The sequence below is a fragment of the Pagrus major genome, chromosome 12 (assembly GCF_040436345.1).
Source record: "Pagrus major chromosome 12, Pma_NU_1.0".
Lineage (NCBI taxonomy): Eukaryota > Metazoa > Chordata > Actinopteri > Spariformes > Sparidae > Pagrus > Pagrus major.
This window is the reverse complement of record NC_133226.1, coordinates 20,533,052-20,646,045: the sequence shown is the minus strand read 5'-3', so window position 1 is coordinate 20,646,045 and position 112,994 is coordinate 20,533,052. Positions and strand designations below refer to the sequence as shown.

Sequence of the window (112,994 nt, the reverse complement as noted above, 5' to 3'; positions counted from 1 at the left end):
GGTGGTAGTTGGACAAAAGGAGACACTTGAAGATGTCAGCTTGGACTCTGTAATGGACATTTTTCACTATATTCTGACATTTAATAGACAAAATGAGTAGATGATCATTCAAGAAAATAATCTCTAGATTAATCAATTTACTTGCTGCAGGTCTAACACAATGATATGATAACAATACAGCTATAGTGTCAGTTTATGCTGAGAATCATTTCTGTTCAAGATTTTTACACACAGGTTAAACATGAACTTATATATGATACATATTCATACACATACAAAGCACATCAAACATAATCCTTAATTCAGAGCCCAGTTTGCAGCAAACTGATTAGACTAAGATAAGATCTTTTATTATGTATTAAAGAATCCTTCAGGCTGTTGTGTTTAAATGTGGGGACCCTAAATCACCTATTGGAGGTCAGGTGTTGGTATATTCTGTTTATAACATGTCCATATCCCACATTATAACATTTATAAATACATTTGTCAACACATTTGAACACGTCATCTCTTTTCTGTTTTTCCCTCTCAGTTGAAAACAGGTTGAGCACAGCTCAAATTGCTGATGCGGTTTGCGGTTACCTTTTGAAAGGCGGGCTCACAGGGGTTACACCGGGGTGACGCATGCTTCAGTTGATCTGTCGCTGCAGAGAAACACTGCACTCAATTAGGCATTAATGCTTCATTAAATGTGAGTAATTGTAATGAGGGGACATTAAATTTTTAGCACGTGTTTGTGTGATGACACTTGAGATGTGACAACCGAAGTTTGTCTGCAGAGACATCATCAAAGGTTCATCATCGTTACTTACCACGAAATTACCAGTGGAGCCATTAAATTCAGAGTAATGTTGTTTTAATAGACATTGAGATTATACTGATATTTATATGATTCATGCCTTGAAAAAAGAAAAAAAACAGACAAAACAGAATGTACTGTCTCTGTGCACAGTCAGTAATAAATCCATCAGTGCAACAGAAGCTGCTACTTTCACCCCAGATAACTTCGCATCCTCAGACATCAGGCTTACATGAGTCAATTCAGGCCTGTTCCGGCTCTTTCTAGGGAGCTGTGATGTCAAACCAGGTTGTTATGAATACATTCGCAGGTCTAACTCCCGCGTCGCACCTGTCAACATCGTTAAAAGTCCCAGCACTCCTTCACCTGTCACTCCTTTTTCGTTCATCGTTCCCTGGCTAGGCTTTGCCCTCTCCCACAGGCCTGCATGCAAACAGTAAAGGATTAGTGGAAGGTTATCGCCTTTGAAAGAAGACTAAAATATAGGTTACAGGCTTAGGTTTGACCCTCACTGATCCCGTAGTAACCTTAAGGTTGACAAATGTGTTTGAGGAAAAAAGAAAAGGGTGTATTTATAGACAATATTATTACCTTGATACCCGAATTTAATGTTGCAGTGTATTCAGATAGTTGCATAATATCCACCTGTGTAGCAGTTTCAGCATTATACTGAGAAGAACATGCGCTTTAACCTTGGTATGACCATAAAATGACTTGTGACCTACAAATTAATATGCTTGTCCTTCAGTATGATGTTATCCTATGGATTCAATTATTTAGGATTGCATATCAAAGCATTTTATTTAACCTGCAGCACTGAGGTCAACAATCACATAAGGTACATTAAACCAAGGACAGTGTGGCACAGTGCAAAGTACAGAAGCTTTTCAATGGAGACCAACACTCGTGGAGTCATTTTGGATTAAAAAAACACACTGCGGAGAGTTTTCCTCGACAAATCATTCATTTGGAATCTAATTACTTTCCTATTCGGATATATTCTAATAAATCTGTAGCACAAGTGGTCATACTTTATGATTTATCTGGCAAGAGGCTACCATTTATCAAGGGCTTAATGAGCTTGTCTGCTTACCCCACACCAGGTACTTTAATGGGCTTGGAGGCATTTCTATGTTTTATCCACTGCTGTGCTGCAGGGGGGCATATTTTTGCAACTCTGAAGAACAAATCGTGCTGCAAAAAGCCTTGCAACACCAAAGATACACAAAGTACAACCAGCACACAGCAGTTACAACAGCTGGAAGTGATATTTGTCTGTTTGGTTTGCTGTGACCTTCAGTTTTCCCCTTTGCCCTGCAATTAAGTTGTGTTGACAATGCACATATTCAAGCTCTGCATTAGAGCTGTAATACATTTACTCTTCGACAAATACATAAGCCACAACATAAAACCAGGTAGGTGAAGTTGATAACATTGATCATCTCATTACAATCTAATCTTATGTCCCGGAACAATCCATCTCAAACCCATCAAGGCTTGGACACAGGACCTCTGGGGGCCTCCTGTGGGTGTCTGGTACCAGGGCCTTGTCTGCAGATCCTTTGAGTTGGCGCATCCTTTTAAATCCTTTGTGTTTTAATGTGGTGGCCTCCATGGCTCGGACTTGTTATGGCATGTTCCACAGATGCTCAAATGGATTGGGATGTGGGAGATTATGAGGCAGGGTCGATGCCTTCAGCAGCTCTTTGTCACGTTCCATAAGTCAGGGCACAATGTCCTGCTGGGTCGGGGATTGTTGTTGCCGTGATGGGGTGTACTTGGTCTGCAACAGTTTTTGAGTGGGTGGCATCCACATGAAGGCCAGGCCCTGAGGTTTCCCAGCAGCACATTGCAGTGTAACGAGATGGTCAATGTTATTCACTTCACCTGTCAGTGGTTTTAATGTCGTGACATTGAAATATTCGAGATGTCTCGTGGATCAATGAAGACACATTCGCTAAATTCAACCTCATATATTAAAGGTCCAATTTTGTAAGAAAGTTGATTTTTGAGTCTTAGTCCCAACTCGATGAATGCGATGAATCCCGACCTACGATCCCAAAGATGAGTTGAGAATGACACAAAAAACTCAAAAATCGACTTTCTTACAACGTGGACCTTTAATGTTTCTGCAAACCACTGATACATCCACATTTGTTCATGTCATAGGCTACGTACCATATTGACAATTCTAACATTTATGACCTGACTGTTATATCAGGAGGTGGAGGGAATGGTGGTGGAGCTGAAGGGGGGAGATGGCTGCCAAACCAGTGACCACAGTTCAAGACTGTGTTACAACATTTGAGGTATGGAACCGCTGGATAATTTTGCCAAAGGACCACTGGCCTTTCAACAGTTGTAAGCATGACACCAGTATTTTTCCAATTTCCAGCCGCGATTATGCCAACAAAAAACTGACATTTTTGACGAGAAGTAGGGACATCTTCAGCCGTTTTTGTGGCACCAAAACATGTATTTTTAAGCCAAAACATGATCTTTTCAATGCGGATTTTCTGCCTACACTTAACCAGACCATAACATAAAATTGAACCTAAAGAAACAATAAGTATCAACATATGAGTGGTTTGCAGAAACGTCCATTGCCATGATTTATTGTGGTGCGTGGGTTGCCACGAAGTCCGTCTATACGCTTGAGGAGCGTTAATATAATCTTACTACAACATGTTCTCCTTTTATCCTTGTCTGAAACATGCAATTAATTACCGCACACACCACAACATTTGTTAGCTAACAGAAAGGCAGCCCCTTCAGTTTGTGTCTCGTTTGTCCCTGTGATCGAATTTCATCAGGCGAGTCGAATCAATGTCAGCTTAACTTCCTTCCCCTCCATTTCATTTCAAACAATCACCTCAAGACATTTGTAACATTAAGCACATAGCGAGTGACTGTCCTCAGGTGCCCACGTAAGGTCACACCCAGCCAGAGTAATCCACAAGGTGATTCTAGAAATTAGTCATATTTATGCTGCTTTTCATGTCGACAGCGGTCCAGAGATTGATTGCGGGCTCGCTTCAGAGGGGCCACCTCATCTTCCGTCTGTTCCGCGGTCAGCCTTCGTGTTTCACATCCGATATTTCCCCGCCGTCCTGAGTCAGACTCATTTCGCTCGGTCAGTGTGTGTGTCTGTGCTTGTGTGTGTGTGTGTGTGTGTGTGTGTGTGCAGTTGTGTTTGCTCAGTATCTGTGCAAGCACTGATGAGATGCACGATGTCCCGGCCCGTTGGGTGAAAGCTTCCTGGGAGCCAAAACAGGATACTCTGATTAGAATGCACAGGCTGTCCTGCTGCTGTTTGGCCTCTTCCTCTGCTTCTGTGTCTGTGTCTGTGTCTGCCCACAGATCACACACACACACACACACACACACACACACACACACACACACACACACAGCAGCCGTGCTGATGTACAACACCACAGGTAAAGTTCTCATTAACATGAATCTCACAGTGGAAAAAAAGCTTCACAAAGCCATGATTTATGTAAGGCTTGGTCCGTTTACATGTACTCAAAGGTCAGAGGTTATTATGCACCACAGTGAAAATGGAGTCATCTTATTACGCATCTTCTTCAAAGAGGACACAGCAGGAGTGCCGCCTCCGCGCCCCGAGCTCGATATTGAAGTCTGTAGCAACAGAGAAGTCGATCAAGATTAGCTCTGTGAGGTCTCGGTCTGCCCTTCACGGGAGGCCGTTTTCAATGAGTCGATGTCGGCTCGCTTTTGGAATCCTTTCACCAACTTTCTTTGAAAACAGCATCCTCACAATGCTGCCTTTTGCATACTGTGATTTTTTGGGAGGAGGATTCATTTGCATGTCATTGAAAAACATTTCACTGAATCTAACAATACGAGCCAAAGTTTGTCTGAAATGTGCATTTATTGTAATCACTTGAAGGTCAAATCTCTTGTGTTCAGCCACGATTAGAAAAACTTCAGTATGAGAGCCAAAGTTGGTTGCTTTGCTGCGGCCTCGGTCTCAGAAATGTGGTTAAAATATGTACTACAGGTTGATGGAAACATGCCAAACAGGGGAAAAAAACTGCAATTCTTCCTCCCATTTAAGAAAATAAACAGTAACCAGCTAATTATTGATAATAAGTTGATCATTAAAGCTGTTATTGATTCATTTTCAGTTGGATGAACAATTGATTCTCTCAGTTCAGACTGTGTGCAGCAGCTCAGCTCTCCTCTACTCCCACAGGGATCACACTGAAGACATGAGACAGTTCCCCCCTCTAACAGGATGTTTTTTTTTCTCCTTTCTTGTTTTTGTTTCTTGCGTGTGGTACCCAGATGTGCTGTGAGTCACTTTAACCTTTCCCAAGCACCTCGCCTTCACATAGTTTAACCTCAGATATGACTGCTGGACGTCTGCGCTGACCTCGCAGTAGAGGTCAGAGGCGTCTTGTTATCTTCTTACTCCCTCTCACAGACACACGCTCTCTTTCTGTCCCTCACACACACACGCACACACACATACTCCATTTCTCCCCGAGCAAAAGCCTTCATATCTCCTGTGTTAGCAAAAAAAAAATCCGAATCCTGATTATCAGCAAAAGCTTTTGGAGAGTGTGGCCAGGAAAGAGGGGGACGAACACAAAGACATGAAAGATAAGCAGAGCAGCCTGAAAGTGACGTGACGTAAATTAGATGTTAATATTATTATTATATCAGCCACCGTGGCTCTTTACCAAGCGGCCCTTCATGGTGCCTCGCCTCCACCACTCAAACACCTATTGATGAACTGTCAGCAGACGCCGTTTGCCATCTCCTTCATGGAACAAATCTTTTCCATTTCCATAATTACACCGGGAGGAGGATTTCGCCCAGTCCTGCATGTTTTTTCTCCTCTCTTATAGAAATATGGTCAAAATTGGCTGGCTGAGAATGCATTTCTTATTATGATCTTACTTTCCTTTTTTATTTACTGTGAATAAATAGTACCCAATGTCTAATGTTGTTAAACATTAGATAGAAGCATATTATGCATACACTCATTACTGAGGCACATTATGCTTGCGAGTAGGGGAGAGGAGGGGTGGCAGTGGGGTGGCCAGCAATTGTATCGGGGGGCAAGCAAGTCCAGCTGCCTTCATAGAGCATATCCTATGTGACTGAGTTGAGACTATGTTTCAACATTTGTAAGGGTGACCCCACTGGATATAGCCCTGGGGACATTTTCCAGATGTGTGTGGCAACAAAAACAGGTATGTCAAGCCAGAACACGATCTTTTCCTGACCCCAATCAAGTGTTTTGTGTGCCCAAACCTAACCAGAACATAAGCACAGCATTGTCACAACATAAAATAGAAAACTGAACCTAAAGAAATGTAAAGTTGTAACATAAAGATATGTAAAGTTTCAACATATCCATGGTCTGTAGAAGCACAATTGGCTCGTTTCCATGGGAAAATCCGTAGAGCTTTTTGTAATTTGAGAATTATAAACATACAGTAAATCTCAGTGGGACTACCAAATTGAAAGATTATTATTTTTTCAAAGATTATGCAGCCTTGATTCATTTAACAGTAGGATTCCTTTGCCTTCCTATACGACAACATATACAACGAGATTAAAACCCCCCCTCCCCTTACATCTGCACAGTCAATCCCCATGAGGGAACTAAAATGATTAAAAAAGGCACAGATAACCACAGGTTTGCCTCAATCCAATTGAGCTTCATGATCTAGAGATAATAGACTGCTGACTAACTGCAGAGAGATCAGATACAGTAGGTGGAAGTTATTAAATGTAGTCAAAAAGTTTATTCTGTGGTCCTGCCAATAACCATTTATCTTCCTAGACATCCTTTTCTCACAGGTTTATTAAATCATACATGTTATCCAAAGATTCTTGTCTTGGGCTCCATTTGATACGATATCAAACACAAGACACACACGACCGCCCCACGAGGAGCTCCATATCTTCAGTCCTTCATCTGAATCCCTCCCTCGGACCGACTCACAGCTTTGATCCCACACACATGCAGCAGGGGTCCTCTTAAGGGGTCTCGATCAGCAGATTATCTCATAACTACATCAAGGACGACATCCACTATCCCTTTACCAGACCCACTCTTCTGCTCTCCAACATTAATCTGTCTGAACGAGCCAGGATTAATAGTTTCCCAGAAATGCCGGGCTACGATATGAACAAGTGAAGGGAAACCTGACATCCTCTCAGGTCAAGGCCTCAAACGCAACAGACACAGCTGACAGACGTTCGCTGAGCCTGAATCAGTCGTGCGCTGGACTGACCTATGAGGTTTTATTTCAAACAAAAGAGGATTTTCTAAAGAGGAATGGATGTTGCAAATCAGATTAAGTCTCAAGTTTTCATATAAAGAGGTGAAAATACCTGGTATTCTAACTTGGACAGAAGAAAATTAACCAGCAACTAATTGGATATTAAATTAATCGTTTAGATCAATTTCCAAGAAAAAAGGGAAAAATGTGATAGTTTGAACTTGATAATAATAATAAGGTGTTGGTTCAGTTGATTTCCAGTTTTGTGCTGAAAGTTTATCATCACGTGTTATTTTTGACTTCCTGTCTTTGTCTGTTTTCCTGCCCTTTGTCTTTATACACCTGTGTTTGTTTGTTCATTAGCTCTTGTGTATTAAAGCCTATGTTTTTTCCTGTACTCTTCGTTGGTTAGTCATGGTCTGTCCTCCATTTTGTATTACTGTTTAGTTTTCTGGATACTCCTTGTTGCTTTTCCGTTTTGTTTCTTGCATTTTGCATTTTGGATTTTTGGACTTCAGCTGTCATTAAAGCTCACTTATTGTTGTTTGACCTCTGTGTCATTCGTTTGGGTCCCGTTTTGATACATTGTGACACTTAAGGTCACATTTATTGTGATCATCTATTAGGTCAAATATTCTAGACTGTGCCTATGATCAGTGGTGACTCACCCAAACACATTTCCCCCCTCTTGTCTTAAGTGACACACGTGGCCAAAAAATGTATTTAAAACATTCAGCAGCAGTGTCTCTTCTGAATATGGTCACACAGCTGCGCACAATAACCTACAGACTGTGTTTTGGACATTTTGTTTCCACAGGAGTAGGTGGAATCTTTTATTTCCATGCAGATAGCAGTGTCATTATGTCAGTATCGCATTTTTCGCCTGTTCATACAGTATATGCGTGCGTTTGCAAAAATATTGTGGCCATGCATTTTGCTCTGCGGTGTGCCTCGATGGACTGAAACCCTGGCCATTCAGTATCAGTTAGTCATCACTAAAGTAAACCATAATCTGGTCAGTTGGAGGGCAAAAGGATGTAAGAGGTTTCCCTCTGATGTAGAGCCCTATCCCTATCCTAGACTCCATGGACATGTGACACCTAAAGCCTCCTGCATAACAGTAAATAATCCTGCCATCGTTAAACCCAGCCAGATTAAAGCAAATCCCTTATGAATTGACTTTTTGTTGTAGTTTCCATAACCATATTAATGATAATATTATGATTCAGCCCTCGTTTTCTCTTCTGTGTATCATCAGGACATGCATGTGAACAGATTGCTGGACTGTACGTAAAGAGCCGAGTCATGCACATGCCCATCGCAGCATGAACAACTACAGTGGATGGAAGTCGAGACTTGAGACTAACAGTACATTCAGATGCCCAAAAAAATGTATTTGTAATTTAATGGATTGGGATGCGAATGACCTCTGCAGCCTGTTAAGTCTAAGCTTTGGAATCCCAAACCGTCTGTTAGACGACATAAGCTTTTTTTTTTTTTTTTTTTTTTTTTCCAAAATAACATATGAAAGGGATCTGATGTAATTCTATTATGGTTCTGCTACTGCTGCTAGGTCCTTCTGCTACTGCTGTTACTATTACTGCTACTTCCAAAGTCATGAAACGTACCACTTGACCATGATTTTATTGGACTGTTTTGGTATAAGTGCACAACTTAACTGACTGTGAGCTGAAGAAAATCCACTTCTTAGATACTGAAAAGATTCTGATGATGCTGAGGATACAACATGCCTCCATCATCATTATCATTACCTTTATTCAAACAGGGAAGGCCACTGAGAGAAAACTCTCTTGTAATGATGCCCTGATAGCAACACATATAAAAACAATATATATAGATATAAGATAACAGTACATTTAAAGCAAAAACAAACAAATATTCAACACATTTGAATTAATAGAAGTAAAAATCATTTTGTCATGGTTTTTGGTTATTTGTAAGTTATTTCCTGTTTTATTTTTTAGTTAACTCCCCTGTGTTCTCAGTGTTCTGTATCCATCCTGTGTTCCTGGTGCTCCTAATTTCTCTTTCGTTTTTTCCCTTGGACTTTCCCTTGCCGGTCTTTTTCGTAATTTTAGTATCGACATGGTTTCCCTCATGGACCAAATACTCTTGAGTGCAGATCGAGTGCAGGTGGTGTGATCTTAATTTGTAATTTAGAAGACATGGAAGTTTCTCAGGTAGTTTGCCAAGAAGTGCTTTATAGATAAACAGTAGTCAAATCAATGTAATGTTGTGATACTTTATTGATCCCCACAGACAGATTCTCCTTTGTTTGTCCCCCTGTCCTCGGGGAGGTCGGACTCCAGGCTGAGCCACAGGACATCACTGCTCGAGTTTAGCATCTACCGAGTACTGAGCAGTAGCTTATTTCTGTAATAACATAAATATCATTTCAGGGGTACAAACATAAGTCTCTGCCTAGTCTGCTAAAGGAGGAAGCTGTCAACCTGGACAGATGGAATATCCACACATTACTGGACTGTATAAAAAATATAAATAACTGTCAAATGGAGCATTAACAACAAAAAGTAGCATGGCAGCAATATGTGAATACAGCATATAGTCTTCCCAATCCAAAGAAGAAGAAGAAGAAGAAACACTGGGATTGTCTGTTGTGTTGTTTTTGTCACTACATCAGTGCTTCCATACTGTAACATTCTCCCTTAACTAATATGCAGTTCATGAGCTATTGGTTTTCGACATGCTAAAACAATCGCACATATGGCCAACGCTAATAAAAATGCTAAAATAAAGTCAACTGAGACCAGTTATCTCCAACAACAACTTCTCCAACTACCTAATTAATTACTTTGAGATGTTGATGCCTTGTCATTCATGTAAGAGGGTTCAACTCTAGCGCTAGTTGCAGGCGAGCTAACGTCAGGGGACACGGTACACTCTTCAGCTTTTCGATATGCAATATTTTATGTTTGACCAGGTACCGAAATTTAATGTGAATCTGTACTCGGTAGTACCAATGTAATCCCAATCCTAATCGCTGCTGCTGACAGGACGAAGGTACAAGTTGGACTGCAGGTGCTCCAGGATTTGCACATGCATTGTCCTTAATACATGGCTTGCATAGCTTTCGAACTCAATTTCCATGAGATACTAGTTTTACAATAAGCATGCATCTATGCAGCAGCATACGTAATTGTAACATTATTTAAATCAGAAATACTTTAAAAAATGTTTATATTTCAGGTATAATCTGTTTTTCCAACAAGGTAAGTGAAGAGTCTATAAACAATACCTCCCAGTCCTTTTGACATCTGTTGGCATGTCAAACAGATAAACTCAAACTCTCCTTCGACTTCTTAGGTCGAGAGATTAATTTTGTCATCTGTGATGCTCACAAGTCGTATTGTGCAGTTAACTCGGCTCCTTGCATGACAGATGTCTCGTACAATCCTGATATAATCTGGCATTAAGGCCGGACCGAAAGAGACTTTGTGAATTATTTACACAGAAGCCCCAGAATCTGAGAAGAGTTGTTATAGTGCAGATTTCAGATGGCTTATGAAGTACGCTGAACTATTCTTAAGGACAACCAACGTAATTTTAATGGCCCGTGGTTTTGTGAAATGATCTTACACACATTTAAATTATTTATGCATACTTCTTTATGTCACTGGGCCACACATTTGTAATTGTTAAGAGATAATATGAATAAGAATGTTCTTGCTTTCCTGATTACTGGAAACTAAGCAGCATTTTACATTCATGAGATCTCTGACTGTATACTTGCCCAAATCAAACAAAACAATCTTTACAAAAAAAAAGGAAAGACAAAGCAAATTGTGGTGTCATACATCTCATTTCCTTTTTGTGAAACTCATGAATACAGAATATAAGATCGGAGCCTCACTCGGGAAAGTAAAGCCTTTTCAGGGTAAATCGTAAGCATGACAAAACATTAATACATGGGGAGGAAAAAAACGAATCAAGCCATCTGCGTGACCTGACATCTCCCGTCATGTTGCAGGAACTGACCTCTCTGCTCTGACAGAAGCTATGTGATAATCAAATGGTTTCCCGTGTCACCAGGAGGAAGTATTACATCACAGAATGAATGGACATGTACAGATGTGGTGTAAAAGTAACCAACCGGACACTGATGATCAGCCCGAGGTGATCGCAGTGCACACTGAGTGGCCATGTGGCTGTTACGCAGGCAGTCGGGCCACATGAACAAAGTTGCACAATTTTGAACCCAAAGGTGCATTAACTAACACATGCAGCAACTCTGCTCTCATCAAGTGCATTATGATCACTTTTTCCAACCTAAAGAGGGCAGTAACAGTCCGTTTGCATCATGCAATCCATCCAATGTCTTAACAACTACTGGATGGATGGATGGAGTTTGTCTTGATTAGTAAATGTTAGCATGCTAATGATAAATTAAGATGCATAACATGAAACTAGCCTAACATTAGCATGTTAACACTTTAATTCTGAGCATGTAAACATCAGAATCAGGTTTAGGTTTTCACATACAAAGAATTTTGGCTTGGTATATTGCAGACATTAGCATTTAGCACAAAGCAGCCCTGTGCTTTAGTACAGCCTCACAGAACTCTTAAGCCACATTTCCACCCCAACTACCCAGAATTGAAATTTATTGTTAAGGAGCTAAAAGGTTCCAGCCCATTGTTGTCTACGTTTCCACCACAAGATTAGGAAAATGAGTCCGTTGACTGTCAAACAGTGAAAAAGCTTTTGCCTGCAACTATATAATAATGAGGCCTGGACTTTGTTGTCAGTCTATCTATGATATGCTTTCATCTGTAAACATTTATGTTAATGTGTCCATGCACAATCAACAAAAATTAAACTGGTTGGCGGCTGAAATGAAATGCTGCAAGAACTCGACCATTTAGAAATGTTCAGCGCTGTAAGCCTCACTCCCAAAGTGCCTGTACTTTTGGAGAGAACGACCCCCCGAGCAGAGACTTTTCAGTGGGTAAAAATAATGTCCTGTCACCTTTATTTAGACCCTGATCCCTGTGGTGTTCCTTCAAAGTTTTCTAGTTCCTGGGGAAAGTTCCTGCGGGTGGAATCGCAGCTTTAGTCATGTTGTGAAGTTTATTGATGACACGAAGCTGATAGAGGACTTCGGTAAGGATCAGAAGAGAAAATTACCATCCCCTCAGGATCTACATAGCCTCGGTGAAGAGGGTTTACACGTATCATGGTCCTCTGTTGTTGACACCTTGGTAAAAAAAAAAAAAAAAAAATGCCTGTCAGCGTCTCTACCACCTCTGGGGGACTTCAGGCTGCCCCTGGAGGTGCTACAGACTTCCTATACCTGCTCCATAGAGAGAGCCCTGACAGGCTGTATCACCTCCCTGCAGAGAGTGGTGCGGTCAGCAGAACGCCCCGTCAGATGTCAACTCTCAGCCCTACAAGACATTCACACCAGGAGGTGCAGGACGAGGGCTGAGAGGATCATTAAAGCCTTCAATCACCCAACAAAGGACTCCTCTCTCTGCTGCGGTCAGACCTGAAGGCAAAAACAGAGAGGATGTGGACACACACACACACACATATATACACACCGTATATACTGTAACTTAGAATACATCCGTCTGCCATAGGTTATATTCTTTAATTTCTCTGAAACTCGCTGCTGGTTATACTGTTTCACTGTTTAATTTACTGAAACACAGACAATTCTTTTATTTAAAGTCAATACCGACCATAATGTAATTTTTTTCCATCATTCAATTTGACTCCATTTTAGATATTTCTATTGTATTTGATCTAATTGCTGGATTCTTTTGTATTTTATGTTTACATGTATCTGTATTTCATCTATGTGGTTGTTCGGATCTTGAGCTAGGCACCTGAGAATTTTACTCTACTTTGAACTGTGTATGATTGTCTACGTGACAATAAAAATTGTTTTTATTACACATCTTTTTTTACACATCTTAAGCTTTATATATATACATTTTCCAAAACATCAGTTTAGATTGAAAAAGCTTTAAATTGATACTAAGTGCAGCCTAGTTCTTTGATCCTTTGTTTTTTAAAAGGGACAGTGTTCATGAATCAACATTTCGAGTAAATATAAATGCACCCAAATTAGCTGAACGGCCAGTTTTCATCAGCAGTCCTTTCGCCTGATGTGAACAGGCACCCTAGAATAAATTGAAATAATTCAGCATGTACAACAACCGCCATCAGCCACCTCCTTCCATATAAACGAAAGCATTTGCAGCAGAAATTCTGTTGGCGAAAGAGGCCGATTCATCAGCTGAGATGGCTCCTCAGAGCTTCTGCAGGTGTAGAAGTGGAAACCCTCCGTTGTGTGTGCTGCCATCTCATTCACACCCTGTCCGTTTATGTGCAGCCGTGCGTGCCCTGATGATTTACGCGGCTGACACGTGGCAGTCATTAATCAGGTCTCTGCTCGTGGCTGGGACTGGTGATAAGACCAGTGGTTGAGGATGAATGCTGGTGGAGATGAAAAAGCATTGTATTTTTTTTCCCCCCTTTACACTACATTTGTCATATTGATTCTCGATCAATTTGCATAACAAAGAGGCCAGGTGAGCCCTCTCTCTCTCTGCCTCTCTCGTTGTGAGTTTGTTTTGTGTGTGTGTGTTTTCGTGTGCGCATGTAGTCCATGCTCTGACGTTGCTCGAGAAAGTTTGTCTTCGTCATCGTGACATTGGAGGGAAGCTATTTCTGCATCAGCTGTTTGCTTTTCACTCCAGTGTAGCATCCCAGGGGTTTATTGACAAGAGGGAAACTGTTACTTGACATACACAACTGGCCAATCCTCAGATGACCTGAGCACAACGACCTCGGAGGGAAAAAAATCAATGATTATTATTGGTCTCTCATGGACGCCAAATTCGTATTTTTAAGCAGATGAAAAGAGCAAATTCTATCCTCTCAGCTCCGTTCAGATCCTTATTATAAAGGAATAAAAGGAAATAAACAACAGTGACAGTAGGAACAGGGAGAAGACAGAGTGCTAAGCCGTATGGAGAACCAAGGGGCAGGTTATGGTGCATAAGAATTAAGTGTTTGTGCACATTTGATGAATGGTTTCTAATTTTCAGAGACTGTTATCCTTGAATATTGCCTCGATGTTCTCATCACAGCTCAATATCTTGTTGTTATACTGTAACGCTCGATTGAGAAGGTTCACGCGAATCATCTTCCCACTTGAGGTCTTTTGAGGCCTTGCAGTGCTGTACCACTGAGTCCAGCAAGTCATCTGTGTTACATTTTTCCGCTACAACACACACATACATCAGAGCCCGTTCTAGCTAATGTTGTCGGCTCGCTCGGCAGAGTGTCCTCTCTCATCTCACAGAACAGAGCGACATCCATTTTGTTCTTGTCATCTTGGAATTAGAGAGAATACACAAGTAGGCAGAGAACAGGAACGTGTTATGATGAAGGATTTTTTTTAATTGTGCGGCCTCAGGCAGAGAACCAGAGACTGACAGTTTCTTGGCCGCCTGAGTGTGTGTACAACTGTGTGTTTATAATTCCTGTTATCCATGTAACTCCAATGATAAATCACTTTTGGTCCAGCATGTTTGAGGATTTTGATACACTCAGTTTTTCAATCTCTCTGGGGCTGAAAGGCACACAACCACAACAAGTGGGATTGGTCCTTACCAATCATTTCCCACTATAAGAAGACCTTATTCACACACATCAATTCATTAACACTGTAATCCTTTGGTGCCACTTGACTTGATAGACCTGATTGACATCTTGACACCATGTCTACTTTTTTACTCATGGAAAATGTTTTTGAGCCACAAAGCCCAACTTAAAATGGACAAAAAGTAGAATATAACCAGGTTTAATGGCTCGAAATGTTGTTGTTGTTGTGTCTTTATTTAGAATACATGTAAATAAAGATTTAATTCTGGCACCAGGCTCGGTCTCTCTGCCAACAGAGCACTGAGGAAATCAGCAGTAGCTGACTGGGGATTCATCCACAGGTGGATGGCAACAAGCTGGTGCAGTGTGATTGCACAGGAAGCAGCACCGATTTGGCAACTCTATTTGACAGCTTAAATAGACTTTCCAGTTGGTAATGACGGCAGAGACACAGGCAGGTCAGAAAACAGCACCACTTAAGTTGTCAGGATGGAGTTGCTCTGCAGGCTTGTGTCATTTTCAGCACTTAAATGTTCTGTTTTAATGTTCCTGAGAACTGTTCAATTGCGCCAAACACTGTCGGCATAACACTGGAGCCCAGGTTATTTCTGACTGTCATTCAGATGGAGATGTCATGCCAGGATAATGTGGCACCTTCTGTACTGTACGTTCAGTACAACAGTCTGCACGCTCTGTTCCGAAAAAACAGACCTCGAATCCATCAAATACAACCTTTTGAAATAACTACAGCTAACATAATCGTTCAATTCAAATAAGGTTAACAAGAGCGCATTGCTAAGTACATTGTGTACAATTTATATCATATAATTATGATAATTTGTCTTCAGTATTTTTAATGCCCACTGACTTTGTACTTTCATGATTCATATTAATATTTTCGTGTCAAACAGTGTGGTCGATCACAGCCCAGTCGGCATAATAAAATATTGGTTGTTAAGGCTTCTGGGAACCAAAGATATTTTCACATCTGTGCATGTCATAGGGCACCATATTGACATTTCTGCGATACGTGTCATATCACGTTCACATTACATGTTTATGACCTGACTGTCATATCAGTAGGTGGAGGGGATGGTGGTGGAATTAAGCGAGAAGGCTGGCAAGTCAGTGATGACAGTTTCAGGAGGAGAGTGAAACCAGGGGATGTTTTTAACGAGACCCTGGGGCAATTTCCAGCCACGTTTGTGGCAACACTTTAGACGGGAAGTTGGGACATCTCCAGCTGTGTTTCATTTTTAACATCTACCTTAAGACAGTCACCATCGCCCCTGTACCTAAAAAGTCTGCAGTGTCTAGTCTTAATGACTACCACCCTGTGGCTCTCAGCCCAGTACTGATGAGGTGCTTTGAGAAACACAGCTACATCTGAATGTTTTTTGTTGTTGACTTCAGTCTATGTCTTTTCATAAAAGTCATGCCCTTTGCTCTCAGGGTCAAAAGGTCTGCGTGTCACTGAACCTCATTCTACAATAAATTATGCAGTTTTCCTCTCTGTGAATCAAAGAACCGTTTCAATGCACTGAGGATTTATCCCCATCATAATATAGTCAATACCACACAATGAGAAACTCCCCACAGGCTGAACGTTCTGGACCATGAACCCCCCGTACTTCATACATCCGTCATCTGTAGCACCATGAGGAGAACATGTGCCCTTAGTCCATCCACGCCATAAGTCAGCTTATGAAGCCAAATTGAATTTTGATGAACAGATGAAAAGAGTTGAGCTTTTTTTGCTGACCTGGTGAAAATCATTCATGCGTTCATCTCTTAACGGCTGATTTAATGCAACTCTCTCTCTCTACCATTCCCTCATTCAAAATCATGTCGAACACTCGCTGGTTGTGCAAAGTGCTGCAGCAGAACTGCAGCAGTTTTTTGTGTTGCACTTGTATTATTTATCATTTTTTAACAGTGTTTTAGCAGATATCATGAAGGACCGAGAGGAACACATTTCTCACTCACCCTGTCATCTCTTGGATGGCGCCCCTCCCCTCTCTTTTCTCCTCTCTGTCTCTTCCCAACATGTTCTGAATTTCAAGTTTGTCACCACCATCCTCTGTCCTTGAGCCGGGCTCTTGGGTAATTAAATCAGCAGGACGAAATGTGCAGGTACTTCAACCAATTCATATATTTCCTAAGTTAACAGCCCTCCAGTTGACCGACACTGTTCGCTAATCAACTTTGTACAATGCACCGGAAGCATGCATGGCCCCACGTGCCTAAAAGTTAATGGAAGAAGCGTGGTGGGAAAAGCCTGTCGGGTCCTGTTTCCTGTCTGTCAGTACAGGTTAAAATCTCATTATAGAACCAATCACGATGTTCCTTTACAAAAACTTCCAGGTAGAAAACCCCTGCATCACGCACTTGCATACATACAATTTAATTGTTGTTTTTCATTATGTTATTTCTGTCATTTATCTTAAATATCATATCTCATTGACAACACTTTCACTAAGGCAAGGTTGGAGACATAAATTACCTGTTGGATCACAGACTGAAGAAAATTACAGCTTGCATTCACCCCAAGCTAGCAGCTAGCCCGAGATGTCGCTGTCGGGTAGATATAAAAGACGCTAGCAAAGCGACACAGGTCATAAAATAGCCAGAATTTTGGTTAAACATTAATAAAAAAATGAGCCAACATTATCAACACTGTGAAGAAACAATTTATGTATTTTGTTGCAGAGATATCTTCTGAAATTAGCATCCTACATAGGTAGCAGTGTCAGATCATCTACAATGAAATTAAAAACTGTTTTATAATATCAGCATACAGTATATACTCCAGTTGCTGTATTTTTTCACTTCATACTGATGTCTCTGGGTTTGTTAAATGGTCCCTCTGATGAGTAGTAAAGGAAAGAAAACTGTTCCAAAATTCAGTTAGGTCCATTTCACATTTTTCAGCCTATCACCTGAATTATTACTGTCCTATATGGCGCAGCAAATTATGCCACTGAAAGAAGCATTAATAAATGATAAACCAGCAGCTGTGAGCGTCAGTGTTATGCAATCACGCCCTCCCAGTAGTGTGTGTGTGCGTGTGTGTGTTTCTGTGTGTGCCAGAGGAAGAGAAAGAGTGAGATGACCACGTTGCCGAGGTGAGAAAGAGTGAGCGAAGTGGCCAGGACTCCAGCGACGAGGCTGCGTGAGACTCATCCATATTGATGCAGTATTTACCTCCGCCGCCTCCCTGCGTTGACCTTAAAGTTACTGTTTATTGCATTATTAAAAAGGCCTGAGGGCTTCAAGTGTTCTGAACAATATATAGAGTATGAGAAGAGTTTTTATATTTTATGCTCAACTGCATTCACTGAATGCATATATTTATATTCACTGCCTCGTTAGCACTTGTACTTTTTAAAGGTGCTCATTCAGTAGAGAGGCAGAATGCGAGCACTTACTGAAACAGCATGTACTGCACAGCACAAGTATCCATGGAGAAGCATGTGTGAAGTGTGAAAATGGTTTCAGAATGTTGTTTATGCGCATCAAGCAAGCAGCCAGTTAGTGAACCACGTCTCATCCTGTGTGCCTCTCTGCTAATGCCGCCTCTGTGTCCTCCGGAGCAAAATGCATCACTACACATCCCAGTCATAAGGTAATGATTACTTTTGAGGCCTGTACAGTAAAATCAACGCATGTGTACGTCAACAGTTGTGTAATGCGGCGCATGAGATGGCAATGTTTTGCCAGTGACGGTAATTGTATGCAGTCCAGAGGGGTTTAAGACTGGCACTATACAGCAGATCCAGGTCACTTTGCATCCAGCTGTCTTTGCTCCAACTCTAATAAGACTGCTTTAATCAGTATGCTCCAGTTGCTGCAACAGTCTATTAGCTGACCAGAGGTGTGCCCCGACTTTCATCCAACTCAGCTCATTTAGATTTAGTCGGAAGACATAAATTGCGTGTGTAGGACTCAAATGCCATGCATATTTTATGATGTAATTTCTCTCTGTATGAATTTGTAAGAAGTTGGTTTTTGAGTCTCATTCCCAACTCGTCCAAAACTGACACACTGGGATGGCGGACAACCTGTCTACATCCCAAAGCGGATTTGGGAAACCCAGAGTGTTGTTATTTGACAAGTTGGGAAAGAGACTCAAAAATCAACTTTTCTTACAAATAGCACCTTTAAAATCCAACATTTCCTAATTTTGCTGCTTCATAATAAAAGTGTTTAAATAACTAAAAAAGTTTTATTGTGAAGAATTTATAGGAAATTAATCATGTTTGAGTGAGTGTTTACAGCCGCTCCTCTGACCGCTACACAAGCCGAGCACGTCATCACTTTAAGACACACCTTCAAGCAGCTAGCCCTGTGGTATTGGAAATGCAAATCCCTGCTGCGCTGGGTTGATGTGCTGAATCAAATCGAGGTAATTGAAAATTGCCAATGGTCTGGGTATACCTAATACTGAATTCTGATTGGCGGCAGGGTGTCAAATGACCCCTGATATACAGACTCCTACTGAACTCCTCAAGTAGGTCTAATTAAATGTGCCATAGTCTGTATCAGATCTGAATATATCTTTTCCAAAACTAACTGTAACATTAGTGCTTCAGTGCATAGTCCTCACCACACCACAGCACTGTCCCTCTGAACTTGGGCTACTGTTCTCAAGCGATCATCTCACATCCCATTGGCTATTCAAGTTGTTAGTTCATGCTGCGACTGACATTACACATGGCCATCGTTTCTTTGTGACATTAATTGGGGACAATGACATGACTGGCTAGTTAGCTAGCCTTGTTGTTAAACATACTGTCAGTATGTAGTGTTATTGACGCTGAATCTCGCTAGCATAACGTTAGCATTCTGGCTAACAGCTGAGGCGAGGGGTTCCATGAGCTGCATGGACTAGTTCACCTCCCGTACCTACTGTACGTCTTATCTAAGGCTCATCCCATTTAAAGGAATAGTGAACGTCTCCATTCCATAAGAACCTTATGGTACGGTAATGATTGTTGAAATAGTGAAAATGTCAGGTGCTGCCAGGGAAACAGAGGCAGAGAAGAGCTGAATCCAGAGTTTTCTGTAACCTTCACTTTAACACAAATTGATTCAAACTTGTAAATGCAGTCGGCTATAAAGCTCTGTGGCCAGGGAGCCTCGCTGACATTGTAATAGGAAATGCAGTGAGTTACTCTTAATGTTCTGGTACTTTGCTCACTATGATTTAATTATATGCATTGTTGTTCAGGGCACGAAAAAGCTTTTCGTTTTTTTTTTCTGAAAGTACTCTCGCCTGTCTCCCGATGGTCTTGTGAAAAAAATCTACTACACGGTGAAACAGGTCGGTTGTTCATCAGAACTTAAGTTTGAGGGAACCTTATGATGAACGAATAACTTCATAACTTGAATTCTTAGATTTCAAGAAGCCAGCTGTAAAGATCCACGCATGAATCGGGGACATTTTGACGAGGGTACTAAGATTGAAGTGTTAAGAGAATAATAAATAAATGATAACAGTTAAAATGGGGAGAGAAGTGGTTTGGATTAGAGAAATCAGTGCGAGTTATAGCAATTTGGCCTTTCGTTTTCATCCATTTGTTGTTAATTGTGATCCAGAAATTGTAATTCTGCATCGGGGCCACATGTCGTAACTAATCAAGGTCAGATTGCCGTGAATGATACTAAAATATCAGTGCATCGGCAGCTGTATGTAGATGCCAGAGATTAGTTACACACCAAGTGTCCTCGAGGATGGAAATTTTTGGTCCCAAAGGAGTGAGAAGGCTGTGGCTGCAGCTGGCTGATGGGGAAACCTTATCAGCAAGGCGCAGGGAGTGGGGTGTGTGTGTGTGTGTGTGTGTGTGTGTGTGTGTGTGTGTGTGTGTTTGTGTGTGTTTGTTGGGGTTGCATAAGCGGAGCAGGTAGATCATCGTCATCGCAACCTCTTAATTCAGACTATTTGTTGCAACTACTTCAGCTGCGTTCGATGGAGAAGGGAGGCTCTGATCTTGAGGGCGCTCACCACTTGAACACAAGAAGCATTTGCGCTGATTGTGAGCTCCCCGAGACTGTGACACAGCTGGACAGAAACCCACAGTGTGAGACCCACAGCAATTCTGAGCCGTGGCCACCACCTACACACTCAGCTTGACTTTCTGTTTACTTCTCTGCCAACTGTTGCCACCATACTGACATTTAAATTGTGTGACTAACCAATTACTGACATTTCTGAAGGGTAAATCAATCAAAAGGAGAAAACTGTGCTGGTTGTGGTGTTTTGATTGACTCACATGGAATACAATTATCTGAGAGAATCAGCCAGTGACCTCTCAGATGGGACAGTTGGACAGTGTAGCAGAAATGTGCGTCAGAAGAAATAAGACTGATACCTAATGGGGGAAAAATCTGATTCAGAGGATGTTAAGTAAAAACCTGTCAAAGGGTTTTGGCGGTATTTATATTATCGGGGTTTGTAAGTGTGATTGATGAAAGCTGTTAATGTGATGTTTTTTTGCTTTTATGAAAAAGGAAGAAAAAAACAGCCCAAAGGAAACATTTTAATTTGTGCAGATTTTGAAAAATTAAGCCTAAAAGCAAACCCAGAGTGGACACACACTGTATGCTGGGGTACAATTTTTAAGGCAGATGGAGCACTCAGAACATAAAGACTAATGTGAAGTTGCTCCTGTATTTGTCAGGCATGTGGCACCTAAAGTAGTTGGCAAGCATCCATACGACCATTAGCCCGTGCGGAAAGTAGAGCGGGTCAGCAGTCAGTGGCTACAGTATGATGCTGCACCGACATCAGGGGAGGGCAAGACAGACTAGCAGCTAAAATGTAAAGGCAAAGTAAATCCTGCTAATGCCGATTTCAGATTTATGTTTATTAATCAAGTCATTCCCTTCAGTCAAATAACCAATAGTCCCTTGCTGCTAGAGTGTAAACAAAGTGTTGGCTTCAATCAAGTTAAGAGTCAAGAGTCTTGTCCAATCTGCTGCTGCTGTCGAGCAAATAGGTCCCTGGTTGGCTTTGCCTTCCTAACAATACAATAAATTATTGCAGTCGATCGATTTCTAATTTCCTTAAACCTTTTGTTCTGTTTCGAGTCCCTGAGCCATCTTTAACAGCTTGATAATATACTTTGACACTGTTTCATCAGCTTCATACTTGATAAGAATCCACTGCAGAACATTTTGCATTACCTCTGTTTGTTGTCTTAAGGGTTTCTCCACAACATACGATGCTATTAGTTTGTTAAGTTGTCCCATGGGTCAAAGGTGATGGAGCAGTAGGAGTAAAATCCAGCTTGAGCGTAGGGGCTTGAAAAACTGAACGTTTTTCACAAGAACCTTTGAGCCAGGGTGCAGGTTGCATTTTACTAAAATATAATTATATCATTACTATTATAAAATGTATCATTATTACCAGTTGTGCTGTCCATTAGCATCATGCATCAAGGCAGATGAAGGACGGACGATGAGAAAGCAATGCGTGATTGCTTACTCAACCGAACCCAGATTTGTAGCTCAGGCAGTAGAGCGGATCATCCAGTAAATAGAAGGTCGCTGGTTCGATTCCTCGGCTCTCCCAGCTACTCGTTGAAGTACCCTTGAGCAAGATACTGAACCCCAAATAGCTCCTGATGAGCAGGTCGGCACCTGGCATGGCAGCCTCCGCCATCAGTGTAGGAATGTGAATGGGTTAATGTGACAAGTGTTGTAAAGCGTGTTGAGTGCAAGTTCTTATTTCAAAGTCTGGCTGAACCTGCACCAAATCAGAACTGTTGTGAATCACAACTGTACATTCCTGTCAGTGATGATGAACATGATTAGCTGATATGCTTCCTGGTTCAGCTGTTATAAAGCAGACAATTGGCTTTTGGGGTTAAGGGGCTGGATGTGTTCCATAACCGCCATCTCCGCCGTTACAGTCAGTAACAGTTATTCAGGATGCATTAAGTGGATTGTCTCCTCTCTTGTAATGTCTCTATTATCAAAGATGCAGAAACGGGGTCTTTGGGATCACAAACACGGAGGAAGTAAAGCGAAGGTCAGCAAACAAATGGGATAAGTAAACCTGATAGTTAAACGCACAAAAACACAAACTGTCATAGCGCTCCTATCGAAGGTATCACGCACACAAACACACAGTGAACTCCAACAGCAATTACATGCATACATACAGAAAATACAAAAATACAAACAGCCCCTGCGGCAGTGTACGATAGGTGAGAGATACAATGTTTTCCTACAGTAGGTGTCCGGCTCAGTAAAAGCAGCCGGTGAGAGATAAAGACAGACAGGGAAGTAACCCATCCAGAGGCGATATCCTCACCGTTGTGTTTACAGCTTGCCAGGAATGATCACTGTGTCGGTGAAAGGTGCCCCTCTGCATTGTGTCTTACACTGGACTGTGCACGCAGATCAACTTTAGACCCGCCTCACACTCTTGTGGACAAATCGAAAACAATCCATTGTGTGTTAGCTAAGCTCACATGAAACAACCTGAATTTAATCTAAGTAACGACTGCCGGAGTGGAAAATCAATGTTGACAGTCTCTGCTGCAAATTCTAGTATCCCGTGACAGTGGGAGGAAACGAATGGGTATGATAATAGCCTGCAAGCTAAACAATATGGCCCGGTGTAGTGGTGCAGGTTGCCACAACTGGGTCATAAATTCTCTCATACCCAGGGCCAATTCTGCCTAATGCCTCAGAACTAATTTAAATGGTGATGAGCCTGATTACCAGACCTGTGCCACTCCTGATCGCTGAGAATTAAGAACGGCAGGCCAAGAGAGAAGAGGGGAAGAGGTGGAGAATGAGAAAGGAAGCTCATTTGTCACCATCTGAAGACATAGTTGTCGCGAGGGGATTACTACAACAGAAACTTTGCCTTAACTTGGACTCAAGAAGGAACTGATTAGATTTTGGTGGTCAAAGTTCAGAGGTCAAGGTCACAATTTTGGCCATAACTCAAAAATTCATGACCCTAATAATGACACAATTTCATACAAATGTCTAATAGAATAAGATGATGATGTGATTTTTATTCCTAAATGTCAAAGGTCAACTTCACTGTGATAGTAGAATGGTAGTGACACAAAAATACCAGCAAAGCTGATGAGGAAACACGGTGAACTGACCAATCAGAGCAGACTAAGCTTTTTCAGGAAAACGAGGTGTTGCATAAATTGACAGTGCGAGAAAAACAATGTTTTTTTGAACATTAAATCATGTAAAAAATATCATAGTACACGCCCAAAATAAAGGTATGAATGTGAAATTGAGCACAGTATGAGACCTTTAAAATTGTCTTACAGGATAAATCTGTTTTCACATGGATCACATTTTAATGAAATTCTAATGCAGGATTTCAGATCAGTGCAAAGGGCCTTTCTGGGAGAAAAGAATCCCTTCTTACTCCAATTTTTGCCGCATGGGTTGCCACAGTCCAACCATCTGCTCGCTGGCTGTATATTTCAGTGCATCCAGATCAAGAAATATGCAGCACATTCTCCACGTCTAAAGAAATTAAACCATCCATCTGATGTGGGAGCGGCCAACAGTCCTATCAGGCATTTTACTGAAGGTTAAGGCAATCTCTATTGCACTCACAACATACTTTATGTCCTGTTTTTTTCCTCTTATTATGAATTAAGAATGCGACTTGTCTTCCCAGTTCAGTCACTTCAGACACTTTGTCACAAAGGGCAGAGGAAATGGACCATTATACTCCTGTATCAGCTGTGGATCTGGATGAAGAGGAAGGATGAATTCAAGGAGGGATGCAGTGGACTATACATGTGTGTGTGTGTGTGTGTGTGTGTGTGTGTGTGTAGTAGAGGTGGAGGTGGGTGGTAACAATGAGCTGGGAGATCCGGAGGGGGGGGGGCATAATGGCAGGGAGGGGCGGTGAATTGTGGCCATCCCAAGGACACTGCACTGAGGGTATATTTATTGATCGTGGCCCCGTTGAGGGGACACGTGCACTGACATGTACTGTAGTAGAAGTAAATTCCAATCTCACAGTAATTGTTGTTGTTTTTTGTGTACGGTAGTAATCAAGGAGGGGGAAGTGCTTTAAATCGGCTTAGTCCAGATTTTGATTGTTTTCTTCAGTGGATCTGTAAGCTTAAACATGTAGGATTTTAACAAATATGAATAAATCAAATACTATTTTTACTGTACAGAGTGTATTGTTGAAGTCCAGCTGTTAAGGGCAACAGTCATCTTCCTGACATCCATGTCATGCTTGCTTTTCCTGGATGGTGCCTGTGTGGACGGGCGTGTCTGCAGCAGCACTTCTTCTCACATCACATGTCTTTGCACCTTATGTGACTCACCAGTGAACCTTGGATCAGCTGGTGCGAGTAAGGAGAGACAGAGAGAGAGAGTCACAGTGGCATGCGGTGGAGGAAATGGTTTCTCACTGAGATGAAAAGAAGAAAACTCCATATTAACCTGCCGCCATGAGCCAAAATGATGATGGCTGTGCTCCAGTTGCTTTCCAGATTGGGTTGCTGCGTCTCACCTTCCTGTGATATTTATGTGAAAAAAAACCTGAAAAGGAACAAATAATGGACTGAATCAGCGAAAAGATATTTCTTATAATAGGCTTTTCTTGTACGATGGCCTAGGGCACTCGTCTTTTACTTCATATTTGCTTTGGTGTAGGTACATTTTTTTACTGATATTTACATTGTGTTGTGTTGCAAAGCATACTTAGCATGCTAACCAGCTAGCCCCGGCCTGTCCACGTCCAAACCTGTTCTAGCAGTGTAAACTCCACGCTCCACGGCTTACTGAGCTAGCTGTCTAACGGCTGCTTCATTTGGCAGCAGTTAGCAGTTACGCCAATGATATGCTGCCCCCTACTTGTTGTGAGTATGGATTCAACAAATGGCCAATTCTTACATACTGCACCTTTACAGAGGACAGTGTGTCAGCTTCCCTGATCTCCCATGGGTGTTCTTCCAACAACTGAGGGGCCAGGGGTGTACTACCAAAGGATCTCAGGGTGCATTTAGGCTCGTAGGAGGTCAGGTGGTCCACTATATATTCAAGAGCTAACCCTCCACGAGCCTTAAAATGATGGAGAGGATGAACACTTACAGCAATCATACTTCTGAGGGTGTGAATGTGTTTTTCAGATTGTATTGGTAAAATGTGATTCTTTCCTTTAAGACCATTTGGAGACTATTCCTCCTCCAGTTGGCCTCCATTCCATTCTGTTTGATGCAGCATCAAAAAATAGTGCAAAAATTGAGATATATCTCCCCTGTGGTGCTGACTTGTTTTTCCCTTCATTTTCCAGACTTACTGATACCAACACACCCATGTGTTTCCTTTATTTATACCCTTTCACAGTTTTGAGCGCTTTTGATGTCATTTCGCCTGCAAATTCTCCCATTAATTTTGTCTTTTGGTGAGTTATGAATCACATCTTTATGCTCCCCGATTGCTCACTGGTCTTTTTTGTTTGTTTGTTTGTTTCAACTACCGTCAAAGACCAATAAAATAATGATCTATTGCAAAACATCTGTCCATTAGAGTTTCTAATATTCTAGTCTCATTTCTCCAGAAATGAATAAAGACATATATAAATGGCTCAATAGATAAATTGATATGCCATTAAGTGCACCAAAAATACAATTTTAAAATAAATTTAGGTATTAATTTAGTCATAAAATGTGACATAAAGTGATATTTCTGTTTTAATTTTGCATCTGTATTTATTTACCTTTGTATTCATTCAGCTATTTATTCACTTTCCCATTTAAGTTTCCATTTTATGCATTATTATTTATTTATTTATTCACTTATTTCTTTACTTATCTGATTTTGTATTTATTTCTGTATTATTTACCATTTGCATTTTCCACATATTTATTGCAACCATCAAACTGTAAATAATACAGAAATAAAATAAAAGGAAAATTCAGTGGGAAAGTAAGTAAACAGTTGAATTAATACAAAGGTAAATAAATACAGATACAAATTACACATTTTATAAATCAATTTTTAAAAAATCTATTTTCAATTTTATTTTTGGTGGTTTATTGGCATATTAATTTATTTATTAAGCCATTTATATATTTATTTATTTCTGGTTTTGGCATGATCAGTCCTCCATAGTTTCTGAGCCACCAGACTCTTTGAACATTAGACATATAGTAACTTTTATCCTCAGATTGGATTAGTAATGGTTTTATGTTGGTCACAATTGCATTACTGTAGCAGCGGTGGCGTAGTCGTTTAATAAAAAATACATAAAAAGGAATCATACTGAGATCTTAACTGGTTTAAAGACAATAACATTGAGAGTATGGAACTATATGGAGAGGGCTAAATATGTTATTAGGGATTGTAATGATGGTAATGAAAATGAATTACTGTAATTATTGACAAAAGAGAGGTAGAGTAATATTATACATTAAAGCTGCACCAACTGTGTTCATTCTGCACAGAACAGTTTGTGGGAGGCAGAGTGACCTTGAGACAGAAGAAAGCCCTGCAAAGAGAACGTCACAGGTTCGACTCTTGTAACAGCCGACGTGTCCTCGTTGGTGCGTTTCTAAGGGTTCAAAATGTCAACAAGGAATTCATTTTCACTTCTGTAAAACAAGACTTTTTGCTCCTAATGCAAACACAGCTTGCACAAGCGGAGTACATGGTACAAGGAATCTGTGATGCAGGCTGGTAATATTTCTCATGAGCTCAAACTTGCTGTGGCTCTCTCCCAGTCTGTCTGGGCATGTGCAGAGAGGCACTGCAGTGCTGCACTGTGAAGAGAGAGAAAGACAGAGAGAGAGGAGTTCTGACAGTGGGGTGCTCATTCCCTGCAATATATTCTTGTTGCCATCCCATGTGTGAGGGAGCATTTAGAGGATAAAAGACTGTATTTGTGTGTAGCTTGCTGCTGCAGCCAGGCATTATGAAGCATCCATTAAGCATCCATTAGGCATGAAAAGGGACATTCTTATTTGACAGCAGCACATCAGTGTATTAACACTTGTTACATTTCAGATTTTCTCTTGACAAACAACCAAATGGAGTGCATTTGTTGCAAAACACCCCTAAAACCATCACATCATAGATTAGCAGTTCCTCTCTGGTTCAACCCAGGCAGTTAAATGAAGAGAAACAGCCATCACCAATAGTTTAGTCTTTATTAGCTGATGTTTGTTACATTACAAACCTCTACCACCTGTGTCCTTTCGTCTTGGATCACTTTCATCTGGTTTAATTTGTTCCCTGATTGGTGCAGCTTCTCTCTCTGCCGAGTCTGTAAAGACAGGATAAGACTTTACGTGGCACTAAAAACAAACCGCTCCACCTGTGGGGAAACACAACACCGACGCTTATCTGGGTAAACAGTGAGAAAAAGAAATGTATAACGAGGTCATGGTCTTTTAAGATGGACACACACATAACCAGAGAGAGAACTGATTAAAGTGAGGAGGCCACTTTAGGACAACGTAATAAAACATTCATTTATTTCAGAACAAAGAGACAAAAAAGTGTAAAGAGTTAAAGGTTAAAATGTTTCCTTTGTTGTTCTCTGTTGTTTTTCTGGAAATTGTTGACACGGCAAAAGAATTACATATTCATATCTCTGAGGCAGAAGATGTTGCCAGATATTACAGTGAGGGTTATTAGCCCTGTAGCTTTGATACAGCATCAGCCTGCAACATTAATTGGCTACTTGTGCTGTCGCAGGCATGATCCTCCTCTGCCTCTCGGGCTGCTGAGGCATCAAAACAGGTGGAACATAAATGGCACAGCGTGTGCACCTCAGAGTCGTGACGCACCCTGGTATTTCTAAAAGCTGTCATCCATTTTGTGGGCAATGATGACGATAGTGGCAAAAGAGGGGCGGGGGTGGGATCCCTTGGTTGAAAGGGCCATCAAGTGGCTGGAAGTTGAACTGCACCCTCAGAGCCACAGAGGCTCTGCTGTAATGAGGCGGGGAGACCGGTGAAACAGTACTTTCCCTTAGACTGAAATGGTCATGCTTGAGCAGACCCTTTGAAGCAGGTTCAAGGTGTCTTTTTCAGCTAAATGACCCTAGAAGAGGCCTGATTCTAAGTCTTCTATATAAAAGCACAGTTTCGAATAGAAAATATTCTATTACATGTCACCAGAATAGACATCTTGACTGCTGTCATATTTCTGAATAAAGTTAAATCATGCCCGAATGACCTCCCAGATTGAAAAGCGACCATAGTGGCTGTAAGTGACACCACAGTCCTCTTGTTTCACTCTGGATATCCTTTACAGGCTCATGAGCAGCTCTGCTATCCAACTCCCTGTAATGCCACACTGCATTCCTGAGAAACAGAAGAGCTCTTGGGTTCTGCAGGTGCCAGTGAACAATGTGTGAGCTCAGATCAGGCCTGTTGGTAGAGGTCACACAGAGGAGAAGGTCACTCAGAGCAAAAGTCATCAGGATGTTAGGGTTTCTCATCAACTAGATCACTTGACCCAACCGATGAGAAGGGTAGTGAGGTCAGTTGGGGTTAACAGAGCGTAAAAGGTGGGACTTTGTTCCACCTGATGTGCGGCTTGGTTCACATGCGTCATGTTTGTAGTGCTGAGTAGAATCCAGTGGTGCAGAGTAACTACCTGGATGGAGGATGAGTCTCAGGGTCAATTCCACCTGCATAAAAGTACTTTTTAAATATTTTTTGTATGTTTGGCTGGTAATGCTTATGTACATTTTTAAATACAAGACATTTACTATCATTATTTAAGGAGCTGAACACTGTTGAATTATTAAACCATGCAGCAATGACTACATAATGGCCACAGACAGCTTAAAATTCACAAACTGGCAACAAAGTCAGTTATTATTTGTATTTTAAGGGTTCTTCAGAGTCTTTGTTTTGATGCTTGAGCTTTAATCTTACAAATGTTTAGACATGATAATGAAGCACATATTTTGCCACTGGGCGCTGCAGGCTATAAATATATTATGTTTGTCCTGCAATCCTTTAGTTGTTGTTTATTTAGTTATTTATTTTTTAAATATGTTAAATTAATTCGCAAACTCTGCTTTCCTCTTTCAACATGCTGCTCAGCTTTGTTTGTGATGACATGGCTGAAATTTCGCACCACACATCCCCAGTGTTTTGACACGGTAAATAAAGACAGTAATCTGCTTTGCTTATACAGAAAAGCTGCCCTCTGGAGGCGTGAGGGCTGTGGTATGAGTTGAGAAAAATAGTGAATTAGTGAATGCTACTCTGTTACACTGCTACACTGTTTTATTTGACTAATGAGTACTTCTTGTTGACATTATGTTAACTAGTAAACATTTTCTGCCGTGTTTGTTAAGTGGAGATGAAACCTGCTTGTCCTTGCTTCGGACATATTCAAAATTATTGCTAGATAATACATTTTCACCAGATTAGATTCAGTAAATAAAGGTTCTTGGGTTCTCCACGGACTTGTGATTGATAAATTGAAGAAATCCTTTAATTCCTCAAATGGATGAAGCTTCAGAAACATGTACAAGATCCTTCTCTTCTCATAAAGCAACTCAGCAGCCTCTTATTAAACGTATAATTAACCCTGATGACATAATCAGGGTTATTTGTATAAACTATGGACAGCTCCCCTCAGAGACACTGAATAAATCCAGCTATTGTTTTCACAGGCTGAGTAGCCTCCTCCTCTTGAATGAGTACTTCATGTGTTCATGTGCCCCTTTAATATTTTAGGAATGCTCCCTCTTTCTCAAATCAGTTTTTGATTATTGTATGCTTATACAACGTAGAGTTGCACTGAACAATGACTATGAAATTAATTTGTGCTCATATGTTAATGAATTCTATTGTGTTGGTTTTATGAGTGTCCATGTACGTATCAGATTAACTGAAACACAGAGATTAATATACTTTCTTCTAATTGATGATATACGGATATTAAGAAGTGATGGAATGTTATTAAGTCCATTCACTTAAGTACTGTATTAAGTACAGTTTTGAAGTAATTGTACTTATTTTCTGTTACTTTATAATTCCACTTAGGCAAATATTGTACTCCACTTGGCCTAGCTTTATTTATTAAGTTAATAGTTATTTGGCAGATGCTGCATTTTAAATGTATTTATTTCATCTGCAATAGTATAAAAACATTGATTCAGATAATCATTGGAATGCTTAATATAAGATCTGATAAACGGTTGGCCCCTAGTACACCATGGCCTAATAAATACATATACACAATATGTAGACTTTAATTTTACCTTTGATACTTTAGTACATTTTCTGCCGGAAAATGTCTTTTGATACTTAACCTCCTGTACCCTGACTGTCCCTTTAACTTCCCCCTAAGTAGTTTTAAAGTAAAAAAACAACAACAAAAAAAGATTTTCCTTCATATTTTTTAGTATATGCATATTTAACACATCTTTTAAGCCATATGATGTTGTTATTAAGAAATAGACTAAAACCAAGGATGGCTGTCATTTTCATGGCTGCAACATCACATCAACATTAGATAATATTAATGTCTGGAACATATTTTTATGCAAAAGTCCCCAAAATCCAGTTGGTACTTTTGGACATTTTGAGATTTTGAGAACAATTTAGATGTTTTTTTGTTTGTTTGTTATGACAACATATTTTTAGTGGCTTTATGCTTGTTTAAACACATGTTTTGAGCGATATGATGCTTTTTTAAAAATCAAGAAATAGACTAATACCAAGATGACCAATTTTTAAGGACGAAACATAACATCAAAATTTAATAGTATTGATGCCTTGAACATTTTTTATGCAAAAGTCCCCAGAATTCAGTTAGGTACTTTTGGAAATTTTGACAAGAATTTAGATGAGTATTTTTTGTTTGTTCGTTTGTTTATTTGTTTGTGGGTTTTTTTTGCCTGAACAACATCGAGTTGTAGTGACGATCCTTGTGTTAGGTCCAGGTTGAAGATGTCAAATACATTTATTATCAAATACTGTAATCTTACTCCAGTAGCCTACTACTTGTAACCTATGGGTGACTTTCACTTTTACTAAATTAATATTTTAACAAAACATTTTACATTTTGACTCAAGTATGACTTTGAGTACTTTTAAAACACTGAAGATAAGCAGCATAAATGTAATAATTAAATATTTATCCATTATGGCGTAGTTGCTGTTTCAGTATCAGCCGCGCGGTGGTAGCAAAGACGTAAACGTCATGACGCTCATAGCACGTTCTGTGTGTGTGTGCGTGCCCACGCGGTCGCGCGCGTGTGGTTGAGTGATGGGACGAGCGTCAACAGTCCGTTTGTTGTCAATTATCAAAGTTTTACCGGAGAGAAACCCCTCACCGAAAGGTATGTTTATGTGTCAGCACCGAAAGAAAGACGTGTTTAAAGATGAAAAAGTTAAAAATATTCCGGTTCTCTCGGAGTTTTTTTTTTTTGACGTGACCTGTCAGAAGAGGAGAGGAGAGGAGAGGAGGGAAAGTTTAAGCTAGCGTCCGTTCATTCACGTTAGCTTCTCAGATGCCTGGGGTGAGTGGGAGGGTCCGTCCACACCACTTCACCCTCTGAAGTTGTAGCAGCGAGGAGGTAATCATCAGTGTGGATTACTGACAGCACCCAGGTGACTGGACCGATGAGATGATACTCAAACACAACAGCAGCCCTCTCCTGCTCACCGTCACCTGCATGTGCTTCTCCGGAGGTTTGCTTTGGTCCTACCAAGAAGAGGATGCCACTGACGGGTAACCGAAAGACACGTTAACTTGCTCTTTTAATGAGCTGAGTGGATAAAATGCTCACTTTGCCTCCAAATGTTGTCTTTTCACAGCGGAGAGTGCTCTGAAAATAACATTTCTACAACCAAGTACCCCTGCGTGAAGTCGACTGGAGAAGTTACGACCTGTTACAGGTACAGTGCAGTGATTTATGTGGCTGGATGCTGTTCAGATTGTGTTATGTCAAACTATAAAACCTTATTACAGAGTGAAGTTATGAAGCTGCAGTCCAGTGTGTCCAATAATGTTGTTGACATTGTGCTTGGTTGAAATGTCAGCGAAGTGGAAAATCATTTTACTTGTCAGAGTTGTATCCAAAAGTAAAGATGTCATGTTAAAATATCACTTTAATCAAATTAAAGTCACCCCTACTTGAGTAAAAGTTCTAAAGTATCTGTTATTAAATGTACTTAAGTGTGTTAAAATATTACTTTTGTAAAAGTGAAAGTCACCCATACGAATAGTGTGTGAATAAAAGTATTTCATATTAAAAAGTAGTAAAGTTTTCATGACAATAAATGCATCAAAAGTACAGTTGTAACCACATTTGACATATATTAACACATATACTGTACTGTTTACTTTAGGTCTATCAATTATCACCCTGGCTGATTATTAGATTTGATATGCAGCTTTTTTTTCTGATTATCAGAAATCAGTGTTTTTTTTAAACTAATTAGCTGATCAAATAAATTCATTTAAAAATCCACTACTTTGGCTTGGATGCAGCATGCAATCTGCAAAGTAACTAGTTACTAAAGTTATCAAATAAAAGTAGTGGAGTAAAAAGAACAATATTTCCCTCCAAAATGTAGTGGAGTGGAAGTGTAAAGTAGCAAAACATTCACCCACAATTGTTCTTAAGTACATAACTTGTATAAATGTACTGAGTTACAATCCATCACTGGGCACAGTTATGCCTTATCAAGCAGTAAAAGATAAACGTAAGTAAAAATCACAAAATGTCATTACGTGAGACTGCTATTAGCTTTAACACAACATTCAAAAAGCTTTTGACATTCTCAAGGGGTCTTTTCTACCATACATGTGGTTGTATTATTGTTTACAATGAATCCACTGTCAATCAGATGTTTATATGAGTTGTAAAATGCCTGCTTCCTGGCAAGGCCACAGTTGGATTATTGTAGACATCACAAACCGTCACGAGTTATTGCATAAAAGTGTATGAAATGTGTTGAAATAACGGAATTTCTGGAAACAGATGAGCCAATTTTGGATTTTCCTCTTAATCATCCTTTGTGAAATTTAAGGGATCATAGCAATCTAAATATCCACAAGCCTCCAGATTGGCTTGTTATGCTCTGACACTGGCTTTAATTATGACAGTTCACAGACGCAGTGGACACAGCGGTGCCTCGCAGTTAAACTCCTGTCGGAGGCCACGGATTAAGTTGTTAGAGCCTAATCTGTCTTCATTGCAAGGGGCCACCTTCCAGGCATAATGAAAAAAACTTGAAACTACCGACTTTAAAGAGGTATTTTAGTCAAAAATCTGTTCAAATATCCATTGTGCTATTCCTTTAAGGCCAGTTTATTCATAAATAAAGTTTACAGCACCAAAGTTTTACTAAAAAAGTGGCAGATTCGTGCTGCTCTCCAACACCCCCCACTTCCTTACAGTGCTCCTTTAAGATACACTTATTGTAAAATGGATAGCTGTTAAATGCTGAAACACCACTTTGCAGGAATATAATGCTCTTTATTCTGGCTCATTGTGATTCAGGCTGATGAAACGGGTTAACTGTTGCTTTGGAAACAAGAATCATGCAAATTATTCAGCGGACTAATTTCAAACATTTTCTGTGATGATGATCTGGATTCACAGCAAATCTATTTCTGTATGTCCTTTTCTGGGAAAGCGTATCGAGAATTAAAGAAATGCCAGATTGTTGAACGTCCTCCCTGAGAAGTCTTCCAAATGTCGACTTTGTGAGGTTTCATCTCTGCATCACTTGACAAACTGCTGGCCATGATTCAGGCACACAGTGACATCCTGTTTGATCTTCAAATCTCAAACACATTCTTAACATAATTATGTTGGTTTATGGTTACTGGCCACAGTTGTTTCCCACAATGTTTATTTAAAGAAGAAAAACTGTTTCAGCTAAGAGCCAGGATAATGTGTCCTGGGTGCATTTCAGTTCACCTGCACGGTGTGAGCTGACGACTGCCTATCAGCCCTGTAATGGGTACTAGAGAAGTTTTATTGTAGTGCCAAATATTCAGATTAATGATCTGAATTTGATAAGGTGAATGTGTTTTTTTTTCTTTTTCTTCAAATTGCGGTCATAGAGCTGTGCAATTGTGCCTTGGCATGACTGAGACGTAGTTCAAAGGGAACCAAGTGATTTAAGCTGGCAAGATTCAAATGCCAAAGGAAAATGTAGGGTTATGACATTCCTTAGGCGCTCTGTAGAGTATCAGCGTCTCTCTACATCTCATAACAGTTTTTCACTGTAATTAACTTTCTTTAAAAGACTTAAGAACGTCATAAGAACTTTTTATGTAAAAGTTTCTTGTTTTGTTTTGGTTTTTTTTGACATCAGCTTTATCTTTGGACAACAACAGTTGTAGAACTGCGTGTTAGATGGGCATCAACTTGCAAACCACTGAAGCTTACAGTGCACATGGCATGAACAATTCCTTCATGGGGTGAATACAGGGGTCAGGATTCTCACTGAATTGATGAATGGGATCATCACCCTGGTTTTTTTTAAAATTTTTGTTTGTTAATTTGGGTGAATTTGACAATGTAATTTTTAGCAGCTAGCAAAAGTTACAAGATATTTACAGATATGAATGTAAAGACATGCATCTGCATTTTGGGAAATATGTTAATTTGAGTTTTTGCCAGTAGTTAGATGAGAAGTTTGACACCACTGTCAAGGTTGAACAGTAAGATAAGCAACCAGCCGAGACTTCAGGAAATCTTGTCGCTTAGCCAAGAAATAGTCTTGCACATACCCCAATATAACACCTTTTCCTAACTGCATGTGAGCGTCCACACTGTATCTGTTAAATATGAATTCTGTTACGTCATGTAAACAAAACAAATGCCTATTAGATCAGATCAGATTGGAGGCTAAACCATTTGCTTAAAAGATGGGTGAGTTTGCTAAAAAACTCTCTCTTCCCACATTTTTACTTCTAAAATAGAAAACATAAGTTTTGTACTGTGATATTTAGATGTTTCTCTACTAGAAATGATAAACAATAGCCAACAAGTAGAGATGGCGTGTTTTCTCGCCAGAAACTTTTCAGTGTTATGTAGGCCTAGTAAGAGAGGAGAGGACCACACGAAGGAATTTTGAAACAGGCCTCCTTTGGCCATGGCATTCCACTGTGTGCACAGTTTAACACTTATCCTTGGTGAATCTATCATATTGTGAAACAGCACCAGAGCCAAAGACCCAGAGAGCATATGTCACAGTACAAGAGAAGTACCAGGGCCTCAGCTGACTCTGACCATATCTGTCTTACTGTCAGTGGAGGCGCATTTGTTTTAAGTTTTTTGCGTTGAAGAATTAGTTTCTCTGGATTCAGCATTTTCATGCTTCAAAATATAAACTTGAATTTGTGTTTTTACAGCCTGTGGGGTTAAATCTGCTTGTCTAGTAGTATGATGTGAAAGGTTGTTCAGGTTTTTTGTTCCAGAAGTTGCACTTAAATTATGGATGCCTGTGATTGCACCATAAATTCTTTACTTAAAAACAGGAGGGCTTGATTAAACTGAAAAGATATGAGCTGTTTGTTCCAATTTGGCAACATCTTTACTGCAAATCTAGCAACGCAGTTGCGTTTTGGCAGCCTACCTCCCAGTGATCACTTTTTAATCAGTACTGCCTGTTGTACAGCTAATCATTGTTAGGTTTTTATGTTTTTCTTGCTGTTTGCGGCTCTCTTTGCCTTGTTAGTTCAGCCATTGTGGTTATCATTGGTCATACAAGCCATTCCTATTGTTTTCCGAACCACAGTCGCCGCTGCTGAAAGCAAAAGCCCATCAGTGTCTGTGTCCAGGGAATTTTAAGTCTGTGGCTTGTGTCACATAGTACGATTACTGACTTAGATGGACAATCGCACTGAGCGTAGAAAAGCCCTGGAGAGTTTTCTATTTGGGCCCATGTTGCAGATTTGTGGGGCTTCCAGGTTTAACTCAGCAGTTATCCAGTTAACTTCATAATCCTGCTTTGTGAGACAGACCCCCTGGGGAAAAACAGCAAATCTTTGAGCTTTCATGAACTACTTTTGGCTGCCTCACTTTATCAGTTGGCAGTAGTGACAGAACAATCGTTTAGGACAAAATGTGGTGTAATGTTCTAAAGATTTATTATTTTATTGTTTTTATGCCACTAAATCAAGCACATTTTGTCACCTGCTGAGATGAAGTATCTCCTTTGAAAATTTCAAGATGACCGCCAGATCCAATCTGTTAACCATCATAGAATGGAGAGACATTAATAATCTTTGTTATCTTTGTTATAACTTTTCTTAGGTGACAAGAGGGTACATGAAACAGCGATTACATTGGCTTGATTTATTGTGTATACAATTACAGCCTTACCTACTCTGTAAAGGAAATGCTTCTCTGGAAAAGAAGCAGAACACAGTCTCTCTACAGCTGCAACAGTTACACATAATTGATGTGTGGCATGTGTAATTGTTGCTTTGTTATTTTTCCAAATAATACTGGTGGTACTGAACATTTTGTTGCGATCCCCCCCCTCTTATGTTCCCTCCTCCTCTGCTCTGGAATTCACTCTGGTTTACGTAGTAAGGAAACTGAGGATAACATTTCTTCAGCCCCCCTGTGAGACGTGATAGCCATGATACTTCTCATGCACTTGTCTGATCCAAACAGCATTTGTTTGTCATTGTTTGTATTGTCCTGTAAATGTCATCATCAGTTCCTGCCAATTAAGTGCAGTGGAACCTTTTCAGAGGTCTGTCTTATATCTCTCATTTTGATGTAATCCTTGTATGCAATTTTATTCAATTGAATCAGGTGGCCGAGAAATTTGTCAAAAAGAATTGGATAGATTTTCCATTGACTTCAAAATGACTGATTTATATCGTGATGTAGATTCAAACAGTGGGGGCACTGCTCAGTTCCAGAGAAATGACCGCTTCAGTCTGATTATTCAGTTTGGCTTCAAATGTTTAAGTCTCTCTTGTTTCCTTAGTTTTCAAATCTGGTTTCCACATCAAATTTAAATGTATTCTGCACCTTGGAATAATCCTCTCAGTTGGACTTCTGTTCCATTTCCCAATTCAAATAGCTTTCAACACTAGAAATACACTTGGGAGTTCTTTGTTGCCATATTGTCATTCCTCCAGTGATCTTAGCTTCATGAACGACATATTGTGGCACAGCTTGAGGAGTTCAGCAGGCACCAATTAGTTGTGTTTTGTACTTTTGGGCTATTACATTTCTGATACCACTAAAAAGTGCAATGCATCTTGATTTATGAACAATATTGTCGCATCCAAGGAGAATTTCCTAGTGGAAAAACATGTAACACAGGAAAAACCCCATGTCATAATGTTACAAAATGAATGTAAACACACACATGGGCACACATCCACTATTGTAAAGTAGTAGTAGTATAATAGGCTGGAATCCTTTAAATAGATGTCAAACCTAATTCTTCCAACATTTTTGATTGTATGCTGCTCATACTGAGGTCGTAGATGAAATTACACATACACTGATACAGTGTAAGCAGTCATTAAGCGCAGTGGATGAAAGCATGAAAATCCTCCGATGGAAAACGGATGACTGCACATGGGGGAGTTGGAAAATATAAGGCAATCTAAAATGATTACTCTCTGTCTCAGACATTCTCTATAGATGTGTTTTTTATTACTTACAAACCCAATTATCACCCCCCTCATGTAAGCTACTGGATATGTGTCAGAGAACCAGTTAGTAGAGTTTATAAGTATACTTGTCAAGTCTTGTCTTCTTCTTTGCACAGAAAAAAAAGAGCAGCAGCACAGTTCATGTCAAAGATTTTGGAAGAAAGCACTAAACCAAAATAGCGTACCAATAATAGACTTGTTGTAGCTGTTGTTCTGCTGTAAACAGTATTCTAGTGGGTCCACTTAAAGGTTTCCAAAAACACAGAGGCAAAGTGCCAAAGCAGGCGTAGTTTTAAATTACTGAAACCACATCTGGAATTACTAACAAAGCATTTTTAGAAATGGTTTAGATCTCAAATTATTTTAGAAATGAATGATGACATTATAAGGTATTGCTGTTTAGCAATTAAAAAACAGAAATGCGTCTTGATAAAGTAAATACGTTGACAGAGGGAGGAGCATGGAATAAGTCCAAGCAGTTTCTCAACAGGCCCTTGAGTCAAAGTGAGTCTTCTGGAATTAGCCCCAGTAGACGCAGAATCAGATAACACTGCTCAGAATCGTGCCAATCAAAAATGCCTGAAATAATTTTCTGTACCTGGTACTGTTTCCAAGCATTTAAATACTGTGTACTGAGTAACAGCAGAAAAAGTAAAAAGTTGCCACTATAATTTACAACATTACATCACACAAGCAAGAGGCAATAAACTCTTGCTTTGGTGATACATGTGCTAAATTTCTGACTCAAGACGATGATATGATTTCCCATAATTCATCATAAACCAACTCCCTGAAATGATGCATAATGTCCTGTCAAAGAAAAGACATGAACATCTGTTTTCTATCAATATTCACAAAGAGGACATGTAGCCTGTTAACTAAAGTAGACTGCTCTGTTATAGAGACTGTACTGTGGAGTCAACGAGTTGACATGAACATTTTGTGTTGCTCTTTATTGGCAGCTCCCACATGGTCAAAGATTAAGAGACTCTAAAGGACAAAAAAGAAAGGTCAGCTGTTGGATTAAGCTAATGATTATTGTCAATCTGATTTAAAAACCTTTACAAATCACTGTTCGAAAAATAAATGCATTTAAAAATTTGACTCTTCTATGGTTAATCTTTGGTTCGGTTTAGGCCTGTACTTGGCTGGAGATAAGTCGAAGATCATGGTTTGAGTTAAAAGTACAATTTTACGAAGGTTAAGAGACCCTCGTCATCATGGTTGCAATATAATAGCTTGGTGGTTTAAAGAAACCAACCACTGACTATGGTAGTAAACTGGAAACGAACAGCGGCCTCCTGTGGCAAAGTCTCGTGTTTTGTTGACCCAGGGCAGTAGAGCTGCAACAATTTGATTAATCCAACTATTTTGATAATCGATTCAGTCATTTTTCTAGTAAAAATGACCAACATTGGCTGCTTCTAGCTTTTTAAATGTCATTTATGATAGTAAATGAAGGGTCTTTGGGTTTTGGACTGTTGGTTGGACAAAATAAGCAATTTGAGGAAGTCACTTTTGGCTATGGGGAAATGTGATCAGCCATTTTAACAACTTTTTATTGATCATGAAAATAATTGTTAGTTGCAACTCGAGAGGACAGTGTCCTATTTCCAGCATAATCATTTCTCAGTCGGTCAGGCAACAGCATAAAAGAATGGATGAGCTGGCCTATGAAGCTAGTTCATTATATTTAGAGGTCAAATAAAAGTCCTGTAGCTGGATCCCCGAAGGCCCCATATACACACTAACTTCAATTTCTGTAGCACCCACTTGTAAGTGAACAGGCTTTTTGAGTGTCATTTCATGTAAGCTGCTTCTCTGCCAACAGACCTCTCCAACTGGCACCAATACCCTTCCCAACCATGCATTTGATTTAAGGAGAGAACATGATGCTTTCACCCTCCGCTGCAAATAGATTGTTCATCTTTGCAGCTCAATATCAAAACAATAGTAAATGTGCTGTATTCACTGTAACGTGTACTTTACCACCACTAGTAGGTCAATCATAGGTTTTTATAATGGAGTTTTTGGCTTAGCTTTACCTCCTCATTAATCACCTTTGGCTTTTTTATTTTATGTTCCCATGAAACAAGTCTTCTTCAAAACCACTGTTGAAGTTTTCAATGATACCAGCACAGCTGTTGCCTACAGGGGAAACTATAACAATCGGGTTATTGTGTGCATTACTTGATTGTCGGGTTATTTTTGCTCATTCACGCTTTTGATTGATTATCTGCCTGTGTACTCCTGTGCTCGTCCTACTTTAGTAAATACCCCTGCACAGGTGGATTAGTTGCACCTGCATGTGCAGTTCTGGGCCTATAGGCGTCAGTTGAAATACATAATTACTTTGAAAAGACCTTGCTGGTTCTTTTTTTCCTTTTTTAAACTGAGACAAACGTGTATGTTTGTTTCTGTGCTAAAGCAAGTTAGCAACAGGATGCTTCAAGCATAATTAAATGTTATTAGATTTAAACCAAATAATTATTAGGAAGTTATGAATCCAAATTGGTTTGGTTTATGTATCTGTCATGTGTCAAAGGGAAAAAACTTACCTAAGGGCTAGGTGTAATTAATGATTCTGAGGTTATGTTTCAAAGCACCTCAAAAGAACTTTACAGTGCAGTCATATCAGTCACATACTGCGAAAACCAAGAACAGACATGCTTATCAGAAGATGATTGTTTTTTTTTCTCTTTTGATCTCTTGTTTCTCTCGAATGCCTGTGCTCAGATACATCAGTTATATCACTTTAGTCTATTCTCCTGTCCAACAGAAATATTATTCATGCTGATGTTAATAATTCATGGTGCATACACCCTAAAGCTGGCCATTATTGTGAGTCACTTTAATTTCGTCACACTTTGCAACCCATTTTGAATAATATTGTGATAGAAGTCGAGCCAATTGGTCATGAATAAATTCTGCAGGTCCTGTCATTAATACATTGGTGTTGTGTTGGAAATTCTCGCACTCACAGTTGAACTGTGTTGCGAGTGGGAGGTGGAGGCAATTTATTATTCATCTTTGCTCCCGCAGGGGGTGATATTTTGCTAAACATTTTAGTGGCATCTTTATTATGTTATTTGAGATGATATCCGAAAGAGCTCGTTAGCCCTTGTCTTTTCAACAATTCAACTGAAGTGTTGATAATGCCCTATTAGGTAAAGGATGAATCCCCATCTTGTTCCTTAAAAGCACTGAGAAAGATACAGTGGAGTGTAAGTTATCATCATGAGAGCAGGGGAGGACATGTTAGTGTTAAGGAGCATTCCTTAGTGACCGATGTAGAGCACAAGCAGCGGCAAACATCCTCCCTCTCTTCTCTCGTATTTCTGTGGTGCATTGCACTTCATGAATTTAAGTGGCATGTCAAAAATATACACATAGTTGGTGTTCATAACTTTGCTATTGAATTCACAATTTCATTTTTTTTATCCAAATCGTCAACCCGCCAGGACAATAAATCAACAAATATGGTCCCACAGTTTATCACCTACAAATAAGAAATAAAAAGTTAGCTTTTTTCTTTCTCTCTCTTTTTTAAAAATGTTTTATTTGGCCTTGTTCAAATAATTAGAAACATTTCAGAGAGATCCTAATCAGACTTATCAACTAAATATTTTCAGTATTACTGGACAGAAGTGTACTTGGATTTGGTTCCTTGCAAATGTATTATGCCAGCTGTTTTCATTTACAAAACATGCCTTTACTGGAAAGACCATGACTTTCTGAGTTCTTGCTCCATGTTGTCTCCTAAACCCTTGAGTTTTCTATCAGAATAATTTGACAACAGTTGTTTGGATGATTTTGACCTATTGCCCAGTACACACATACTTAAGCACTCCACAGTAATTATTAAACAGTATGTGGAGGACAGGCTGTAAATGGAGATGGATTTTCTTGTTCTGTCTAAACCTCCGATCGTTTGATCCAAATAGTGAATCGGCACCATTAATCAATGACAGGATAACTACAGGACAGCCACCTGGTCCCTTTTCACATGTAGTCTTCTTTAAAATCAGAGTAAGTTCATATGGTACATGAGTGTTAACATAGAAACAGGTATGAGAAATCAGCATCAGTGTTAATTTATGAATGAATGCTGATGGTCATACCATGAAACATTTTCATATTCTCTTCATGATCTGACCTTAAACTTTAATTGCATGCTAAATGGTAGTAGATCCTAAATTAAATAAATTAGAAGATTTTTTTTTCTGTTTCTGGTTAACTTTGAGACCTTGTGTGGTCTCTTTCACTTTCAACTTAGCATTTTTAGATAACAGGCATTTTCCCTTCTCCAATCCATGTATCAACATTTTGGGTTTTTTTTCCGGATATTTTGGCCTCTTAAATCCCACTCTTGTTGCTTTTGGCTGATGCTCATTCATCCATCTGTTTCTCTAATGGAGAACTGTAGTGTGGTCACGCTTTGGTCGTGCCTTGGTTTTGCAATGGTTAAGAGATGTGGTGATATGTAAACCACGGGCTGTGGTTTTTCTGCCTCCATGCGTCTGTTCTGTATATCTAAGGCAGTGATTTAGTTGTAGTCAACTTGTTATTACACTCTAGATGTAAAGATAAGCAGCTAAAGACAAGTATTTACTCTTCCATTACAGAAAAGCAGGAACTTCTTGACAAGTTAATCAGCTAATTGAAAGCAATTGGGTGTGTTCTTGAACTCAATGTGCATTTTTTCCCCAGCTAATTGTTATTCATCATTGAGCCACTTGAAGCCTTAATTTATTCTCCCATTAGTGAAAAGAACAAGCTGCTAATTTATCAGTCCTGAAGGACAGCAGCTAGCCAAAGGGAATGTTCGCCTGTGAACACGCCACCATATACCAGTCATTTTAAATTGTAAACAGCTGCAGCATTCAGTGTTAATAACACAGTTTGGAAAAGGGGCTTCATGTTTGGTGGTTTTTGGCAGCACAGATGTTGTCCCTTCCATTGAGAATTTTGCTTGTATGCGGCTGAATTTTAATGTTTGTGCGTCAGTTGTAATTCAGTTTAACGATAACCATCACAACACCCGGCACCAGTGTGTTTGTCCACCTGTGAAGGCCAGGTTAAATTGCAGTTGTAGATTACTCAGACATGTATCTTCCTTCTCACCTTGCCCTCTTCTCTCCATGCAAGACAGACAAATGTGTTTTATTTATAATGAATCATGCACATAGATAAGCATTGATTTAGATTATATTTTGAGTTGGCCAGTGCTGGCTGTTTTTTATATGTGTAGTCCCTTGACAGAATATTAAATTTCATTACTTGCAAGAATTAAAATAACATGAAAACCACACAGCCTTAAGCGAGCTAACATGTCACATACCACACAGTTACCTTACAAACTGCATTACAGAGAACATATGAAACAGATAAAGTGAGAAATATAATACAGCAACTACCTCACATGATCTCTGACCATGACACAGGACAGAACAACGCTTATTTATATCACATATCTTATATATGATGCGTATCTTGTCACTTTAATTTCAATTTAGAGTCACTTTGCAGAATGAACAAATGACAAATGGTGGAGTAAATCAAGCAAAACAGAACAACTGGACAAAGTCTACAGCCAGTCTAACAGCTCTGTGATGCTCACAGTACTATTCTAACTTCTTGCTGTTTATCGTGTTTAATATTTCTCATATTCATTATCTTAGTTGAGCCGAGCCTGTCAGTATGTTAACATTTCGTGGCTGAGACTGATGGGAATGTTGTAAGGTATTTTGAATTTTAATGTGTCCAATACTTTTAATGTATCTAATACTTTTGACCTGATGATGTTGCTATGTAAAAGTAAGGACATCACCAAGGTTATTACAATTCATCCTCTGCAGGACATGACTGTCTGGACCAAATTTCATGGCAATCTATCCAGTAGCTGTTGAACACATGTGTAGACAACTCACATAAAACCACAAATGTCAACCACATGATGGCACTAGAGGAAAAGCCAGGACATTGCCTAAGTAAACACATCATCTGGGAACCACGAATGTCTGAACAAAATATTGTGTCAATCCATCAAGAAGATGTTGAGAGACTTCACAGTGTAAGGGAAACATTTGACCAGTTGGTAGCACTTAAAGAACCATCATGAGATCACCAAAGTTAGTAGGTTTCATCCTCTGAAGACCAAGAATGTATGTAGAAAATGTCATAGCAATCCATCCAGTAGTTGTCGAGTTAATTCAGTCAAGGCAAAAGTGGACAAATAGTGCGATTCCCAGAGCCAGTCTGCAAGCAGGGCTACATACACAAGATGTAGAAGCAGGAATCCAGCACAAACTCTGTGGTCAAAAATACACAACAAAAACAGATAATTCAAACCATATACAGGTATATCACAATTCTGTGCATCCAGTCTTCTGAATACCACAAGGCCTAATACAACTCATAGCTTTATAACACTTAATTTAATGCTCCCAAGTGGGATTGCTGTTAAGCCTTTTCTAGTCTTCTTTCTTTCCTTCTCAGTAAATGAAGTGTATTGATTTCTCTCGCGTAGCAGTGGGAAGCCCCATTGTCAAGTGGCTTGAATTGATTGCAGATTAATTGATTGAGAGCTCTTTATTTAAATTTAGATTACCTTTTCATGGTACTTGATATATTTTTCCTGTTAAAGCGTAGGGAGGAGGTATTGACACAGTAGATCTACTCCAGCTAATGACAGGTTTTTTACATCTAAATCTTTATAAATGTTGTTGGATTCAACCTTAAATTTCTACTTTGGGACAAAAGATATTTCTTGAAACAAATAATCTGTCATAAACTACTGTTGATTTTAGGTCTGTTTTCAATCAGCCAGTTAATCACTTCTTCATTGGTACCATTTGCATCATTAGTGTACTCTCATTGTAGTGTTTTGTAGCAGATTTTTCCACACTGTTAGCGTAACAAGCTGTTAAGTCTGTGAATCATAACAAAGGAATTAAATTACTAATAATCCCTTCAAGATTCTTGGAACATTTCCCTGAAGTGGATGTTGCACCCTTTTACAGTAACCTCCCCTAGGTGTTTGAAAGGGGATTGGTAATATCTGGCTTGTGTCCAGTTACGTAGAATGGTTTGAGTTAGAACTACACGGAGGGGCTGATGGTGGTTTACTGTAACAGCCCACAGACAGACGTGCTCTGTGTAATTTCCTGAAGTGTCAGTATTGGAGACATCACACACACCTCTGCACTTGTCCTCAGCTTTTTAAGTGAACGTTTATATGAATGTAAATTTGACTTTCTCAACTCAAAATGTGACATAAAAGCATATAGATTTCATTACGGATTACTTCACATTTTATAAAATGTGGTCAGAGTCAAATCAGATTAGCTTGAACCTGGTACACCACTGAGGTTAGCAACAAAGACAAGCAGAGGCTTGGGTTGACTCTGTCTGGTAGTATTTTAGCTCTGGCTGTCTGCTAAAGCTGAGCAAAGCTGAAGTGCTTTTTTGCAGTGTGTCTCATTGAAAAACTGACTGTTGGATTATGTTGCAGATGCAAGCACAGCAGGTGTGCTGTACACGGCCAGTATAGTTGCTAACGGCAGATCTAATATGGATAGTGGTCCGTATTTCAAGTGACTCTTTTCGGCTGCAAAGAAGTAGCCATTGCTCAGTAGCCATGTTGTATAACAGTTATCTGTTCACTGTATGGCTGCATAATGGTCATGCAGATAGGAACAACTGCTTCCTGTTGTTAATTTGGGCACACTGCTGTGAGAACCTCACACCTGGGCTATATATGCTTTCACTGTTGAACCAAAGAAAGATTCTGATAATACACTTTTTTTTCTGGAGTGGCATACAGTTCTTTTAAAGGAATAGAAGATGGAGGTACAGTATTGATAACTCTCGTAGATGGATGTACCCTCATGTTGGTTAGTTTCGCTTTGCATAAAACATGGAAAGAGGGAGAAACAGCTTGCCTGGTTCCTTCCAGAGGTGGAAAATAACAAAAAAAAACAGTTTGAACAGTTTGTTTTTGTACAGATTACACAAATGAGATATATTATGTTTATTAGTGAGCTTTAGAGGTGCAGTGGACTGATATTGTTGCCTTTGGACTGAGACGGACAAGTTGTTTTCAGTCTTTATGGACAGATATTAGTGGTCTCAATCTTCTCATTTTCTTCACATGTATTTCTCAAAATGTAAAAACTATTCTTTTAATAGTGATCATGATCTCAGGCGTTCATGTGACCAGCAGCAACATTTCCCCTTTACCTTCTGACTGTATTGTGTTGCTACATACTCTGACAGCATATTTTCCTACTCTTTTTTTACGGTTACCAGGCCTTCTCTTCACCGTCGTGTCACAAGAGAGGAAATGAAAACAAAAGGGCAAGAATTAAAAGCTGCGTAATGAATTACTGACATTAAACTGAGCGATGCATTTGAACAATTTTCCAAACCGACTGCTTGTTGTTTTTTAAATGGGGGGCCTTACCATGGGACAGTGTACTAAAACTGTGTGACTGTCACGGACTGTGAACACTGAACTCAAACAGTCATTGACCAATAGGTTAAGTTAATGTACCATGTTAGTGATCAAATGGGCTGCCATTATTTATCTGGAGAGACATACTGTATCTAAGCTCTTACCCTGGATACAGATAGAAACAGTGTTGCTGAGAGAAACTAATTTTAAATGAGGGAGTAAGGATTTTTATTCAAACGTATATTTGTCATTTTAAAGGTCAAGTAAAGTATTATTTATGCTTTTTAGCAGTAGATATGCAGTCCCAAGCTGACCTTTATCAATTTGATGTCTTTGCCCAGGCAGTCCTAACAATTACATACTATATTTCCATACCCATAATTCTTGCCTAATCAACAGCATGTAGTTTTTAATACTTCCCCCTTGACTGCTTAAGACTTCTGTGGAGTTAGCCATCCAGTGAGCACAGGATTCGTGACTGGGTCGTGGTGTGGTCAGGGTCTGTTCAGTGTCTTGCATATTAAGATTCAATAAAATGACTACATGAAATGTGAAAAAGGGATGTTTTTAGTGAAGAACCCACAGAGAATTGCCACGTGTGCAGCCTGTCTGTTGAGCCTTTTAGCCTCATTAAGCTCACAGTTTTGGTTTTATGGATTCCAGTTAAATGATGTTGCCGTGTGCCTGCTGGATGTTATAGCGAAAACATTGTTATATTGTGATTAGGGCTAACAAAGAGTTTAAAACACAGAGTTTAAAAGCCTGCAACTCCCCTCCAGTTAGTTAGAACTGAAGAAGCCTCTTGGATGAGAGGTGAAACGTCTTCAAGAAACTGAAACATGTCCAGTTGCCTACAGTACAGCACTTAGAATAACCATCACCTGGATGACTGAGAAAGTTCATCAACATGTGATTAGGGCTGTTTGTCTGGCAGCCTGTCTGGCAGCTTGTCATGGAGTACATCTGTCCCTCATTGGCTAGAAATGTGTTAATACAGCTTGCAAATATCTAGTTTTTCAAAGTGAATCCTCAAATAGCAACTGGTGGAAAAACTCTAAGGTGTATGTGAATTATGTTGTTAGGTACAGTATGTGGGTATAAGTAAGAAACATGCTCTGCAAAAAGTATGTCCACATTTAGCAGTCCTTAAAGTACTGAAGTATCTTTCATGTTTTCTTAGTACAACACCAGATACTGTTAAATATTAAACACATTTCATTTGTGCTGTACAGGTCTTGTGCCAATAACAACTGGCCCGTTCCAATGTTCTCCTATAAATTAAAGTATGTGCATGAAGCTCTTGAACAGCTAAGTTGTTGTTGGACCCCTTTATTCCATGAAATGTCCCTTTAGTCAGCATGCTGAGTTACTGCTAAGTGTGTTGGGGTTAAAATGCTACAGCTGTTGTCTGTAATACCTCCAACAGACAGATACCCGCTAGTGGAAAAACCTATTTCTTCAACATCATTTGCCTTTTATGGCATCTCTGAACAGTCGTCTATAATTACATCCTAATTAACCACAATAATAGGACATAATCTAGCATAGCCAAGGTTAACAGCAACATATTGGCAAGAGAAATGTCAGTGTATTAAGAACCATGAGTGTAGAGAAAAATTATGGTCCGTAACAATATCTGATGTCTGAGTCCTTCCTTTGCTGTGTGTAGTATTTTTAGCAGAATAAATGACCTTTCCAAAAGTTTTTTTTTTCGTCTGGAGGCTTGGAAAACACAAAGGTATCCAGGCATTTTAAAGACGGACTCTCTGTGCTTGTTTTTTTAATGTGTTCCTATAAACTCATTCTCCTCCAGGGTTGTTTTTTGGGACACATCACTGGCAGAAGAAACTGTCTGTCATAATATACTGCAGTTTTGTCTAGATCTGGAATAGCTAATGCGTTGCTTAACTTTATCTCCTGTTTGTCATAACAACCAATCTGTGCTTACAGAAGTAGGACACATTTTGACATGCTGAAGTTTTATTTGTAAATGACATAATGTGATTCTCCAGGACAAACGTCCAAACCAGAAGGCCTTACAAACTGCAGAGCAAACCTTTGTTCATGTGTTTATATTACACTTTGCTGACCCTGAAAGCTGTGCGTGTGTACATCTGTGTGTGCATGTGTTTCTAAGCGAGAGGGATTATGTGACGGTGACAGCATTTAAACTGCCTTTAATATATGGTTATCAATAACACACAGTATTGAATATACTGTAAAACTCTTACTTATTGTGTATACGTGGTAATACATACATGAAAGTCATTGAAAAGGAGACAGATCACTTCCTGTTCCCTGATTGGAGTGAGTTTAAGTCGTCTGTTTTAGTCACAATGTTTTGGACACACAATAATTCCTTGGAAAAGGTCTACAAGACTGTTGGCATTAGAAGACACTACTAAGTGCCCCAGACACATCTCTATGACCTCGCAGGTGCAACGTGGTTTTGTTCTGCCCTCTACACGGCTTCATACCTCATGATTTTGTGCTTCCACCATGAGTGAGTAAGTTAAAAGGTTTCTTTTTTGTCGGTTTTAAGTGTGTCTATTGTTATTATCTCCGACTTTGTTGTGCTGTCGATCCTAAGTCTGCACAGGGTGTTTTATTTTGAAATTGACTTCCCGTCTGGCTCAATTTGCTCTTTGCAGCATGATCTGATTTCTGTCCACTTCCGTCAAAAGTATACTCTGTGTGTTTTCTCCCCAGAGCAGAGCTGATAGCCGCTTCTGGGCAGCTTCTAAAACAACTTGGCGAGCCAGGTGGACCCATGAGCATTGTCTAGAATGGCCACAATCAGCTCCAGCGGCCATGCAGCCAGATCATGACACAGACATGCCCTGTAGAATCTGGGTCCAAGTATATTATCATTATAGATTATTCTGCCTTTAATTAACTTTTTTCCGTTTTTTTCATTTCATCAGAAAAAAATGTCTTCAAGTTCCCAGAGCTCATGATAACATCTTCAATCGTCTTGTATTGTCTAAACAACACTACAAAGAAGAGGGTCAAGAGGAAAATATTCACCTTTGCTCAGAACAATTATTGATTAGACTTGTTCAGATCCATTCTCTGTCAAACGATGAATCAGTTAATAGTTGTAGCTCTATTCCCAACACCAGAGGAATGCCTATCTCTGCATTACAGGCCTTAGTTACACACACATCAGCATCAGCAGCTGCTAAACTGTAACATTGCCATAAAGATGGAAAATGAGTTTCAAACATTAGAGCACGTGTTGACTGATATCTGGCTTACAGAACAGGGAAGACATTCTTTTATTTTAGCACAGACAGACTCAAGTAAATCCAGTTTCCCCCCCTCTCTATTCACCTTCCATAAATAAAAAAAATGTATTCATATTTAACGGGCAACCAATAATCTTTCAGAATTGAGTGACTCATTCTTTTGAGTGTGAGTGTGCTGATGACCGCAAATGGAAATATCGGTTAGCTGCTTAGAGAAAGCTACAAGAATAGCAGGGTTTTTTCCGTGCAAAGAACATTAGCCATTTAGTCTCAATCTGCATTTATAAACAAGAAGAATTCCTTAGAACCAAAGCCAAACGGCAAAGCACATGAATATGTCACAAATGCTTAAGATCACAATACCTGTGGTTTTCCATAGAGTCATTGTCCCTTGTGTGGTTTGCTCACTGCTAACTCACTTGTTGTTCTATTTATGACATAGCAGACAGTCATTCTCTCAGCTCTGGATTTCTTCAAGATAAGGATTAAACAAGACCTGTGACTGATCACTGGAAAATAGCTTCTGAGTCTAGCTTCAGAGCTATTATTTAAAGGCTTTTTTGACAGCAGAGTGAGTTGTGATACACGTAAGGTGACATGAGGGCAGCGCTTGAAAATTGGACTTTGACTCTACAACAGAGGATAACAAGTGACCCTGCTGTGAAGAGGCAACAGTGAGTGGTGCTTTGACCCTGCTAGAGGAGAGTGCAGAAGTCTGCAGTATATCTGCAGAATACAGGAAAAGATGAACAGTCGTGTGGAGGAGACTGTGTCTAGAAAGCCAATGCCAGGGTTTTGGACTTGAAATTAGCAGCTAAAAAAGAGAGGGATAATTCGGTTTGGAGACTACATCTGGATGGGAAGTGCTGCAGATTATACAAAAGACTGAAGATTGAAAAATAATTTGGACACTGTTATTGTTGATGAGGAAGCGTCTGATGAACAGATGGTTATATGCAAACATACTGATTGTGTTATGCCTTTGTTACAGATTTTACACAAGAGTCAGTTAACTAAGACTAGAAACCACCATCCATCCCTGGGTACGAAAGATTTCCCTGGGGAAAAAGCTTCTTCATCCTGGGATTAAGTCTAAGGAGGCTGGCAGATATTGTTGATAATGATACAAGGTGGGAGTGGGAGTGAGAGTTAAATATCATGAGCACAACAATCATTAAAAAGTTGTGGAATGTGATAACAAGGGAGAGAAGAAGTTGTAGAGAGGACTCTCGATGAGAGGCGATAATCAGAGTTTATAGGCACTGATAATTAGATATGGGGTCAGATCATTATACCAAAGTGGTGATCATTCAAATTAATTTCAATTATTTAACTATTAACTGATTAGTGTGTCTTTAAATGTAATTTAAATCCACACCACTCAGCATGAGCAGGCTTATTAGCGTGAGCATAGAAGTTGTCTCTTCCCCGCTGCGACAAACATCTTCTCTTGAGTGGAATCCAGACGTGTTTTTGTATATTACTGTCAGCAATACTAGACAAATAAGCCTCCATCCACTGAGCAGACTCTATGTGTTGTCTCACAGCTGTGTGTTTGTGTGTGTGTGTGTGTGTGTGTGTGTGTGTGTGTGTGTGTGTGTGTGTGTGTGTGTGTGTGTGTGTGTGTGTGTGAGAGAGAGAGAGAGAGAGAGAGAGATACCCTTGGTTTTGTAATTGTTATCCTTGTCAAACAGAAGAGCATGCTGGGATGTGGGGAAGAGGGCCTCTCCTGTGAAGGTGCATGCATGTTCTTTATACATGTGCACTTTTTTATACTGAGGTTGCTTCCACTTAAAAGTCATGTATGTCTGTCAGAATTAGTGTGTTTCATTACAAGAGAAAGCCGGGCCAGGCTGGTCCACCATGTTGGTTCACGGGAGGTCCACTGTTTTTGAGGTAATTAGAGTGCTTATAGTTCACCCCGGGTAACTGAGGTCAGACTAATCTATGTCTAAATTTCAGGGGCGCCTGTGTAAAATGATATGGATCACTGGCAAAATGAAATAACCTTTAGGTGAAAAAAAGGCACAGGTGGCAAAACAATCAAATTGTCTGTGATGTCCTGCTCATTCTGAACAAGCATAGGACCAAGCTGGTATTGTGTGCTTGTGGAGGCATTAGACTGCAAACTCTGCTCATTGATATTCTTGTAGAAATCATTTAATGAATGCCTTTGGAATATATTTCCCTCTTGCTCCCTCTCTCTCATGAATATGAATGAAATCCACATGTGTTTTGAATTTGTTTGCAAATCTGTGTGAAGTACACGAGCAACTAACAAGCTCACGCAGGAATGTATTCTTAGCTGTTGTTATTAAAGGTGCTCAGGGCCCTGTGGTTCATCCCTCAGCATGGTTTTGTTTTGTATACTGAATATTTTAACGAGCTTCAGCTCTAATAAGCATGTGACAGTTTGAAAATTTCATGTCACGATTATCCTGGCGAAATTATCCCAATAATCACCAAAATGTGCTTAAAACTGTTCAAAACATCACTGGAATCACTTCAACAACATATTGAGGAAAGATGCAGGCAGATGTGGCAATTCAAAATAAATCAGGCAATCACTAAAGAACTGTACGTTATCAAGCTTTTTCAAGTCCCTCATGTGAGGATATTCACAATTATCCTGATTAATGGCTATTCTGATAATGGAAATTCACCAAGATCAACTTATCCCGAGTGTTTTTGTACCAATCCATGATAAAATCTTATATCCTCTAATCTCTAATTATTGCTCCATGCTTAATTTTTGGATAGTAGTTATTCTATGAAATACTAAAACAACAAAAAACATTCATATGATGCGTTTTAACTATCCCCTAGTGTGTCATTGTGCAGAGTGGTTTAGATCTGAGCTGTTTCTGCTGTTCAAATAGTGTGAGAGGAGCTGAGGTGGACTGTTAAATAGCTTTTTGGGAATCAATGCCAGATATTGATTCAGACAGCTGTTCAAATATAGACAAAGCTCTTTGGAAAGAATTGTATCCTTTTCGATTTAAGTGTCGGTGCAATCAAGCAGAGGCTGGAGCTCACTCACATTCTTTATACACACCGCATTTATTTATTTTAAAAAAAAAGAAAAAAAAAAGAGTGGCTTCTTTAAGAGATAACTTGGACCTGACCATGGGAAAACATTACAATTTTACCCCAAGCAACTTCAACACATTCTGGAAAGGTGTGTTTGGACTGCAAGCACTGCATAATTACCGCCTTTTTGCCACAACATGTCGAACTGACAAAAACCTCTTTAAAGTAGGCAACAGTTTGACTGCAAGGCATTAATTTGGACCATGACATTGCAAACCAGGCAGTAAAAAACAAATGTCAAAAAGTTGTTATTTATATTATCGTACACATTCAAATATTTTGAAAGCTCGAACTAGACTAGATGGTTACACAGAGCTTTACATCTGGTATGTGATGAGAATGTTATTTTCATGTATCAGCATCGCTGTCTATCTCTTGAGACCCTCCATATCAAAGACCTGACAAGTTTTCAACCCCCAGACTATACATCACGTAGTTGGTTTGAGGTTATTTTATTGCTTCAGTGCATTGACCTTCAGCTTCGTATCCATCACCCAGAGTCTTTACTAGGCATGTTGTTTTAAGTTGTAGACAGGTCATATCATTACCATCTCAGTTCTGGGCGTCTGCCTCTCCCGGTCTGCCTGTTTTCATGCCCATGTGTCAAAATAAAGAAGGTTATCAAAGGGACAACATCAAATTAAATCAATTTGTGTGAATGGAAAATGGCAGATAATACTCTAATCTTGTTTTAAAAGTGCTTTAATCTGCAGAGTAACCAAATATCACTTAGATTTTAGACTTGTTTATTTAATAAGTATAATGAGATAGGGTACAACAAAGTAGAATATTATAGGGCTAATAAGTATTTCTCTGAATAATTTAATAAAAAATGAACTTTAACAACACAGATCCAGTTTCCTTGGGATGTTGTCGCGTCTTTCATGATCTTCTGGAGACGGACATAGATGTTTGTTTTCTCATGATTGTTCAACTAACCGTGATTATTTTGCTAAGCTGGCTATTTGCTATAAGTGCCTTCTGTCCTCATGGGGATGTTATTGTGAAATATAATATTGCGTCGCACAGGAAACCATCCTCAGATCATCTCTCTCAGGGTGAAAAGCTGTAGCCTCTCCCACTCACAAAACACTACAACATATGCTGAAATGTAATTTACTTATACAAATTGAAAGACAGCTGTGGAAATAACTCTCCAGTTTGACATCCTCTCATACATTTTACAGCTAAAATAAAAACATGGAGTATTTCCCTGCTCTATATATATCCTACATTTATAAAACAATTTCAGGTGTTCAAGTAATTAGCTTTGGCAAACTACCATAGAGAATATAAATAACAAAAATACTAAAGAGTTTATTAAAGAGACCAAGAGTCTACAGCTATACTAGAAGCTACATGAGGCTGTACAGTGGATCTTTGAGCAAAATGCTAACATGCGCATGCCAACCAGTTTACGATTACAATCCTAACATGCTAATATTCAACATCTATAAGGTATACCATGTTAACCATCTTTGTTTAGCTAATTAGCATACTAATTAGCACTAAATAAATAGTACCTAGTAATAGTAAGCCTTAAATGTGTTAACGTTTTACAGCTATAGCGCCTACGTACAAAGCTAAACATAGTTGATGTATGCCTCCTTAAAAATGTAAGTACACAACAGTATGAGTATGAAGATGACACCAGAGACCAAAAAAATGGTGATTGGCTGTGTTTTCTAGTTTAAGTTTCTGATGTCAATATTGATTGTTGTGTTACGGAAGTTGAAGAAAGACCCAGCAGCTCTTGCAAGAAAAAGATAATTTTAGCTTAGAAAAATATAGTTGGAATTCCAGATGAAATACCCCAAGAAGTGTTTTATCTAATGTCTTTGACTCTCAATGATATTTTAGAGATGATTATACTGATTGTCCTCCCACCCTTACCCACATACTCTCTGAACGTAGCTATGAAACAAAAGTGTTCAGGATGTCGTTACGTCACTTTTTATACCTCCATGCCAGCTATAGCACCATGTTTGTCGCTGAAAGTTATTCACTGGAATTAAAGATGTCATTACAGTGATAATTTCCATTTTACCAAGAGCTATACTTCATACCTTTTATTTAAATCCCTTCAAAGTCTTTACTACATAAATTAACAGAGGTGCACAGAGGCATACAACCAAGGGGTAGTAATTCTAATATATATCATAAATATATGTTATATATGATCATTGAACACCAATTTTATCAATCAGATTGAGTATCTGAACTTTCAATTGCTGAATCACACAGTGCAAGCCGCCAGTAAATACATACACTCAATAAATTGCCCTAACACAGTATATTTATATGCATCCAGAGAAACTGACTAAACAACAGGTGGCAAGCTGTGACCTCATGGAGAGCCTCCTGAGTGTTCCTCTTCTACATTAAACACATCTGCAGGAGCTGCAGCATTGAGTGTCACCAAAGACTTGAAATGAGATTGTTGCAGGTTAAAAAGGGGCCTCAAGTGCAGTGAGGAAGGCTCGCATGGCCCCTCTTTAGGTAGTAAATATTCAGTTGTGTGAGTGAATAAGTACTTGGCTGCGCTGTATATCCTGTACTCATCAAAATGACTGTAAAAGCAGTCAAGTGTAGACGGTAGGCCCATTAGATTGCAGTAGTGCAGAGTCTGTGATTTACTTTGTTTTACCAGGATTATATTTCCATGATGATGTTATTGCAAAGAGCGTGGCCTTGTTATAGATGGGTCATGAGATTCAAAAATAGAATTGGAAGTAGGAAATGGAAAATCATACTGTAATGAGATGAGAATGTGAAATTAGGTGGTTGTTGTTTTTTTTAACATATTCCTGTGATTTACCCCCTTTTTGTTCCAGGACTGTAGAGTGAGATCTCAGAAATCAATCTAAAATCTGTCAGTTTAACGGTCTTCAGATAACCTTGTCTGCTATTCTTACTCTTCCCACAAATTATTACCATATGTATCACATGTAGGCATAGGACGATATTAAAATATTTCGTGTCACATTAACCTGTCTAACATAAATGTGATTCTGGATATTATCCCGATATCATCCACATATTCTTAAAACTTTATAAATGAAAACTAAAATTGCATAAAAAACATACTGGAATCACTTCAACCTTACATTTTGTGGGGGAACAAACATTTAATTACATCACAGATAGGACACACATCTTTTTTTAGTGTAAAACAAACAGAATCTTAAATCATAAGGTCTTCCTGCTAGAATAAAGGATAAATAGATGGTGGTAACCTCATCTCTCTGTCGTTCTTTAGTTTGGAATCCATAGTATTTACACACATCCGGTTTAACTTGTTTTTGTAGGGGATACATTAGTATTCAGGCTGACAGAGCTGCTAGCATAAACTGTAGACTCTTGTTTTCTGATGGGTAACCTGGTTCAGCGCAGATTAATCATACACAGATATGGAAAATAGATGAATAGATTAATTAAATCAATTGTGTTTGAATGATGATGAGCAGAGGAGGGAGAGCTTTCATTATGTGAAATTACCAGACAGGCCCATAGGATTGCTCTGCTCATCATAACTAAGTAATAAAACCAGTAAAGCATTACAGAGTCACCTTCTTTCAGTACCACTTTCAAAGTGATTTGTAGCAACACTGTATTGCCTTGACTTCACGTGTAACTGGATTTTTTTAGCACCTCCTGTTTGAGAATCACACCTGGTAGCACTTTTTCCTTAGAAATGAGTGCAAGCGAGGAACTGTTTTTACCTCATGATGATGTGACTCGCGCTGATTAAAAAAATATTACAACAATATGTTATCAAGGAAACGGTATGACTAAAACTTAGCACAGATGAGGGAAGAAATGATGCAACAGAGAAAATGGTCTTCATCAAGTTGTTTTCTCTCACTTACAAACACAGGTGAAAACTAATTGGATAAAGAGTGATTCTCTTTGTAATGACCTCCATGAAAAGAGACATAAAATGAGTGCAGATGTATGAATTTGAATGGAAAATAAAGGATCTGTACAAGCAAGCAGGAAAGAACGAAGAACAGTATTACGTCAGTAATGAGGGATTCAGGAGGGAAAATTTTAAGAGAACCGGGAAACACCACACAGTCAGCAGAGCCAACCCAATGGGGGATTTTAACCGTAATTCAGAGGAGTGTCATCAGACATGAACGAACATGCAACAGCAGGCCAGACATGGAAATGAGACCTGCAGATAGCAGTCAGTGTGTATGTCTGTGTGTGTTGTCTGGCCACATAAATCCTCATGAAGATGTTTCTCACATTAACAAGCATAATCGTAAAAGCAGACCAAGTCACTGGATCACAATAAACTCTGCAGATCCTTAGGAGCATTACGTGTCAAACATTGTGCACAATGTTTGGGGATGTGGGACCTGTTATGTGACTGTTGAAGTATTTTGGATGTGTGTCCATTTTATGTTTTACAGAAAGAAGTGTTGCAAGGGCTTCAAGTTTGTGCTGGGCCAGTGCATTCCTGAAGGTAGGGAAAACATGTTTGGATGTCTGTCTTGTGTATTAGTGATTATTTTGGAATTCCCTCCAATCATGTCCCATAAGCTCTTCAGTCCTTCACTACTCTTTCTTTTCTTTTTACCTCACTGAATGTTTAACAACCCGTAACAGGCGTGTTGCCTGACGTTTTGAATTTAAAAACAAATCTGAAATGCCTCATTTATTTTTGCAGACTATGATGTGTGTACCGGCGCCCCCTGTGAGCAACAGTGTACTGACCATTTTGGTCGTGTCGTGTGCACCTGCTACCCCGGCTACCGCTATGACCGTGAGCGCCACAGAAACCGAGAGAAGCCTTATTGTTTGGGTGAGACTTTGTACAGTAGCACATCAATATAATTCCTCTTTGAAAACAAGGAGATGCTTTACATTCTCAGATTTGTAACAGGTGAGAGTGTCAGAAGGCCTCACTGTGACTTGTACCAGTCTGTTAGAAGACACGTGCACTCTTTACCGTAGATTTAACAAAATCCTTTTAGGAAAATGGTCTTTCTTTCAGCAATTTTGCACAACAGGAAGTCATACATATTTTCACAATCTCTAGCATGGCTTGGTCTGGGGAAAAGTGGGCTTGGCAAAAGGCCTTAAAAAGTCCTGCTCCGGACAGATGGAATAAACTGCAGCAGAATGTGAAATTGCATTGCCTGATTTCTTTAGCTCATTTTGAAATTTTTGTTGAGTCCCCCGCAGTGCAATGCGCAAGTACACTGCAATGAGTGATAAAGTGTAATAAAGATGACTGTAGATCATTTAAGGTTTAATCTGGCTTTTATTCCATGCTCATAGTTATTTGTTATTGTTAGTTTGAGTTTCTACATTATGGTGCTTTAATGTTTTCTGTAATCTAGATTGAATTTCAATGTATATGCGGCATAAAGCTTCAAATAATTAATTGATAATGTATCATATATGTATATTTATTCATTCTGAAATCTGTCATCAGTGCAAAGATGGTGGTAACAATAGGATTATGTAAGATACCCTCAGGTTCTGCAGGTTAATTTGCAGATTTAAGTATTAATGTGCATGTTAATGGGTTCAAAGTTATAATATATTATAATCTACATTGTCTTTCTTTAATTTGCTTCCTGTCTGCCTGTCACTGCAACATACAGACATCGATGAATGTGCAGACAAAAACATGACTGCATGCTCTCAGATCTGCATCAACTCTGTGGGGAGCTACAGGTGTGAGTGTGAGAAAGGCTATTTCCTGGAAGAAGATGGGAAAACATGCACCAAGGGGGAGAGAGGTGAGAGTAGTATTTTTACTCAGACACTTTCTCTTTATTCAAGGGCACATCTGACTGTGATGTGGGGTACTGCAAACACAGACACCTGGTAATCATTACACATCCCAGCTCCTTGTGCATGTCAGAACAGCTCTGTCTCTCAAACATACTGCTGCCCCTGTGACTCCGTTTTTTTTTTTTTTTTTTCTGATTTGCTGAATGCATTTTGAGGAAAACATTACAAAAGGTTCAGGCGATAATAAACTCTCTCTCTCCCCCCCAGATTCAGTTGCCAATGAAGCGGTCAGGGGCTGTAGATTTGCTACTTCCTCCCATGAGTTTATCTTCCATTACCTACTATAACATTTCAGGAGAAGCTGGAGAGTGAGAAACTATGGCGCATATAGTCATGGTCCTGCTTTATGTCCTGCTGCTTTGTAACATAGTGGGGAAAGTTGTGTCCTAACGCATTAACTCATCCATAAAATGTATGCATTGATAGAGTAGGGCCCGTTCTACTGCAGAAACAAAACAAGGACACCTGAAGAGCTCTGTGCTTTTCATGTTGTTCTTTCTCTTTACAGGATTGTGCAACTGTATTGCTTTAACTTAATTGTTTAATTGTGGTTTCTGAAAGAGTGGTTAGTTTTTGGCACGCCATCTTTTCGTCAAATTTTCAGATATAAAAAAATGTAATAATATTGCATTGTTTTACCTCCAGCAGAGCCAGTAGGGAGCCATTGTTTCTACGCTAGTCTTCCCCGAGGTTCTGACACATTAGCTAGACCCCCTTCACTCTAAGCAAGGATTTAAGTGAACCGCAAGACTCAGGTCTCACAAATGACAGTGTTACTGAGATATCCTGCACTGTGTAAGTCCCCTTAACAGACAGTTAGCTCATACAGTTTGCAACAACCCATTGAACTTTCACCAGACTTTCACTGTGTGACTGTATTTTTGGTTGTTGGCTTAGGATGTTACAGAAAGAGTTCAGTAATCAATCAACTTACAAATCACTGTTACGTTTCTCTTAAGGGGATTGCTTTAAGGCATTTTTATCATTACTGTATGTTTTCTCTTTTTCTGAAAAAAACATTGTTCTGATACATTCTGTGACAGAAACATTTTCTCCCAGCAGTGCATCTCTTTGAGAAGTCTGACAATGTGATGAATGCTGGAACTTGCTCAGCCACGTGTGACGATTTCCTCCAGATCAAGACATCTGTCCTGCAGCTTAAACAGAAGGTAATGGGTCAGAAAATAATAACAAAAATGCACATTTCTGTTGGTACAAAATTCAGTGTATGAATACAATTTACCTGGAAGCCTACACTATTTTTTCATCTTAAATCATAATCCCACATCCTGTATTCGGGCAGCGTTTTCTATTATTCTATGGTTGACCACAGAAATGCCTCAGTGAACATTAAACACACCTTCTCGATCGAGCTGAATGTAAATATCTGCAGAACTGCTCTGTTTCTTTATCACCACATAAAGATCTTGCTTTATCTCCAAGGAGTCCACACCTGACAGTATTTCAGAAACAACAGTTGGCAGATTTTTATGGCACCCTTTAGATTTATTGTGGCAATTTATTCCCTAATAAAAAATGTCTGAAAAAACTTCCTTTACTGTAGTGGTAGATTTCTTCTGTAAGTGGGGAATTGCTGGGTAATTTGTGAGGAACTCAACAGTGGGGTTATATTTCCCTCTGTGTAATCACAGGCGTCTGAACCTATCTGAGCACAAGTCTGTCAACAGTGGCTCTCAACACCCTCGACATTATTATATATTGCTTCCAGCTGTGTGGTCTTGGTGCTCCTACTCAATATGACTCCTTTTTTAAAAATATAATATATTACGAAAACAAAGTTAAAATACTTAATATGGTCACTGTGTATTATTACAGTATATAAGGAAGCATATTCTCTCTTTTATTCATATCACGGGGAGGTTAAAGTTTGATCTTAGGATCACAGTGTGGTTCAAACACCTGCGCCCAAGGTCACAGGCTACAGTCTTGCATAATGCTCACTGATCAGCAGGTGAACTATGACCTTGCTCAGTGTGTGTGTGTGTCTGTGTATGTGTGTGTGGACATATGCTTCTATGTCCATGCGCATGAATTCTGATCTGTAGGCCCTTGCAGCAAAGCAAGGTCTTTGACGTGTTTCCCTCTGGGATTGTCAGATCCACATGATGTTATACAGAGATCAAAGATACATTTTCTCGAGGATGCCACTTAGCATCCAGAGCAGGAACTCTCCTGGTCTCGCTGAATAATGCAGAGGGGTTACTTGGCCCTCCATCTGTCTGGGGTACAGCTTGTAGCATGGTGCAGATGGAGGATCAGCTTTCATCTTAGGCAGGGTATATCCTTTTATCATAATTTTAAATTAAGTAGTGTGTAATGTTCCTGTCCTGATAGACAGTGCAAGAATGTATGAATCATTGTATGTGCAACCATTTTAGGAATGAAAACATTGCGCAGTTACACATTTGGATGTTTGACAAAAAGACTTTGATCCTGTGAGAGAATGTGTATTTTTGCTGGCCATGTTTTCCATTTGGTATATCATTCATCCTATTTTTGTAGTTGCCTCTCATTGACCTGTTAATTCTGCATCCTAATTCAAGATGGCCCTGCTGTCAAACAGTGCTGATGTCCCTGAGCAGATGACCAGCGAGAAAACCCTGACGTCGCCCATATTTTTACCAGGGCCTCCAGGTCTCCCTGGACCACCAGGTAAAACACATGAAGCCAAAAATAATAAAAGAGAGTCAGATGCATAAGGAACTTGCCTGCGTCCAGCAGGGATGGTATGAAGCATTAAAGACAAAGCACAGCTGAGGCTGATTTGAATTTGTCATTAGTTTTGCATGTGTTTGGTCATAAAATGAGATCATGATAGTGATTAAGACTACATAATCTGTGCCAGGTTATCTTTTAAAACATTTCACAAAATAAGTGAAAACTATGACCTGCTGGTGGCAGGAATAGTCAGGGGATTCAAATTCAATCACAGTTAAACAATTTCCCTGGACCAAAGTGGCAGACAAACCAGACCAACATTGGATTTGCAACTACAAAGAATTGTAATCTGTTCTGTAAAAACCATACTATGTTTTGTGTCTGACCTTTTCGTGATCAGTTGTCTTCAGTTCACTAATATCAGTCTGGATTCTTTTAGGAGATCCAGGATCAGCGGGCCCTCCAGGACTTACTGGACTGATGGGGCCTGCTGGGCCTCCCGGTCCCAGGGGTTTGATGGGACCTATTGGACCCACACCTGACCTGTCCCACATCAAACGAGGCCCTCGAGGACCTGTGGTCAGTTTGTATATACCTTTTATTTCCAGTTAATATAAGTAATTGTGTTTTAGTCAAATCTGGCCACACAGTTTTTACTGCATTTTATAGACAATTTAATTAATATTTTCCTCATATATAGCACGATAGGCTTCTGAATCAGCAAGTAAGAATGTGTGTGTTCTGACTGTGACCTCCCCTGCTCTGAGTAATGCTTGGATACAGCACATAAGTCTCTTACGTCCATCTTTGCCTTTGTTTTCTGTTGGTTCAGTGCCACACTTCTGCTTTGTGTTACACCACAGAATGACTTAATTAATCTGGATGACGGCACTGAATGCAGTAAGACTCTTTTTACTGAAGTCTATGTTGCAGGGTGTGTAGGATTCCAGTGTTAACTTGACAACATTTTTCAAAAACTATAGTTGTCAAGTCAATTTTATCTACAAAGCCCAAAATCACTAATTTAAGTAAGGGAAAAATCCCCCACAAACCCTTTTTAGAGGGGGAAAAAATGGATAAAACCTCAGGAAGAGGAGATTAATCCTTCTGCCAGGACAGACAGACATGCAACAGATGTCACGTGTACAGAACACATCAACAGAATATATAGGTTACGATGACAAAAATTTCAGACATGCCCCAGGAGAGCTGTGATTGATTTATTCAGAGAGCAACCAAGGGTCTCTCAAGACGCAAACACCATCCCATCACACATCCTCTTAAAGAAACCCACACTTTCGCAGGGTGAAAAAGGGTGACACATGGTCGCGGCAATAACAACAGAGAAGTCTGAATCCATTTACAGCTTATGTTGTTTTCTTTGGCTCGCTGTGTCTTTGTGCAGCGCTCAGTCTTGCCTGCGAGTGTGAACTCTCCGTGTTAAAGTGTGGGCTCTGAATCAAGAATGTGCAGGATGTGGCCAGAGACATATTTCTAGTTTTTAAAGCTTCAGTATTTATGCAATCTCATTATTGATAAATCAGACCGCCAACACTCGCAATCAGTCATAACACGAGCTGCATGATGCCAAACCCAGAAGTCTGGGACCTTGTTTTTACAGTAACAAGTGATCTACTGCTTTGTGTGTGACAGTTGGATGTATGTTCTTATTCACAGCTCTTTATATTTGCGACTTGTTAATCCATTTAATCAGTGCACATGTCAGTGAGGGAGTTGTCCCTCTCCCTCCACACATAAACCTGATTAGATTCTGAGCACAGTCATGAGGTTTGGCCACCAGGTCACATGTGTTCGACTGCATGTCAGGGTTTCAGAGATGATGAATGTGGTATAGTGTGCGACTCGCAGGCTTGGTACTGATCTGAATATTGGCCCGACGTTCTATACAATGTCTTCACACCTCTTTAATTGTGATTATCCCAGGAGAGAGATCAAAGCACTCTCTGCCATCGAGCTGATGTCACTCAGAAATGGCCTGGAGGCAGACATGAGGTTAATCTCGGATAATCGTTGTTGTTGGAGCACGGTGAAGATTTCAGTTTTGAATTTGAAAAGATTCTGAATAAATTAGTTTTCTGTGAAAAGAGTCGATTGAGCATTAAAGCCATAACATACAGGACTTTATTTAAGAAAAAAACAATGCAAAAATAATCCCTCTGATTAATAATTTATGACCCACTAGAAGTTTGAGGTGGTGTCTCTGCCTGCAGAGATCCTTCCCCTGTGCTTGTTTTCTCATCTCAGTATTTTGCTGTGATCAGGATGTTTCTTAGCCCCCAGTCAATAACAGCACGAGGTCTGGACTTTATAAAAACATAACGACCAGCTCACATCGCTGTCTCGTCTCGGTGAGCTGCAGGTGTTGTGTGAACTACACACACATACACACACTCAGAACAGAGAGGTTAAGAGCAGACAGGAAGAAGCCTGTGCTGCTGAAATCACACAAAATCCAGCAGTGCTGCACCTCTCTGCAGGCACCATGAAACAATCAGAAAATAAGATTTTATTTCTCTGATTCACTGCTTTGTTCACGCTAACGCCGCTCCCTCTCTTCACTGAATGTGTAGCTCACTTGACCACACCTGATTTTTCAGTCTAGTAGAGCCAGGGAGGAGAAGGGTCCAACTTTGGATGATTTGTGTCCAAACAGCAAGTGACAATTGCAGCATATTGTGCCTTTATCACATTTTGATGCAGGCTGGGACACATATAGATCACATGTATGACTTGTATATGAATGTGAAAGGAATCTTACATAAATATGTAAACATGATTGAAACAGATATGAAATTCAGATTTTTTTCTCATTTAACAGGGGCCCCCAGGAGCACCAGGAAAAGACGGCTTAAAGGTGAGGGCGGATGTGGTTTTGTCACCTAATCCGGTTTTATACATAACTTATGACAACAGGCAACTGTTCTAGAAAAAAGTCTCTTTGTCCAGAGTGTAGAACAGTGGTCCATCCAGCGTACTGCACCTCAGGCTAAGGAGTCACTCTTGTTGGCAGCTGAATTTGACTCTTGGCTCACTCATCAGGGCCTCCTTCAATGGAAAGATAACAGAGTTGCCGAAAAGTACCAACGAGAAACATTTAACTCATCCGCCAACATCATGTCTGTCAAAAGATATTTCTCAATAGCTAAACTGTTTCTCAACTTCACCAGATTTATACAGGGTGAATACCACAAGGCAGGTGCCAGGGTTCTTGCAAATCCTCAGCCCGGCAGATGATACGATCAATGCAAGCTGCTACAGGTTGAGAGAGGAAAATCGATGGGCTAAAACAGCAATATCAAAGATCTTTTGGGTATTATTAGATACACCAAATGAGCATGATTTGATGGAATAGATTCTCAATATAACCACAGTCAGAGTATTGTATTCTGGTGTCTGTGTAGGCATGTTTAGGTTCAGATAATTACACCTGGTACCAGAGCATCTTGAGCCAAACTTGGTCAATTTTGTGGTTACATAATGAGACATGAGATTACGCAATTTATCAGATGATCTCTATTCTTTTAGAGTGATATAACCTCACCTCATTTCACTCACCTGCAAAGACGTGTCTCCTGTAAACTGAGTCAGAAAGGAGCCGAGGCCAACAGCTAGTCAGTTCAAGTGGCAGCACAGTAACTTCTGTCTGACCACCAGCGTAAACATACCTCCAGGCTATTGCAGTTGTCTGAAGTATGACATGGATTTCGTGAACTGTGCTTTTGGATTGTTTGAGAGAGGGTAGTAACCGTCTTTCAAAAGGATAACTGGAGTGTTTTATCTTTGCTGTGCCTTCATGGGAAAGCCTAAGGCAAAGTGTTAAAAAAGAGGCTCCAGCAGATGGTTAAGCCTCAGATTAAGGAGGCACAATGCAGATTTCACCCTGGTTACAGTGAGATTTGTGTTTGCATTTTTCACATTTTTTTGTATTAAACCAGATTTGCTCTCGCATTCTGTCCCATTGTGTAATATTCCTGAAATGACGATCAAAGAGCAGCTGAGGTCACAAAAAATGGCATCTTTACTGTTTGCAGATGATGTTGTTTCGGCCATCAGATGTGTGCAGTCTGCTTCGGAGCAGTTGTGAATGAGCTCACTCTCATTCAGATGGGGAGTAGACACGTAGACAGAAGTTTAGCTGTTAAATGAAGATAAAGTATGAATATCATGTGAGAGTATGTCAACAGTGGGGGTACAAAGATGAGCTACAAAAAGTCAATGTGGTGTTGATTTGACAGTAGATTGTACAGTGAGAGTGGTAAGGCTGGAGCTCTGTGATCCATCACGATGTCAGAACTTTGACTGAGAGCAGCCAGTGAAGGTAGGAATCTGGTTTTGATGGTATAACAAAATCATAAGAAAACAACTTCTGTGTAAACCCAGTATCTGCTCAGTTGCAGTTCAAGATCAGGCTACACTTATACATGTTGTATTAGTATTAGTATTTGTAGAATTAGATTTCAGTGCTGGCTGTGTAGGATTGTTTCTCATGTGATCCAAACATTTCCAATAACTCTGAAGTGTTGAAAAGTCTAAAGGTCTAAATTCATTGAAAAAAGATGGATGTCATCATTTCCAAAATTCATAAAATATTTGTATCTAACCAAATGTTCTGCTTTAAATCCATTTTTTTGTCATTTAGCCCTGCAAAAAACATTTTTCTTTGTGGGCAAAAAACTATTATCTTTCTCGTTGCCACACACAAAAGGAGGCACACACTTGTATTGACAGGGTGGTCTGGCAGCAGTCTAACAGCACCATAGATTACATTTATACAACCACAATAACAAAATGATCATGTTATGTATCTGCATTCAATTCACGCTCGGAGCTCCATCAAGATGTCATCACTTTCAAAGCAACGACGACCGTAAGATGTCAAAGAAATGAGCAGTTTGGGAGCATTTTGAGATTGCTTGTGATGAATCCCTGTAATCATTTTCTTTTTTTTTTAGGTTGTTGACATCATAAAATATGGCGACAGACATTTGAAGCTTCATTCGAACAGAAGTTTTGAATGTATAAAAAGTGACACTTTTTAGAGCATGACTTGTTGGTGTGTTATTTTGTTCTTTGTCCTGTTCTTTGGTCGATAATGATTCAAAATGATTCAAGAATGAGCAGTCATCTACGTCATTCTGAGTCAGAGAAGTGAGGTGTAAAAACTGAAGAGATGCTGCTCTTGTATTGGCTCTTGGATCTCGTTATACCCATAAGACCGTTTGCTTAGCTTGTGGATCACGTATGGAACAACTTAGGTGCATCTGCTTTATTATTATTGACATAGTACGTTGGCATTCTTTCAGTACAGCTGGGATGTTTGTGTGGATAGATTGGAGGGTGATGGTAATCTGTCTCTGAGAGTAACAAATCCAAACCATCTGCCAAAACACTCACAGCCCCGGTGTGACCCTGAGCCTGGCTAACAACCACAGTAGTCAGGTTGATGCATGTGTGTGAGTGTGTGTGTGTGTGTGTGTGTGTGTGCACACGCTACTGTAGGTCAACAGGCTGACATGATATTTCACAGTTATCCTACATGTACAGTATGTTAACTATTATATGTACAGCACAAAGTTCTTGTAACTTTCACGTACGCAGGGCAGTTTCAGGAACAGTTTGGCAAATACACCTTTACTTACACGTGTTAAGAGAAAAGCCAAATGTTAGTGGGTGTAAGTGGAGTGTCTTGTCAAGTGTGAAAGGGACATGTTTTGCTCTTTTGCTGAAAATTAGTTTGATACAACTTTAGCAGGGATTCAGTTAGCATAGCTTAGCATAAACACAGGATGCAACGGTAAAAAACATGCCCACCTGCATCACTAAAGCTCACTAATTACATGTTTTATTCTGTTTGTTTCATTTGAAATAGAAGTGACCAGTTTTACGGGGCGTTACATCTTAGAACTATTTCTCTCTGTTCACAGTGAGTGGTTAACAAGCAGTGACTGCAATGTGTTAATTAGTGAGCCTGAGAGGCGCAGGTGGGTGTATTTTTCAACTTTAGCGAGAACTGGGCCAGCTGTTTCCCCCTTCTTCCAGTCTTTTTGCTAAATTAAAATTATCACCTTCCAGCTGTAGCACCGTACGTGATGCACAGAAATGAAAGTGGTATCAATTTTCTCATCTAAGTCTGGGTAGGAAGGAAAGTGAATACGTTTTTCCAGTTGTCAAAATGTATTTCCCAAAAATGTCAAACTATTCTTTTAACCGAATAAGACAAGAATACAAAATCTAATCAGATTTGAACCTTCCACACTACATGTTTTTTATTATTATTATTTGTTCACCATTTGTGGTCACTCTCCTCCTCATCTCACTTTTCTCTCCCTTCCTCTGGCTCTTTAAAACTTGATCATTATGAATTCTTCTCGTGCTTCTTCCCCCACTGTAACTCATCTAAGCTAAATATTTGTTTTGTTTCCCCAGGGGGATAGAGGAGCTCCTGGGCTCGTCGGACCACCAGTAAGATTCTGGCCATCTATATTGATGCCACACTATTGTAACTTGTTACCATTAGACAGGACAATACAGTGAAACTAAAGCATGACGGAAAAACAGACCACTGTGGACTCTGGACATTAAAGGACACAGTTAATGATACTGTCAAGCTCAAAGTAAATAGTATCCAGTACAGAATAAGCGCTGTCCTCTTAGATAAACACTGATGAAGCTAACATTAACAAACCATTAGCAAAAGCTCAGTAGCTAGTCCAAGACAGTCCATTGATCAGCTGGCTTTCTGTTGGGATAATCTCCTCTGTGGCTCCTGAGTAAATATAGAGAAATTAATCCTTTAAAAAATGCACTGTTTCTTTAAAAAGGAGAATAACTTTAATTGTAAGTCCACAAATAATATGTAAGATAAAAACTAAATATTTGTGAAATAATTTGTTTTTGTTGTGCTCGACCCCCTCAGGGCCCTCCAGGCTCCTTCGACTTCCTGCTCCTTCTGATGGCAGACATCCGTAACGACATCGCCGACCTGCAGAGCAAGGTGTACGGTCGGCCGATGCACTCTCCGGGAGAGGACTTTCCCTCGGTCCCTGACAGCTGGAGGGACAACCAGGACGATGTGGACACGGGCTCGGGTGAGGAGTACAAGGAAGCTCCACCTCGAACAGGCGGAGGGTCAAAGAGGAACAGGAAGAGGAAACCAGCGCGGGAGAGAACAGACTTTGACTGGAATATTTAAAGAGTTTAAAAAGTTAATGTGAGGTGTAAATATTGAAGTGGTTTGCTTTTTTTATTTAACTGTGTTTAAACAGAATGTACTGTATGCCTTTTCTTCACAGATGTTTATTTTTGTATGATATACGAGAGTTTGTGTGAATATTTTTTAACAAAATGAGCAGACTGTGCAAATGCATGTTTTTTATATATTTTCAGAAGCATATGGTTCCTTCACAGCACATTAAACACGTCTCTCATGAAAGCAGTTTTCAGCTCATTACTTTAAGAGTATATTATTCTTTCTCACACACCATCATTACATATTCTTAAACATTAAATGTCAAAGAAAACCACTTAATTTTATTAGCCTGGTATTATCATTTTCAGGATACAGAGAGAAGAGACTAAATGAAAATTGCCAGTATTGTCCGCTACAAAGCTGGGTAAAGTCAACAGTGGCCTCATTCAACAGTCACGTCCTGTCAGTTCAAAGCTTTAATAGGACAAAGTCAAGATGTCTAACAGTAATTGCAAAATCTGTCACAGAGACAGAAATGTAATTTGAAGCTCAGGGGAGCAGGTCATCTCCTCCACTCCATGTCATGTACTCAGCTGTTGGATGGATGCAAGGATGATAGTTGACTGATCCACCAGAGGGAGACCTTCTCAAAGAAAAGAAAAATGCTTTCAAAATACGATAACATCAGTAGGTGATGATGTCTCGATTTAAATCTAAACTCCTGAAGTCATAGCTGGAAGAGACTGAACATGCCTGAACTCTGAGGTGAGAGTGAAGTCGTAAACTTTTGTTATATCACACTTTTTTGTTCTCCCGTCTTTAGCACACATAAATTACATTTATCTGATATTGTACTTTATTTGGATAAAGAGAAGTTGCTGATATAATCTCAGGATCTTAACCAAAACAAGAGGGTGACATTTTTATTCTAATGAAAAACAAGACCATGCAATAAAATTGAGTAAATTAAATATGTACTTAAGCATCAATTAAACAAGTAAAAGTAAATTATACATATATTTATCTGTATATCTGATATCGGCATCAGTGTTTTTTTGTTTTTTTATCCGATTGCTGATTAAATATATTATTTATAAATGTGCTACTTTGGCTCTAATGCAAGTAACTATTAACTTTAACGTAATCAAATAAGTAGTTGAATAAAAAGTACAAGTACTTATAGTATGGTTACATTCCATCACTGAATATAATAATAATAATAATTACGTTTTCATTATAATCACCTCAAACTAAGAAATGTTGTGTTTTCGTTACCTTAGAATGAGCCTCGTATATCTCCAGAAGCAGCTGGTCGTCTCCCACCGAGTTCACCATGTTGCACGGCCAAGTTTCTGCAGGAGCCCAGAACAAACAAACCAAACACTGGCTCGGGTAGGTTCTCCTACACGCGTGGATGGGGAGGGGTGTCAAGATGCTCCTAAATCATACACACATGACCTTTAATGATTAAACCAGGCTGCAACTGATCAATATTTTCATTATCAATGAATCTATTGTTTGTTTTTTATAGATTGTTTATCCTGAGACATAGGAGAAACTTACAATACAGAGTATTTGGCATTTCTGAAAAATTGTTAGATACAGCAGTTAAAATTAGCTCCACCCTGACCAGCTAAAATATTAACATGTTGCTTACATGTTTCTGTATGAATAATAATATTCTAATTGTATATACACTGTGCACTAACAGGTCATTCAGTAGCCCTACATATCCACTAGGTGTCAGTCATATACAGTCAGCACTGTGTGATACCACCCTTTTAATGGTGCACAGCTCAGTGTTCACTGAACCCATTAAACTTGCAGTGTAGTTCACACAGGAGCACATGACGATAATCAGAACACAATCATGAATAAATCTTTGTGGAGAAGCTCACTCGGCGTGGCTAATCTGTGTTTTCTTGTTTATTTTCAGACTCAATAACTGAAATTAGTCGTTCTTACACAACAAAATTTTTCATCTTTCCTCTCAAAGATGTTTGACAACATGGTTGGCAGCCACCGCTGATGACGTTAAATGAAAAAGACACACTTGGCGTGTCTCTGGCCTGAGTGATTATTGTGACATTGTGTTCCTGGAAGCAACACAATCATCTTCATCAACTTATTTACACATTTTTGGAACATCACACAACAATTGCATCATCACGAGCGTCGATATTATCTTCATTTCATCAGCAACGTGAACAAAAAACAGATTTGTTGTTTCCAGATGCCACCTTCATTAAACACTACGTCACTGTTTACATTGGTTCCACAATGAGCCCGTTTCCAGAGAACAGTACATGCCATGATTTGCATTTGATTAAAGAGCGGCCGAAATGAAAGTCCTGTGCACATCCTTTTGACAAGCTCGGGTCATCTCATCCTGGAAAAGACAGGGAGGGAAAAAAAACTTGGCAATACATTTCTCCAAAAATCCCTTCTGGAAGTAATTAATCACCATCATTCAACGGGCAAGCCTTAAAAGATTTCAAATATTTGCTCAAGTGCCCCCTTGTTCCTAATTATATCTCCCTGCTTGTCCCCCCTCATTATTTAGAACCACCCACAAAAAGATGCAACGCTGAATGGGAACCAGCCCCCGTCCAGAGAAAATGTTTAATAGCAAATGAATGAGTGAGTTACTGTGCTGCCATGAAAGGCCTTAATGAGGTAATTTTATTAGAAGCGGCTGCCCAGAACTGTTGGAGGAAACAAACAGAGAGCGGCAGCATAGAGAAAATTAGTGTTACCCAATTCATTAATTAATGCATTAGTGTGGGCAGCAAATTAACTGCCCCAAAAATCCCCCATTCAGCGAAGATTATGATGAAAAAAATACATTGTTGCCCCCCGACGTAATTACAAGACAGTGCAAATTCAATTCTAATGAGGCGAAAGGCACCCCCTTAACATGCATCCCCTCCAAAAGGGCTCGCTCTTGTCGGAGCCTAAGTTTAAGGAAGTATTGAGAGTGAAGGAGACAATAATGAGAGATCGGCCTTGTCCTGAGTGCTTCATGTGCTGCACACAGGTAGAGGAGGATTGAATGGCTCTCTTTCTGGGACTCCTGGGGGGCCTGTCTTCCCAGCACAACAACACTTGGCCCTGAGAAAAAGGGTCCGCTGAGGAGCCTGCAGAGTGAATGGACCTGTGCTGCAGTGGGTCACGCTGAATGGTCAATTATTACAAACTATGTTGTGCCGGCCCGGGCTGCACACATGTACACAAACACGAGCGTGCACACACACCTATACGCACACAAAGCAACGCACGTAGACGAGCCCTCACCCTTCCACCTCTCCCTCTCATTGAGTTATCTTTACTCAGGCTTTGTCTCCTCTAATTGGAGCTGATGAGGGACTAATTGGTAGCTTTTTTACAACACCCAGTACTTAAGCAATGGCAAGCCGAGGGAGGCAGCATGAGCGGAGTTAATGAGAGGCTTTGCACAAATAAAAGCTTTAAAATGGGCCTGTTTCACAGAATGGGGAGAAAAGGAAAGTTGAGAATATCTTTTGTGTGCTCCACATCTTTCACTTATGTGCAGGTATCTGAAAAGAAGAGGGAGTGGTTAGAGGGCACACAGTGGCTGCCGAAACGTTGAGCACTTGTGCGCATAAAGGGATCTGTTCTGTATTGTTTGGGGCCCATCGTTTAGTGTGTCTGTTAATAATGAGAGAGGGCCGCTCTTCAAATGAATGTGGCAAAGTCCTCAGTGGACAATAAGTGCCCTCTCTTACCCCCGGACCACACTGGACTGTGTTGAAGCAATCTGGAATAAAGGTTTAGTCCTTCTGCATTGTCGAGGGCGAGTACGTGGCCCTATGTGAGCAGAATTGAGCCAACAAATAATACAGCAGCAGAGCCACGATTAAATCTTTATAGATTGTTGTTTGAAATCAGATGATAACTGGGGGCTCGTGTAGCTCCTGTCGGATGCTAAATGCTGGAAAGTTTAAACTTTTTAAACTAATTTAAAGGTTAAAATCACGCTCCTCTCCCGGCTCTCTGGGGCCAATTTGGGATTTGCATCTTTGTGGCAAACTCAAATGATAAATTCGCCCAAAAATCAGGTGAGGTTTCGTAATCCGCAAAAAAATTCTGGAGCTTCACAACAACACAGCGCTGCAGCATTCTCCTAAACAACTGAAGTAGGTTAAGACTTGTTTTAAAACTTTAAAACAAAAAAAAAAAAAAAAACATAAAATGGATCCAGTGTAATCCAAGTCTCCAGAAACCCTGTAATCCCAAATTGATTTCAAAAGATGTTATTTACACTCTCGATGTGCGGTCGAGCTTGTGCACCCACTTCAGACAGGAGCTTAGCAGCTACAATTAAGATTTCGGCTTTTGAAAAGGTGTAAAAATAAAAATAAAAATTGGGATCTCAGGACTACCAGAGACTTGGATTACAACAGATAAACTTCTGGAGCCATTTTATGTTTTCTTTTGGTTGTTTTTTTTTCTTTTTTACATTTTAAAACAAGTCCCCATCTACAACTACAGTTGTTCAGGAGAATGCTGCAACGCTGTTTTATGTGTTTGTGAAGCTCCAGAAATATTTTGTGGACTTTGAAACTTCACCTGACTTTACGTCAGAATGGGGGTGAGAGGATATTGACACAATTTTTATTTTGGGAAGAATTTATCCTTTAAACATCTCGGCTACCACAATGCCAGAGTTGTTCAGTTTGTCCAACCAACAATCCAAAACCTACACAATTAACTTTGTAAAGTTTGGCGGTTCATGCTGGGAAAATATAAGAAAAAGAATAGCTCGATACAAGGCCTGAGAAGCCTGAGAAAAGACGTTATTTACACCCTTGACACACCGTCAAGCTCATGCACCCACTTCAGATGGGAAAAACTCTTTTAGCTTAGCAGCAACAGTGAAGAAAAGGTGTAAATAACGTATTTTCAAATCAATTTGGGATCTCAGGCTTTCTGGAGCCTTGCACCGTGCCATTTCTTTCCCCTTATTTTTATCCAGCATGAAACTCCAAACTTTTAAAAGTTTAAGCCCCTCAATTGTTAGAATTTGCTGCTTTTAACTGTTTCCAGACACTTGGATTACGGCAGACCAGCTGCAGCCATTCTATGTGGGGTTTTTTTTGTGTTTTTTGGTTCCCATCTACTTCAGTTGTTTAGAAGAATGCAGCAACACTGATTTGCTGTGAAGCTCCAGAAATGCTGTGTGGACTATGAAACTTCACCTGACTTTCCACGCTCTTGAGGGTGACTAGATAATGACTGAATTCTAATTTTGGGATGAACTTATCCTTTAAGAGCACAGCGGGTTGAACCACAGGATATTTCCTTAGCATGCTGTCATCTCAGCAGACATTTGGTTCATGTGATAATGGGCTGCTTTGTGCTTTTCAGGTATGAATAAACACCATGAGGCATCAGGCTTCATTTAACTACCGTGGTGTCACAGCAGGAGGTGACGAGCCACTCTCCCTTTCCCCCTAATGCGACATGGGTAATACAAACATCTTCAGAGGCCCCATGCACAACACAACTGTTCTTTGTTTTATGTGATTAGGCCAGTTTAGGATCTACAAATCAACCAAATGATGGAGAGAGCAAGATGGGTTGAGGTCGAAAATGTTAAGATGTGAGGTTCATTGTGGTCAAAACTTTGAAAAAGATAAAATAATCAACTAAATCAAACTGCGTTGAGTTTGATCAAAGGAAGGCCGAATACATCCGAGCAGTATTTCAAACAAAGTTTAATTTAAACGTCAATGCTTCAGCCTCACTTCCAGATACGTTTCCTACAGCATCGTATAATTCACTGGCCAAATATTTGTGCTGACTCATGTGATAGGCTATTCACAGTCTCAGTGACCCATTAACATCCTACAGGTTCCCATTGTACGGCCCTAAATGGATCCATTAGCATTGCTTTTGTTATTTAAATCCTACATTTCCTGACAAAGAGTGTGGTTTAACTCTCTAATGAGGACTTCCTCGGACAAAAGGGCCGAGGCCTCTATTTTCTCTCTGCTCTCTAAATCCACTGCTAACCTGTGAGATTTCACAAGTTTAAATTTTAGCAGCGGCTGTCACTTATAATTTAATGTACTTCACTTTGAATTTCTAGTGTTGTTTCTGATGTTATCTGTGATTTTAAAACTGTATTATCCTATATACTCTGTAGCTCCTTGCTCATACACCATCCTGATTTTTTTTCCCATAGAGGTCATTAAGAGTAATCTTTTTCTAATATTGTATTTTTCAGAGTGATGGAGATAGAGATGAGTCTGTATGTTCACTGTTTGCCCTGAGAAAACACTTCATGGAACCAGTTTGACAAAAAGCATTCCTATCATATATAAGATTTTATTACTGTGCTTGACCGGAAACCTCTTCACCTCTAAGAGGGAACATATTTTGCCACAGTGACTCTGTCTTTATTGATGCAGAATCTCCCGTAAAGTCTGGGATGAGAAAACGTAATCATTCATTCATCTAAATGTTCATTTTCAGTCATGAACAGCAACCAATGTGTGATGGCAAAGACACGACATGTGAGAAAACTTGACTGTCTTCTGCTCCTCCATCCTGTGAGTCTTGTCCATCATCTGGCCCCAAAACGAAATGAAAAAATGTTAATAAAAAAATCATTCCTCCACTGCACACCAGGATAAAATAATATGCAATAGCAACCACAATTCCACTTTACACAACTATAACATACATTCCCATTTCCATAAGATAATGAGATACACAAAATATATCAGATAATATATATATCATATATCAGATAGTCTTTATCATAATGGTGGGTCTGTATTATGATCAAAATATTTTTTTTATTTCTTTTGATGTTCTTTCGTTTATTTACTTCATTTATTTCATTTATTGCCTTGATATGTCTATATATGATATTGACAGTAGTTATTTGTTGATGTATACCTGCAAATTGTGCAGAAAATAAATAAAAAAATTGGTCCTGGCTGGTCCATCTACAATCCTACAGAGGATGAATAGATGAAGAATGTATACAACTCTACAGGATATCATGGATATATATCACAGTACAGAGTATCAGGTACTTATCAAACTGGCAAAACACAAAGTACAGAGTACATAAATATCATCATTATTTTTTTAAATTATAATTAAGTATATTCATGCCATCATTGCCTTTAATTAGCAATTATTTAGTGTGAAATATGATCAAAAATACCCCAAACTCCACATTTTTTCCCAGGAAAGGCCAGACGCAGCAAGATAGATCATAGTTTCTAGTTGTGTATGTGTTGTATCCAGTGATGGACTGGAACTAAGTACATATACTCAAGTGCTGTAGTTAAGTACAATTTTGAGGTACTTGTACTTTACTGGAGTATTTCCATTTTTCCGCTAACTCATACTCACACTCCACTACATTTTGGAGGCAAACATTGTAGTTTGACTCCACTACATTTATTTGACAACTTTAGTTACTTGTAGCTTTGCAGATTACATGCTGCATCAGAGCCAAAGTAGTGCATTTATACGTTAGTCACAAAAGCAAAACCAACCCAAAAAGACCATTTATGTTCGTATGTGTTGCATGACTGTAAAATTACTACAGCATCAAACCTTATCACTGCAAACCCATGCAGATGAGTCTTGACCAGTCGCTGATGACTTGCCAGAATAGTCAAAATCCCGAGATTAGTGTCACCACAATAGCCTGTTTTGTTCTGGGGTTCGTTCCTGAACCCGTAATCACTGGCCCTCACAGTAAGCGATGCTGCACCTCCAGAAGCAATAGGAAGAAGCTGGTGAGAGTAAACAGAAAGCGAGTGGCACATAATTGTGTCACCTCCAGTCTCCCGCTGAGGCTTTTTGACTGCAGTGAAAGCTTAACGGCTGTGTCAGCTAACATTTCACTGACCACATGCAGGCTTACAAGCCAGGCCAGAACAACACAGGTAACACAGCAGCTGAGAGAACAACAACATGTGGAGTCTGACATACCTGATATGTTGCTGCTTGTTACATTATAAGTCTCTGATTGCTAATTCAGCTAATTTGTAGCTCATATAATGTTTCCCATAGATATTCTGGGTCCAATCTGTGCAGGATGTCATAGACAATAACATTATTCACATATAAATCGAATGTTTCATTTGCCCCACTGAAACAATGTAAGAAACTAGAGAAGTTCTGAAGAGCTTGCGGTTGTGAATGCTGGCTGTTGAATAGCTGACACTAAATGCACATTGCTGGCTGTAAAAACTTTGAATAATGCCAAAAATTTATTAATGATGTGGGAATTTTTAAGGTTTGTTGAAAAGCTAACGCTTAATGAGGATTGCCGGCTGTCAAAAGTTGAATAATGGCAATAATGTCTGAATGATGTGGAAAATGTTCTCTTTTTTTAAGGTGTGTGCCACTGTGTGTTTGAAACTGCACTCATTGATAAATTTGTCTCAATATCATTATACCCTGAAAATAATATATTGTTGCAACCCTATCTGGTTAGTATTATGTTAGCATTTGCATTAGTATCAACACTAACACACAATTAGTATTACACTAGCATCTGTATTCATATTAGCATTAGTTTTAGTATTAGTATTAACTAATACTAATCCTGATGCTAATACCAATGCTAATGCTAAGACTAATGCTCATGCTAATAGTAGCACAAATAGGCCTACTAAAACAACCACTCATGCTAGTACTAATGGCCAAGCAATAGTAATGTGATGTAGTATGTATGAAAAGTGGCATACAGCTATAAATATACACTAAATTAGTTAGGGATATTGGGATATGCATGTGCATGTATATTAAATAAAAGTCAAATGAAATGTGTATGTTCAGAATAAAAATTCAGATATGTCATAGAATAAACAATCGAGTGAAACACTAAAAGACCCCAATCTCCCTGACTAATTTTGAGTAGTGGATTTATTAGCGTAAAAAATGTCATGAAATAGAGACAAAGTCCCTTCTTCATATACTAAAGTTAAACATGATGTTGTTTAACATGTTTTATCTGAATAACAGTCCAAAAACCAGATATGGTTGCAGTGATATATCATTTTCATGGTATAATGTTAATGCTTATATGAAAACTAATAGCGTAATAACACTAATCATGATGGTTACTAATGCTAATGCTAATACTAATGCAGATGGTAACGATGGTTATATTGTTACTAATGCAAATGCTAATATAATACTACTACAGTATGCTAATACTAAGACGAATGCTAATACTAATAGCCAAGCGATACTAATGGATGTATAATGATAAAAGTTGCTCTGTGAATTGCATTCATATGTATGAAAAGTGGCATACAGCTATAAATAAAAGGGATATTGGGATATATAATTGCATGTATATGCAATAAAAGTCAAATGAAATGCGTTGCATTATTGTTGGGAATCAAAAATATTCACAAAACTTAAAATAACAATTCAGATATGTCACAGAATAAACAATGGAGTGAAACACACTGCACTACATGCAGTACTGTATGTGATGTGTGTTTGTTTTATTTAATGGCTTGACAACGTGACTCATGTGCAGACAGACAGACAGACAGACAGACAGCCTCTCCTGTCAACCTCAGCTGTAAGACAAAAAAAAACAAAAGCGACAGAAACAGGTCCAAAAATTCGTCCAATGAGAAAACGCCCTGTTGGCCCTACAGGCATCCGTCATGCGCGTGGACTGAGCGCTACGTCAGCAGTGATACCGAAACATGGCGGTGTCCATAGCACGGCGCCCGGCTGCCAGCACTCGTCTGTTGATATTAACTTTTCTCACAGCGTTAATATTTCACCGCAGTGTCGCCGATATCTCCGCCGGTGCCTCGACGTCCGAAGAAGCTCCTCACCGCCGCTTCGAGTACAAATACAGCTTCAAAGGACCGCATTTGTCTCAAACCGACGGCAGTATCCCGTTTTGGATCCACACTGGAAGTAAGTTTGTGTCCAGCTGTCAACATCACAGAGCTGCTGGTGGTCTGCTGCTTTTAACTTGACAACTCGTGTCTGTCCTGATGAGATATCCGTTCATGTTTTCGTAACTGACATATGTAACCGACTGCGTTTCCGCTCAGGAAATCAGGACAGCGGTTTGGCTTCGTCCATTCAAAACTCCACTTGAAAATTCACACATTTAAGCAGCCTAGCTTGCGCGTTGGAGGTACATTCGTACGTGTCCCCCCAGACTTCTGTGCAGACGTATTGAACTTTCCTCTTGCAAACACGGGCCTTTGGATTCTTGCATCACACACTGATTTGTCCAGTTGCTGACACGAGCGTTCAATATGAGCACCGTGAGATTACAGTCAAAATCAGGTCTGATCTGCGGCTGTAACCACAGATAACTCTCACTAGTGGTTAATCATTCAGTGCAGAAATTGGAAAGGTTGATCACAATTTTCCTAGACTCAGAGGTGACATCTTATAGTATCTTTTGGGGATTATTTTAATGTCTTTTGTGAGAAAGAGGACTATATAGTAGTGACAGGAAACTTGGCAGGGGGAAGTTGTGACAACATGATCGGTGTCATAACATTTAGGCCACCTAGATGCCCAAGTTGTATGAAAACTAATTGAGTTTACAGAACAAGACAAATAAGAAAGCAGCAAATCCTCACAAGCAAGACAATTAAGATGGTGTTTTGGGTTTTCTACTTGAAAAAATGGCTTTAACAAATAAGATTATTGACTTACTGATTGCATTAATCCATGCATATCACAGCAAGGTTGGAATAGGTGCAATTTCTAAGATATTGCATGCTAACCAGCTAGCTCCATCTCCTCCTGTTTCCTAACCCCACTTTGTACTGCAAGAGGCTAACTGAGCTAACTTGCTAACCCTAACTAGTCACTACAGGAAAGAGTATAGTGAGCAGCAGGTAGCGGTTATGCTGCCCTCTATAGTTTTGGAGCTACCTTTTAAATTCTGGCCATTTCTTACAAATGACACCGTCTTAACAAATAAATTAACAAATTATTGACTTATTGATTACCATGATCAATGCATTCCACAGCAAGGTTGGACTTGGTCGACAGTGCAGGGTTTTTCTGATTAAGCAACTGTTGTTTAGTCTATAAGATGTCTGTGCAATTGCTTGTTTTGTTTCTCCAGCACTCTAAATCCCAGTTATTCAAGTCACAGTGATATGAAAGGGAGAAAAACATCAGTAACACTGAGTAAACTGAGCTGAACAAACAAATCTGGCTAAATAATCAGCAGTGCCTGAATCAGGTGCCGAGGCAGTTAAAAGATTACAGAGAAGGCACACCCTGATAATGCTGGTTTATAATGACAGTACTATTAGTTGGCTGGCATGAGCTCGTTCACCTCGACATTAGTGGGAAAAGAAGGAACCACACAGAAAACGTTCGTCACTGAAGACTTTTTTTGTGTGTGTAAATTTTCTTATAAATCAAATTATTAACACAATTCGTTGTAGAGAACATTGAACATAACATGTTACTTAAATCGCACTCTCTCCATCTCTCTTGTCCTTCCTAGATGCTATTCCCAGTGCAGACCAGGTGCGCATCACGCCGTCCCTCAGGAGTCAGAGGGGCACCGTGTGGACGAAAAACAGAGTCAACTTTGATCACTGGGAGGCCGAGGTGACCTTCAGAGTGTCTGGAAGAGGCAGAATGGGAGCAGACGGTTTGGTAAGGAGGGCTGAAACTTCTGTGTCGGTTCACGAAGCAGTCAGGGAACGTTTTATTTTACACAACTCATAAAAGCCAGTGTTTCCTTGCCATTGTCGCCAAGTGGTACTTATTAATTCACTTCTGATAGCAGTTATTGTTAAAGAGGCAATAAATGAATGAACTAACATTATCATAACAATATTATTATTATTAACAGAATGTGAAGAAACAGCAGTGCTGACGTTCGTTAAAGACGGCTATGTACTGTGTTGCAGACGTTAGCATGCTAACCAGCTAACCTCAGCCCGTGCTGTTTCGTAATACCACTAGAGGTGATAGTCTGATGATGATGTTGTTGCAGCTTGGAAACAAAATTAAGTTCACCAAAACAATCTTGGTTTGTCTTTCCACAATGGTTAAAATAAACCCTTAATTCACAGAGTAAGATGTGAAAATATTCCATACTTTTGCTTTCATTAAATATTTCATAATCTAAATCTTAAAGGTCCAATTTCTGATAGATGATTGCTTAGACTCATTCCCAACGATCTGGGAAACCCAAAGGATCAATATTTGACAATCTGGAAATCAAATTAATTAAACAAACTCCGTCTACAATAGTTAAATAAGTTATACTGTATGAGGCTGTGCATGTGTTCAGACTTGAGGCGGAATTTGAAGGAAAGGTGCACATCCGGTTTAGGAGGTGTGTCGTGCCCGCAGGGTTGAATGACAAACATTTTTTTCTCCTGACAACTGGTGTGAACTACATAAATATTCAGAGTACATCTACTATCATACATGATAAAGAAAAGCAGCAAATCCTTTGTATTTAAGAAGCTGAACCCAGCAAATGTTTGACATTTTTGCTTGAAAATGACTGAAATGACAAATCAAACAGAATAGTTGGCAATAATCTTACATACCTGTAATATTTACTCTCACATTCCCTGTTTCACTGGTGACCTGACTTAACTCATTCGTTAGGAGAGAAACCTAAGAGGCAAATCAAAAAAACAATCCCAACATAATGGCTACTGCCTTTGATTTTTTATTTCTAAAGGGCACAAAAACACGCTAATATTTGTTTCAAATTTCCTTATTTAACAGGCCATGTGGTTCACCACTGAACAAGGCCTCGACGGTCCAGTTTATGGTGCCGCTGACCAGTGGAACGGAATTGGGGTCTTCTTTGACTCTTTTGACAATGATGGAAAGGTAAGTGTGTACTTAACATTTGTAAGAATTGTCGAGCCCTACTATAACTTTTATTGATTGTATATTTTCAAGAGTGTTCCTGAATGTGTGGCCTGGGGAGTTTTGGTTTTGAAAGTGAGCTGGTTGTAGAGACTCAAAACTGAAGTTGATTCGATCTTTGTTTCTTTCTGTTCTTGCACAAACGCCCTGATTGGACCTGGTATTAATGTCCGTCCGGGGTGATTTGATCACAAGTACACAGCTCTGAGTCCGTCAGTTCAAACCTGGCTTCAACATGCGTCTTGAGTGATCACAGATCTCACTTCCCTGCTCGATATTTACATAAACACGAACGTATATGATGTTTTTTACACAAAGAAAGTAAGATTTTAATGTATAATATATGGTTAATTTACAAGAAGGCCCACATTATTACAAAGGTTTCATAGACAGCAGTTCACAAAGTTTGTATAGTTACTTCTAATTCAATAACTGAGGGAAATTGAGGGATTTTTTCTTTTGATTTTGTCTGAACAGAGCCAGAGATCTTTTGCTTCAGCGATAGCAAATATCAAAACTAAGTAGCTTCTGTTTGTTTGTTATGAACGGGTTTGCTCTTAGAGAAATGGTGTTTTTAAAAGAAAAATATAACTGTGAGCTGATATTTTTGTAAATCTCAAATATTTGTTTTGGCTCATTTTGAGGGTAAAAAAAGCAAAAATCATGAAAAACAAGACTGTCATAGATCTGTTTATATCACATTTGATTATTTATATGTGCTCAGGTATAGGATTGATATTTTCAAATAAGATTACCTTAAAGCAAAGCCACCTCTGGTCCTCAGATGAAAAAAAAGGATTAATGCTCTTTCCTTGTTTTTTTTTATCTTCCTTCCAGAAAAATAACCCCGCTATACTCGTTGTTGGAAACAATGGCAAGCTTGTTTATGACCACCAAAAGTAAGTAAACATTTTCTTCTGCTTTTTGCTATGACGTCGTCACCAACTCAAATTTTAACAACTTAAAGAAGATTAGGAAATATGATTATATTTGCTTGGAAAGTAAATAATCCTCTATCTTTCCTAATCTCCCCCGGGCCAGTGAAAGCTTTAAATCACTTTTTCAGTGCCATTCCAGTTTGTCTTAGAGTTCACACTGTTTACTGTGCCACTAAACAAGTGTTTACAAAAACATACATGTTATTCACTTATTTAATAAACTTTCATCACACTGTATTGTATCTACGTGGAGCAGAGTGCTGTATATAGATGACTGAATTTGTTACATCTTGTCTGTTGTTTTGATCCAGTGACGGCAGCACACAGGCCCTCGGCACATGTTTACGAGACTTCCGCAACAAACCGTATCCTGTCCGAGCCAAAATAACGTACTACAAGCAGACACTGACGGTAGGAGAAACAATAACTCGATGGACAAAAAGGCAATTCTACCTCATTACAACTGGCACTTTTCAGCTAATGGTGTTGATCTTATTACTTAATTATATCACATAACGTTTGCTGATCAGCTAAGTCAGTGCTATGACAATATTTCAAATTTGATACATGTAGCATTATCCGATTAAGACGTGTAGGAAATGCTGATATTGTTTGGGTTTTAGGTAGGGCTGTTACTAACGAGTATTTTCATCGTCGACTATTAGTTTTTTTAATAATTGATTAGTTGTTCGTTCTACAAAATGTCAGAAAGCAGTGAAGAATGTTGATCCCAAAGTTTCCCAAAGTCCAAGATGACGTTCTCGAATGTCTTGTCCACGACCCAAATATACTGTAAGAAACCAGAAAATAATCACATTTCAGAAGCTGGAATCAAAGAATTTTCTTTTTATCTTAAAAAACTACTCTAACTGGTTAATGGATTATCAAAATAGTCGGGGATAAGTGTAATAGTTAGAAACAGAATATTTGTTTATGTAAACGTAGTCACTGTTCTTTCTTCGTCCTCAGGTGATGATCAACAATGGTTTCACTCCAGACAGGGATGACTACGAGTTCTGCACAAAGGTGGACAACATGATCATTCCCACCGAGGGCTTCTTTGGCATTTCAGCCGCCACTGGTGGTTTAGCAGGTATAATTCTGTTCTCTGTGTAAAAAAAAGCCTTAAAGGTGCACTACGTAGTTTTGTGGAGATTTTAATCGGAAGAGAAAGATCTTCATCGACTGTATTTCTTATGCGTAAACAAACTAAATAAAGAAACTCTCTTCCTTTTCATGACTGAATAAACAAACTGACTTTAAAGGACGACAGTTTCATACCGTTTTACTTTGTTTATATGTGGCGGACCCTGCCACCTTTCTAGCTTCAAACAGTGCTCTGGGGGTGTCCCTGTTTTCCTCTGAGCACAGCTTGTTTATTCACTTATGGAAATTGTAATTATTTCTGAGTATGTATTATTACCTCATTATTTTTGTAAATGTTAAAATTCTGAGTCTGAATTTTCTTCTCCAAAACCACACAGTGCTCCTTTAAAAGCTCTAATGCCATGTGTTTCTCTGTAGTCCTCCAACTACAACCAGCGAGTCGCTTTTGAGTCATTGAGAAATCAGACTTGCCGTGTAGGCTGAGCTGAAATAGAAAATTCTTCAGCTTAAATTGTCAGTTGTGAAGGTATAATCAACTCAGTTTGTGGTTATTCCATTGTGTTCCAAGTCAAAAGGAAAATACATAGAAAGAGGCAATTTTTCCATTTTCCTTCTTTGTGATTGAGGAGGAATTTCCGTATGATTGTCTGGTAATTACTGATTGTGATTTCTAGGAATGTTTCCAGGAGTGTTGTGTGAAAACATCGTTATTATCCACTTATTACACTTCTGTTACCACCTTAACATCAACCCCATTTTTACTCACGAAAAATAATGTACATCGCTAGTACTGCACATATATTGTTTTTTTGATAAAGCCCTGATAAAACCTGATTATTGTAAGACGACCAGTCTCTTGTTAGCCCATTACAGCCATGTAATTAATGAGATTTTCTGCCTGATTGAGATGTTCCTCCTAGTATTACATATTGTACTTTTCACCAAGTTATTACTTTGCAGTTATGATGGTATTTACACAGTTTAACTTAAGTTTATTTTGTGTCTTGTGAATATTTTTGATCCCCAAATATAACGCGACACATTTCATTTGACTTTTATTGCATATTCACGCACACTGTATCCCAACATCCCTCACAAATTTTGAGTGGTTTATAATGTTGGTCCCATACAGAACAAGCACAAATTGACATAATCTGTAACATATAATTAATACATTCAAAAAAACATTTTGGAAGGAGCTCAGATATATTTGACAACACTTGCTAATCATTTTGGGTATACTGACAAGTATTAAAATTGTATTAGTTAAAATATATTTCACATATATTACCAGGTAACATACTTATGTACAAATATACAAATATGTGGTTATATTTTTCCAATATATGAAAAACTGCAACAACTGGCATATTTGTAACTATATAGACATTATTTAAATTGTATTTATTAGTTTTTAAACTGTGTCAACTCAGTGTCATTTGTAATTAAAATTGAAAATATTGACATGACAGTTTAAATTACACAAATAATGAAACAAAAAACAGAATGTTAATATATTAGATCTACATATATGAAAAAAATAAACTTCTGATGGGTTATAACTGTGTTGTAATGTAAAGTGCTACCATCTTTTAAATATGTTTATGTCGTAATTGTCTAACTCAGAATTTCTCTCCTCCATCAGATGACCACGACGTTCTGTCCTTCTTGTTATTCAGACTCACAGAGCCGGGCCAGCAACCGGTAACCACATTTTCTCAGAGCTCCTAATACTTCTCCACAATCCTGTGTGTGCCGTTCACTTCTCTATAGCTGTGTGTGTCTCATGCATGTGCACAACATAGCCTTAAGCACAGCACTCTATTCAGTTCACAGAGGGTTTCTTTTTTTTTTGTCTTTCCCATTGAAGCCCCCACCTGAATCTGAGATTCCTAAAGAAGAGAAGGACAAGTACCAGGAGGAATTTCAGAACTTCCAGCAAGAGCTCGACAAAAAGAAAGAGGAGTTTCAGAAGGAGCACCCAGACGTCCAAGGAGAGCCAAGTTAGTTTAATGAGACCCAAAACAATCATGCAAAATACATTGGGATGGAAAATAATCATAAACGTTAACGTTGTTTTTATTTTTACTGTTTATAATCTCTTCAATATTATCCTAACAAACAGAGTTAAACTGTTTGGAAAGTATAAATCATAATATACTCAAGAGACATTGGATGTGTTTGTATCTGTCTTCAGTTGAGGACATGTATGAGAGCGTGAACGACCGGGAGATCCGTCAGGTGTTTGAGGGTCAGAACCGGATCCACCTGGAGATCAAACAGCTGCACCGGCAGCTCGCTATGATCCTGGACGAGCAGCGTCGATACGTTTCTGTCATCACCGACGAGGTCGCCAAGAAAGGGACGAATGCCGAGTCAGGACAGGTGAGCGTGTCACTATAAAGAGATGGGCGCATAGCAGATGGGTGAACGATTATACATCATGAGTACATATCTGAAAAAAGTTGGTTGTTTTAAGACATTTTAAAGTGAAATGTTGCATAAAACATCCTTAAAAATGTATTCGGATCATCAGTGAGCGCTGCCAACCTGCCGAAACACTGCTTTCACTTTCGTGTCATTTCTGTGAGCTGCTAATGAAGTTCGCTGTTTTTATGACTTTATGGCTATGAAAACTACTAAATCTTTTTTATGACGGCTTTATCAGGCATCAGCGCTGCAGTGTTTAACCTTCAGACCATTATGTTGTATTTCTTTTTCAGCTGGACACTGCAGGTCAACAACAGCTGGGCTCCGTCTTAACCTCCCAGCAGGAGGTCCTCAAAAACCTGAACGACCTGAGGTAAGTAACAACAGTGTCATTGTTGTCCACGTTCAGTCGCTCCTTTAAAAACTAGCTGTTGTTTTTGCAACAAACATACAGAGAGGTCCGTGATACGCCAGAAAAACAAGGGAAATCCTGGCTCTTAAATCCCTCAAATCATATTTAATCTCAGGATTCAGTGGCTGCAACATCACAGGTGTCTGCCAGCCTCATAATCCAGCTGCAGTAACAGTCACATGCACACACGCATTAAAAGCCTCAGGAGTAAATGAGATCATCATCACACAGCCTTCATCTTAGCTTAAAACCATTTTACTCATTTGTTGTCTCTGCTGGTGAGAATATTAAAAGATTGATAACACTTAAATTAAATTAAAATGAACTAGTTGCTTACTAGAATGCATATATATGTAGAATACTGGCTTTTTATCAGTCATTATAAAGACTTAAAGACTTAAAAGAGTTATTTAGGCACTATTAAAATATACAGTTTTGTTTTCTACAACAGCAAATTGACACATAAACACATCACGGTTTTTAGCCAACAAGACTGGGAATTATTTTTAAATGATCTTTTTTTTTTTTTTTACCTAAATGAATAAAGTATTAAAATAAAGAAGTAGCAAACTCTTTTCAGGAATAACTCAGTACTGAGTTTGTGTGCGTAACGACCACATGTGTGACTGTGAGGTTTACAGTAACACAACAGTGGTGAAAGCAGCAGTGCAGTATTGTACAGTTTAGGCCGTATAAGGCTGAATAAATGCTTCAGCTCCTCATGGGCTCACTTAAGGTGGACTGACCTTTAAGGTGGACCAGCTTGTCTTATTTGGGTGACAAACCCCTCATCTGGCAGCCCACCTCCCGCAGCCCACCTCCCACACCCCACTCTGCTGGGCTAAACAACTTTTCTGAAACCCTGGACACCATTTTGAAATAATCTAAATAGAAAAAAAACACTTGTTTAAATGAAAAGTGAAACATTTAATATTTACTACAGTTATATCATTTTTTTTCCTCATGGTATACAAACTGGTATCAACTATACATATTTTTCAAGGTATTGCATCAAAGTTAGAAATTCCTTTATCGCGGCAGCACTATGCTGTATGAATCTAACATATTTATTAAGTGGGAGAGTGACTATTGTTGTGGTACTGCCACCTTATAAAACCCAATACTGAACAAAACATAATTAAGATCATAATTCATGTACAACTACTTCTTTACTTCAGATCAATAAACAGCAATTAGGAGATTATTGGGGGGAAACTCTTAGTTAATGACCTAGTGGTTGTAGAATAAGGAATTAAGTCCTTTATAATGATTATTAAATACCCAAAATGCTACTAATATGCATGCTAATGAACAGCTTTTTGCATTTGTCAAAGCTGTTGTATAAACACGTGTTCTCAAGCAGTTTATCAGCAGCTTTAAGATTTTGTGTAAAACAGTGCCTGAGTGAGAGTTTGTAGAACATATATCTCCATGAATAAGAACTTTGTCATATCTGAGACACGGAGCATGATAGGTACAGTAACATCCAGTTGTAATCTTCTTTTTCTTCTGTAATTTTAAAAATAGTCTCCTTACCGCTCGCAGATTTTAAGATAATACAGCTTAAGAGATTTCATGATGGTGTGCCTTCCACGGCAAAGATTCAAACGACTGTTTGATTTTGGTACTTACAGTAAGTAAGCCTGATTAGGTGTACAGAATGTAATTTTTTGATGTTTGGAGCTTGTATTTGCTCAATAACATATTTGTGCTTTTGTACTGCTCTTCTAAGGTGCTTGTGGGCTTAGTCATTGTGAGCACGCAATGGATTAAAAAAAAAGTCTTCTTCAGAAGCCGCTCTTTTAGATTTGTGAGGGGATTTAAATGTTTTTCTCAATTTCAACAGTAATTAAGTTATGAATTATCAAACAAGTCTGCTTATTTATAACTTGTCAACCTTTACGACTCGTACATGTTGAGAAAATTAAAACCTTTACTCGTACCTTTTTTAAAAATCAACTGTAATTGAGTTTATTTATTTATTTATTCATTCATTCATTCAGTAGTGGCACATTTGTCCCGTCGCTGCAGTTTGATTGTGTCTTAATTTGGACACACCATCTGCATTAAGAATTAATCAGAATCACAAGATATTAAAGATTTTATTTTATGTAACATTAATCTCTTAGCCTCATGTATCATAAAAGAACCAAGCTGTTTATATGGCCTAAATCCAACCGGACATTCATGCTCAAATTACTTTGCATACATGATTTCCTTTATTATATATGCTGACCCAGACTCTCACTTACATGCTATTGTATACATAAATGATCATGTATAGATGGCAGGGAAAGATGGGAGTGTCTGTGAATGATCCGAGTGGATATTTCACGATAAGGTGGTGCGCAGGAGTAAGCTGATTGACACATTAAATAAGTGCAAAAAAAAAAAAAGGCTGCAGCTGCTCCCTCTAATGTGCTAATGTGCGCGACTGATCTGTATTACTTTGTAGATTAAGCTCTCAGTTTATCCTGACCCATCTTCCACACGCAGAGTTTATGATAGGACTTCATCTCAGACTCTCTAAATATCCCAAGGAGGGCTTTCTGCTCATAAATGGGTCACTTGTAGCAGATGTAAGATTAGATGTAGGCTTTAATAAATGCTCACTTACTTTCTCAAGGGAGATTTTTTTTTTTTTCCTCCCCCGTCTCTGTGAAACAAATTAGATTTTGTTTTGATGTCATCCCTGTCCATCCCGTCAGACGTCAGCCATGTGGCACCGAGCAAGAAAAGGCCACATCTTAGCACCATTTTGTCCTTATCAGATTAGTAGTCTTTAAATACATCTGTCATACATAGGCGGAGAAAAAAAGACGCTTTACCTCCAATTGATTTCTCGTCACAATCCTCCCTCTCAGGGCCTTCCTGCTTACGCTGCTGGAATTCCTTTCATTTGTGGAGTCACTTTTTTCTTTATAATCGTCTTAGATGTGTTTAAGGCGATAAGGGAAACTTATTGCTTCCTCCCTGCGAGTAATCAACTTTAAGAAATTGCATTTTGTTGAGAAATATGATCCAGGCTTAGACATCTTCATTCTCTTCTGAGAATGGTATAAACTGTATTTTCTTCTTGAAATTCAAAGTAAAGATACAGATTTAGAGATTTCACATTTTATTACTGGTGAGCCTTTACAGAAATGGTTTTGGATTGTATATATTGATCTTTTCTTTTTGGGGGAAAGATGTACATAAAACCTTTCAACTTTTCTGCACAACAGAGTCGCTTTACTAAACTACTGTTCCATAGTAAAGGTTTCAGATGCCTAATGCAGTGACTTGTTCCTTATTTAGTTTATTCAGTCAGATGTCACACTGAAGTTGCACTTCTTAAATTACAGACAATGTTTAAAATACATTTTACTGGAGTTTGCAAACAAAAAGACGTAAATATTTGGGTGGGATGCACTTGAAAATAATGTTCCCTACAAAAGTGAGGCCCTGCAGAAATAGTTTTGGGAACTACTAGGCTACAACATCATATCATTATTACATTTTTTAACTCTCAAATATCAATATTGGTGTTGGTGTTAATAATATTATCAGTTAGGCTGCACATTTATTTAGATCTATATTAGTTTCTTTAATAGCAGTTGCTAGTCTTCCTCATTTCACAGTCAAACACACATAGATGCATCTTTATTCATTCCCACGTATCACACCACCTCTGTACTTGGCCTTGTATTGCTGTGTTTTCTATTCTCATTTAAGTCAAGGATAAGTTCACATTTTTTCCAAGTCTGTCTTAAAACAATACCCACATGCCCGTATGCACATAGAAATAATTTTGAGTTAAGTTTACTGAAAAACAAAAATTCAGTCATTATTTACGTCACCCCCATGTTGAAAGAAAGGTGGCTAAAGTTGAATTAGATGGAGACTTGTTCTAAAACATAAAAAAAAAAATGGGTCCATACAACTCATCTGGCGTAAATCAAGTCTCCGAAAGCTCCAAGATCCCAAATTGATTTGAAAAGACATTATTTATAACATCCTTTTTAAAGTTGATATCTTCACTGTAGCTGCTAAGCTAAAAGCGTTAGCGCGCACCCCGTCTGAAGTGGGTGCAGTGAAGTGGTGAAAATAACATCTTTTGAAATTAATTTGGGACCTCAGGGCTCCGAAGACTCGGATGCTGATTATGGAGCCATTTTATGTTTTGTTTTTTTTCTGTTGTGTTTTTTAAATTTTAAAACAAGTCTCCATCTACTTCAGTTGCTTCAATGCTGTTTTGATGTGAAGCTCCAGAAATGTTTTGCTGACTACAAAACTTCTCGCGACTCTCCATCAGCATAGGGATGAGTAGATTATGACTGGAATTTCCTTTTTGGGTGAATTTATCCTTTAATGTATCTACCAAAGCTGATGTCTTTTTAGTACTCACCGTTCAATTCAGCAGGGGAACACCCTGCAAAGATGAAATTTTGCACAAAAAAACACCGGTAACTTTGAAATACTCGAGTTTAATTCAGACAAAACGAGGACAATTTTCCCCAGCTAACACTTAAAACGCTCCTAACCGACCAGCACTGGTGGAAAAAAAGGCAATTTTTAAGACTGCAACCACTCTGAGCAGGTGTTTTTCCAACCTAATGATTCACACCTGGAAGAACTGTGAATTTCTGTTGAGTGGACTGTCTCATTTCTGAGACACAAACAATTATTTTAGTTATTTTATTTTCTCCCCCTTTCTCAAAAATAAAGCCTCTTTATTTGGTCTTTAGCATCATGGCTGGACATCCTCTGTGGTCTGTTTCTTAACCTCCGGTACTTGTAATCTGTTGTAAGAACATGTTTTTATAAGGGATTAATTTAGCAATCATGACCTCTTTTATCAGATGGTAATTTTCTGTTTTTCAAACTTTGAGAATATGTAGCCTCTAGTGAATACAGGGATTAAAAGATTAATTTTGGACAATTTGTACAACTGTACATAAACGATACCACACAGCATATTTACTGCACATCATGTGTCCCAACATGAATTCACTGAACGCATGTGTCAAATTGGGAAAAGCAAAAACATTTTGACTATATTGCTGAGATGTTTATTTGGCATTAAGAGATTGTTGCACTTGAGATTATTTGTTTCAGTCCTTTGGGGAACCAGTCGCGATATTAAAGCTTTTCTGCCACTTTTTCTTTGCAGAAACTCCTTTTACGAGTCCCTGAAACAGATCGGCTCGGTACAACAGCAGGGTAACACAGGCGGTATGGGAACATACGAGACCATTCAGCACTTCAACGACATCAAGGAGCACCTGCACACGGTCAAGAGAGACGTGGAACACCTGGTCCAACGCAATGCTCAGGTATGGATCAGAGTGTGCAGCAGTTTATAAAACAGATGAGGATTCAGGTGACTGAACGCTCACTTCTGTATGCTTTCATGCACAGAATCCTGCTGAGAAGGCTGTGAAGTGCCCTGAGATGCCTCCCATGCCTTCCTGCTTATCCACGGTTCACTTTGCAATCTTCGTCGTCATCCAGTCAGTCCTGTTCTTCTGCTACGTCATGTACAAGTAAGACGTCATAGTTTTATTTAATCCACACGTGTGCTTGTGCATTTAAACATGATGCTGATGCTTTGTCTTTCCTCTTTTCCTTCATAGGAGTCAACAAGAAGCAGCAGCTAAGAAGTTCTTTTGATGAAATTAATTTCTCAAATGAAAGTCTGTAAATGAGGGAATGTCCATTTTGATAATTTTTGGTTTAATTTTTTTCAGATTGTAAGTTATTGTACTTGAAAAATTTGGTTTTGTTGAAGTTTATTTTAATCGATTGCAGATATTTTTAATTTGATTGGTAAATCGTTGTGTATGAATGCTAATGCGAGATGTATCGTGTTCCTTACAGTGTTTTTGGTTGGTCAGATCTTTAGATTTTGTTTTCAAAAGTTGAAATCTGCCACAGTCCCATTCCATGAAGCTGAAACTGAACTGGACAATAACAAAAAAAAACAAAGCCTGTGTTTTGAAATGTGCAATTTTGTATAAAAAATGCTGAACTCTTGGTGATGAGAACTCAGAGCAGATGTCTGCGTCCGTTTATCTGTTTTAATTGAGTCAAACATGTCAGAATCTGACAGATCCTCCACCTCAACAATTTACATAAACAGAAAACACAAGTTACTGGTGTCTGCGTATTTTATCAGATGAGATAAACTCCATACAAGATGCATTTTTTCATCTATTTGTTCAATGAACTTACTCTGCAAACATAATTGACCTTATCCAAGTGGTGACACTGTAATGAAGAGTTATGTATCATCTGCATAAATGTAGTAGGAGATGTTATAATATTCCATAATCTGGACAAGGGGGCCCGTGAATAGACCCTTGAGGAACTCCAGATGTCACTTTTGTTCACTCAGATTCATGATTTTCCATTGACACAGTTCCTATTAGGGATTTCAACAGTTACCTGTTCATCTGTTAACCACCAAGACTATTTTTGACTGGATACCAGAGGAGTCCGAGGTCAAAAGTGGTAGAGCGAGGGATTCATTGAGTTAGTTCTGCAACATTGAGTACGTTATGACATTGAGAGCTACTGTACTGTGACTAAAAATATAAAAAAGCACTTTGAGAAGGAGGATTGAGCTAAAAGTCCAGAGCAGACGAGCTAAAACTGGTTCTGAGAAGCGACTGCTAGACAGCTCTCACAAATGAAAATTAAATGGAATCTTGTATTTCACATCATTTTGCTTTTTTTTTCTTAAATATTAACCGGTTAGTTACCGGTTAACAGGTGTCAGCTTATCGAAAGCCAAATTAAATGAAACTGACATCTCCAGTCCCTGTCTTGCAACTAGGATTTGAACCAATTTCCTACAGTAGCAGAAAGTTCCACCCACTCTAGTCTGTTGATCAGTATTTTATGGTCAGCTGTGTTGAATGCAGCACAGAGATCCAGTAATACAAGAGGGGGTGACGGGAAGCAATTAAAGATATCCTCTTGGGCCTCGTGGTCTAAGATGCACAACACGTAACCGCAATATCCCGGTGTAAATCTGTGGGGAAAAAGACAATCTTACAATGCTAAAATATTATACAAGTTCCTGCTTTTATTCACCTTTAAATTCCCAACATGAATTTACATGCAACAAAACTGAAGACATTTTTGGTTGCAAATAAGCATTTCTGAAACGTTTGCGTGCCCAACAATGTCGGAGTAATCTTCAAGTCCTTCACCAATCTTGCAGATAGTGATGTTGTCGTAGGGTGAGGTAAAATGAGAGCTGTCTCCTCCCCATCTCCCATCCACCTGTCAATCATCCTCCCCCTGAACAATAGCACGGCATGAACGACGATGGCTCCACTGGGGGATAAACAAGTCTCTAATCCCGCTCCTCTCTCTCCACTCTGCTTGGTCTCAGCAGCAGTATAAGCTGCACACGGGCCGGCCCGTACTTTACTAATATGATTAAGCACCAGTGGGCGGAAGCAACATATGTGTGGTCCCAAACTGAGGACACCCGTCTCCAAAACCATTTTTATGATGAGTGCTGCACCTTGTTCTCCCAAAGAACACGCCAAAGTGTCAAAATTAATGAAGACCGACATCTACAAAGGTCTGCATGATTTAAAAATAGAGAGAAAACAGGCCATCTGCCTCTTAGCATAGTGGAGCAGGGAGGATTAAATCCAGATTATGGCCGAAGCAAAATGTTGTGTGTGTGTGTGTGTGTGAGTGTGTGTGTATGTGTCTGTTGCTGGTCGTCAGTGTGTCCTTGGCTCCATAGTCAAGCAGCAGGTTAGCTAGAGAGCTACCACTGGATTTGACAGCTATAGGAAGGCGTACCGGAGGGCACCATAACGGGAGCAGCGTCCTTTTTTTCTTATCCACAAAAATTATTCTCTTCCTCGCAGAGTAAACAGTCACACAGCTCAAGATGGCTTTCTTGATCAAGAGCATGATTGGGAACCCCTTGTCAGGAATTGGTCTTGGTGGTGGAGGTGACAAAGAAGAGGAGGCCACCCCCTCAGATCCAGCCAAAGCAGCAGGGATGACACGCGAGGAGTATGAAGAGTACCAAAAACAGGTGGTGGAGGAGAAGTAAGTAGCAACAGTTGCCCACTTTGAATTGATGCCATTGGCCCATCAGAAAAAACCAGCATGGCTGCAGAATGTATAATCTGACCTTGACGAGCTGTTTTCTCCTTCTGCGTTACAACCCTTCACTGTTTTTCACTACACTTAACTGTATTTTTCTATCTACACCAAATGTAAACTCTCATATATTTATAATTTCCATGATTTTACACCGAGCAAGCTGTTTTGGAAAGATGTATCTGTTGCTGAAGGTCACAGCAGAAGTAAACCACCAGTGCCACGGTGCATCTTTTCTTTGTTTTCCCCTGAATTGACGATATAATAACCCACCGAGGCCAAAGGTCATGCTGGACCTGGATCAATAATCTCCCATAATCTGTCATCTGTTTTATGCATCATGAGCATTTCTGGGGGACATTTTAAGGGGCATGAACACAACTGAGTAAGGAATTGTAAAATGGCTGTTTTAAAACATGGACTTTGGTGCAATAAATGTTAGAACATTTATGCTGAATTACCAAAAATCAAACGGTTGAGGAGGAAGTGTGAGGGTGCAGAAAATGAATCACAATCCTGCAAAAATGAATTTATTAATTTATATTAATCAGTTTTCTACAATATATACATGCATTTTAATGTCAATCATATTTTATTTTATTTTCTGGAATATCGATCAAATTTATTTTTACAGACATTTAAAGCTCTACAGTCATATGAGGTTTGTCTCGTGTAAAGTTTCAGTTCCTTTCTCTAAAGCAACAGTGTGATCAGTCTCCTAAATTCCTTTTTAAAGAAACTGTGTAAATATGGAATATTTTTTTTTAGATTTTACAAATCTGGAATTTGGATTTTGGCGATCCAGAGTAGATTTTGCAGCATCAAGCAGATCCTGTCAGCCTGTGTTACATAACAAGATTAATCCTGCCTCTCCACTCGTGTGTTTAGGAAATGACAATTTGTTTTAAAAGACAACAAAAAAATTGGCAGTGGCCTCCATGATAGTGGATTTTCTAGCAACGTGTTCACATCTACAGCAAATAAATCCTGATCGACGCAAACGTTTCAGAACATGAAAAACCTCAATATGCTCCTCAAAAATTGTCCTTATCTGTATGTGTAGTTTTTTGATTGTTTGTCAGACACCTCAGTTCACTGACTGTGTTGTTGTTTCACTATAGCGCGAGCTGGCTTCATTGCAAATCTGCTTGAGTCAGTCTGGCCTAATAATCCCATCTTTAATTGGCTGAGGGAAAGTAGGTGAGTCTCACCTCAAAGGTGCAGGAATACGCAGGGTCTCACAGAGTGCAGGCTGCTGGAAGACTGATTCAGTCACACAGAGGCTTGAATAAATGAGATTTGATGACTCGATCCAAAGTTCAAATATGGTGAATTATTATTTTCTAATAGCCTAAAATGTTACGAACACTTATGTTGCAACAAAATCTGATCAGGAGACAGCTTTAGTGTATTTTCTATTATATTTATTTAGACTAACACTGCTGTCAATGAAAGTACAGTTATTAAATAACAAAGGCAAAGACTTGAGTCAATGAAATATTAAATCTTTAAAAAACTGCAAATAACCTTGTTATCACTTTAGAAAAGAAAAAATGGGTCAAATATTTAAGCAGTTTTCATCAAGTGTTGTAACAAGACACTTATTAGACTACACCTAAAAATGTCGTTACTCTTGTACCTCATGCACAAAACTAGCATTTACTTTTAAAAATGGATTTTGGGGATGTTAAGAGCAGTTCTTTGAGATTAAAAATAGTCCATCTCGAATGAAAAGAACACAAAAATACACCTGTTGTTGTAACAAAACTATATTTTTTGAATAAACATCTAATTGTTTAAAATGAATTGTTTGATTTTTCAGACTTCCTGCTTAAATGACCTTCAGGTGAACTGGAGGATGTTGTGTTGAGCTGAACTGTCTCTCTGTTGTTTATCTGACTGGGCTGATGTGTATGTGCACATCTGGATTAAGAAACAGTTAAGCAAAACATTTTGGGAGGGAAAAACAGTTTTTCATGAAAATCAAAATGCTAAACAAAAACATCCATTCTCTGTCTCTTGAGCCGTTGAGCCGCGCACAAACACAAGATCATAACATTTCACCTTGCTGGGATTTGCCTGCTAATAATATCTGTTTTATTTCCATTTCAGGATGGAGAGAGATGCAGATTTCTTACACAAGAAGGCCGAGAGGGCAACGCTCAGGGTGTGCCTGAGAGAAAAATACAGGCTGCCAAAGGTACAGTTCATATTTTTACATGTCATTTAATATTATACATTAATAATTTGTTAGTGTTGTTATTTCTTCTTTTCTTTGTTTTGTTTGACTCGATGTCATTGTAAAAGAGGGTTTGACCTTCAATGACCTGTCAAGTATAAACACAGGTTGGTTGGTTGACTGACTGACTGACTGACCGATTGATTGACTGACTGACTGACCGATTAGTCAAAGGACTAATGGTTGATCTGATAATTTTCAAGGTCACACTTTTCTTTAATCCCCCTATTAAGCATTTATAAGCTTTATATAAATACGTAATAAATGTAATGTGATGATAATATAAGCAGATATAAAGACATTTTAAGTGTTTATCATTGTTCAGTATTTGTCGCGATTATCACTGCTTCTATGAAGACATATTTGACATTATTTCAACTCTGTTTGACCATATTGTCATTTATATTGTAGCGTCCTTTTATACAACAGCTTCCCATTATGTGTTTTACACCATTTATTAAATGTCTATATACCTGCTTGTAGTTGCTAAAGAGTGGTGTCAGAGTAACACCTTAAATTAATCATCATTAATAAAATGGTTTTATAAAGATCAGTTGCAACTTAACAATACACACTTGCTTGATAAATGGTTCATAAAGTATTTTATTGTTTGTTAACAGTGAAATAACTATCAACTTAAGTTTAATCAACCATAAATTTACAAGTTATTAATGATAGTTATTATAATGTGAAACACTTTACTTTAGTCCCCCCATTAAGCACATATAATAAGCACTAATATATATATATATATATATATATATATATATATATATATATATATATATATATATATATGTATACATACAAACAGCTTATAACATACTATAGTGTCATTTTAAGAGATAAAAACTTGATTATAACTTCTGTGTTTTACTATGTTTTCTTCTATATTATTGTGTTTATGCACTAGTATCAACTTATCGATGCCAACGGGAGTTTTAATTGCTGACAATAACATACATACACTTATATCTGCTTAGAAGTACATTATAGTGCATCATAAACCTGTTTTTAAATGGTTATATAGTTCTTATAAATGATAAATCAGGGGTGTTTCAGTAATGTTTTACCAATTGCCTCAATCTATGATGCAGTTTATGTATCAATTTCTAATTAAAGTCCAGTAAATTGGATTTATTTAGCGCAAATCACATGAAAAGATATCTCAGGGCACTTTTCATTAAAGCAGGTTGATCGTATGCTTCTATCAGATAATATACTACAATTTTCAATCTTTTAATTAGAACCGGTATCACAATCAACAGTCCTGTCCTGACTGCACAGGTAGATCAACAAATAGCTGCTCCATGCTCGAGGTTATCCTTATCTTAGCAGCAGCTCTTGGCAGCTGCAGCTCGGACGACAGGAGGTGGAAGCCATGCCAATAGATTAGCGAGGAAGACGTTGAAATTGGCGTCCTGGAGACGTTAGCCTATATGTGTCCCATATTGCACCTTGAGTCTTACAAAGCCAAATGCCGCTGAGCAGGTGTCCCAGGCTCATTAGGGAGCAGCGGGCAGTGTGAACTGAATCTACTTTAGTGGATGTTAAGCGAGCGACTGCGCCTTTTTTAAAAAGGACTGTTAAAGAGAAATAAGCTGTAATGGAGGGAGCACAAAAGGTATGTTGGGATTTTATAAAAGCTGTGCGGTGTGTCTTCTTCTAATCCCCATAAATTACTCTAGAGGTGAAAACTTGCTTGTAGTTGTTTTTATGGCAAAAGAGCCATCTCTAATACAGCTTTTCTAATATGCTGATTTTTATTCATCTGAATGCAGAGATGACCTTCGCTCAGGAAACTGTCAGACATCATATTGTTCAGTTTTCTGCTGCGTTTCTTTTCACTCTTTCTCCTTTTAAATTGAACCCACACACATACGATGAGGACAATGACAGGAGGCTCTACATATAGATCTAATTAATTTCCATAAATGATGTTTACATTTGCAAAAGAACAAGTGACAATGAAATGACGTGTGTTTATAAGAACTAAATTGATTTCCAGCAACAATAAGGCACCTAAACGGATCCCGTTGTGTTGATTCTTTTCTTTTACACGGTTGGAGGTCGACAACACATGCTCACACAAGTGTGACTTAGAAAATATAAATGTATTTAAAGCTACCAGTTCACAGTGTAGGTCGAAACAGGAAGTGTCGTCTAATGGAATTAGAGTCTCGTGCAACGCTATCGAAGATATCTTTAGACTATCGCTGGGATTCGGAGATGAGAGGCTAAGGCAGGGCTGAGATAATCCCACAGATTGACGTTTAAAGAAGTCACGGAGGTACCTATTGCACGGCTCCTCCAGATATTAAGTGATTATATTGAGTTAGCTTTAAATTGAGCATTTATATTTACGTGCAGTGGGACAGTGAAGTCAAGCTTGATTCATAAAAATGTGGAAAAGGCAGAAAGCAGAAGATCCTCGAGCTCAGCTACTTGAATGTGGATTAAGATCCAAGAGTTCATCTGTTAGCTTGTGTCCTCATTTGTCCGTTGGACTGTTTGACTGTTTGCTCATAATTAGAGTTAAAAAACTAAGAACTATGTCATTTATTTTGAAGTATTTTTGCTCAAAACTATTGTTTTGAGCAAAAATATTTATTTTGTTCATTTTTTATAAAAGTGCTTATGAGGAGATTTAAAAATATCGAGATATCTTGTGTAGCGGTATATACTGTAGTCCATCCCTACAAAAATTCAAAATTTGAATTTAAAAACAAAGACCTATGTCATGTATTTCAAGTTTTAATTTTCATGTTTTTTCATTCCAACTGAGGTCAAATCAAAAGAGGACAATATAATAAGTTAAAAAGCGGTCAGAACTTCAGGTTTAGAGGATGTTCTCTGACGAGCGATGGTCGACACGTGCCGAAGGAATGTCAGATTTGAGTCGAGCAGTGGGAAGATGTACTGTACGATGTGGAAATCGGGCAGGCAGACAGTATGTTAATCTTGTAACAAGCCTTTAAGCCAGACTTTAGGTTGTTTACTTCGGCGAATAACAATGAAATGCCATAAATAACAAGTATTTTTTTTAGGATCAGGAAAAGTAAAAAATGCCCTACCTCATGTCTGGTACTGGAGTGACATTCTGGAGAATTATTTTAACTCGTCTATTACTGTTTGCGAGAAAACACGGGCAATTCTAAGAAGAAAAATGGAATATATATGAATAAATGCTTCAAATCTCATAAACTCTCAATTTACCTTTTAAAATGCTCTAAAAAAGAAACTTTTGTTTCATGTTCTAAAGACTTTATATCCCAAAAAAGGCCCATTGTGATACTTTAAAGGTAATAAGAGGCTTCTGACCTTGTTCCTGTTGTCGTCCGCAGAGCGAGCAGGACGATAACATGCTCGAGATGGCCGGGGACGACGTGGACGTGCCCGAGGAGCTGCTCAAGATGGTGGACGAGGACGCCACGGAGGAGGAGGGCAAGGACTCCCTCATGGGCCAGTTTCAAAACTTGCAGAACATGGACATGGACCAGCTGAAGGAGAAGGCCTCGGCCACCGTCACCGAGCTGAAGAGCAAAGCGGAGGAGAAGTGCTCCGTCATGTGAACGGTCGTCTGTGCGTGATGAGGAAGGGAAGAAGACAAGAAAATGAATCTGCAGGGAAACCGCCTATGAAGTATTCAGTAAAAAAAAGCACTAAAAAAGGCAAATCATCTTAAAAAATGAAGCCTGGCCACCTACCAGTCTCCTTATACTGAAGGATATAAGTTTTCCTGTTAGCTTGTTGCTGCAATACACTGAAAATACTTTAAATTAAAACCAGGGTGCCCTACCTCTCTCCCATTTTCTTTAGATAAATTACGTAGAAAAGTGATTTTCCCGGTCAAAATCGTGCTTCTCACCGGCACAGGCCACAATACGTCTCAAAAATGTTGATTATTTGTGATAAAATGTTCACTTTTTCTGTTTGTTGTAAAAGGGGACGCTTAAAGTCTCTAAAAGTGTGATTTTCAGTCAAATTAACAACAATATACCAAGACTTGCTCATAAGGGAAAAAAAACAACACCTTATTTAAGTCACAAAATTCAATCCTGTCTGAGTGTTTGAACTTTCCTGTTGGTTTGCTGATTATTCTAGATTTTTTTTTTTTTTGTATGTGTTGTTTGAATTAATTATGATATGTAGACTGTTCTTTTCTTCTGGTTGTTATTACAGAGCAGAGGGTCTTCACAACCTTTGAATTCCACCACGTACACACTTTAATCGTAATAAAACGAGCCTGAAACATTCGCAGATTTCTACAAATACTTAATTTCAAAATGTATTCCAGAAAAATGATAAACAATGTACATAAACACAGAAATATATGGAGGTCAACAAATGTGTTGTTCAAATAAAGATGTATATACGTGAAATAAGTCTGCGTGTGTCTCTACTAATCTCCACGTGCAAGTCAATTATTATTAATTCGAACCATCGAGGATCCTGATTTTAGAAGAAAACACTGTGTTATCTTTATTAAATGTATTAAACTTCTCATTTCAAATCCCTCTGATACGGTCAGCCACACGGAAAAATTCTGTCGTACAAACCATCAAACATTCAGATTAACTAACAATTAATCCCATTTACCTGAATCAGGGCTAATGCAGTGAATAAAGAAAAAAGGTCTTAATTTAATTGGGCATTATCCAAACACTTGTTAGGGATGATTAGGCAGAACGAGGGGGAGGGAACGAGGGAGGGAGGGAGGAATCCTCAACATTTAGTTTCACATGAACCTGAGTTTAAACGGCTGTGGATTTATGAAGTCTGGAGATTACCATCTAATAGGATCAGCACAGCCAAGGTTGTCAGCCTGTGCCCCCGCTCGCTCGCTCTCTCTCTCTCTCTCTCTCTCTCTCTCTCTCTCCCTCTCAAACTGAAGCTTTACAACACCAGATCATCTTTTTTTTTTTTTTTTAAACTGGAAAAGGAAGTTGAGCTAAAAGTTACTCGTTTAGCGATTCTGCGGGACGAATGTTGTCGCTTAACTTGTGACTCATTATTTACTTACTTATTTACTATGATTACTATTTTATCGCACTTTGACCTCTCTGTGTGGGACAGCAGGGACAAAATCTCCAAGGCTCTGGTACATAGTGTCACATTAAAGTCCCCTCAAAGGGACACTGTGTAGTTTCAGAGAAGAAATTCAAATGAAATCCCATAACTGAGTAAACAAACTGTTTATATGTGGCGGACCCTGCCCCCTTTTCTAGCTTCAAACAGTGTTCTGGGGACCTTATTTTCCCCTGAGAACAAAGTAAAACATTATGAACCTGGTTGTCATTTAAGGACAGTTTGTTTATTTAGTTTGGAGTTAGTTTCTTATTAAAATATCTTCGCCAAAACTACACAGTGCACCTTCAAACTATTTGGTGAAATAAACCTTTGGCTTCGATAAATAGATTGACATCACTCATAGGCTACTATAAGAGCCTATCTCATATGAAACTAGGCGACTGGGAGCTTAGCTTAGCACAAAGTGTGGTTACATTAGCAGAGAGCTGGCCTGGGGGGGTTCATTTTTAAAATTTCATTGCAGTACACCTGATACTAACAGAATCACTGCTCCCGGCCTGAAAACAGTCCAACAAATTACTCCTGTTGAACCCAAAAAAACAACAGAGGTGCTGTTAGGTGGATTTTACATTTGGATAGAGGCAGGCTGACCGTTTCCCTCGGTGCCCAGTCTTTATATTAGCTATAAGATAACTTAGCTTCATTTGTACCTTCTCATCAAACTCTCCACAGAACAGCAAATTAAGAGTCGTTAACAACTAACGCTAACTAAACCTTTAAAGCTTCAAACCCACATGTGGATTCAGATTATCACAGAGGATCCGTCTCAGATTTTGGAAAAGTTGTTCAAAGAATTTCAAATGAAGTTGACATGACTTCACCACACGTTACGTAAAGTTTAAGAAACCTGCAAGGAATATTGTGTCCGTGACATCATCTTTACGGGTATCGTGAACACTGGAGGTTATTACACTCAGCTGGTGTGCATCCAGCCTTCGGGGCTAACCGTCAGCTGAGCACTGAGCCCATGAGAAAGACCGCTCAGCCTTTTCCTGAACGTTGTTGACGTTTAAATAAAAAAACTGAATCAGCTCAAACTTTTTCCCCACAGCGTATGAAATCATGATCTGTCCGTGTGCCATTAAACATCTTCGAGCTCAAGGAAACAAGGCAGCATGTTTAAAAAGTTCTGCTGTGTAAATAAGGTTTTGCACGTGCTCGCCTCACAACTTTTATTACGGCTAATTAAAAGCGAGCTCAGTTAGCATCTCTCTCCCTCTGACCCCCCCCTCCCTCCTCCTCTGTCAGCCAAACAAAGGATAAGGTCACCTCCTGTAATTAGGAAAAGCTAAATAGTTTTAGGGGTTTTAACTCTTTTGAGTAAAATAATGTAATCCCCTTAAGAAGGATTACCACACTGCTGTCAATCTTTGTTTCCTGTTAAGTGGTTATAGCCCAAATTTGTTATTCTTTGGGCTTTGTTACCTTCTTTGACTCAACGCCTAAAGGAAAAGAAACTCCTCCTGGTTTAACTCTGATTTATGACTCATTAGAAGATGATTTAATTGCTCTCTAATGAGCCTACAAAGTGTCTTTAATTCAACATGTGGGTTTTTTTTCCTTTTAGGTCAATAAATCAATATTTCTGCTAAATATGTCTGTTGGTTTTGGCAACAATATCTTGACGCTTTGATTAAATATTAAGCTGTCATCTTGCAATCCGTGTCCTCACCAGAAATCTTGTAATTATGATTTTGTTGTACCTTAATCTGTGGGCCCTAATCTTCCTCTTTTTTTTTTTTTACACAGACTGACATGAACATGACATCTGGAGGAGTGGAAAGATGGTTTTAAGATTTATGTAAGTCGGTTTACAGCCACAGCGCTGACTGATGCACTTGAAATGGGGATGGGGAGGAGTTAGTTGGATGTAGGGAGGGTGGCGCGCTGGTGCCCTGCATGCGTGGGCGCACAGTTACCCCCTAAACCCGGGGACAAATCCAACAGGACGTCCCCTTCTCTGACGTGCAGCGGGGGTGCCGCACCAGCAGGGGGTCTTACAGCGGGCACTACTTTAAAAGCCCCCTCTGAGGATGCGCCTCATCCACTGAGCGACTCTCTCCTGCTGCTTCCGCGCAAGTTTTTCCAACTTTACCAAACACGAGAGCAGCGATTAACTCGACAGAAATAAGTTTATTGTGATCTTTTTTTGTTTTTTTGGACTTTACCGACAAATGTGGCTTCTTGGATCAACTTCCCAAGTGATGATGATGGATGAGCGCCTGTCTCCGTCCGCACGCTCCGTCCAGAGCCCGGGGGACAACCCGTCCACCATCCACAGCATAGAGGCGATACTGGGATTTAAAGAGGACAGCATCTTCCACAAATCAGCCTCCTACAGCCTGACGGAGAAGGTCCTGGTCAAAGATGCAGAGCGGAATGTAATTGTGACACCGATGAAGAAAAGTACCTCCTCGGAAAGTTTTGACAGTAAGTTTCCTCCAAATTTCAAAATCAAATCAGTCAAATTAAGTGTGAAGATATGCTTAAAACATGCCCTGCAATAGTGTCGCGTTTTTAAAAATGTAAACCTTTAGCATACATGTTATAAAACTTTTACTTCTTAATCAGGAGAATATCTTTTTTTTTTTTTTTTTTTTTGGAGTCGGGCGTAATTTTATTTGGATTTTACGCATTCAGTAGCTGAAATCCTCAAAAAGTGCACAGAAGAGAAGTAAAGTTGTTTAACATGAATCTTTACAAATACGACTAAAGGAAACATATCTCAACATGGCCATAACTTACTCCGACTCCTTTTCTCCGCAGGTGTGTGTTGCGCCAGCAGCGCCGCAGACGCGTCGGCCTGCCCGGACTCACCGGACCGAGACGGCAAACTGTCCGACGACGAGAATCCGAAGAAGAAACACCGCCGGAACCGGACCACGTTCACCACTTTCCAGCTTCACGAGCTCGAGAGAGCCTTCGAGAAGTCCCATTACCCGGACGTGTACAGCAGGGAGGAGCTGGCGCTGAAGGTCAACCTGCCGGAGGTCCGCGTCCAGGTGTGTGCGCCCGAAACTTCACCTGAGTCATCGCGCCTGTGTTCATGATGGCGACAATTTTAGTCCATTTAATGCAGTATCTCCTCACAGAAACACCAATAACATGCCATATTCTTAATAAATAGCTGCAACAATAGAAGAAAAGTTTAATTATCTGACCAAAAATGCTATCCTTAATGTATTTTTGGTAAATTTCCTCATTACACAAGATTTAAGAGAAAAAATAGGAATTTAGAGAAACAATTTGTAAAATATGAGTTTAATTTGGTCATTACTTTACTTGTGGGGGTATTTAACTTGCAATTGGATTTTATTTTTTTTTTTTTAAAACTGAGTTTTCTTCCTTGTATCCTTCTTTTCTCCACACAGTAACTTTTGTCCACAGTTACTTTAATTCTTTAGATCATTGTAGACGAGTTTTATGTGAGTAGAACAAAAATGTATTTTATTTATCTGGCTGAATTTCCAAAAAGAGATTTGTTTTTTTAATTTTTTACCACAAAATGTTTAACTTGCTTCAGATTTTGCTCTTATCTCAGATTCAACATGACAAAACTGACACATTGTGAAGTTTGATCAATTTATTAAAAGGTTTTGTTTGTAATAATCCTCAATTCTTTATTTAAATATTGCAACTGAATGCAAAGTGTAATAGCTGAAATCTTCATCCTCCACATTTCTAAATATATTCAGACTTACAAAATATTATAAAATACATAACACGTTATAAAAGGCTCTAGTATCTGTGTCTATCTTGGTGTTGAGCTGCTGCACACAGCTGCCTCTGCAAGGAAAAATAAATAAAGTTGTATGAAGTTGAATCCAAAATTAAAATCCTCCTCTTCCTGTGCAGGTGTGGTTCCAGAACCGGCGTGCCAAGTGGCGTCGGCAGGAGAAGCTGGAGGTGAGCTCCATCAAGCTCCAGGACACCTCCTGCTCCTCCTTGCTCTCCTTCAGCCGCTCCCCCACCAGCTCCCTGGGCTCCAGCCTGCAGCTGGACCCCTGGCTCTCCACCCCGATCACCACCTCCACCTCCCTGCAGTCCCTCCCAGGCTTCATCACGGGCTCGCAGGGCCTCTCGGGCGCTTACACCCCTTCTCCTCCCCCCTCCATGCCCTCTTCCTTGCCGGCCTCCTTCCTCAACTCTCCTGCACTGGGACACAGCCCTCACCTGCCCCACATGGGCTCCATGTGCCCCCCGCCCCCCGTGTACCAGTGCTCGGCTGACCCGAGGAACTCCAGTATTGCCTCACTGAGGATGAAGGCCAAGGAACATATTCAGTCTATTGGGAAGACGTGGTGATGCTCAGAGGACATGGACACCAGAGCATCGTTTGAAAAACTGACTTCCCCTTCATGCGGACGGGATTTTTATTTTGGATGTTTGAAAGACTGAAATCTACAGTTGGCATCCTGGACTAGAGACACCCTCGCCACTTATAAGGGTAACACTTTAAGCAGTATCTAAACATTTAATAAATGGTATGATGAGGTTGTAAGTAGTGTAACTGTCAACATAAATAACTCCTCCTGAGGGCTCCTACAAACAGATAATTAATTACAAAACTGTAAAAAAGTACATGAAATATGTCTTTACAGGAGAAGTTATTGACAATTACCGTAAAAAAAACATTTATTAAATGTTTGTATGCTGTTTACAAGGGGACTTAAAGTAAAGTGAGCTGTTCTGAAAATCTGTGACTCTTACTGTGAAATTCCTGTAAAATATGAAACTAATGTCCTCTGAGGATCATGATTTTCTTCTCCTTCATCTTTTCTGTTAACTTTCACATTCTTCCAACCCAACTTCATTCTCTTCCAGCGTCATGTTGCCGATACAACAAAGTCCATCATCCATCAGTATTTATTCTACTTTTGTGAATGGAGCGCTACTCATTTTTTGATTCATTCTTCCTCTGCTAGTTTTTGCTCGTCATCATGAAAGATTGACCGAATGTGAATATTTTCTCTATACAATAAACTTTATATGTTGAAAAACATACGTCACATATGTTTTCTGACACAGTTTGTCACATATGAGAGATGCAGATTTGTCAGAAATGTCTAACACAGTGGTGTTGGAGCAAAAATTGACACTTAATGGTGGACCACGGACCAAAAAGCAAACACCTTTTGTGTTAAGATGCAAAAATGGCACGATATGGAAGCCCAGAGAGGCAAGTGATTAGAATAATTAAAAAATCAAAACTAATTTGTTTTCTCTCCTGTGTTTACTACTTCAGAAATGTGTGAAAAAAAATGTTTTACCAGGATAATATTTCAGACTTCCTTATTTTTTTTCACTTGCCTCTCAGGGCTTCCGTAGCTCCAGGATCCCAAATTCCCTGATTTGATCAAAGTGTTACTCTGCCGGCCGACCGCGCTCATTTTGATCCATTCCTCCTCTGCTGGTTTTTGATTTCATCATGAAAGATTTAAACAAATGTGAATATTTTCTATAAACAATAAACCTTTTATGTTAAAAACCATCAACAAAACAGTGGCTGGTCAAGTTTTCCGAGACAGTTTTTTCAAATTTGAGACTGTCAGATGTATTAATCTCTATACTTTTTCCCTTGGAGAGCCAAACACAAACACATATTGTGTCAAGACGCAAAATAGTCTGTAAGCCCTGAGGGGCAAATAACTAAAGAAACAAAACAAAATCTGATCCAAGTCTGATGTCATGTTTATTTTCTCTTCTGTGTTTGTGACTTAAGAAATACGTGAACAAATGTTTTGCCAGGATAATCTTTTAAAGTTACTTAATTTATTTTTTCTTGTAGTTCTGTAGTGTCTCTCTGCTGGCCTTACTCAGATTATATAAATTATCCTGCATGTTTAAAGATCATTTTACCTCATGAAAACAAAACAGTGATTCATATTATAGTTGATTCAATTATTTATAAATATTGGGGTTTTTTTTCACTAGAAACATCTGGTTAGGCCAAATTAAACCTATTTGGCAGCCCTGGTCTCACAGAATGAAGAGAATGGAAAAAATATGTGTGTACAGTCGCCTCTCTGACCTTCGTTGATCTGCCAGAAATCACATTAACACATCATTAAAGGGTAGCTCCGCCAATTTTACAAGCTAAAGGGAAGTACTTCGGGGGTACGACTGCGTATGTGAAAAAAGTAATATAAAGCATTTTTGTGGCTGCGGAGGAAGCTGCATGTAATCTGATTAGTTGCTTTCAGTGATTTTGCATTGTGGGTAATGTAGTTGTTTGGTTTTGAATAGCAGTCCGCCGTTGCACTCCTACAAAACACTGTTTGACTCAATATGGACAGTTAATAAACAAATGAACAAAATCAACACAGCCACCTACATTTCCCACAATGCAACTACTTTATACTACTTTTTCAAATATGCAGAAGTACTCCCCAAGACCTGTGAACATACTTTAATGTGTGAAATTGCCGGAATTTACCTTTAATTATGCTACACAGTGGATGCACATGACAGCTCAGTCCTCACTAACTGGGGGATATATTGAATACAGCCCCCCCTTGTGGTGGGATCTATTAACATGACTATCAGGTTGGGAAAAAAATATTTCTTTAAGCAAAAAAACTTAACAATGAAATGCTTTAAAAACCTCTATGCTTTATTAAATAAAATGGTTAATAAATACTGTGTTTATCTATAAACATTATTTGAATGGCCATTTTAAAGTTTCTATCTGATGTTTATGAACCTTTACAACAGCTTAATACATGTTTTATAAAGCATTTCATGTTCGTTAACAGTGAAATAACTGTTAACTTAAGTTTAATTAACCATTAATTTACCATTTTTTTACTTATAAAGTGTGACTCTGATATTTAACGCTGAAGTGCATTTGCAAATGCCAACTAGAGACACATATCATTCTGCAAATATACATTTGGATCTCTATGGTATCAAGTTTCATACCTCTTTAACATTTAATCATTTGATTTGAAACAACAATAGAGTGTTATCAAGAGGCAGCTTAAACTCCAGACTTCCTCCCTCATGGTTTCACAGAATGAGTTTGTCAACCCACTTATTTCCTCCTCATTAGCTCCAGTAAACTTTATCCCATTCGCTCCTGGGATTAGACCCATAATGATGGGGTGAAAGTGGCTTGTACCTCCATTGTTCGCCAATCAGCTGTGACAAATGGGGGGAAGAGGACAGAAGAGAAAACCTTCCTATGGCTTTAAGGAAAAAACGATGTGTGTAACCAAATTGTTTCAATTAGCATTTCCTATTGTGTGCAGCTAATAATAGCCTCCATCATCATCTATCCTACTGTCCTAAATAGTCCTAATTGTGTCCCTAATTGTGTTTATTTGCTCTGAAGCTCACTGAATTGACTATAAACTGCTTGTGGTGATCTGTTTTCAACTCCTCATGCTTCACCTCATTGTTAGGTTACCCATAATGTAACAGGGAAACAGATGCCTCTCATAATGAGTGTTGTGCCCCATCTGGTGGTATGAACTGTTTACTGTTAGGGATTCAAATCTAAAGCAATTTCTTTAATTGATAGTTGGCTGCCTTAACAATCGATTATCGGTTACTCAGCAACATATGAAAAATATTGAAGTTTACCCATTAGTAAACTGTTTTCATCTCTGACTTGATCTATGTTTGATTCAAAATGAGAGTAAGCCACATTAGGGGTTAAAAGAACAGATAAAGTAAACACAAAGTTACTTGAATCATAAAGTAGATAACATAAAATAATGATTTCTGATGCTATTAAACAACTGGCCAAACAAAATCCAACACACATTGAGGCTATAAATGGCTAAAATGTATCCATATCAGTTTGTATAGAGTATCTTCTTGTATTTTTTTATTAAACTTAATTAAATACTTGTTCTCACACCAGTATTTTGTATTTTATATCAATATATTTGATAAGCAAGTATTTTTAATTTGTAACAAGATACTATTCAATGTATTTGTGCCCATCTCGGATATATTATTAATGGCCTTTAATCAATTCATGACTAATTATTAATCATTAACATTCCTAGGTACTGTCAGGCAGGGCCGTATAAGATGGAAAGATTACACAGGGCAGGCTGTTTGTTTTGGGGCTCCCACTACATGCAGGTATTTGTTAAACAAATAAAATGACTTCAGTGCAACATGATTATTTTTGTTATTGGTTATTTAGTTAGGTATATATTTAAGCTTTATATATATATATATATATATATATATATATATATATATATATATATATATATATATATATATATATTTCAGTATTTATATGCAATTGGTTAGACATTTATATTTTGGGAAAGTATACATAATGTTGCAAATGTTCACATACCAAACCAAATTTCCCAAATACCACCAACTGCAAAAGCTAGCCTGGAAACGTCTTTTAACTTTCTTTCTACAAGTGGCCCCGCCCGCTGCCTGGGACTTCTCTTCTGCATTGAGTTCATCGGATCTGTCAGGGCCAGCGTCGTCCCCTGCCTCTGGGACTGTTAATTTGACTTGTGGTCATTTCAATATTCCACTCACGCTGCTTTTTAAATCAGCAATTGAGGAGTCGAAATCTCACTGCGTTCGTTAGCTTACAAGTTTATGTCGGCCGTCACGTCACGACCACGGATGTATAGATCACGTCATGTCACATCACGTTAGTACAGGCTAATTTAATTTCAAATTTTTTAATATTTAAAGGAAAGACATTTTTTTTAATGTGATATGTATATATTGTATGTGAATATATAACTTTTGTCTGTAATAAAATGAAATTAAATGTCAATCTTCGATGCTCTTGCGTACCACCAGGTGGAGCTTGTGTACCAGGGAATCACCGTTTTAAATGAATGAATGAATAAATAAATATATATACCGACATTGAAATAAAGTTTAAGATCAGGGATTCTCTAAGATTTTAATATTTTAAAATGTATGTTAAAAATGATTTAAATAAGGGCAGTTGATGCTCTTTTCTCCTCTGTGTGGGCCCCCTAGTGGCAAGGAGGCCCTATGCATGTGCCTCGATCCAACCCAGTGTACAGGTAAAGTGAAATTTATTTGCATTGCATATTTTCAAACAAAAACAGTGAATACAGAAATAAAAGATCACCTGTGCTGTTCAAAACACAATTAGACAAAAACAATGCAGTTATCACAACGTTAAATTTATTCAGGATTCTCAGCTTATAACCATGTCACGCAAATTAGAAATTTGAATTTACTGATAAAATAAACTTCTCTTGGGTTTCCAGGGTATTCTTACAGCAGAAAAAGAATATACAGTGTGAATTATGTGATTATAGGGCACATGTTGAGACGATGTGGAGCTCAGGTGGAGTCTTTGTCTTGCAGTTTCAAAGCCAGAAGAAGCAGCTCTGACATCTATAAAGCAGAGATGAAGTAAAGTAACAGATCACCATAACACCTTATTTTTAAACAGCTGATAGAAGATTAAGTTAAAGGTATAATCCACAAACTGACCTCTCTGAGATATTTGTCTCTGTCCTCTTCTCTCCAGCCGCTGCGCATTCGAAGCAGCCTGTCTGCGGTTTGTGGCATCTTCTGTTTTTGGTTCTTTTGCTGCATCAGAGCCTCCATCAGGCCGTTGTACTGCTCCATGACTGTGAGCCCAGCTGTGGCTGAGGGCGTGAGGTAGTCACTGTTTGTCTCCTGCAGGCTCTCGATGCTTTTCTTACCCATCAAATGACCTGGGAGGTTGGACATATCAGGATGCATTAGCTGTTTTGGAATAAATCTGTTTGAGGCTAAATTAAAACTGTGATAAGCCCAAATTAAACTGTTAATAATATCCACATTTTCATTACAATGCAAGCCTAGCTGGTCTGAAATAGAGGCTGTCATGAAATCAGATTTTTACAATTATCGTGGCCTAAAGAATTAACAATAACGATATTATTGAGTTATGTCTAGAAAATTTGAAAACAAAAAACAACTGTCAAATTCATCTTTTATTTTTTTGTCTCTTGTGACAAATGACTCAATATATGAGTGTTGGAAGGTGTATAGTAACGATAACTGCACAAGAATGTACAAAAACAACAATTACACTACATTATTCTTCTTGTTTTATGGCATTAAGCTGCATAACTGATGACAAATCAAGAATGGAAAGAAACACAATTGATTTTAGAGGTGATGTATTATTTACACGATATTATCATATATGCAGGGTGGGGTTACTTTAAAAATGTATTTCGATACAGTTACTAATTACCTGTTAAAAAAATTTAGTTAGCATCATAACATTAAAGTAATGTAATTTAATTATTTACTGTCACTTTTGGATTACCTCAATACCAAAAATATGTAAATAAAGACTAGTGAAAAAAAATATCAAGAAGATTCTTTAATTTGATTTTTTTTGTAATCTAATTACATCTTTTTTCTGTAACTGTATCAGATTACAGTTACCTTTTATGTATCCTAATTATGTAAACCCATTACATGTAATCTATTACTCCCAAAGCCTGCATATACATATTATTAAAATGATAAATATTTCATTTATCAAATATCACAGTTATCGTCAATATCGGTGAAAAGAATCTGATGCAAATAATTTGGTATAAGTCTCCTATGAAACATCTTTTTTTTAATCTTAAAGGGTTTAATTCAATTTACCAGAAAAAAAATATTAGCATTCTTTTATGAACCTGTCCAAAAAATACTGATAAAAATATATATTTGTCTATCAAAGATGAGACATATCATCATTATTATTGTTACAAGTGAGCAAATATTTATTATATTAAAATGTTTTGACACAAGAAGATCTTAACGTTTTATCCAAACATACAATATCACATTTAGACAATTTAAAATGATTTACTATTCATTAAAAAGTGAAGTTTCTCTTACCTACAGCCCAGTGATTGCCTCGGGGGTACATCTTTCCAACCACTGCTGCAGGACTCTCTGAGCAGT

At 38.9% G+C, this 112,994-nt stretch overlaps 5 protein-coding genes across 5 annotated transcripts in view; 4 read left to right on the top strand and 1 right to left on the bottom strand.

The window, feature by feature from the left end:
- The first annotated feature begins 32,245 nt into the window (after positions 1–32,245).
- ccbe1 (collagen and calcium binding EGF domains 1) lies at positions 32,246–69,079 on the top strand. Its single transcript, XM_073478447.1, has 11 exons — positions 32,246–32,430; positions 32,517–32,597; positions 57,555–57,607; positions 57,812–57,946; positions 58,755–58,892; positions 60,007–60,116; positions 61,512–61,620; positions 62,066–62,205; positions 64,466–64,501; positions 68,074–68,109; positions 68,564–69,079. The coding sequence occupies exons 1-11, from the start codon at positions 32,327–32,329 to the stop codon at positions 68,837–68,839; spliced, it is 1,218 nt and encodes a 405-aa protein (XP_073334548.1). The 5' UTR covers positions 32,246–32,326; the 3' UTR covers positions 68,840–69,079.
- A 9,465-nt stretch (positions 69,080–78,544) lies between these two features.
- On the top strand, positions 78,545–92,753 carry lman1 (lectin, mannose-binding, 1). Its single transcript, XM_073477869.1, has 13 exons — positions 78,545–78,775; positions 80,343–80,497; positions 81,590–81,697; positions 82,574–82,635; positions 82,986–83,085; positions 83,644–83,767; positions 85,427–85,485; positions 85,652–85,784; positions 85,979–86,166; positions 86,505–86,584; positions 91,776–91,938; positions 92,024–92,148; positions 92,239–92,753. Exons 1-13 carry the CDS (start codon positions 78,556–78,558, stop codon positions 92,273–92,275), a joined length of 1,554 nt encoding a protein of 517 aa, XP_073333970.1. The 5' UTR covers positions 78,545–78,555; the 3' UTR covers positions 92,276–92,753.
- Positions 92,754–93,973: 1,220 nt separating this feature from the next.
- On the top strand, positions 93,974–101,337 carry cplx4a (complexin 4a). Its single transcript, XM_073478129.1, has 3 exons — positions 93,974–94,684; positions 96,851–96,938; positions 100,322–101,337. The coding sequence occupies exons 1-3, from the start codon at positions 94,521–94,523 to the stop codon at positions 100,547–100,549; spliced, it is 480 nt and encodes a 159-aa protein (XP_073334230.1). The 5' UTR covers positions 93,974–94,520; the 3' UTR covers positions 100,550–101,337.
- Positions 101,338–104,242: 2,905 nt separating this feature from the next.
- On the top strand, positions 104,243–106,528 carry rx3 (retinal homeobox gene 3). The gene is made up of 3 exons (XM_073478128.1): positions 104,243–104,498; positions 104,835–105,070; positions 105,924–106,528. Exons 1-3 carry the CDS (start codon positions 104,243–104,245, stop codon positions 106,371–106,373), a joined length of 942 nt encoding a protein of 313 aa, XP_073334229.1. The 3' UTR covers positions 106,374–106,528.
- Positions 106,529–111,148: 4,620 nt separating this feature from the next.
- The window catches only part of grp (gastrin-releasing peptide), a 2,659-nt gene continuing 813 nt past the window's right edge, over positions 111,149–112,994 (bottom strand). Inside the window, exons 1-3 of the mRNA XM_073478227.1 lie at positions 112,929–112,994; positions 111,531–111,757; positions 111,149–111,431 (exon numbers count right to left, since the gene is read on the bottom strand). The exon at positions 112,929–112,994 is cut by the window's right edge and continues 813 nt beyond it. Of these exons, the coding sequence (XP_073334328.1) occupies positions 111,378–111,431; positions 111,531–111,757; positions 112,929–112,994 (347 nt within the window). The 3' untranslated portion in view covers positions 111,149–111,377. The remainder of the gene's footprint in view (positions 111,432–111,530; positions 111,758–112,928) is intronic.

Coding starts and splice junctions, on each gene's coding strand:
- cplx4a (XM_073478129.1), top strand. CDS start 94,521: ATGGCTTTCTTGATCAAGAGCATGATTGGGAACCCCTTGTCAGGAATT. Junction 94,685..96,850: donor AAACAGGTGGTGGAGGAGAA/GTAAGTAGCAAC, acceptor TTTCCATTTCAG/GATGGAGAGAGATGCAGATT. Junction 96,939..100,321: donor AAAAATACAGGCTGCCAAAG/GTACAGTTCATA, acceptor TGTCGTCCGCAG/AGCGAGCAGGACGATAACAT.
- rx3 (XM_073478128.1), top strand. CDS start 104,243: ATGTGGCTTCTTGGATCAACTTCCCAAGTGATGATGATGGATGAGCGC. Junction 104,499..104,834: donor CTCCTCGGAAAGTTTTGACA/GTAAGTTTCCTC, acceptor TTTTCTCCGCAG/GTGTGTGTTGCGCCAGCAGC. Junction 105,071..105,923: donor TGCCGGAGGTCCGCGTCCAG/GTGTGTGCGCCC, acceptor CTTCCTGTGCAG/GTGTGGTTCCAGAACCGGCG.
- ccbe1 (XM_073478447.1), top strand. CDS start 32,327: ATGATACTCAAACACAACAGCAGCCCTCTCCTGCTCACCGTCACCTGC. Junction 60,117..61,511: donor TCCTGCAGCTTAAACAGAAG/GTAATGGGTCAG, acceptor TCCTAATTCAAG/ATGGCCCTGCTGTCAAACAG. Junction 64,502..68,073: donor CAGGAAAAGACGGCTTAAAG/GTGAGGGCGGAT, acceptor TTGTTTCCCCAG/GGGGATAGAGGAGCTCCTGG.
- lman1 (XM_073477869.1), top strand. CDS start 78,556: ATGGCGGTGTCCATAGCACGGCGCCCGGCTGCCAGCACTCGTCTGTTG. Junction 86,585..91,775: donor AAAAACCTGAACGACCTGAG/GTAAGTAACAAC, acceptor TTTTCTTTGCAG/AAACTCCTTTTACGAGTCCC. Junction 91,939..92,023: donor TGGTCCAACGCAATGCTCAG/GTATGGATCAGA, acceptor TTTCATGCACAG/AATCCTGCTGAGAAGGCTGT.